General features: G+C 41.4%; 4 protein-coding genes across 9 annotated transcripts in view; 2 read left to right on the top strand and 2 right to left on the bottom strand.

The window, feature by feature from the left end:
- Positions 1-1,526: 1,526 nt before the first annotated feature.
- On the top strand, positions 1,527-5,518 carry tlnrd1 (talin rod domain containing 1). The gene has a single exon (XM_039794376.1). It carries the CDS (start codon positions 3,221-3,223, stop codon positions 4,283-4,285), a length of 1,065 nt encoding a protein of 354 aa, XP_039650310.1. The 5' UTR covers positions 1,527-3,220; the 3' UTR covers positions 4,286-5,518.
- Positions 5,519-41,314: 35,796 nt separating this feature from the next.
- Positions 41,315-108,329, top strand: il16 (interleukin 16). Of its 2 annotated transcripts, none has more exons than XM_039795362.1 (26): positions 41,315-41,470; positions 49,394-49,649; positions 50,882-51,149; positions 54,396-54,535; positions 56,052-56,169; positions 61,312-61,455; positions 62,210-62,315; positions 63,314-63,462; positions 64,523-64,633; positions 66,448-66,562; positions 67,913-67,986; positions 69,524-69,764; positions 74,433-74,550; positions 75,801-75,933; positions 77,693-77,780; positions 79,012-79,235; positions 79,427-79,564; positions 80,183-80,335; positions 86,698-86,791; positions 89,282-90,408; positions 92,402-92,538; positions 93,448-93,613; positions 97,890-97,991; positions 100,679-100,904; positions 102,895-103,023; positions 104,575-108,329. In XM_039795362.1, exons 1-26 carry the CDS (start codon positions 41,458-41,460, stop codon positions 104,739-104,741), a joined length of 4,737 nt encoding a protein of 1,578 aa, XP_039651296.1. In that variant the 5' UTR covers positions 41,315-41,457; the 3' UTR covers positions 104,742-108,329. The 2 variants fall into 2 exon arrangements, with proteins under 2 accessions (XP_039651296.1, XP_039651295.1); XM_039795361.1 differs by having other exon boundaries at positions 69,521-69,764.
- An 8,895-nt stretch (positions 108,330-117,224) lies between these two features.
- stard5 (StAR-related lipid transfer (START) domain containing 5) lies at positions 117,225-134,661 on the bottom strand. The gene is made up of 6 exons (XM_039795650.1): positions 134,134-134,661; positions 133,109-133,158; positions 130,753-130,885; positions 129,037-129,154; positions 119,913-120,006; positions 117,225-119,763 (listed from the first exon to the last, which is right to left on the bottom strand). The coding sequence occupies exons 1-6, from the start codon at positions 134,221-134,223 to the stop codon at positions 119,613-119,615; spliced, it is 636 nt and encodes a 211-aa protein (XP_039651584.1). The 5' UTR covers positions 134,224-134,661; the 3' UTR covers positions 117,225-119,612.
- Positions 134,662-137,258: 2,597 nt separating this feature from the next.
- Positions 137,259-144,179, bottom strand: part of LOC120556467 (transmembrane channel-like protein 3) — a 56,418-nt gene continuing 49,497 nt past the window's right edge. For 2 of the 5 annotated variants that reach the window (XM_039796111.1, XM_039796112.1), the window contains exons 18-22: positions 144,055-144,179; positions 143,832-143,910; positions 142,780-142,822; positions 142,424-142,697; positions 137,260-138,677 (exon numbers count right to left, since the gene is read on the bottom strand). The exon at positions 144,055-144,179 is cut by the window's right edge and continues 1 nt beyond it. In XM_039796111.1, coding sequence (XP_039652045.1) covers positions 137,678-138,677; positions 142,424-142,697; positions 142,780-142,822; positions 143,832-143,910; positions 144,055-144,179 — 1,521 coding nt within the window. In that variant the 3' untranslated portion in view covers positions 137,260-137,677. Of the gene's footprint in view, positions 138,678-142,423; positions 142,698-142,779; positions 142,823-143,831; positions 143,911-144,054 lie in introns of all 5 variants that reach the window. The other 3 variants (XM_039796114.1, XM_039796115.1, XM_039796113.1) reach the window with 2 other exon arrangements.

Here is a 144,179-nt window from a genome sequence, read left to right as displayed (position 1 = left end):
AAGAGAGAGGCAACGAGCAAATGTGTTTTAGAGGGATGATACGTGCTTTCATCTGAAGCGTGAAACATTAATTAGTCAGCTGTATGGGCGGAGTTAGCAACTCCTTCAGCTGCACAGCTTCCGGGAAGGCTGCTCTCGTGTATCGTCGCTTTTGGCTCCTTGAGGATCCCTCCTCGATGCTCGCTCCTCAGGGCAGAAATAAGAGCTTTGAGACGGCCACACCGAGGAGGGACAGAACAACTTCCGGTTCAGCCGAGGACCGAGGAGTCGAGGAACTATCAAATAACGTCCTTGAGATGCAGCCAGAGTCACACAGCAAGGTCAACAAAGCATCTTAGCATATCTGCTGCTCAGGTGGCTCTCGCTGTGTAGTGTCATTAAATAAGCTGGGAGTTAAGTGAATGTTCATTATTTGTCCGTATGTTGCCTTTAATGGCATGATGTAGCATTTGTTGCAGCACTGAATTACAGTACACTTTCACATGTTATAATGTTAACGCCGCCTTCACACTGGCAGTTGAAATCATCTCCGATACAGCTTCGAAATGACCGGAAGTCATTCATTTCCTATGGAGATTCGTAGACCGCATGCGAATGGGTCCGAACCGGGTCCGAACGAGTGCGGTGCGAAAAAAATCGTGTCAGTTGGTCATCCGGATGCGTTAAAAAAAATTGAACTCTTGCGAAAAGCTACGGACGGTTACTATCCGACGGAAGTTAGCGTTGCTATGGTACTGATAAACAAACCTGCTAATGCTAATTGGTTAGCTAGCAACAGACGTCTAACTATTGACATTATACCGCTATATCACATTTAACCGACATGACATGTCAACGTCCTGGGCAACTTTACTCCACGCAGCAGCCTTTCTATTTATATCTGTATAAGAGAGGTCATAGAGAATCGGACATTCAGACACTTATCAGTCCTTCTAGTTGTTCTGCCATTTTTGTAAATCGCTTCAGAAGCTTTTCAACGGTGTAGTACGACGTCCGCTGGGGGCGTATTGCGTATTACGGAGCTGATTTCAACTGCCAGTGTGAAGGCGGCGTAACAGTTAGATAACTGTTAACGTTGATGTTTTTGCTAGGCTAGCTAGCTTGCTAGCTACGGTAATATTAACACCAGTCAACTAGTGATAGCAGCTCTTTAAATCCTGGTCAAGTAGAGAAGATAGTTGTTGTACCAGTGCTTTGTGTTGATATTAAAGCCAAGGTGCTACTGTATGCATCATTTATACTAAGACAGAGCACTACAAATACTGTTTCCAATTTATGCAACTTCTATTACGCTTTAGTTTATTTACATACATGCTCCACCATGTTTTAAGTTTAGTATAATCTAAACTCTGATTCAGGTTCCTAAAACCCCCAAATTTCCGGAAAGAATATCGAGGACATGGCCTCAGGGACCTAGCTCCGGCCCTGGCTGCAAGCTGATACATTGGGGAGAAAATAAAACTCTGCTTTTATTTTGAATTCACAAGCTTCCGGTGTTATTTTAGCTTGCTAGGCTAGCGGCGCTCGCTTGACGTAACAGGGATATGTCTCATGGCAGATTAACCAGCCAGTCCTGAAAGTAAAAGCAGTCGCAAAAACTCTTTGGGGCTCAATGGCTACCGTGCAACTACAATCTTCCCTCGCGACGTCGTTAACGTGAGACAACAACCAGTTCACAGACAGGGTGGGAAGTTAATTTCAAGCGAAGAGGCTACTTGTGCTGTTCTGTTTCTACAACTTTGCTCAGTTCAGCAGCCGCTCAGCCGCGACCACACCCTCCCTGCTTCCTCATAGTACTGTAGCGGGAGCGCGCAGCACGACTTTGAATCTCTGGGAATAACGGCCACTTCTTCCAGCTACGTTTACAGTTTCGTGACCGTGGGACCTCCGAAGAAAAGGGAGTTAAATGTTCAAAGACCACCGACTGGTATGGATATAAAAAACGAGTCCCCACAGAAGATATGCGGGAGTACACAATCTCTGGTCCCGAGTTAAGACGCGGAGGAGGAGGAGGTGGAGGGCGGACACACGGACGATGCATATGGAGTCGAAGCGACCGGAGCAACTGTTAGCGTCTAACCCAGGGCTCTGTTTGAAAAAGAAGAGATTGAAAGTGGATTGAGGCGGGGTTGTCTTGTTGGAAAGTCGCCTTCGTGGTGGAGTTTACTTGGGGAAAATTCATGGAATGATGGTGCTGGAGGGAAACACAAGTCTTCCCGCTGTCCAGAAGAGCTGCCCAGGTGCCCCGTGTGTATCCAGCATGAGTCCGCCAGGCCGGTCACACTCAGTGGGAACAAGTCGGACAAGATCTCGGTGCTGTTTCAGGCTACTTGCTCTGATGCGAGTGGACACAAAATGATATCCTATTGATTGTAGTCACACAAAAAAGACATTTGAAGCCATCGACTAAATGTTGAGGTGATATTTGCTTGGCTATAGTCATCAAAAGACCCCAAGAAAAGGCATCTAACGTTACAAACCTAGCACAGAGTCAGTTCAGCAGACGTAATTCCAATTGGGAACGTGTTCTTGTCTCAAGTGATTAAGGAGCTTTTTGACATAATATTATTCTCAATCAGCACTTTGCCTTTTTAGAAGGCACCTTGGTGGCACTGCAGTTTGTGTGTGATTTCTTTTTCAACATCCTGTGAATTGTTTTGTTCCATGAAAAAACCTGGGACTACAATGACAATATTTACTTTTGGATTAGTTGTTCAGGGCATTTTAAATTAATGTGTTAAGATAAGAGCATATAGCTTATTACACTGATCACTCTGACGTTGTGTTTTTTTTTTGACTGTGTTAAATTTTTTTTTTTATTACTAATAACCGTGGCAGGTAACTGGGAATATGCCAGATCATAGTTTAGACTTGTATTCTAGTGTATACGACACATGAATTAATAATGGGGATGTTATTCAAACATACGTAGATGCAGTTATTGAGTTATGCTCTTTCAACATGTTTACATTGAGAATACATGTCCTGTGTGTCTGCATACAATGTACAGTGGGTTACTTATACTCTGAAGGAATTTAAGGAAGACTGTTGGGCCAGTTATTCTAAAAGAGTTTGTTAAAAAAAAAAAGCGGGGAGGTGAGGCTTAGCTCGGAAATGTCTTAATCAGGACAATGCAGTGTGCCGCAGCAGAAAACTATAAATAACCAAACTCCTCCAGAAGAGCAGTTTGACCTCCCCCCACCCCCCCCCCCTCCTTATTATGGCTAGTGGTGGCTCGGGCAAATCAGCCAGCGAGGGATCGAGCAGCGCGCCCTGCGTCAGTGTGCAGCAGCGGAAGCGTCTCTCCTCCATCTGTGACACGTGTAAGGGCAAGATGCAGCTGGTGGCCGACCTGCTGCTGCTGTGCAGCGAGACGCGGCCCGTCATGACGTCGGAGGGCTTGGCGGTGGCGGACACCTTCGACCAGTGCCGCGACACGGTCATCGCCCGGACCAAGGAGCTGTCCATCCTCACCCATGACATCCAGAGCCAGCTCAACATGGGCCGCTTCACGGAGGTGGGCGACCGTCTCCTGGAGATGGCCGACCTGGTGGTGTCTCTGACCGAGTGCTCAGCCCACGCCGCCTACCTGGCGGCCGTGGAGACGCCCGGCGCCCAGCCCTGCCTGCCGGGCCTGGTGGACCGCTACAAGGTGACTCGCTGCCGGCACGAGGTGGACCAGAGCTGCAGCGTGCTGCGGGTCACGCCGCTGCCGGACCTCACCCCGCAGCTCCTCCTTGAGCTCTCGCAGAACATCTCCACCAACCTCAAGAACCTGACGGACATCTCGTCGCTCGCCAGCGAGCGCTCCCGCGACCGCTTCGCCAAGGAGCAGTTCAAGCTGAGCGTGAAGAGCATGAGCACGAGCGGCACGGCCTTCCTGGCCTGCGTCAAGGAGGTGAAGACGCAGCCCAGCGAGCTGACGCGGAGCCGCTGCGTGCTGTTCAGCGCCGCGCTGGTCCAGGCCGTCAGCGCGCTGGTCGGGTTCGCCACGGAGCCACAGTTCCTGGGCCGAGCGGCGAGCATCTCGGCCGAAGGGAAGGGGGTACAGACTGCAGTGTTAGGGGGGGCCATGAGTGTGGTGTCTGCCTGCGTCCTCCTCACTCAGGGCCTCCGGGACGTGGCACAGCATCCCGAGAGCAGCTCCAAAATGGCAGACTACCGCGAGCGTCTGCGAAACTCGGCGTGCGCCGTGTCGGACGGCTGCACTCTACTCACTCAGGCACTCAGAGAACGCTCCTCTCCCAGGACTCTGCCACCAGTCAACTCTCATTCTGTGAATTAGTTTAGGAAGGGGCCGCAGTGCCCTCTGTCCTATTCTGACGTACCAAAGAGACTCACTTGGGTTCTCCCTGTTCATCAGGTTTAGAGTCAGAGTTAGGGCTGGGTACCGAATTCAATACTTTTTAGGCACAGACTGATTTGCCACCTTTAGTATCGAGTAACGGAAAATGCTTCCAATACCAAATTTCAATTCCTAAGGAGTAAATCTCAGAGTCAGTGACCCAATCAGGATGCAGCATGCTTCTACCAATATCAAATAATGTTTGGCTGTCAAATGTTACACGTCGTAGAGACACGCAGGAAAAACTTGTATGTTGTTACGCACCGAAACGAGGCTCACGTGGTAGGAGCTAAAAAAAAAAAAAGATTTGTTCCGTAATTTATTTTTTTATAAAATGGATTTTTTTGTAAAATTGGTATTCATTCAGGGACCGGCAGGGTTCAAAATTCTCCATTCTCCGTCCACCAGTCAAATGGCTAGCGAATGTTAAAATTTTTACCAGCCACTCAATACGTTACCGTTGTTTATTTTTGGCTGGTGAGTGAAGCCAATCTACCATCCTCTTGCATATTTTTACCAGCATTTGGCTTGTGATTGGTGCCAATTTTCAACCCTGGTGACTGGTGTCAAAGTCACGGTATCTGTACCGGTATCACCGATTTCTGACCGATACCCAGCCCTAATCAGAGTGACATCAGAAAAAGGCTGTCTGTGGGTCTGTTTTTAATGTGGTTGAAGTGTGTTTTTAAAATGCAGATGAGCATTTAAAAACGCGCTGCAGGGTTTTGCGTCGCGCTGGATGTGGCTCAAACCTTTTGTTCCCCCCCCCCCCGAGCGCGCCAGGCCCCGCTGCGGGTTCAGCCGCTCTCACCAGCAGACAGCGGCCTTCAAACCTGGAACGTTTACCTCAGTTTTCAGCTCCGGTGAAAACGGCAACCTTGATGATGGATGTAGCCTCGCTGTGTGAACCTACGGTTGGCTGACCTACTCGATTACATGTGCTTTGTGAGATTGGAAAAAGAGTGTTCTGGGTGTCTCAATGCTTTTTTTTTTTTTTTTTTTTTTTTTCTTTTCTTTTTATAAAGCGTGTGAATTCTAAATTGGTAAAAAGCTGCTGTGAGTGTGTGCCATAGGTTTTACACTATTTACCAGACTTCCCATAGTATTTTAAAGTGTTTTGATCATGCATGTAATGGAGTATTTATTTCAACTATTAAAAATGTGTTTCTGATATGCTGTTGTTGGGTTAATGTGCCTTGCAAAGACAACTTGTTTTTCAAAGGCTCTATTCTAGGGCTTTATCTAACGGTTATTTTCATCGTCGATTAATCTGTGGATTATTTTCTGGATTAATGGATTAGTTGTTTGTTCTCTAAAATGGTGAAAATGTGGATCAGTGTCTCCCAAAGCCATCGACTAAATAATGTTGAGGTGATGTTTGCTTGGCTATAGTTATCACAAAACCCCAAGAAAAGGCATCTAACGTTACAAACCTAGCACAGAGTCAGTTCAGCAGATGTACCGTAATTCCAATTGGGAACATGTTCTTGTCTCAACGATTAGGAGCTTTTTGACATAATATTATTCTCAATCTGCACTTTGCCTTTTAAGAAGGCACCTTGGTGGCACTGCAGTTTGTGTGATTTTCTTTTTTTCTTCTTTTTCAACATCCTGTGAATTCTTTTGTTCCATGAAAAAAACCTGGGACTACAATTTCAATTATTTACTTTTGGATTATGTTGTTCAGGGCATTTTAAATGAACGTGTCAAATTAAGAGCATATAGCTTATTACACTGAGCACTCTAAAGTCGTGGGGGGTTTTGATTTGACTGTTACACAAAAATTACTAATATAACCGTGACAGATAACTGGGAATATGACAGATTATAGTTTAGACTTTTTCACATTTCTCTTGATTCATGATTTTCAAATTGATTTTCCAAGGCTCTTTTCTAGGGCTTCATCTAACGGTTATTTTCTGGATTAATGGATTAGTTGGTTAGTCTATAAAATGGGGAAAAATGAGGATCAGTGTTTCCCAAAGCCCAAGATGACGTCCTCAAATGTCTTCTTTTGTCCACAACCCAAAGATATTCAGTTGACTGTCACAGAGGAGAGAAGAAACTAGAAAATATTCACATTTAACAAGCTGACATCAGAGAATTTGAATACAAACCGATTAATCAATTAACAAAATATTTGCAGATTAATTTAATAGTTGACAACAAAATAAAAAAAGGTAATGGTATATGTTCACGCTGATAGTTACATTTTATTTTTCCAGGTTTGGAATAATCTGAGTTCTTCCATCCCAACCTAATTGAGGTATAAACTTTGCTTGTAGTATTCATAGCAATAAAAAGACAATTGAAAAGCCCACTTTCTAATAAGGCACCCTGCATAAAGTCTTATGAATGTCTTATAACTGATATATATGTATAAATAAAGCCTGAATAAATTATGTATTTACAACTCATAAACCCATTATACGGGTGCCTTAGAAGAAAGTGCTACCAACAGTTAGACAGCAACATGTCTTTAATACACAGCCTCTTAATTCTGGGACGTAATTTAATTTTTTTTATCTTATGAGCACAAGTTATTATCTAAAATCATCTATGTGGATTTGGGGGGGGGCTCTGTACTCTCCAGAAACTGCCTAGGTAATCCACAGAATACGCTGTCAGCAGATTTATATTTCTTCCATGACAACTAGTTCTAATGAAAACTAGGCAGTGGCAGCGGTGGCCTAATGGTTAAAGAAGCTTCCGACAGACCGACAGGATAAAACCACCACTGTGGTGCCCTTGAGCAAGGCCCTTAACCCCAACGGCTCCAGTGGAGCTGCTCAGTGGCCAGCAGATCAGACTGTGGTTGTACCGGGCAGCTTCCAGGTATGAATATGTAACTGTGTGAATGTGACAGGTCGTCATTGCAAATGTGAATTTGTTCTCAATCGACTTACCTGGAGCTGTTGATTCACCCCCACTTTATTGGTGTGGAGGTAGAAATCCCAGAGACAGATATCTTAAAACCTGGACAAATACAACCAAATATATATGCATGGCTTGATCCCACTGGAGGGAAGAGAGTAAATATGGCCATGTTTGTAGTTTGGATGAACTTAAGTGGGTGAACTTAAGTCCCTTAAGTGACAATAGGACATATGTATTATGTCGTTTTGTTAATTTTATAACAACAGTAGCAATAGTGGCTCCAAAACCAAAAACTCAATGTCTGTTACATCTAACATATTCAGTATTTCCTTAGGTTTGTGGAAGACTTGGGTGCGCATATTTGGCAGGGGGTTTAGGGGTAAACCCCTCAAGAAAATGTTAAGTTTTTCAATTAAAGGGTAACTACAGTGTTTTTCAACCTGGACCCTATTTTCCTTTGTTTTTGTGTCTAAGTGACTGATGGGAACGACAATCTTTGATATTTGTCCAGTGTTAAGCAGGTGAAACAAGCTACAATGTAAATTAATAGGGCAGTAATTGTCCAGCTTGTATTTACATTACATTACATGTCATTTAGCTGACACTTTTATCCAAAGCAACTTACAATTGCTATATGTTAGATGTTGCACACCTCTGGAGCAACTATGGGTTAAGTGTCCTGGACATATTGGTTGATGTATCGCAGGGGGAATTGAATCCAGATCTCTCACACCAAAGGCATGTGTCATATCCACTGCGCCACCACCACCATTTACCTTCACAGAAGTGCTTGTGTTGCCACTGACAGGCTCAGATTAATATTCTAAGTGTCCGACAACATTATGCAAAGGATTTCTAAGGAGGTTAACCTTTATGTTAAAGAGTAAGAACCTTTTTTTAAACATAAAAACATCCGTGAAATTGCGTTTGCTAAACCCACCAGACTCCATGTAAATAAACAGTAATTTTAGCAGTGTAAAATTCACTTCATTCAAAGTTGAAAGAAACAAAACTATGAAAACTCGTTATGGGTCATCTTTCCACTTTTCCAACCATCACAACTCTATTTTTGGTGAAATATACACATAGTTTACCAATTTACATGTGAAAATATGTTGGCTTTATACACGCTAAAAGTATTGGTTGGTTTAGCGCTAGCGACTTCAGAGCTGTTTCTGGTTAAACAGAAAGGTCTCAAAGAGGTTTTAATTTATGAATGGATCCTTTCCATAATGTTATCAGACACTTAGAATATTAATCTGAGCCTGAAGGTAAATACAAGCTGGACAATTGCCCTATTAACTTACATTGTAGCTTGTAGCGTTCTTGCTAAATACTGGGGACCAATGTCAAAGATTGTTGTTCTCATCAGTCACTTAGACACAAAAACAGAGGAAACTAGGGTCCAGGTTGAAAAAAACGGTAGTTACCCTTTAAAAAGTATGCAATTTTACATCATTTTGTACCATAATGGTTACCATAACTGTGTCTTAAACATTGGAAAAGCTAGAGCAGATAATAAATGAATAACACTCAAAAAAGCCTCAAGACAAAATTTGCAAAACAATGACTTCTTTAACCCGACTACAACCAATAGGTCTGAGAAGAGTCTGTTTTGATGTGTACATTGATTTGACATTAATTTAGCTTATTATCATCAAAACGGCTTGGGTGTATCACATCATGTATAATTAGATTATGTACTTCAGTAAAAGCAGCACTCTAAAAAATACTCCATTACAAGTACAGAAAAGCACAGAAGTATTATCAGTAAAACTTAAAGTAAAGTTGAAGTACTCATGCAGGGAAGCGTGTTCCTGGGAGTGTTATATTGTTATAATAATAAGTAAGTATCATTTAGCAGGTCGAGCTCATTTAAACAACTTTAGATTTTGCTAGGAAGTTTAACAACATGTCACATTTGAGAGGTTTATTATATGTTTTGTGTGTAAAATCCTATCAAAGTAACTAGTAACTACAGTTGTGGAGGAAAAAGTGTAATACTTTCCTCTGAAATAGGGATTGACAGATACTTGTTTTTCAAGGCCGATACCGATTATTAGTAGTTAGTGAAACCGATAACCGATATTTGGAACGGATATGCATATACCGTGAAAGTAAAAAAGCTTTAAGTCAAAATGAAGCATTTGGAATGTTACAAACTCCAACACAAAATTTTGTTTAAATGCTTTAAACAATTATTTAATAAATGAGAAACTTTCAACATTATACCCAAAGATTGTCAGATAGTGTTGTGGGCGGGACATTAAGTCAGACTCAGTGTGGTCTATAGTTACGATGTTCCACTTACAGGATTGCTCCTGTGCCGCAGGAAATTCCGCAGAATGCGGATGTCTTTTCGCCGATGTCCGTCTCCTTCTGCTTTCTTTGTGTTGGAATTCTAAACTCCGGTGGATTTATGAGGACTATGGTTAACTGCTCCTCAGATCTCTGCAGGGTAAATCCAGACAGCTAGCTAGACTATCTGTCCAATCTGAGTTTTCTGTTGCTAGACTAAAACAACTTTTGAACGTACACCACCAACGTACACCACCAAAACAAGTTCCTTCCCAAGGCTATTTTGCGGAGCTTAGCACCACCCAAGACGATTTTGATTGGTTTAAAGAAATGCCAATAAACCAGAGCACGTTTTTCTCCCATCCCAGAATGCTGTGTGGTCTAGCCAGAACCTTCCTCCGCAGCATGTGGCGGAAAGGATGGCAAAGCGAGATTAGACTCAGTGGTGAGTGAAACCAAAACAGAGGGACAGACACAGAGCTGTAGCGGAGCCAAAGTAGCACACTTTCTAATTCATTAACTTTATTGGTTATCAGGCAAATAAAACGCTGATACAGATAATCTGCAAACTACTGAAAAAACGGCCCCTATTAACTACATTGACAATGTACAGTGCTTTGGCACATTATGGTGCCATTGGCATCTACACTAGTGCCGAAGCAAGTGGTTGCTCAATTGATTAAGTTGATAAACAGAAATGTATTGACAACAATTTGGATAATTGATGAATTGTCAAGCAATATGCTTAACATTTGTCGGTTTCAGCTTCTCAGATGTGAAGATTTACTATGTCACTCTGTTTTATATCTTTGTGAATTGAAATATTTCAGTGCTGTTCAGAAAAAAGCAGGCATTTGAAGAAGTCACCTTGGACTCGGCACTGGTTAGCTCACCTGGTAGAGCGTACGCCCCATGTACAAAGGCTCAGTCCTTGTCGCAACGGCCGCTGGTTTAGTTCTGGCCTACGGCCCTTTGCTGCATGTTATTCCCCTCTCTTTCCCACTTTCCTGTCTTAATAAAGGCAATAAAAGCCCCCCCAAAAAAGTCAGTGGAAATACGGAATAATATACTGTGTTAATATGAAGGAATTTTCTGTAATGATTTTTCACAGGTGTTTTTCTGTGTTTTGATTTTTGGATTAACAGGAATGTCTGTTAAAGGTACATAGGATATACTGTAAATCTACAGAATTTGTCCGTGAATTTAATGGAAAAGGTACTGGTAAATTTCTTGCTGAATCTAGACCAGCGCCAGCCAGTTACTCTGTAGCTGAGCCTGACCTTTGACCCCCTGCAGACATAGATCCTCTATACTAAAGATAGTGCATTTCAAGCAGCGCCAATGTTATGAACTGGTCCACACTTCCTGTCTCCTAAAGGGGCGTGGCCTCGTTTGAAAGTGTAGTGAATGTCTTGTGGATGGATGAAAAGTTATATTTGTAAAATTGATTATTTTCTTTTGCTAATGTTAGAAAATACATATTTAGCATCACGGAGATTAGTTTTGTTTGGGCATTCACGAACGTTAGTTGACGTTAGCTTATCTGTTGGGAGATCTCGCGAGAGTTTGTTCCGGAGAAAGAAACAGGTCTCAAGCAAAGTTAATTTTCTCCTAATTTGTCCGTCTAAAAAATGTCATTTTAGGTCAGAATGTTCTGGAGATATGTGGCTTGTGAAAAAGGGGTCCAATAGGCCTTTATCTCATTTCCTGGTTTAGGAACGTTCCAAATCACCAAGCAGTGTACTCACACTTCCGGTGGTTACTTAGTTACAAGATAAACTATGGCTGCCTCCTCTTGCCGGTGCTATTGCAGTGTGCCGGGCTGCTCAACGTCAAAACAAAGGCAGCCATACCTTAGCTTCCATGACTTCCCAAAAGACCAACACCTCCGCAAGGCTTGGGTGAGATTGATAAGGAGGGTCCTTCGTTCCATATAACTAAAATCCGGTGCTACACCAAGCCGATTTTCATGGAATAGTTGGGGGGAGACTCCGCCAGTCAGTTTTCGATTGGGTTAATGCACGTACAGTCGCCTACAGTCGCGGAGGATCAAGAACCCACCAGAGATCACAACTACGCCCGCGACTCCGCAGGTGGACTAGATGCATATGCTGCTGCCGAAACCATCAGGCAACTGGAGGCTAAGGTCAGGAGTTTAGAAAGACAACTGAGGGACCTGTCCTGCACACTAAACATCAACGGATACTGTGCCACTGACGAAGAATTCCGGTTCTACACCCGTTTTCAATCAGAGAAGGTGTTTTGGTCGTTTGGGGAATTGGTTGCCCCCTGAGCATCCAGGCTAGTCTACTGGAGCAGAGCTCAGAGGACAAGCGATGTCATGGCATTGGAGAAACCGAGCCCGAACCGGAGGCTGGCACTTGTGGATGAACTGTTTCTTTACTGCTGTCGAGTTGCCGTTGGTATGAAGGAGAAGGTGATTGCTGACATCTTCGGCATCAGTACCACTACGGTGAGCAGAATATTAATTACATGGGCCAACTTCATTGTTAGTAACAATCTGGATGGCAAGGGAACAGGTGCAAGCAACAATGCCACCAAAGTTTGCACAGTACAGCCCGAACATACGTGTTATTCTGGACTGCACAGAAATCAGATGTAAGGCACCATCATCACTCACCCTCCAGTCAGAAACATTCTCCTCCTACAAGAATACCAACACTTTCAAAGGTCTAACTGGCATTGCCCTATGTGGTTTTATCACCTTTATCTCAAAGCTATTCACAGGTTCGATATCAGAGCGAGAAATTACACGGCAGTCAGGGATCCTCACCCTGTTTGAGCCTGGAGATGCGCGCATGGCTGATAAAGGCTTTGTCATTGACCAGATGCTGTCTGATGTTGTAGCAACCCTCATAATCCCCCCCTTCAAAAGAGGAACGAGGTTCAGCAAAGAGGACACAGAAAAAACCCAGAACAATCGCCCAACTAAGAATCCTGGTGGAGAGAGCCATCAGAAGAGTCACAGAATGTCTTGCTGCTTGTATGCCAAATCTCTGGAATCTACATTTTCTTCATTTTCAATCACGTCGCCGTCCATACTACTATGTGCTAACGTTACCGCCATCAAGCCACAGTGATTTGCCGCAAATGAATGCAGCGAAATCTGTTGAGTCGTCTTGTAGTGGTGCGTCAAGTGCAACGTATATTCTCATCCAGTTAGATTGAATTCGGTATTGATGACATGAAAAATAAAAAGGGTAACTCCACTGAAATTATTTGAAACTAAAGTAACGAGTCAATTTTGTAGAAAGTACCGATATTTGTGTTAAAAATGTAAGGAGTAAAAGTAAAAAGTCGGCACAAAAATAAATAGTAAAGTAAAACTATCTGAAAAATCTACTTGAGTAGAGTAACAAAGTATTTGTACTTCGTTACTTCCCATCTCTGGTAACCTCTGTTATACTGTTAACAGTTGGGCATTTCACTTCGGCTAACCCAAAGGGGGGATTTGCAGTGGGATCATACACTTTGGTATCAGGGCTAGCACCGAGGTAAGGCGCATCAGGATTCACAACGAATCCAGAAGGAGCAACACTTGACATTACAAAAGGTTACTGTAGTGTTGTAAAACTTCTGGCTCGAGGTCAATACCCCTTTTCATGGCAGGTGTTTGCCTTACCCGCTTCATGATCCTGGCTGCCAGAGCCTGACTAGATGACTCTCCTCTAACGCTACAAACCGAATCTACTGGAAGTTAGGCAGGGCTGTCGGACTTCCTCCCAGAAAGGATTCTCTGACTGCTGCCTTGTATTCTCTTCAATAATACTTCACTAATTCACAGGTTACTTCTAAACTCTGTATGTGATAAAACTGATGACAATTGGGACAAACTGTAGATGCCATTCTAATGTGTAGCCAGTAATTAATGGAAGTTGTGGGAATGAGGGGGCTTCTGGATTCTCGTTTCTCGGGGTATAACTGTTGTGCACTGATAAGAAAGAACTGAAAGAAATTAAATGCAGTTGCTAGTGTGAGAGAGAATCAGGTCAATTCAGCATACAAGTCATATTGTAAGGTGTACATCCTCTGCAGGCAACCGCTGCTCTGCAAAATAGAAGTAAACTCCATACAAATGTATACGCATATGTGATGTGTGGGTTGTGTGAGTCTAATACTAGAATTTCAAACATCGTTATGGAGTATACAGTATGTATGGCTATATCTGAGTGACCCACACACTGCAGAAACATCTACACTAGTAGTGCAGAATCAGTATTCCAACAGTGTGCACTTAAAACTTTAAACACACAACTTGCATCAGACAAACTTACCTGTGTCCTTGGTTGGTGCCATGATTGAAGCACACCGGTGCACGACAGTGGGGTTGGCACAGTTTTCAGCACCATGGTGCTGTAATGAGGCGTTTGAAACAGGAGTGCAACCCATTCCAGCAGCACATGAGCAGGAGCATCCATTTAATTCCACAGGTTTAACGGCATGCAGCACAATCTAGAAATGGAGAACATATACTTGAGGGAAAGTTTGGATGTTTAGGCTATACAGTAAGCAGCATTTGCTTGACACTAGGAACATTAACAGTGAAACTAGGTTGAACAAAATTAAGGCAACAGCAGTAGAACAAAAAATGTACATCTGCAACAGCAGATATGGAACAACAAAAAGAGAGCATCTGCAACAGCAGAAGAAACAAAAAAACATAATGAACAAATGCACCTGAACCTATGTAGGTCTGAAACCGTGCTCTATTCACTACGCATTACAAGTTTGGGGTATTTTGGTACTGTAGCAATGTCTGGATCCAAAATGTAAATCTGATGAAATCCAACAGGGATCTACAGGAGACTACTATCTATATGATGTCCTGTTGATAAACAAAAGACTACAGAAAGCCAGTAACGCATGTTGATGAGTAGGGACTAGAGCACGATTTCGGACTTAGGCCTGGACTTCCTGGCAATGTAACTTGAAGTGTATGTGGCTCTTCAATCTTTTGCATAGAACGGTAGCAGCTTGCCTGCACTACCACTTCACACAACCTTACTCACTAAATCTGACACTGCAGTAAAAAGGGGAAAGATTATCACATCATACTGAAAAAAGGATTCAATGTTTAACCACATACAACTTAACCTTAGCCTATGATTCTTAAACTACTGCAAGGCATTTCGGAACGTTTATGTAGCCAAAGTGACCATCCAAACTTCGGGCCGTTAACGTTAGCTAGAGCCTTTGGGGCTCCTCAGGCAAAAGTTTAATAACCACTGACACTGACATACCCAAGTGAAAGCCGAAATATCTTAATAGCATTAATAATCAGTCACATTGTTCGAATATTTCAAATAGGATACATTTTTTGGGCTGTATTTGAACCTATCTAACAAGCTGATGATTAGCTTATTATACATAACAAGCTAGCAATCAGCGATAACTCGCCAACAGAATTCAAGCCACTTACTTCTATAATTGAAGATAAAATTCTCGTAGAAGAACTTGTATCCTTTCTCCAGCTTAGAAGATTTTACCTTGGAGTGTTCATTCACGAGTCGCACCACATCGTCTTGACCAACTTTTGGGAGATGCGAGAGCGAAGTAGTCCAGCGATAACAGGCAGCCATGTTGAACGCAATAACCGGAAGACGCAGTACAGTGCTTCGGCAATTTTCGGCGGCTACTTCCGACTTCCTATTGTGATGCGATAAAGGCCTATATTTACTTTGTTGATTATGGGATGACAGAATCAGTCACAATCTGTGTTTACGTTCACTTCTCCCATTGGAATCAATACACATAGGACCTGCTGCTAGTCTCCTAAAGAGACGCGGCAGTGGCCTCTGCAAAATAGCCTCGGGAAGGAACTTGTTTTGGTAGAACGTGTGTATTTTCAAAAGTTGTTTTAGTCATGTAACAGAAAACTCAGATTGGACAGATAGTCTAATTTGCTGTCTGGATTTACCCTGCAGAGATCTGAGGAGCAGTTAACTGTAGTCCTCATAAATCCACCGGAGTTTAGAACGCCAACACAAAGAAAGAGGAAGCTAACGGACATCTGGCCGAGAAGTGGGACATCCATTGGGTCATCCAGCAGAAAGTCCAGCGGCACCGGAACAATTCCTGGAAAATTAAACATTGTGGATATAGACTCGGGCCCATGTAACACATAGGGCCCTATCTTGCACCCAGCGCAATTGACTTTGTCAGGGCCGGTTCTAACCCTTTGGTTGCCCTAGGCGAGATTGAGTTTTGTGCGCCCCCCCACTCTCGCATTGCCAGATGTCCACAGCGCTGTGTCAGCAATAGAGTAGCAATGTATGTTCATTTTAGTTTCTAGCTTCCATGTAAGTTAGATGGCACCAACATTTGATTTAATCATAACTGGTCTGGCAACCCAAAGGCCAGTGTTTTATTTCCAGATTTGTGTGCATGGTGACTTATGATGGGGGGGTCTGGTGGTCCACCCCCTGAAAATTTTGAGCATTAAATACTTCATTTCCTGCATTCAGGTGAATTTTTATGCACTTTTAAAAAAAAAAACTATCTAAAGGGAAACATAGATTACAATCCAAATATAAAAACACAATGGAATATTTTGCCGTAAGGCTCTCAGGCATTCTGTATTGCTTTCATCTATTTATTCTCCTTTGGATCGATGTTTCTAATTATATCTGAGTCAGCACACATGTAGCCTAGGCATCATTTACTCTTCCCACTTTTGCTTCTTTTGTTGAGGAAGTAACCACCTTAAATGTGCATATGACAATTATTCACCTGAATGATTCATGAATTAATTTTAATGAGTTAATAAACACCTGGACTGTAACATTTCCGATGTGTTTGAGCAAGATTTCTGCTCATGTTCAAAACTTTGTGCACATTCAAAATACAGTAGGCTATATCTCATCTGTGTTCTCTGAGGTTTGGAGGAGTTGTGATATTGTGAGAAAAATAAAGTGATCATACAATAGGCTATTACAAGAATGAAGTCACTATATTTCAGAAAATAATCCACCTGCACCATAGCCTGCTGTGCATTACGTGATTGCTCTGCTGATACGGTGGATGTCAGACCTCCCGACAGACACGGAGCCCCATTTGGGTCTCTGGTCTCTGAATGAGACAGTTTAGGGAAGTGGCTGTAGGCTACGCTGCTCTACATCGGAGGTGGAAACACAAAACTACGCAGAAATAGGGACACATCTGCCGCAGCATTCCCACAGCAGAGCGCGTCCATTATAAACCTGAAGCTGCACAGACCAGGGAAGGCGCGCTGCAGCAGCTCCGTGTCTGTGCCGCTGCTCGTCTCTATTTTTACAGCGAGAGTGGACACTAAGCGACGCACAGCCTTGATTCAGAGCTCCGTGTGTTTGAGTCTGACCCGTAGACTGGAAACGTTGCGTAATGAAAGGTTGACAAGTAAACGTGTGGCTGAGGGGGCGCCCTAGGATGATCATGTTTAAACATGTTTTATTTCGCTTGTCGTTCTAATTCTATTATTAATGGGAAGTAGACCTAAGGGCGATACGGCGCCCCCAACACTTTTGACGCCCTAGGCAATCGCCTAGGTCGCCTATAGCAATTGCCGGCCCTGGACTTTGTACACAGAAGACTTTTCCCTCCACAGATTCACGTCGGTAAATTAGGGAATGAACCTGCGCTCCCGGGGGCGGTTCAGCAAAAAGAGAAGGCGTGTTCCGGCGCAAACGTTCCCTGGTGATATTTTGCAGTTTCAGAAAACAATTCCACCACAGACCAGGAAAAACCTAGTCTAAAGTCAGTGGTGCTTATTCAGATGCTATTTTAAGGGCGCATGCCTGGCCGTAATGTAGAGTGTGCACACCGCGCATACACTTTGCTTCTCTCATCTCATGGACCCAGCAGTTCCCCTTTTTGCAAACCATACATTAATACAACATGTATGAATCATAGATCTGTTGATTCCATAAATGAAGAAATATTAGAGGACTTAAGGAGATGTGATGTTGAACTGCATGTGCCGATGCCACTTAACCCAAATGCCCCAGCAGCAGCACAGGAGAGGAGAGACAGAAGAGCTGCATCATCTTTAGTGAGGTAATCTTGGTCTAATGTTAGACTACATTGCAAAAATATCACCATGCATTCATAACCTGGTGATTCAGTGACAGTGAGCCCAAAACATCGGAAAGTATGTTTATGTGACATTTCTTTATTTACTTTTTGTCAACAATGAAAAATCAATAGCAAACGTCGGTCTCCTCGGCTGTGAACCGCTCCTGGCGTGCGCCATAGATGTATTAAGAGCGTGCACCTAGCAAATCCGCTATTATAATAGCAATCCGCCATGGAACAAGCACGCCTACTTTTAAAGGGAATGTGAGATAACGCTCTGATTGGTTTATTGCACGTTACGCCCAAACCACATCTATGAGTAATGTAGCTACTTAAGACCAACCCATTTTAGATTTGCGTCGGGCGCAAGAGTCATTTATCCCGCCAGTATAATAGCAACAGCGCCCGAGATCCGCCCACAAAGCTACTTGCGTTTCACGTTTGATACTTGTGTTTCAGATCGTTAAAATAGGGCCCCCAGTGTTTACTTAGGTTTGTGGAAGACTTAGGTGCGCATATTTGGCAGGGGGTTTAGGGGTAAAACCCTCAAGAAAATGTTACATTTTTCAATTAAAGGGTAACCACCGTTTTTTTTTTTCACCCTGGACCCTATTTTCCTATGTTTTTGTGTCTAAGTGACTGATGGGAACAACAATCTTTGACATTGGTCCAGTATTAAGCAAGATCACTGCACTCGGCAGTGGCGAAACAAGCTACAATGCAAGTTAATAGGGCAATTGTCCAGCTTGTATTTACCTTCACAAAAGTGCTTGTTTTGCCGCTGACAGGCTCAGATTATTATTCCAAGTGTCTGACAACATTATGCAAAGGATTTCTAAGGAGGTCGACCTTTCTGTTAAAGAGTAAGATCCTTTTTTTAAACACCAGACTCCATGTAAATAAACAGTAATTTTAGCATCGTAAAATACACTTCATTCAAAGATGAAAGCAACAAAATAAAACTATGAAAAGCCGTTTTGGGTCGTCTTTCCACTTTTCCAACCATCACAACTCTATTTTTTGTTGAAATAAACACATAGTTTACTGATTTACATGTGAAAATATGATTGGCCACAGCAACGTGACATCGTCTTGCGTTTCTCCAAAAGTTGAATCTGTCACAACTTTATTACAGTATTGAAGGTAAAACCAAACAAAAAACAAATATTCGAATCCCAAAATTGAAAATCAAATACCTACCCAACAAACAAATATCCGTACAGTTGGATATTCTGATCCAGCCCTACTTCTTACCAGTAAATGTATGTTTTACAACTATTTCAGACACAGAAAATGAAGTATTTGAGGCTCATAAAGTTTTTGGTGAGGACCCCCCGGGTTATAATAGGTCTCGCAATTGTCCATTAACATTACAGTGCAGCTTTTTAAAAAAAACTAAGTTACCTTTAAAGTTGTCTTGTGACGACTTGCATGTCGTAAAAATGGGAATCTTTCCCATGGCTACTTCACATCCTACATAATGTGAAGGCAACACTAGTCTTGCCCTCCCAAATCATTACTTGGAGCAGCATCCTGCATTCTCTAGTTCAGCCGGTCACACTGTCTTCTGGAGTAAAGCCGTCATGAAATCTGGGTTGTGCTTATCTCACAGAACCCAAATCCTCTTTTAATGAAATGTATTATGGAGGGATGTCCTCCATGTTGCATTTGAAGTTGGATCTGAGCTGAATCCTTTTTTTTTTATAACAGTGCAAGTAACCCTGATATGACTATATAATTATTGCCAAGTTCGGCATCCTGGCTGTTTTTTTTGTTTTTTTCACTGATGAACTAACTAAAGAAATGGCTCGCCTCTGAGTGTGAGTGTCAGCTCAAAATGGAAATGCTGTTCAATCCAGCTCTCAGGGGAAAGAAATCTCATAATAATTCACCACTTATTTTTTGGTCAATGAGCTGTGACGAACTTATAGTTGATTTAAACTATCAAGAAGAGAGATCAAGAAATGGTAGGCTTACACTATGGGCCTCTTCCAAATTTAGAATAAAAAAGTACCCATACATACAAATAAAATAAGGAATAATTGGAGGAAAGGAGGAATAAGGGCACCAAAGTAAACAGAGCAGTGCCTTTACAGTCAATAATTATATAACTGAAAATGAACAACAGACAAGGAAAGAAAAAAAGAGTTGAACAGGAGAGCAAAGCAATACAGTGCCCTAATCAAATGACAGCCAGGATGCATTGGACATCGTGAATTAAATTTATTTATTTATTTTTAAAGTCAAATATCTGTGCACCATAATATCTCAGTTAAGTTTGAAGACATTACTAAAATATGGTGAGACAGAAAGAGTGGCAAGAACACATCTATAGTGAAACACTATCAGAATATTGATATGTGACCCTTTGTTGCGTTCATGTGATGTATGAGAATAATGAGTCCTGAGCGCCCCTCTGGCATTCAATATTCTAATGAGGAAATGGTAAGAGTAAATGGTAAATAAGATTTTTCATGTTGATTAAAAACACCATATGAATACTAAATCAGTCTGAACTTAGAGGAAACTGCTAACAATCCTCCTGTCAGTGATGGAGTACTAGAGTCCTGGACTGGGACTCGAGTCGCTATTCTCTGGACTCGTGACTCGACTTGGACTTACAAGCTGATGACTTGGACTTGGACTCGAGGATTTATGAAATCGGACTCTAGCATTCATGAAAAAGGACTCAGAAGTTGGATGAAGTTTGGGACTACCGATCCTGGTTGCATTATTGAAGTGTTTGGCTAGTAGTTTGGCTAGTAACTTGAGTCGGACTCGGATCCGACTCAAGTCGCTATTCTCTGGACTCGTGACTCGAGTCAGACTCAAACTCATGCAACAGTGACTCGACTCTGACTTTTCTTTGGTGAATCGGACCCGGATTCGATCACTGGGGACTCGAGACTTGACTCAGACTCGACAGTTGGTGACTTGACTACAACACTTTTACTTATCACATTTACTTAAAACATCAAAATGAAAGTGGTGTTTTTCTTTGAGTCACACAACTTATAATCAACAGACCAAAACTGGAGTTTCAACTGAAATTGACAAATACTCCCTCCTGCATGCTGTTAGTGTATTACAGGTCATATGACCCTACATGTGACTATATGACAGTGAATTAAAGCTTGTAAATTCAGTGCATCAGCCTTTTTGTGGCCTGATACAAACCTGAAACCTTTTAGCGCTTCTTGACCCAGCATTTTTCAGCCTCCCTGACAGCACTAGGTAAAGCCAAAACTGTTGGCCCACAACAGGAAACCTATAGCCTGTGCTATCAGGAGTGGCTTCCTTCACACAACAAAATGCTGCAGTCCTAATTTCGGGCAAGGTTTCGCCCATTTCCTGCTGCAGGAGGGAAACACTTGCCTATTCTTTTCCCCCGGGGGAGCTGTCATCCCTGCAGGCGCTGACGACACCCGTCTTTCATGCACACAGACACAGATACACACACACACACACACACACACACACACACACACACAGACTGCTGTCCTGCTCTGGCTGCCAGCTGTATTTGGTGGGAGCAGTTTTGGATAGATAAACTGTTCTGGGATATTCCATTTAACTGTACCAATGTTCAGGTATTTCAATGTTGGTTTTATTTTTTATTTTTCACTTTGGCACTTTACAAGGTGGATGCCGTTCCCGTTTGCCAGGCCGGCTAGCATATTAGGTTTCCAGGTGTATTGTAGTAACCTGAGAGGAGCAAACCGATCCTGGCTGCATTATTGAAGTGTTTGGCTGCTTAAATGACAGGGCTACTGCGCTTACACTGTGTAAAGTCTGTATTTTCATTCCAAAAATGCTCTGAGCTGAGCGATAAATGACCTGTGACCCCTATAGAGAAAGGTTTTCTCAACCTTTTTTGGATTGTGTGACACCATATTTAGTCACAAAATCTTCATGATCCTTTTTAGAAGCAACTTGACCCATTTTATGGGCAGTATTAGAGTTCAGACCTGTTATCACTATTACAGGATGGCAGCAGGGCCGTAGCAAAGATTTTAGGTCTGACACACCTGGCCCCCAAAACATTTAATAAAAGTAAAAGTCTCTAAGTTGTTTTATTTCTTTGCATTATATTGATTTCCCAGCATGGCCTAAACCACAGACAGCACTAGGACATTATTGGGGGAGGCTACATTATAGTGGTCGAACATAACAGCTTTAAGTAGCAACACAGCACAAGTATTCAGTACAACAACATGGAAAGATTACTAAAGAAAAAGTGGACCCCTTCACTTTCTTTAACCAGCAGCAGCTAGCGAACAAGACAAGGGAACTTAGCTTAGGTCTTGAGGAGTTGTAGCATTTATTCACCGACAGATAAACTGTACACACACTGCACTGCTACATTCACAGTTATAAAATTACGGCTAACTTTATACTCACCAACACACACACCTCCCTCTCTCTCTTTTCTCTCTCTCTCTTCACTGGCTAACGTGTGGGCTGCTGCTGCTGTTTGCGTTTAGGCTGCTGATACTGATATGATTGCAAATATATTGTGCATCCCTAATTACTATGGTAGATTAAAACATACAACATACAGTTGGATAAAGTCATGAATTAAAGACAAATATGAGTTATGGTAGAAAAATTAGAAATATTAATACTTAAAAGTGACATAGTATGTGAAATACACTTTTTTATGGCTTTTCAACATTGTCCCTGTGCCTAGAGAACCCAAAGTGTGAGAAAATATCACCCTCTTTCTTTTTCTCCTGCTACATCTATCAGAAAGCGTGTGTAACAAGGAGCGAGTCAGATTTGCGGCTGGACATGACTTCATGTGGACTTTGTGTGCAAGGCGACCATCCCAACCTGCAGGCAGGAGGTTCGTTCTCTAAGGGTTAACTACTTTTAACAACTCTGACTGAACTTTTTCTGTGGATATAGCATACCTGACACAAATTATTCTTCAAAGCAGAGCAATAGTTGTAGCAGTTCAGGGCGTAGCAGGGGGTAGCAGGGTGTTGCGTGGCATAGCAAGGAGTTGCGGGGCATAGTAGGGCATAGCAGGGCGTAGCCAGGCATAGTAGGGCACCGAGCAGGACCACGGTGGCAACTGCAACCAGGATTTAGGTGACAACCCAATCCAAGGAAAACTGCGAGGCGAGAAAACATCAGGACTTTGGGGAATAAGCTCCCCGGAGATAGGTTAGTAACAAGCATTTCTGGGATATGGATGCATGCAGATGGAAAGAGAGAGGAGATCAGTGTGTCAAAGGAAGTCCCCCGGCAGTCTAGACCTATAGTAGCATAACTAAGAGCTGGTCCAAGGCAAACCTGAGCCAGATCCATAAGGGTTGGTAGATTAATCGAATGACTATGAAGAGAAGCAAAGAAGATGATTGAGTATTTTGATATGTCCTAAAACATGTCTGGAGGGGGTCTTTAACATATAAGCAGATGTGTTGAGAGGCTTAACAGGCTGAGACTATGTCACCTTCTATGTATAAAAATAGACTTAGAAATGCCCTGCTGTCTAAACCGTGTGATTTTGGGGAAAAAAGATAACTCTTGCAAACTGTTGTTATTACTACAAATATGCCAATTATTTCTGTTTCTCATTTTTATGTTTTTTTTACACACTAACACTTACAATGTAACCTATTTTTTTATTTTGTGCCTCTACATTTGTGCATGTCCTTTGGTTGTGGTTTTTAAATAAGCCGTTGCAGGTTTCTACCCGCACCCTCACATGTATTTTTACATGTACAGTAATTCGTTTTTTATGTTCTGCGAAACATATAAACCAAACTAAACCGAACATCTTTCCCATAATGCATTGAGTGGAGGCATTCAGATGGCAGCTCCCAGCAGAGCTGCTTGTTAACGGTGATGGGAGGTAATCCTCTGCTGTTATTGCAGGTGATGGAACTAAACAGTTGTTCCCCAGCCTTGACATCTGCTCTATTTTACTGAAAACACCCTGGGTTCACATCCAATGTGGAAACTTGGCTGTCTGTCAAGTCTCTTTTTAATTCCAGGCCCTGCCCTTCTTTGGCTCCAGTCACTCTACAGGACTGACTTCACCTTAGCCTTGTTGAGACCCTTTCTTTCTCTTTTGGAAGAAATGGTTCGGCCGGACGCGTTCACACCCACACACTGACCTCTGAGCCGCAATTGTTCCGGGATCTTTTTTTGGATTCAAAGTAGTTGGAGAGATTCCTCATGATGAGCAGAAGGTGTACACATTGTTACACAGAGCCACTCACAATGCACACTTAATATCCTGTCGCTGCCCCTCCCTGCTCCCTATTGTCCTCACTCACACACAAACACACACACACACGCACGCACACACACACACACACACACACACAGTCCACCTCTGCAGTCACTGCTCTGACTTAATCTCTCCGTACTGGGGGAGAGTGTGTGTGATGTGAGCACTGTTCACATTTCCTGTTTCTGTTTTTTATCCTGACATCCTCTTGTCTTAAGGCTAGGGGGAGCGTGGCTGATGTCCATGCCATTAGGGTGTGGAAACAAGATAGCAGCTCTTACTGCTTTCCCTGCTTGCTGCTAAAGATCCACAGCTTTTTATGATACCGGTGCTAAAACGATACTTTTAGAATGGTGCCGGTGCCTAAACGGTACCTGAACCGATACTTTAAAAGAAATAGATGAAAAAAAGGAAGAGCACGTAACGACAGTAACGGCTTGTTTATTGCTAAGGCCATATGGTCAAAATTAAATGATTTATTAAAAATGTATTAACAATAACTCATAACAATAACTTATTTCACCAGTAAATTGCTGTTAAAACGACAAAACAACCACCAGATGGGAAAAGCTGCAGACTGTTAAAGGAGAACTCTGGCCAATTTTTACGTTAATCTTGATCGCTAATATAATAATAATAAATCATAATAATAATAAATATGCGAGTACTGTCGATAGAAAAAAAAATAACCCTAACCCTAACCCTAAAACGGCAGTTGTGGGGGCATATTCTTAAGAGTGCCTTTGTGCCTCTTAACAGACACAACATGCAATTAAAATGTCAGTGCAACATGAACAGGGCCCTTACGTGACAACAAGATGCATTTTCAACTCTCAAATCATCACGCAGCAGTTCCGTACGGTGGCCCTGAGAGGCCACAGCACGCAACAATAAGACAACACGTGCAAATAAGACAACACGTGCAAATAAACCACAGCACGCACTAATAAGACAACACGTGCAAATAAGACAACACGTGCAAATAAACCACAGCACGCAACAATAAGACAACACGTGCAAATAAACCACAGCACGTACTAATAAGACAACACGTGCAAATAAGACAACACGTGCAAATAAGACAACACGTGCAAATGAACCACAGCACGCAACAATAAGACAACACGTGCAAATAAACCACAGCACGCACTAATAAGACAACACGTGCAAATAAGACAACACGTGCAAATAAGACAACACGCACTAATAAGACAACACGTGCAAATAAGACAACACGTGCAAATAAACCACAGCACGCACTAATAAGACAACACGTGCAAATAAGACAACACGTGCAAATAAGACAACACCTGCAAATAAACCACAGCACACACTAATAAGACAAAACACATGCAAATAGCCCACACCACAACGGAAGTGTTTCCAGGGGACACTTTTAAGTGATGCACATGTGCCTCAACCATTGGCTTTGCGGTGGTGTATAGACAGACCAACAACAGGACAATTTTAACAATTTTCGCCATTTTATTCATCACTAAATTCACTTCTGAATACGTTTTAGGCGAAAAATGAACTCTTTAGATTTCGAATATAGGCAGTCTTGTGAAAATCGTTGCCGAATTGACAATTTGTTTCAAAGTTTTCGGAATTGAGTAGCTCCATAAAGTGACGCGACAGCCAGCTAGCGCCTGCCGGCGCGGGTTTCGTCGCTCAGACAGTCCTGCTCAGAGACCCGCTCTAAGCTGGAGGTCTCTCAGACCGCTCGTTAAATAAGAGGCTTTTATTTCGCCGTTGATGGATTATTTGTTTAAGTATCACAACACATGTCCATTTTAAGAGTAACCTGTGGTTAGCTGCATTTTCGGAGTTAAACTCCACAAGCGCTTGCAGGCTTAACAACCTCGCTGGCCGGCCGTCACACACACACACACACACACACACACACAGATACATAATAATAAAATACTGAGCACCCTACTTGTGCCAGACTGCCAGTAGGCTACATTCATTTAAAATTAAACATTGCAGTTGGCGCCGAGTGGAGCGTTGGTGGCATTGATTCTTAATTTCCCACGAAGCTGATCGGTTGTCAGTTAAACTTCTCATCTCCAATCCGATCTGTATTTGTGAGAATTGGCGTTGTCCTGAGTTAAAAGCCTATTTAAATTCTGAAATGCAAACCTTTTTTTTTTTTGAAGGGCGTGCGCACGTGAGCACCCACGGGAAACATGAATCGGCTACACACACACACACACACACACACACACACACACACACACACACACATACACAGCTATAGCGGGGGGGGGGAGATACCCGTTTCTCTTAAGGAGAATTGTTTAAATTATTTATTATTAATTAAATTATTATTAGCTTTAATTTTATTTATGGTTTAGCTCTAACACCCATAACTTATTCAAAAGAGTGGAACGCGATCCCTACTAGTATTAGTGTATTAGTTTATGTCAGTTTAAATTATAAAAAGAAGTAGGCCTATGCACTGGCGTGTCCTAGGTGTCCCTATTAGTGTTATGTGGAATTATCATTTATATATTATTGTAGTGCACTGTAAATGCCTAGTGACAACAGATGGAAATTAGCAATTCAAATTATAAAGGTTGGTGTCTCCCCTTTAGTCTACATAACATGTCATAGCATGTTACCACTTTATGTACAACTGTTCATTTATCATACAGACTGAAACTCAACTTCTAATAAATCAGAAAACAAATACACCAACAAAAAAGTATGAGCTAAATACCAAATCTAATGTATATAGCCTATGTCATAATTTAAACAAGTCTCCCGCATCTGCCTGCTGCGCTCTGGCCGTGTGTGTGTGTGTGTGTGTGTGTTTTGTGTGTGTCTGCATAGGCGCGGAGTTATGTTTTCCAAAGTGGGTGCTCAAGCGGTACGCCTATAAAAAAAAAAAAAGGAGTCAAAAATTGTTTGCATTTCAGAACGTTAGGAAATGGACAGCTGCCGACGCGAAAACACACACCTATTAACTCGATAATAAAGCCGTAAAATAGGCTTTCAACTCAGGACAGCGCCACTTCTCACAAATACAGAGAGGATTGGAGATGAGTAGTTAAACTGGCACGTAACCGCGATCAGCTTCGTGGGAAATTAAGAATCAATTCCACCAACATAACCAATCACACCATGACAGACGCTCCACTCAGCACCAACTGCTATGTTTAATTTTAAATGAATGTAGCCTACTGGTAGTCTGGCACATGTAGGGTGCTCAGTATTTTATTATTATGTATCGTGTGTGTGTGTGTGTGTGTGTGTGTGTGTGTGTGTGTGTGTGTTTGTGTGTGTTGACGGCCCGGCCAGCAAGGTTGTTAAGCCTGCAAGCCGTTGGAGTTTAACTCCGAAAATGCAGCTAACCACAGGTTACTCTTAAAATGGACATGTGTTGTGATACTTAAACAAATAATCCATCAACGGGGAAATAAAAGCCTCTTATTTACGAGAGCGGTCTGAGAGACCTCCAGCTCAGAGCGGGGTCTCTGAGCAGGACTGTCTGAGCGACGAGCTAGCGCCCCGGCAGGCGCTAGCTGGCTGTCGCGTCACTTTATGGAGCTACTCAATTCCGAAAACTTTGAAACAAATTGTCAATTCGGCAACGATTTTCGCAAGACTGCCTATATTCGAAATCTAAAGAGTTCATTTCTTGCCTAAAACGTATTCAGAAGTGAATTTAGTGATGAATAAAAAGGCGAAAATTGTTAAAATTGTCCTGTTGTTGGTCTGTCTATACACCACCGCAAAGCCAATGGTTGAGGCACATGTGCATCACTTAAAAGTGTCCCCTGGAAACACTTCCGTTGTGGTGTGGGCTATTTGCATGTGTTGTCTTATTAGTGTGTGCTGTGGTTTATTTGCAGGTGTTGTCTTATTTGCAGGTGTTGTCTTATTTGCAGGTGTTGTCTTATTTGCACGTGTTGTCTTTTTAGTGCGTGTTGTCTTATTAGTGCGTGTTGTCTTATTTGCACGTGTTGTCTTATTAGTGCGTGCTGTGGTTTATTTGCACGTGTTGTCTTATTGTTGCGTGCTGTGGTTTATTTGCACATGTTGTCTTATAAGTGCGTGCTGTGGTTTATTTGCACTTGTTGTCTTATTGTTGCGTGCTGTTGTTTATTTGCACGTGTTGTCTTATTTGCACGTGTTGTCTTATTAGTGCGTGCTGTGGTTTATTTGCACGTGTTGTCTTATTGTTGCGTGCTGTGGCCTCTCAGGGCCACCGTAGTTCCGTGTGTATTTGTAGCTCATCCATTTTGTGTGCGATCGATCTGGCGTTGGTGAGTAGAAGTCTTGGCAGTGGCGATCTGTGTGGTAGTTCCCTTAGCTCGGCTAGCAGGCCCGACTGGCATCCTTCCTTCTGCTTTCTCCCCGCCTTCAGCGCCTGCTGTGGCCAACAACAAACTTTTTTAAAAAATATTTTTTAAATAATATTATATTTTATTATTTGCCAAAGACTTTTACTCACACATGAAAGGTATGCTTTGTATTTAACCCATCCTAACTAATTAGGAGCAGTGGGCAGCCATAGTCTGGCGCTCGGGGACCAACACCGGTTGTAATGCCAGTGCCTAAACATGCATGTCTTTGGGTTGTGAGGAAACCCGGAGGAAACCCATGTGAACATCATGCAAACATCACAAAAAAAGGCCATTCCCAGAGAGTGGATCGAACCCAGCACTCAGCCCAATTGCTGTGAGGCAGCAGTGCTAACCACTGAGCTACTGTGCCACCTATTTCAACTCAGTGTTCAACTAACAAGCAATATCCATCAACTGCGGAATGGCTGCGGACCGGATCCGCTGCGTGTCGGCTCTGGGCTCCGCCGTCCTTCAATACCCACCAGGTCCGGATTTGTTGCGGAACGGCTGCGGCCATGACTGACAGCTGAAGTCACAAGGACCCACGACATCTTGCGAATTCACGTATGATCGCGCGATATAACAGGATGTAGTTTCTATAAACAGAACCACAAAACCAACAACAGTTTGGCCTGTCTCCACCCATTATGACGTTTTCAAGGTGTAGTGCAGGCATATATGATCCGCCGTGAGCACGTGTATTTTATTTTGAAAATTAACCAGATGTTTTATTTTGTTTCTGTGCTCGACTTCCTGTCCCGCACAATCTGCCCTGTGCTGAATTGCTACGGCGCTCTCCGGCATCCGGCAAAAATAGAAGCTCTGCGTATCTGCTCCGGAGGGCTGCGGCTCGCCGGAGCTGGGAAGGAGTCGGAACACAGCCGTTCTGCAGTCAGTGAAAATACACATATTGACTTTAATGGAAACCTAATGTTGGTGGAAATTGCGGGTAACTTTCTGCACTGATTAGGGCTAAACAATTTGGGGAAACAAATTGAATTGCGATTTTTCTGCCAGATATTGCGATTACGGTTGGATTTGCGTTTAGCTTGAGTTCAATATTCACATAAAACATGACATGGTGCATTATAACATGAGACACCAACCCAACTGCTCTATATTCTTATGCAAGGATGAGAACATAGATATGAATTGCCAGTAGTAAGTGTTTTTCTTTTAATAAGCATGGAACATTGAACAGTCAAACACAGAAAATGTATCACTAAAGCTAAAGTTATAATAATATTAAAATATGAAATAAAAATAAATATTATAATAAAAAAGGAATAAAAAATGTTAACCCAAATGTTCTAATAAATATTGCACTTTCAACTAAAACCCTTGTTTGCTGATAACCTCTATTTATAACAAATTCTGCTACTATAGGATGAAGTGCAGTGGTCATGAAAAGTGCACAACCAAAAGAGTACTTTACTCAAGAATTGTTTCCAAGAAAACCAGCATGTACTGATTTGATAATCCTTTCACCCCTGCAATGTATCCTCAGGGTCACTTATGTATGTTATCACTGTGTTGATTCAAAAAAAATTCAAAATATTCCAGCAGCTGATCCTAGGTGTATGTTCACCTCAAGTCGGCGTCGCTCGGGAAGACTGATCAGTCCGGCTGCCTTTTCTGCCGACGGTCGGTCATCGGGTTGGCGTGTCGAGAGCCTTATTCCTCACCCCTTCCAACCTGTACTGTATCTCCCAGGATACAGACACTACAAAAGCCATGGCTGGTCTGACCTACTAGGGGCCCCAGGGCAGAAATGAGCTGCCGGGCCCCTACTAATCTCCTGTTCCTCCCACTCTCAGTGCAATGAAGAAGAAAGAGGCATACTTTTTAATGACCCTAAAGGGTTACTTTTAAAGAAAGAAATCGCACACCCAAACAATTCTTCTGTGTAGGACAAAAACAAGGACTTGAAGAAAGAGAAAATCCCACACATTGCCCTTGCTGCAGCATCACCATTTATTAAAGAAAACGTTTTGGTCCCTCTGGACTAGTGTTAATTTCGTCAGACGAGACAAGACTAAATATGTTCGTCAAGGACCTTTTTTTCCATGACTAAGACGAGACGATGACGAGACTGCGCAGATGTCCAAAAACGCTGACTAAGACTAAATTAACATGCATTGTTGTTGACGAAAAAAGACGAGACTAAAATGATATTGCATAAAATAAAAACTAAGATAAAATCTCTCTTCATTTTCATCTACAATCGTCTCTACTTTTCCATCATGAGATAGAATATTCAGCTGTTACTAGGGTTAGGTACCGAGACCCGGTGCTAATACGGCACCGACCGGTGCCTTAATGACCGTTATCTTCAGGACCGAATAGCAACGCGGATTTCGGTGCCACTTAAATGCCTGCGCTTCTCTCTGATGCTCCCAAATGGACGTTAGAGGCAACCGAAACATCGCTGCACGTGACGCTAGTTAACACTATACTTGGCAGCAGGTAACGTTAGCCCACCGTTAGCTAGTTAACACTACACCTGACAGCAGGTAACGTTAGCCTACCATTAGCTAGCAGCTGGAGTAAACACGGTTAAAATCCTGACAGCTAAACGGTGTAAAAGTTTGTCTGTATTTCACTGGAGAGGATTCCAACCGGGGGACGTACGACAGCCTGCAGCTGCCGTTGTCTGAGAAACAACACATATGTTGCGTTCACTTCAAACTCGCCTTGCCAGCCTCGTGCTGCATTCAGTGTTATTGTAAAATACCCTTTTCCTATTCAGTGGTTGTTTTTGTCGTTTAACAGGAATTTACTGGTGAAATAAGGAAGAGGCTCGATATGTATATAACTTTATATAATTTATTTTTATATAACTATTTGACTGAAATGGTTATCAGAAATAATCTCAGAAATAATTTGTTATTTAAAAAAAGACTAAAATGTTTGACTAAAACTTGACTAAGATATGTTGAGTTCTCTTTTGACTAAAAGTAGACTAAAATGACGAGACTTTTAGTCGACTAAAACTTGACTAAGATACCTTGAGTTCTCTTTTGACTAAAACTAGACTAAAATGACAAGACTTTTAGTTGACTAAAACTTGACTAACAAAAAAAGATATGTGAATGACTAAATATGACTAAAACTAACAAGGACATTTGGCACAAGACTAGATTAAAAATAGGTGACAAAATTAACACTACTCTGGCGCCCCGAGTAGTTGCCGAGGAGGAGAACTGGCAGCTTCCAGCTACTAGTCCACACCCGTACTTAATCTGTATGGGGACTTGAATCAGCGACCCTTCCGGTTCCCAAGCAAAGTCCTTAGGGACAATGTTTTCCCACAATGGCAAACACAATGTCTACAGTTTTATCTGCTGAGAAAACCTTGTGTGGACATTTGATTGACCACATACATTTAGGAATATGTAGCATGTTAGCACCAAACTGAATATATGATGGTATTAAATGGTGATGGTATTAAAACTCGTTTTCGACACAGAGCCCCACTTCAAGACAGGAACAGGTCATAAAGCCAGACCCACCTGAAGGCCCTTATCATGTCAGTTGATATTACCAAACCACTTTTCAATGAAATTAACAGAAACAAGTTGGCACAGTAATCCTGAATCTATGTGGCACCAGAAAAAACAGAAAAGTTTTCTGGCAATGATATTTTTGTATCATTATAGTAAGAATGTTTACAATAAGAGGCTCTGTTGTGACCAAATGTGTACGTCATGCATTGTGTCATTCTTTAACAAAAGTAGAGTCAAACATAACTCGTTTTTAGTAAAAACCTAGGTTACTTAATGGTAACTTTATGACTGAAGGAGCAGTCTTCTGTTATGCCTACCATAGACTAGAAGACTTTGAACAGACTTTGAAAAGACTAAAGTCTGACACCATCTCACATCTAAAGACAATCATCTCCTATCTAACGTTAAAGACTGTCATGATATGTAAAGACTGGGGATCTTGCAAGGTCACAAATTGCAAGATTACAACTAGATCTGCTAGCTAGCTACCGCTAGCGTTTGCTGGTAACTTAAGGGAAAGTTTGCCCATTTTCTGCCGTACATGCAGATGACTGGCGGCTGGTCTGCGTTTATCTGCCGGTAAAACTCCTGTTGGATGACACGCTTCAGAAGGGTTGAAACTCGCTTTCCCTCTTTAGCGTTTAGCTTAGCGCTGTGCCATAGCAACCATAAACACCACTGGCTCTAGCTGTTTGCTGCTTCCTGTTTGGTGCTGGAGGAGCTCACCCATTGGTTGTTGGCAATGTTCACATGATTTAACTTCACTACCAAGACTTAAAACTTAGGATAATATCAAACACGTATGATTTTGTCTGAACATCAAGACGGGAAAAAGACTGACTGGGACTGAGTTTTATGACCACCTTACACCAAACGATTGAGACAACGGGAGCGCCCCAACTCTAGCAAGACTCATGATTTCATTACGATAGTGGAAAAAAGTCTGCAACAGTGTAATCGCTTGGGGCGGCCTCTAGCTCACCCAGTAAGAGCTTTCGCCCCATGTTGGCTGAGTCCTGCAGTGGCACGGGTTCGAATCCAACCTGCTGCCCTTTGCTGCGTGTCATCCCCCATCTCTCTCCCCCTTTCACGTCTATCCACTGTCTCTACACAATAAAGGGAAAAGCCCCAAAAAAATAATCTAAAAAAAAAACAAAAAACAGTGTAATCGCTTGAAAAGTCGTTTAGTGTAAGGTCGGCATTAATGTCATGGACTCAACTAACAACATAGGCCTCTTCCTGCTTGTATAGTACATGTGCCATAGTGAATATACACAACCTACTGTTTTTAATCTTGCTCTGTACAGAATGCATGTTTTCATTCTAAAAGCAAGTGTCCATCCTTTTGATTGACAGGAACAATATATGACAAAGTCTGTTGTCATGTAAGTGTCTGCATTGCCATTCTTTAGCTGCTAAAGTCTAATCCACTTTGCATAAGATAAAGGAAATAATCTGTGTGGTTATGGCTACATTTTTACAACATCACTTTGACACCAAAAGCTGATTGAATCCCAGCATTGTAACGTATAATACCACGATAGCATTTGAAACATTAGTCAAAACATAAGTTTTGAAAGTTGGAGATTGTTTTTTTCTTTTCAGTTTTTGTTCACTTTGTTAACTCCCAGTCCAGCCTCTGCTTCTGAACTGTACATTCCTCCTCCCCACTGGACCTTGTGTATAACAAACATAAATCGATTGCAAGCATTAAAACCACAATATGAATATCAGTGAGGAGGGTCCCTGTGCTGGGATTACGGGTGTATGTGAGTGTGTGTGCACAGGCTAATGTGAACCAGAAAACATTCAAAGGATGTGACGTCATGCCCCCTGCTGCCTCTCTGGTGAGACTCACATACTCACACTGTGGTGTTTCACAAGACAAATGCTGGTGCATTGTTTTGACCATAGACAGTATATAATGGACCAATAGACCCTGTGTCTCTGGACGGAGACCAGTGAAGTCTATTAGAAGCACTTTTCCGGTGAGGGCCAGCTTTACTGAGAGAGACAACGTAAATGTGACGTGAGCAACGTGTCTGAAAGTTGTAAGTCTTCTGGTAGCTGTGCCGAGAGAAATCTCAATCATTCCCAATCTTACAGAGACGGAGAGTGTAGGTATATGTAAGGAGATAACATGGGCACAGGCTAATTATTGCTAACTAAAATGCTAGTTAACATTAGTAATTAAACTTAAACAGCTCATGTAAGTCGAAACTGCCTGCAAGCTTATCCTGTACTATACGGTTGACACAATCATTAGCCTATTTTTACAAAAACGTCTGCTATGGAGCCATAACGTGAGGTACAAGGTAATGGAGCCTTTTATACATTGTCGTGTTTCTTTAGAAATAAACATTGGACAAATAGAGTCTTTAAACGCTTCAGATGTAAAGTTATTCGCTGTCAAGTGACGTCAAAATGAATGCTAGTCAGTGGAATGCTAACGGGAGGTGATGGCCAGGTAGCATCAAAATGGCGCCATAGGAGGTTCGAGTTCTGAAGCGAAGCTTACCCCCTTGGTTTTGACACAGGTTCTGCTCTGCAAGGCGTGAGTCCAAAGAGTATGCTAAAGAGCTAGCTCATGTAAATAAACCTAGTGAAAAGAGAGTGGAAATGGAAATGGCAAAGCTGTCATTTTGACAGCAGAGGGGCACAGTGAGCACAAAATCATCTATGGTGATCAAGAGATTTACACAAAGTCACCATTAATGACCAATCCAAGTTATTTCTATGCTTTAATCAGTGTTATATAACAAACTATATATATAGATATTTAAAGTGTAATGTATCTGGCTGAGAACCATATATTAAAAGAATATGATGGAAAGTCATGTGACAGCAAAAGTGTAATACAGAAATTGGTAAGTAACTTATAGGCTTAGTGAAGGGATTTTCAACACGTGATTAACTACAAGTTATGTTTGCATGAATCTTGAATATAGTGTCATATTTTGAAAGGAACATTGGCTTGTCATGCAGTCAGAGTGAGATAAAAGTTGACTTTATTGAATTGCAAGACAGGCAAGGGCCAACTTTGTCCAGAAGAGGGTCAAACAGAGAATCATCAGTGATCAGGCAGCCAGAATAACCACTGGAAAACTAAGGCAGAGGCAAAGTAGACTGGGGAAACGTACTGCAGGTGATTAGGGAATGAGACATAGGTGAGCAGGAGGATGTGGGAGTCAGGGATGTCCGAGCGCATCTAGTGGACAAGTGGAGAATGGCAATAGAGCTTTATAATCGATGCAGGGATCTGGGGAAGTTAACCTGACGCGTTGCACAGAACCATCTGAGAAGCCGTCATTGGAAACTGTTTGAGAAGGCCAAATAGTGTGATGGTTTGAGTATTTTTTGCAATATACCTCGAGCTAAAAACCCCCACCCAGAAGTTTTTTCCCCGGGCGAACATTGGGAGAGTTAGCGTGAGTAGCGTTAGCCGCTGAATAGCTTAGCCTTGGCTATTGACTGGTGTTTCTCTACCCCACTAACAATCGCCGAAATGATACCAAAGGTCTACACTAGTATATATAGGTTATGCACTCATAAAACGATGGATTGTAAAGTTTGTAAGTATTCCAGAAAGTTAACACTTGCCTGCTGGCTTCTGCTCTCTGCTGTTGTTGTTGCTGCGTAAGATGAGTGCTTAGGGACATCTACAAATTACAACAACGAAAAGAGATGCAACAAAAATATTTTTAATTTAACTTATTTTTTAAAGTAAGTGCTGTAGTATAACTAGCAGGAGACAAGTAATAATTGAGGTAAGTTTGGAGACATTACCTTATTTAATCATTAAATTAATAAATATTTTTGTTGCATCTCTTCGTGTTGTAATTTGTAGATGTCCCTAAGCAACTCTTACTGCCCGGTAGTAACAGCAGCAGCAGCAGCAGCAGAGAGCAGAAGCCAGCAGGCAAGTATTATTTACATAAACTTCTGGTGTACTTACAAATTTTACAATCCATCGTTTTATGAGTGCATAACCTATTTGTACTACTGTAGACGTTTGGTATTGATTTCGCATTATTAGTGCGGGAAGTGGTAATGTTATGAACACTATCCCGGATCCATTGCGCTAAGCTATTCAGCTGATAACGCTACGCTACGCTAACGTTCCCAATGTTCGACCCAGGTGAAAAAAGCTTCTGGGAGGGTGTTTTGCTCGAGGTCATGGTGCAAAGGACCCTAGGGTGAAATTACTCCGAACCATCACTTTAAACACAACTTTTTAAACAGCTTACCAAATTGTTTGTGATAGGGCAGATAGAAACACCAACAAGAAATTGTCTGCAAAACGTGTACACCGTTGGCATCATGTTGTGATGACACAGTTCTGCCCCGTGATGACACAGTTCTGCCCAGTTCTTGTTCCGCGTGTCAGTTAAATGTACATTTTAAGTATTCTGCACGTTGAAAAATGAAGCCGAGGATCCCAACCCACAGCGTCAAACAATGACACTAAGGGGACCCACCCTATGTTGGGGGTGTTGCGCATTGAAAAAGGATGCCAAAGGGGTACCCGCAGCATCAAATACTATATATGTACTGGAATTAGTTGAATGACCCCTGCGTCTGACTGAGAGGCTAAAGGAGACTTTTTGCGCCAAAGGCACCTGACCAAGAATCGTTTTTTGATGAGCTATACCAATAGCTGTCAGTAGCTCCTCACCGGACGCTGATTGGTTCAGTTCACCGCTTTTCACAAACAAACGCATTAGTTGACAGCCTAACAAGATGGATTTTCGTGTGATATATTGTCCTGCGATTCTCGCGAGAATCCTGCTGCTGTTCAAGGTAAGTGAGAATGTGAAAACAGCAAGTAGTGACAGAGTGGCAGAATGCAACACAGTCTCACTCCAGCCGCATCAAAAAAGGACGCTTGGTCAGCTGCCTTTGGCGTTTGTTACTGACACAAAAAGTCTCCTTTAGCGTCTCAGTCAGACGCAATGGGGCTTTCAACTAATTTGTGCTTGGTCATAACCATAGTCTGTTAATGGTTTGGACACTTGGTGTTACTTTTTGATGCTCTCAGGACTCGCATCTAGCCCTTTGGCGTCATATTTAGACGTGCCTGGTCGGGACTCTTGGCGTCACTTATTGACGCTCTGGGTCAGGGCGTACGTTTAACTGACATGCGGCACAAGAGCAGGACAGTTAGGCTTAAAGATCATGGGTGGGGTTACAAAATGTCTGTTTCAGTGACACACAGGATAAGAACAGGACACAAATCCAGGTCTCCTGGGTTGAAAGTGCTGTGGTGTTTCACCCATCCACAACCCCAACCAACCAATCCATATGCGGATTTTCGGTCTTTCATACGGTTTCATACCGTCGCTACTAATACTACGTCATCTTACAGCGCCGTGGTCAAGCTGCTGCTCTGCCCGTTGCGTCCCATACAGGCGCTAATGGGTGATTTTTGCATCGGTATCCAATGCTGAGAGACACTAACCAAGCGTCAGTATTTTACGAGTTGGTAGTGAGAATGGGTGCAGAAATAAATACAACTGAGGAAGCAGACATGACAAAGAAATGCCTTTCTGACCCTTGGACAGATGTACAAAGTAAGTCTACTGTGTTCTATCTGAGTTTATCGAGTAGGAGGGGAGTGGACTACTGTTTAAATATAGTCCCAACTGTGCCCAGCCCTTCAGTGTCTGCCGGCTCAGCACAGAGATGGAAGTCAAACACTGTCAGGTCGGGGCCAGAGAGAACAGAGAGAGTGTTTCCTGCTCTCAGGCTGTTTACTGAGGATGTTTTTTACCCTCTTTTCCCTCTGAGGTGTGGTCCATTTCCTTACACACAGTAGAGCACAGAAGCAGAGCCTGTCTACTGTGTGCTATTAGATCAGTGTGTCTGAGTTCAATTCTCAACTGAGACTTCCAGCATAGAAAGAAACAAGATACATCTACTCTTACATCATAGTACACAGTTTAACATTTACAAGGCACATGCTTTACACATCAAACTTTACAATAAAGTTAATCACAGAAGATTACATGTCAGACTGCATTTTAATCATGGTAGAAGTGGCAAACAAAAGCGGATTTCTCTTTCATTGTGTCCAAGTTTGTTGCGTCCAATTCAATAGGAAGTTTAATAATATCTGTTACGTGTTTGAATTTGTTACCTGATATTTAATGTATATACACAGTACTCTTGGGTCCTCATGTCCTCCATACAGAGTATTGGCATGTGTAGTAAGCTAATAGTAGTGTTACAAAAATAGCTACACTCCGTAGGCTACATGAACACCTGTAAATATTTCATCCATGCTGAATTCATTGTTGTAGTTGAGCCGTCCAACTATAATGACACAGGTGAGCCAGCAGAGGGAGGCAGAACAAAATGCATGGCACACATCCCACAGAGCATATCTGACTCATTTAGCAAAAGGACACTTTTGGATATTTGTATGAAAAATTATGTTGCACGTGTTGGTACACGTAGTGCGCATACATCCATTATTAGATGTGATGGCAAGATAGTAAGCAGACGTAAAATGAATGGTTCAAAACCACTCCAGTTTCTCCAAATTTTAACTACAAGGAAGAGAAGTGTGGATGAGGAGGAGACTATTTTGAGCTGTTGAAACTATATATGGGCGAGCGTAGCGCTAGTCGCTACTTAAGCAGCGGCGGTGAAGGCTCCACAGCGCCTGCTAGCAGCAAATGATGCGAAACAGTAAGGAGACATGACCCGAGTTATGGGGGAAGTACAGTGTGGCTGTGGCTGTCAACAATAAATAATGTTTTTAGGAATAAACCTGCCTTCTGCGTGGACTGTCCTTAGCTGAATAGGGTAGGCCTGTGCTAGTCTATTTTCCCGTAACGTCAGCCATAATGGTGGTACTTAGAGAGCCTAATATTTTCTGAAGCGGTATGTGGTGTAAAAACTTTGAGAACCACTGCTCTAGATGACCTTGTAAGCAGGCTTGCAGCAGCGTTTTGAATGGATAAAAGGCAATCGAAGGAAGAGTGCAGAGAGCAGTGAGCTGCAGTGGTCAATGTGGGAGGAGATAAAGGCATGTATGAGCATCTCTAGTTCAGCAGTAGAAACTACAGATATCAGTTTACTAATATTTCTCCGGTCACTAGGTGCAGCTCGGTGAGCCAGCTGGGAATGTGAGGCATGATGTCTCTTTCCCTTGATAAATAAATAGGCCATGTGAATGTTTACAGGACCGTTTGCAAGATGAATGTTTTTCATGCTTGCAAGAATCTTTTCACAAACATCTGGGGGAAACAAGTCAATGACTGATCTGGCATTTTAACTTGCCTTCCAACAACTCCAAAGCTATAAGTTGCATCTTATCAGTGGTGGAATGTAACTAAGTACATTTACTCCAGTACTGTACTTAAGTACAAATGTTGAGGTACTTTACTTGAGCCTTTTCTTTTCATGCCACGTTCTACTTCTACTCCACTACATTCATCTGACAGCTTTAGTTACTAGTTACTTTACACATTAAGATGTTTGCACACAAAACACATAGTTTATAAAATATGCTTTATTATAAATTAAACTACCCACCAATTGATTGTTTCCAGTTTCGAAAATGTTTTTTCAACAAAAAGAAGACTTTTACTTGCAACAGAATAATTATAAAATTTTTACAGTGTGGTATTAGTACTTTTACTTAAGTAAAGGATCTGAATACTTCTTCCACCCCCGGGAAAAATATGATAGTTGCCAAGGAAAAGAATCATCCTGTAGAGCCAACAGCCTGTTTTGTATCTAACTGTTCTCCAACTGTCATCATTCTGAAACCATAACACAAAAAATATTGAATGACATGAATGAGTCATTTTCACTCCTGCCACCAAAAAAGTGGCACAAAATGTCTGATGTTACTTTTTTTAAGGGATTTGTCATAACCAGCATTACTAATCTTGAACCCTATTATTAGTAAGGTTCATAGAATGAATGTTTATGTCCCCAGTAAAACTTTTCATCCATTGATTTGCTGGTCCAGTCAGAGAGACTGAGGGGAAATGACCCAAAGTTGAAGTTCTTTTAAAACCCTAAAAGATGTTGGGCTTTTGAGAAAACATTTGGGGCTAGAGCACCAGAAGGGATGGGAGAAAAACGTGCTCTGGTTTATTGGCATTTCTTTAAACCAATCACAATCGTCTTGTGCGGCGCTAATTGCTGGACGGAGCCACGGTGCTTCTGCAAAATAGCCTCGGGAAGGAACTTGTTTTGGTGGAACTTGAGTACGTTCAAAAGTTGTTTTTGTCGTGCAATAGAAAACTCAGATTGGACAGATAGTCTAGCTAGCTGTCTGGATTCACCCTGCAGAGATCTGAGGAGCAGTTAACCATAGTCCTCATAAATCCACCGGAGTTTAGAACGCCAAGGAATTTCCCCAGTGTGGGATTAATAAAGTCTATCTTATCTTATCTTATCAACACAAAGAAAGAGGAAGGTAACAGACATCCGGCCGAAATGAGGGACATCCGGCAGGATTTCCAGCGGCACCGGAGCAATCCCAGAAATGACACGTCGTCGATATAGACTAGCATTTTTCTTACACGTTACCCACCACCAGGTAACAAGATCAGTTTATGTCAAATGTTTTTACAGCTTGCCGCACTGCTCTGCAGAAACGTTTATACACTTGAGGTGTGGAGTTTGAAAGACATGGATGTTCACCAGGCAGGGAGAAGCTAACATAACTATTATGGTTGCATTATGGGTAGTGTAGGATCTAGTGTTTAAACCATACTAAGGACTAAAAGTCAGGGTATCTCAGGCTCTGCTACTTTTGCTTTTGACCATTGTTTTCATTCATCTGTCTCTCACAAGTCCCCAAACTGTAAGTACAAAATTGTTGGAATAGCCCGTCAATCCACAAGTTGTGGTTGCCTTTGGCATTCAATAAAAATATGACAAATGTGTAGAACTGTGTCCACATTTGTGTGCACACAAATGTGGACATTCACATTTACACACACAAATGTGGACATTCACATTCACATTTACACATTCAGAGAGTGGTGACAATGTTTCACCAAGAGGGGTTCTCTCCATCCACAGCCTCCACCAAAACCAACCCACATCTGTATATTTACTGGCCAGTGCTGCAGTTCAAACAACACTGATCCAGACTGAAAACTAAGTTCATGCACACACACACACACACACACACACACACACACACACACACACACACACACACACACACACACACACACACACACACACACACACACACACACACACACACACACAGCACTCTGTGGCCCACATAAACACACGCTCTCTCAAATGAGGAGTGTGTGTTTATATATAAACTGTAGTGGGCCACAGAGAAAGTATTCATCCTAGTATGTACCCACACACACACACACAAACACACACACACACACACACACACAGAACCTTGTAAAAGGCCGTGTAGGTGTGAGGTCAGGCCCAGCTAAGTACGGAGTGTGGAGTGTTTCCCTCTCTGGAGCTGGCTCACAGGAAAGGGGCAGTGATTTTGGGGAGCCGTGCCTTACTGAGACACACTGTTGTGTTCTCCAGACAGAGGGGGAGGAAAAGGAGGGAGGAGGAGGAGGACGAAGGAGGAGAAGAGGTACAGGCACATTAGCCCAGATGAATCCCAGTGAGGAAGCCGTGCTCTGAGTGATGCGTCTGGTTTTTGACCTGATGTTCAGTCTGGACTTCTGCCTGTCTGTCTGGAGGGAATCCGTCCTTTGAATCCCCTGTTGGCATCTTCGGTAGAAGCTGTAGATAGCCTACTGGCTGAAGGACAACATGATCGGCTACGGTGAGTAGGACTTACACTCCAAACGCTGAAGGCTTTTTAACAGGGAGGTTAATCGGTGCAAGTTCATCAGTATTGGAACAGTGTGTGTCTCTCAGACTGGTATCCAAGGTAACATCAATGACTATAACGATTATATGACAGGAAAGTAAGAGAGAAAATTATGTTTCTGAGAACCGTCTCTGAGTATTGTGTAACTATCAAAATTAGTTGCAGAACAGGGAAGTTAAATGGTGCATTTATTGGCCTGAGGACTGAATGTGTGTGTTTGTGTGGCTGGGTGTGTGCGTGCATCTGTGTTTGTGTGTGTGTGTGTGTGTGTGTGTGTCTCACTTGCACACAGAGGTCCTTTATGAAAACACAAATTACATAACATTGCGTATGTCCATTCCAAGGCGACCTTTTAAAGCACAAATAGCTGAATGAGGCCAGCAGGGGATGGGCAGGGCTTCCTCTCCACAGCCACGCAGAAGCACACGGGGCCAGGCTAAGATACGACCACATGGCTTCACACAGCATATTGTTGTCATTCCACACTGTCACAACAGAGGCCAGTGTAGCCGAGCTTCCCTGGAGAGCGTGAGATCATCTGCGTATCAAGAATTCAAGATCAGTCGTGTCCCCTTATAAACCCGTAAATAATCTCAAGGATTGTAGCAGTGGTGGAAGATTCAGATCCTTTACTTAAAGGTGCTGTAGGTAGGATTGTGAAGATCTAGGACTTAGCCAAAAAATCTACAACTTCTCAGTCCCTCCCCCCTTTCAGGTAAAGCCCAAAACGGTCTCCTAAGCCCCTCCCCCCACAAGGGAGAATGAATGCGTGTGCATTAGCAGTGATTGACACGCAGTTAGACACCCCCCCTGGGAGCTGTGGATTTTACCCAGGATTTTACAGGCTGTAGGTGGTGCCAGAGGAGCCGGATTTTTTTTTATATTACCTGATTCATGTAGTTCTACTTGAACATAGGGTCATTTGCAAGCAAATATGGCAGAAAGTTAGTTTTATAAGTCTTACCTACTGCACCTTTAAGTAAAAGTACTAATACCACACTTTAAAAATACTCTGTTACAAGTAAAAGTCCTGCATTGAAAATTTTACAAAAGTAAAAGTCTGTAAGTATCATCAGGAACATGTATTCAAAGGATTAAAAGTAAAAAAAAAAAAAAGTGTTGGCTAATTTAATTTCATAATAAAATATCAGATTTTATAAACAACATGGGTTTTGTGTGCAAAAATCTTGTTTCAAGTAACTAGTAACTAAATCTGACAGATAAATGTAGTGGAGTAAAAAGTACAATATTTCTCTCTGAAATGTAGCGGAGTAGAAGTAGAAAGTGGCATGAGAAGAAAAGAGGTAGTAAAGTACAAGTATTTCAAATTTGTAAATGTACTTAGTTACACTCCACCACTGGATTGCAGACAGCGGGAGATTATTCATAGCATGAGTCCCTTCAGGTGGCTCTCTTGGCTGTCCTCTGTCGGCCTTGCTCCGTCTCACAGGCTGGAAAAAATCCCCAGCGAAAAGTCCAAACAACACACACGTTGTTCAGCTGCACAGCCGTCCCGCCCTCTGCTTTCCCTCAATCGGGTTCTGTTAGGCTGAAGCCTCTGCCCTGCTAATGCTACAGGCAAAAAGTATGCTTTCTGTGAGGACATGTACTCTTACACACACACACACACACACACACACACACAAACACACACATATATATATATGAATATGCAAACACAGTTTATTCAACCTTTCAACGTGACCCGCACTACTCACTCTCCTCTTTCCCGATTTTTCCTTTTGGTCCAAGTTTTCACACTAAACAGTGTTACTGCTGTGTGCCATTACATCAGCAGAATAGAGGCAGTGTGTCTGAGGAAACTTTGACTCTCTCTGTACTTCTGCTGACATCACAGGAGGCAATCAACATCTTCACATCTCTGAAACCAGTGCTTCTGATGAAGCTACGCTTTAAATATACATACCTACAGAACCAACACAAAGCCTACATTGAAGTTCTTTTTAAGAACCTGAGAAAAACTCCTGCTTCGTGTAAAACAAAGGCTGTCCCACTAGGGACTGGATGGAACCCATAAAGATAGGCCCTTCAGGAATATTTTTGGTAGAAAAAAATGCCTAGCTTTAAAAAGAGGCACTTAGAAAACTGAAACCTGAAAACTTAAATTCTTAAATGTTTACAATCACTAAATTCATTTATAATTATAAAGTGTAATTATTTTAGGAATTCTGCATGACTTATGTTTTTTAAATGAACATTTAAAAAAAAAAAACCTCAGTACTCCAAAGTACCCTAGTGGTACGCATACCGCCATTTAAGAAACAATGTTGATGTGATCATCATGGATGCACTGAAATATAGTGGTGTAAAAGTATAAAGTCTCCCAAAATAGTAATTCTCAAGTAAAGAGAAAGAATGCGTTTTATGATTTTGTTTGGAGTACCTCAAACATGTACTTAAGTACTGTGTCTTAATAAATGTAGGTCCCAAACTACAATGCAGTTCTTCTAGTTAGCTTCTCCAATATAGACATAAAATGTGTGCTAGACATTCAGTACACAGTTCCAGCTCCAGCGTTTTTCTCCAAATTCAAGGACTAACCGAGAACAGAGATGGTTGCTGTCTAGTCTATATCCTTGACGTTCGACTTCCGGGATTGCTCCAGTGCGGCAAGAAATTCCGCCGGATGTCCCTCCTTTTCAGCCAGATGTCCGTCACCTTTTGCTTTCTTTGTATTGGCATTCTAAACTCTGGTGGATATATGGTTAACTGCTCCTCAGATCTCTGCAGGGTAAATCCAGACAGCTAGCTAGACTATCTGTCCAATCTGAGTTTTCTGTTGCACGACTAAAACAACTTTTGAACGTACACGTTTCACCAAAACAAGTTCCTTCCTGAGGCTATTTAGCAGCGGCACTGTGGCTCTGTCCGGCGCTTAGCACCGCCCAAGGCGATTGTGATTGGTTTAAAGAAATGCCAATAAACCAGAGCACGTTTTTCTCCAATCCCAGAATGCTGTGTGGACTAGCTAGACCTTCCTCCACAGTGCTGTGGAGGAAGGTTGGGAAATGCGAGATTAGTTGCTGTCTGACCTGGCTTTATCCAAATTGAAATATGAATATGATGTTTGAATGGTTGGTTTAGAGACAGTAGCTGAGATTGATTTCCGTCCTACTGCTCTAAGTGTTCCCACTGTGCTGGCATCCATCCAGGAGTGTGTGTATGAGCCAATAGAAAGAGAAGGAAGAGGGAGAGATGGAGACTACCAGGCTTAAAGGCCTCCAGCATAGAGATCCATGTCTCTGTTTCCTGTCTATCTGGCCAACACAACAAGCACACTAATGCTCCTTAATTGCTAACACACTTCCAGGATCAGAGCCACTGATTCACCAGAAAAGGAAGCCTTTCTTCCATACTCATTCACTGGGACCTGGGGGATATTCCTGATTTATTTATTTTAGTATTCAGATGATTAACTATTTGAATGGGTAAACAGTCATTTCAATGCATTCCTTTGTTTAGTAAAGTCTGGAATTAACTTTTTAATCTAATATCTGTTATGTATTATAATACAATATGCTACTTTAATTTCCTTAGGCCTACTTATTTTAGTGTTATGCCTACCATACACTAGAAGACTTTGAACAGACTTTGAAAAGACTAAAGTCTGACACCATCTCACACTTAAAGACAATCATCTCCTATCTAACGTTAAAGACTGTCATAATATGTAAAGACTGGAGATCTTGCAGGGTCACACATTACAGGACTACAACTAGATTTGTTATGAAAAATGTAACCAAGCTAGCTAGCTACTGCTAGCGCTAGCTGGTAACTTAAGGGAAAGTTTGAAAAGTTTCTGTTGTGTACATGCAGATGAATAGCGGCAGAACCCAGAGGTCCGGGTTTATCTGCCGGTAAAACTCCCGTTGGATGATGCACTTCAGAATGATTGAAAATCGGCAACTTTCCCTCTTTAGCGTTTAGCTTAGCATAGCCATAGCAACCATAAACAACACTGGCTCTAGCCGTTTGCTGCTTCCTGTTTGGTGCTGGAGGGAGCGCACCGATTGGTTGTTGACAATGTTCACATGATTTAACTTGACTACCAGGACTTAAAACTTACGATAATATCAAACACGTTTGATTTTGTCAGAACGCCAAGACGGGAAAAAAGACAGACTGAGAAATGACTTTTCAAGCAATTCCACAGTCGCAGACAATTTTCCAATATCGGAATGAAATCCTGAGAGTCCTGTTAGAGTTGGGGCGCTCCCGTCATCTCAATCAGTCTTTTACCCGTTTTGATGTTAGATGTGCGATGGTTTCAGACTTTAGTCTTTTCACAGTCTTCTAGTGTATGGTAGGTAAGTTGAAGATAAAAGTGAGACTCCAAGTCGCTGCCTCGTGATCAGCACATTATATACAGTCACCTATTGACTGTTTGAAGAGCTCTGTTATATTCCACCTGCATGCTGTAATATTCACAGCACAGAGAGGCATTTGTCAGCATAATGTCTGTCACAGAGCAACAAAAGATAGCTGCACTGATAGGAGTTCTCAGGTCTTTACATGCATACAGGCATTCATTCACCAAGAGCTCCAACCAAAAACATGAGTCTCTTCTACTACTAAACTTGCTGAGATTAGAGGTGAACTGAACTCAGACTGCAGAAAGTAAATGTGGGAATAACAATTACTCATAATATTTTCAAGTATTGAGGCCCCATTTTTTCACTCAATATCATCCACATTATCATGAAGATTAAATCCAGCAGTGTTATTTGTGCTTGTACTGAGGGATAATTGTTCCATAAACACCTTGTAAAATCCAACTCAAATCTTAAATAAAATTTGTTCTTAAAATGTATTTCCGCTGTCTTACATCACATTGTCCGTTACGGAGCGCTGGCGGAGGAGATGGCCCGACTGTACGGAATACAGGACAGCATGAAATGCCCTAGCATTAGATAACGACAGAACACAGTGTAGCCTAAATAACTAAATATTTGTCTTTAATATTGTGCATATATCATCAAATGTCAAAGTCTGGAAATACAGCCGTTAAGCTCTCGCGCAATCTTTACACTCTATGTCCTCGTTATCGGTCCGAACTTCAATACTGTTCATGCAGGAGGACTACGCCAATGGAAGAATCAGGAGAGAAAGAGACTTCAGGGACCCTGACGATGCCGATTTCAATTCCCTGAAGCTGTGCTTTTGGCTCTATTTCCTGAATTGGGTCAAGTAGAGAGGGCAACGTGGCAACACCAGGTTGTTGTTTTATATAGCAATACAGAAAGTATCAGTTGTCACATGTTTGCACCATGGTTGCTGTATTAACTTTCAACACAGATGTTTCCCTCAAACTTTGAACACTGAAAAATGTAATGCATGATGAGGTTGGGCTTTGCAGCCAGTTAGGAACACAGACAAACATGTATTCTTTGGTGCAGATACTAAAATGTTGAAAAATACAGTTATGAAATTGAAACAGAGTTCTTGATTTGTGTTTCTTCAGATTGCATTGCAGTAAACCCCATAAAGTTATCCTACAACTGATTTGTATACTGTACTGTATGGATGGTAGCTACAGGACATGCTTTGAATTCATAAGATTTAACAATACAGTGTTAGGGACAGATCAGACTTGAGACCTGACTTGGACTCGTGGCAAAAGACTTGAAACTTGACTTGAACTTGCCCCTCAAAGACTTGAGACTCGACTTGGACTTCCAAATAATTACTTGTGAACATCTCTGTAAGGTAGTCAGTAAGGTAGCCATCCACAGATACAGTACATCCTAAGGGTTTACTGTGGTACATGTATTTTTAACATTAAAACATGATTTATACATTACAACAAAAAATATTTTATTAGCTTAGTATTCTGTGCACTAAAAAAGTATGTATAAAGGCTTTAGGTCGCCCTATACAGTATCGTAGGCCCAGTTTAACATTAAACTTCATTTTATGCAATATATGCGGGGTCCCTGCTCTGTCTCTCTTTCAGTTTAGGGGTCCTTGGCGTAAAAAACATTGAAGACCCATGGTCTAGGGCAATGGAAGCATCCACACGCAGCATAAGAGAAGATAAGATCAACTTTATTGTCCTGAAGGAAATTAGTCTTGGGCAAAGAGAAGCGCTGGCAACAGCTGCATACACATACACCAGACATTAAGTACAAAACAATATATAACAAGACAACAATGTGCTCTAGGACGAGCAAAAAATAAATAGGATCATATTGCACAGGCCCTGACATGTTAAAATATTGCACTGCCCCATAAAAAAAGTTAGTTACGTGTAATACAGGATATTCCCAAACAAAGGATGCAAAGTGTGGATATAGGAATTGCACATAGTGAGTAAACATACACAGGTTACATTGGTTAAGGCCAATAAATTATTATAGTTATGAGAACAGGACTGGTTGTTTGTTCTGTAGTGCTATTGATGTAGGGACAATTAAAAGCTTGAGGCGGTTGCTTTTGCACCTACTGGCTCTATAGCACGTGTCAAACTCAAGGCCCGCGGGCAAAATCCGGCCCCTCACAAAGTCTGATCCGGCCCGCACATCCATCTAAGTTCACAATATATTTTGGCCCACCTAGTTGTGCGCAAAACTAAAATAATGTGAAACCTGACACTCAAAGCAGAATTTGGCAAATTTGCCGACTTTGAGACTTCCCCCAGAACCAGAGAGTTTGCATATTTAGGCTGTGAAAGAGCTTGTTGTGAGTCAGCTGTGTGGTAGCCTACTTAGAAAATGTAATTGATTTGATTTGTTCAATTCTAGGATGGCTTTGGAACGTTTTTGCTCACTTATTCAGGGCTTTATGTGGACCAAATTGTAAGTGAAAAGACTGTATGGGACATGCAATAATTGAGTCAAAGATATTTTACTTTTTCAATGAAATAAAAGCATGTAAATAAACCATACATGTCTGGCCCTTGATGCGATTCTCTTTCTCCAGTGTGGCCCTTAGCGAAACTGAGTTTGACACCCCTGCTCTATAGCATCTGCCAGATGGAAGGAGTTCATATTCTTTGAAGAGAATGTGTGAAGGATCTTTCAGGATCCTGTGTGCATGTGTGATTATGGTTGACTCAAAGATTATTTAGTATGCAGCTGGAGAACTCCTCCAACCCTCTGAGCCAGTCAGGCCCTGGCTGTGAGGGGGCTGGGAGAGAAATTTGCAGGATGATGATGTCATCAGACCAAAGGCATTATGGGTTTCCTTAAAGAGCCTGTATACATTGTTTACTAAGTGTTCATGGCAAATGTGAGAGGCCATCTGCACTAACAGCGTGCAGACCATCATTCACTCCCACTCATTAATGGGACCAGGACACCATTATCTGTTTTCACTAGAGGTGCAAAGATTAATCAAATAATTTATTAGTTGTCAACTATTCAATTAATTGCCAACTACTTTGATAATCGATTAATCCGTTCGACTCAATTTTTAATGAAAAAAGTAAAACTTCTCTGATCGCAGCTGGTAAAATGTGAATATTTTCTAGTTTCTTCTCTCCTATGTTACAGTAAATTGAGTTGTGGACAAAACAAGACATTTGAGGACGTCATCTTGGGCTTTGGGAAACTCTGATCCACATTTTTCACCATTTTCTGACATTTTAGAGACCAAACAACTAATCCATTCATCCAGAAAATAATTGACAGATTAATCGACGATGTTGCTGTATTTGTGTTTGTGTGTGTGTTCGTGTCAGCGGTCTGCAGTCATGAGGACTGAGAAAAAGTTTGCCTTTTCTTTTTTTTAAAGCAGGCCAAAGAAAAGCGCTTTTATCTCCACTGGCCTCAACATTTGCAGCAGCAGTTTCTCAGAACACTTACACACACGAATGCAGTCAGACTGTGCTAACTGAGTTTTCTAATTGCCTTCCAGAGCGTCCCTCTCCATTAGGCTTCGGGCCGGCTGGGAGGAGTGTGATGGTTCCCGAGCTCCCGGTGCACGCACACACACACACACACCCGCTGACAGCCATGCCTCAGAGATACTCCCACCAGAGGAGGAAAGCCAGCACAGCAGCTGCTCGGAGGATGGAAAGGAGACGCAGGGAGCAGGGGAAAACCAGCAACAACAACAACAACCCAACCACCAGCCACAGCCACCGCTCCAAGAAGCTGGCCATGCTCTCCAGGTACTTGCATCACTCAAAGGCTTACAACTAGGGCTGAACGGGAAGCTCCAGACACTTCACTTAGGTTACTCACCTTTGTATTGTCAGAGTAACCTTTTGCACAGGCTGATATAAATCTTCACCATGTAAAGAGACAGATTTTTATTATCCCGGAGAGACGTTTGTGTGTGTGTGTGTGTGTGTGTTTTTGTTTTTGTGTGTGTGTGTGTGTGTGTGTGTGTGTGTGTGTGTGTGTGTGTGTTGTGTGTGTGGGGCTTGGTCAGGCTCATGTGCTGTGGTGATAGCTATGCGAGTGATGGCTAACTATTGTAATGTAATTTCATTTAGTTTTGCTTTATGATGACCAGAGATAATAGTTTGAGTACTTTTTTATTTCAGTTTTCAGTTCTGATTTGAGATGTTCTGATCCAATTTTTTCTTGCCGATTCTGATACCTGAACTTGAGTATCAGCCAATATTGAGTACAGATCCGATACCAGAAAAATATAAACCCTTTGTAGTGTATATGAATGTTCCACTTCCAAGATTGCTCCGGTGTTGCCAGAAATTCCGCTGAATGTTGCTCTTTTTGGCCAGATGTCCGTTACCTTCCGCTTTCTTTGTGTTGGGCGTTCTAAACTCCGGTGGATTAATGAGGACTAGGGTTAACTGCTCCTCAGATCTCTACAGGGTAAATCCAGACAGCTAGCTAGACTATCTGTCCAATCTGAGTTTTCTGTTGCACGACTAAAACAACTTTTGAACGTACACATGTTCCACCAAAACAAGTTCCTTCCAGAGGCTATTTTGCAGTGGCACAGTTGCTCCGTCTGGCACAAGACGATTGTGATTGGTTTAAAGAAAAACCAATAAACCAGAGCACGTTTTTCTCCCGTGCTAGAATGCTGTGTGGACTAGCCAGACCCTCCTCCGCAGCGCTGTGGAGGAAGGTCTGGCAAAGCGAAACTAAACCCTTTGTGAAACATAGACAGAGAATGAATGCCATAGAACTTTCTCTCATTGTCTAGTTTGACAGTCAGTCATAACGGATAAATTATATGGTATTGGATCATTGCATAGACTCGCATACTCGCCGATACCAATACCAGTATTCTAGGCGGTATTGGAGGCTTTTCCGATATTGGTATCAGTATCAGAATGCATGTACTTGCTTCAATTTATGGCTGCAATTCTCCAGTCTTGCTATTTATGTCATTTAATGTCTGGAACTGACTTCTTCCCTGACTGTCCAGGTCCCTGATCCTGTGTCACTCTAAGACTAATGATGACTGTCCAGAAGCGAGGCATGCTGTGGAAGTGTCAGATGGGTGCAGGACCTGGGCCCCTGGCTGCAGGACAGACGGGCCCGCTGGGGATCAAACCCGGTACAAAGATACAGAGAACGGACACTGGAGGACAACCCAGAACTCAGCCTTGGAGAGAAGAGGAGGCACTGAGGCGGATCATCCCAACACACTCCGGGAGAACAAACGGAGCATACGGAGGTCCTTCAGCATCAAGGTACGCTTGCAGGGCAGGGAAGGGGCTAAAAGGGGGGCACAGGGTGGGTTGTTTTATTCTAACTGTCATGATTATTAACAATGTCTCTTCAAATTAAAATAACTTAAGGTGGCCCTATGCTGGCTATTCTACCTGTTGTTCTTTATATAGCTAATAGCTGACATTGTGATATGTTGGCTACTTTAGAACCCTGGTAATCTGGATTTCGTAATCTTGAAAAGTTTTTTTCTGGATAAAGGTGATTCAATCCAATTTTCTTTGAAAAAATGGCACACAAGTAACATGGATTACCTGATCATGGATAGCAAAACATGGGATTTTCAGATCTGGGTCATTCGTATCCAGATTAAACTTTTTGAACAACATGGGCCCTGGACACTGGAATTGTGACAAACTGAGCCTGAAGAAAATGTGTATTGTATTCGGATATACAATTTGATTAACCCTGTGACGCCTGAATTTATTCAAAATTATATAAAAAAATGTATTATGTGTGTTTCTGGCTCCAAGCTGATGCTAAAGTAAGTTGAGATTGTTAATTTGTCTATAGCATATAGAATAGATATAAATTTAGGTATGATGCAAATTAACGACAACAGGCATTTATGGTAAAATTCTTTTCAAAATGGTAAAATTAATAAAACACATTTTCCCATCTCAGATATGTAGATTTTATTCATGTCACAAAGTTGTTAGAACTTCTAAACTTTAATTGACAAATAAATGAATCTTGACAACAGCAAGAAAGAAAACACTACTCTCCTACTCCCTAACATTGACAGTAGTCTTTTTAGGGTTAGGGTTAGGGTTAGGGTTACGGTTAGGGATAATTTCGCTTCCGTGAACCGGATGTAGTTCCCACTCCTACGAGAAACCAGTGTGTGCAAAAGGTTCCTAGGTATGTATCGAATGTAAACAAACTGGCATTGGGGCATTTTAATACTTTGAGTACATTTTCCTGATGATACTTACATACTTTTACTTAATTAACATTTTCAATGCAGGACGTTTACTTGTAACAGAGTATTTTTACAGTGTGGTATTAGTACTTTTACCTAAGTTAAAGGTCCAGGGTTTACCGTGTTTAGTTGTTCATTATCAAAATATGTGTTGCCCATTCACAAGCTTCACATCAGTTCCAAGTATTCCTTTTGGCTTGAAATTTTATATTTGCATTTGCATGAACTGGGGTAGACGCTCCATATTCATGCGCCATCTTGAAATACGTTAGGGACAAACAAGACATACTGCTCCGCCTTTCGCATTTTCGCTGTCACATGATAAACTCACAGGTGCTGCTAATGCTACTAATGGGTATCGTAGCTTCCTGGCTCTGGCAAGTTTTTAGAAGGAAACATTGAGGACCACACGTATTCAAAATCCAAATTTCAGGAACAGGAGTCTTCTTCTTCGCCCAGAAAAAGAAAAAGGATAATGAAAAGAGCAAGAGACCGTCATTTTGAAGCGTGAAGGCTACCGTAGCTGAAATACATACTTTGAACTGTGTGGTGCGAGAGAGTTGATGGGAGAAATTCCTACACATTGGACCTTTAATGATGTGAATACTCCTTCCACTGCTGGTAACTATCAACAGAAAATGCATGCCAGTCATAGTGAAGACTTTACAGCCGCAGAACAACCCTGACCCGCGCTGAGCTCAGTCATTTAATGGAGCCGTGTTTCCCTCTGGGGATAATTCATGCCACATTGAACATCACTCATTCTTAATTACCTAGCAGACAGAAACCATGTCCAACAGTAGCCATGTCATTTGGCTTTTATGTTGATACTAAATCTTTTACAGTCCAACTGAAGTTTATCAATGAATAGAGCGTTTTTTTTTCATCAGTTATTGAATTTCTTTGTTCCACATGATAACATGTTCACCTGGGTAATTGCTCCATATTTAAGGAAATTGACGTAAAGGAAATAAGTAGCCATTAAAAGAACACAACCATTCTGTCTGTATTATATCATTTAATAATCCTGTCACATACTGTCCCCTTAAGAGTAATTTTATAACATACATGCAGTGGTAGGATAAACTACTTTTACTTTAGTACTCAAGGCAGGGTTGGTAACTATTTCCAATAAACACTTTTTTGTATTTTGTTTGAAATGGTCTTTTAACCCCGACAGCAATAAATAACTTCTGGGTTTTGAAAAAGAAGTGGAAAAAGATCTGAAACTGCTGTAATCCTGTAAAAACGCTCACCAATCGCTGCCTCGCGGTCCGCCTGGAAAGAGCCAATGAAATGCCTCCTTCCCCCGCTGTGCATACTTTGAGATTGAGAGCCTGAGCTCAAAGCGCATCGTCACTGTCAGAGTTAGTGCAAGTCTACTGAAGATTGGAGGAGAAAACTCTGCCAGCCGCCGCCACGGTTACTTAGTAACGTCGTTTTGATGAGTGAAATCACGGTCCTTTCCCCGCTCTGCTCTGAGAGTATGTGGGCGGAGCCCTGAAGGCAGGGGTAGAGGTTAGACGGAGTCCCGAGGAGATGCTTCTTTTAAATCTTGTTAGCTTTTCAACATTACCAACCCTGCCTTTAAGCTACCCAGCAGTACAGTGGCCCCTGCAGCCATAATCCTGTACACACTGTGCGTACATTTTTTTCTGTGAGACATGCAAGGCATCAGCATACAGCAGCTCTGTTCTGCTCGCTGCTCTGTTCACAGTAGTAATTTTCTCATTAATTATACGTTATTTCAACAACCTATCCACTATTAATCAGAATGTTCATTTTTAGGACTCGATCTTTAAATAAACAAATGGACGAAGCTAGCATGTTGTTTGAATCATGTGTGTTAACATGGGCATGAATATTGCGGTTATGAAGCTTATCCCGTTTTTGACCATATTCGAGATATGATGTTTACACAGATACATGTAAAATTGTTATATAGCAGTATGTATATTGCTACTTTAACTCAAGTAAAAGCTCTGAACACTACTTTATACATGGCTTTGGCTCCTAAACTGAAACTCCAAACACTATGGCCCATTTCATTCACTATTAAAGAAAAAGAACACAACAGTAATGTTTGACTGTCACCTCACTCAGCCAGATGGTTGATATGCTCATAAAGCTTGCTTTCTACCTCCCAGTATAGAGGTTCCCTTATACCTGTTCACTGTGTGTGTGTGTGTGTGTGTGTGTGTGTGTGTGTGTGTGTGTGTGTGTGTGTGTGTGTGTGTGTGTGTGTGTGTGTGTGTGTGTGTGTGTGTGTGTGTGTGTGTTGCTGTAGGAGAGTAGTATCTGGAGGATGTGTGTAGCCACAGGGCCCGCTGAGGAGCTGTATGGACCACAAATGGCTGATAACAGCGTCCAGACAGAGGACAAAGGCACTAATGTGGAGCCAGGGAGGAATGGAGGGAACCTAAACAGGTAATAGACACAGTACACATCACAACTCTATGTTTTCTCTATATTTCTCAGGAATGTGTTGAAAAAAAAAATGGTGAAGCTGCACTTATCAGGCTAAATGAGAAAGTGTGGTATAAAGAAAAGCATCACTAAAAGCATTGACTCATACTATATAGATGAAGAAATGCTGGTGTTTGACATGTTTAACCCAGGTATTGCAGTTGAAAATGCACATAGTCTGCAATCCGAATGGCCAGACCTCATCTAAAAGGATTAGGTTTAAAAGGATTAGACCTAACCAAACTGCAACCGTTATTTTTAGATATGAGGACAGAAACTGCTTCTGTGGGTTGTGTGATCTGCCACATTTGGGGGCACTAATTTATGAAACGCTCCTATGGGTCATATTAGAGGGTAGGATTAAACGACTGATATAGTCGCATGGTTTAAAGGAGTATGGTTTGGAGGAGTTGTTGATCTGTTCACAATGTGGGCAGAATGGAGATAACAAGAACTTGTATTACTCCCATTTTCCACTGAGCACATCTGTGCCATGTTCCGGTTTTCTTCCGTCCTCCGCCATGCGCCATACCACACCGGGAGCGTCTCAGAAGCGGAGCGTCTCAGAAGCGGAGCGTCTTGCCTGCTTGACTCACATATTATATTGCCTCTACTTTGTACTTTACAGAACAATCACGTGTTTATTAAGCTAGTATCTACCACTACCAACTAAACACAGAATTAGCACTTAATTAGCACAACTTTCATGCATTTCTTTCACATCTACTGCAGTCAGATTCACTGTGTTCACTCTGAAGGAAGCATTTCACATGGGTAGGCACTTATAATGACATTTCGAACATGTTACGAGGCTAAAAGCACGTTTAAAACCCTGTTTCAGCCTCCTGGGTGCTAACGCTAGCAGGAGGATAACACGGTGTAGGCAACACCGATTGTTTTCGTTTTTCTCGCTACTGACAGCACTCCAAATTTACAAACAACAGAGCTACGTGTTGAAATCGACCGGAATTCTCCTTTAAAAATTCCTACTTTTAGGGTTTTCCATCAAAACACAATTTGTGTATCAGTGAGGTCTAAGAATTGTTTTCAGTGCATTTCCTTTCTCATAAAGCTCTTTTAAAGCAGAAATATTTCATTTTGCGCATTATTTAAAAGTATCTTTACTAACTTGCATTCTTGCATTTAATGTGTTTCTTTGCACATTACCGCCACCAACTCTTGATTGGTGGAAAAACAAGAAGCGTTGTAAACACACCCACTTGTAAAAGCATTGCTCCATAGCATTACTAGTGGTGAAAAACTTCACAGGGTACCTTTAATTTAATATCTCAGTGAAAGGACCTTTCATGTTCCTCCAACATTAAATGTGAAATACAAAATATAGTTGACTTTTAGATAGCTATGGCATGAAGAGGGACTTCTAAATCCCATAGCAGCCTAACTAATAATATGATGTCATGCATTAAGGTTTGTGCTTGAAGACTTGATTTTCAGCTGTCTCTGTGTTTCTCTTCAGAGGCTGCAGCTTCCCGAGCCCAGACAAGCTGGCACCCTTTAACGGACAATTTGTAAATGGCAGCACTTGGATTGCAGGGGAGGGGATGAGGAGCATTCACATTAAGGCCTTCAGTGAGGTAAGAGCTGCCGACACATTAAATGGACTCTAGTGTGACATGTGTTCCTAATGAAAATCCTACTTTAACCCAGTGTTTGGCAAGTTACTCAGGAAGTGCAATTACTCTTTACATAGTTTATATCCAGGACGTTCCACTTCTGGGATTGTTCAGGTGCCCCCGGTAATTCTGCCGGTTGTCCCTCATTTCGGCCAGCTGTTCATCACCTTCTGCTTTCTTTGTGTTGGCATTCTAAACTCCATTGGATTTATGAGGACTATGGTTAACTGCTCCTCAGATCTCTGCAGGGTAAATCCAGACAGCTAGCTAGACTATCTCTCCCACCTGAGTTTTCTGTTGCACGACTAAAACAACCTTTGAATGTACACATTCCACCAAAACAACTTCCTTCCCGAGGCTATTTTGCAGCGGCAACGTGGTTCCGTCCGGCGCTTAGCGCCACCAAAGACGATTGTGATTGGTTTAAAGAAATGCCAATAAACCAGAGCACGTTTTTCTCCCGTCTTGGAATGCTGTGTGGACTAGCCAGACCCTCCTTTGCAGCACTGTGGAGGAAGTTCTGGCAATGCGAGACGACTCTTTACTTATAACTTTAAAAAAATAAATAATATTACTTTACTTATTCAAAAGTAAGTATCAAAAGTAAAGTGGAGTAAGGGCTGGCTACACCACAAATACATTGTGGGAGAGGAGAAAAAAAAAACTCTGGGTTGTTTGCATTTCAACCAATCACAATAGTCTTGGGTGGTGCTAATGTCCGGACACAGTGACGTTGGGTGGTGCCTCTGCAAAATAGTCTCGAGAAGGAACTTGTTTTGGTGGAACATTTGCACCCCGCAAAAGAAAACGCCACATGCAATATTAAATGAAACTCCAAATATATTAATATTATAATATTAAATGTTAACTTATATTCTTTGTTAATCTTTACAATCATTGCCCAAAAGAACCAAGCAGCCTGCCTTGTTGCACCATCCAAATCTTCTTCAAAAGTTGCCATTTTTATTTTGTTTTGACCTTTACTTTTGATAGGACAGATGAAGACATGAAAGGGGAGAGAGCAGGGGAATGACATGCCGCAAAGATCGCAGGTCAGAGTTGAACCCTGACCCGCTGTGTCAAGGAGTAAACCCTCTACACATGAACACCTGCTCTACCAACTGAGCTATCTGGGCACCCTTGACTTTTGGTTTTCAAATTCATTTGAGTTCTAATCAGTTTTTAAAGCGGGTTGTTTAGTTTAGTTTTTTTTTTTTATGCATAGTTTTTATTAGTTTTAGTGTTAGTTTTAGTATTTTTTGTAATATGGGTTATTTGTCAAGGATAAGATTCAAAAAGGTCAGAAAAAGTATTGTGTAATAATAACTCAACAAAAATATCATACAATTTTAGAAATATTTATTCACAATGTATTCAACAATAACACCAGTACATAAAATGTACATATGATGAGCACAAATATGTAAACAGTCTACTTGTTCATGTGATGAGCTCATTGGAATTTAAATTGAATTTGAATATATAGATACACATATCAAAATACAATTCTAAATGATCAGATCCATGCTCCACATGGATAGACAGATCATCCCGGCACTGTGGATGGGTTGAAAGTGACTGACAACCAATTATTTCTGTGTGGGCATGGCATGTTTCTCGTGCTGCAATCTTCCCACACTTGCAGACACAAGACTCTATAGAGTTCAGTCAGAAACACACACAGAGGAATTTAAAGAATTTGGTCAACAAAAAGAGTAATGTGAGAAGAAGATAATTCAGTAACATTTATATGATTTGTAGGCTTCACGGTGACAGTGGAATTTCTGGAAAACACTGAGTCTAGACAAGGTCTATTCCAGACAGGCACAGTCAAGGAATTTGATACATTGTGACATAATGACAAAGCAGGAAGAGCACAGTTAGGGAATCTCTCCAGCTAGTCATTGAAAGTCAAGGAAATGTTATGTAATTTGTAATCTGGTCCTCTGTAAAATCTAAAAAATGTGAGAAAACTAATTTAGTTAAGTAATAACTTAAATTATATATAGTGAGTGTGTTACCGTTACACAAGGACCTGCATACACCAGAATGAGCAGTGTATACTCATGAATGGGTGTGTCATTTTGGAGCAGAGGTGTTAGAACCGAAGCCAATAGGGTGTGTTTCATTGCTCCTGAGCAGCCATAGAGGCAGTATAAAAGTTTTATTTCTTCCAGGTTTTAGTATTTTTGCCGCTGTGGGAGCTTTCCTGCTGGTTAGCATAACGCCTTGTCTGGCTGCCAAGTCTATTTGAGTCATTTTTTAGAGGCTGTGGAAACCTGAACAGCAGAATGAAGGAGAAATGGAGAAAAGGAGCAGGAGGAAAGAATGTCTAATATGTGACGACTGGGCTCAGCTGATTGTTTTCAATACTGTCTCTGTTTGATTTTTTTCTCCCATAATGGCTCCCTTCAGCAATAAAACGCCCCCTACACGTGGTTCCAAAGACTAATTTAAAATTCTACAGAGGATTAGAGAATTAGAATTGACTTAAAATTGTCAGTTATAAAGCAACATCTAGACAAAGTTGGCTACCGTACAGTAAGCTACTAGTTACAGTGGGGCAAAAAAGTATTTAGTCAGCCACCAATTGTGCAAGTTCTCCCACTTAAAAAGATGAGAGAGGCCTGTAATTTTCATCATAGGTACACTTCAACTATGAGAGACAAAATGAGAAAAAAAAATCCAGAAAATCACATTGTAGGATTTTTAATGAATTAATTGGTAAATTCCTCGGTAAAATAAGTATTTGGTCACCTACAAACAAGCAAGATTTCTGGCTCTCACAGACCTGTAACTTCTTCTTTAAGAGGCTCCTCTGTCCTCCACTCGCTACCTGTATTAATGACACCTGTTTGAACTTGTTATCAGTATAAAAGATACCTGTCTCCTAGGGGACCTAGTGAATGACCTGCAGAGAGCTGGGACCAAAGTAACAAAGGCTACCATCAGTAACACACTACGCCGCCAGAGACTCAAATCCTGCAGTGCCAGACGTGTCCCCCTGCTTAAGCCAGTACATGTCCAGGCCCGTCTGAAGTTTGCTAGAGAGCATTTGGATGATCCAGAAGAGGATTGGGAGAATGTCATATGGTCAGATGAAACCAAAATAGAACTTTTTGGTAAAAACTCAACTCATCGTGTTTGGAGGAGAAAGAATGCTGAGTTGCATCCAAAGAACACCATACCTACTGTGAAGCATGGGGGTGGAAACATGGGGCTGTTTTTCTGCAAAGGGACCAGGACGACTGATCTGTGTAAAGGAAAGAATGAATGGGGCCATGTATCGTGAGATTTTGAGTGAAAACCTCCTTCCATCAGCAAGGGCATTGAAGATGAAACGTGGCTGGGTCTTTCAGCATGACAATGATCCCAAACACACCGCCCGGGCAACGAAGGAGTGGCTTCGTAAGAAGCATTTCAAGGTCCTGGAGTGGCCTAGCCAGTCTCCAGATCACAACCCCGTCACAACCCCATCACAAAAACATTTCGTAAACTGCAAAAAGGCAAGAAAGTAAAGAAACTATTAGGGGTGGGAATCACCAGAGGCCTCACGATACAATATCATCACAATACTTATTTCACAATACGACATTATTGCGATTTTAAACATATTGCAATATTCTGCGATGTATTTCAATTTATTACCTTTTTTCTAACTTTACATTTTCCCATTTTTTCAACATCTGTTTAATCTAAAAAGACAAATTTTTCTGTTTGTTCATCTCACTTCAATTGTATTGCTGCTAAACTGTCAAGCAGACGGACTGACCAACACATATATAATAATCGATTGATACTTGACGTCTGTGTATCGATACAATATTGCCACTGAAAATATGGCAACACTTCAATGGTAGAAGCTCGTTCTAGCCGTTAGCGAATTTGGTTAACATTTCCATGGTAACAGCAACTTGGACCAATCAGAGACGTCGCTGTTACGCTTAGGATTGTGGGTAGTGTAATACTTCTCCATAAGATCGCGAATAAAACGTGTTTTTCTTAAAAAACAGGTTGATTTCATACGGACTTCTAGCTTCTACAGGAGCAGAAACGTTTGTTTCACAACCTCGTAGCTTGTGGTCAGTCTACCTCGGATGATTTAGACCAGGGGTCTTCAATGTTCTTTAAGCCAAGGACCCCTTAACTGCGAGAGAGACAGACCAGGGACCCCCTACTACATATTGTATAAAATTAAGTTGCATATTAAACTCAGCCTACAAAAACCTGCAGGCAGCCTAAAAACTTTAGACATACCTTTTTAGTGTATAAAAGTGCATAGAATACTAAGCTATTCAAATAATTGTTGGTATGATTTCATAAATCATGTTTTTATGTTGGACAGTGAATCCTTACCTCGCCAGTAAGCCTATCATCAATTTTTTTTTATATGCTAATAACTTGTTGGATTCATGTTAAGACATTTAAATTTAGTTAAAGATCTCTGTTGCAAAGAAACAAGTAAGGCAGTGGCGGGAGTTTCTTTGCAACTTTTGATTTACTAATCCCCCTCCGACGCACCTGTCTCCTGTTATAGATAGAAAAATTAACAATAATTTGGCGGCCCCCCTGCAGTAACTCTGAGGACCCCCTAGGGGCCCCGGACCCTCTGTTGAAGATCTCTGGTTTATTATATTATTATGGCTGATAATTAAAATCCTTATGAAGAAATGGGATTTTTACTTTGGGAACCACACTGGTGAGCTATGAAAGCCCCGCCCACCAGATGTTAAAACAATCGGTACCAAAAATTTTCGTGTCGGCAGCTTATATAAATTTAGTTCTGAGTTATTTACATTGTTGGTAGTGCATCCCATCAGACAGCAGTGAAAATGACGAAATATGGAGATACAAGGTTTCTGCCTGACAGCGATGATATTATAGTACTGAGACACTTGTCCTGATCCTGTATGCAGGGTTTATAACCACAGACAGTAATGATTCATGTGATGTTTTGCTTGGTACATTAGAATTAGTACACATAGGACCATGTGAACTGATAAATGGTTGAAGGGGACTTTAAAGGTACATTCCGCCATTGGCTAGCCTTGCATTGGGCAACATTTGAAATGTTTCTATTCACTGGTGTTTTGTGTTTTTTAGGACATTTCCACATGTGAAGACACTCTCCATTCAGTCAATCTGACTACAAACCCACAGCACCCGGCCGTTATTTCCCCAGCTGACTCTCTGTCATTGCCTGGATACACAGATGAAAAACTTTTAGCCAACATCAACCACCTCAAGGTAAACTAATCTTTCACCAAAGTGTATTCTGATCCACTATTCAATTTATAATGATGTCATCATCAGGGGTGACATATGCTTTTGTAATGATTGTAATGATTGACGCTCTTAAAGAAATATGAATTTCAATGGGATTATGCAAACTGAGAATATTTTATTTCCTCATGTGGAAAAGAAATGGCTCAGGCAGCACTACACCCATGGTCATGGTTAAAAAAAGAAATCGTCACCTTCCTAAAATAATTGCCTAAGTCATTTTTTAACAAAAATGATTTTGTTGCCTAAATCATCTCCTCATGGTGCAGGCCACCTCTGGTAAAATTGCCTACATCCTCAGTTGAACAGGTCATGTGATTCTACACCTTTAGTAAAATTGCGTATGTCAAGCATGTGACTTAGGCGGTTTTATTTTTTGTGTTTTCCGAAAAACCTGAAAAAAATGACTTTTAACAAAAATGATTTCTTTGCCTAAATCATCTCCTCATGGTGCTGGCCACCTTTGGTAAAATTGCCTACATCCTCAGTTGAACAGGTCATGTGTATAACTGCCCATGTAAAGCATGTTTTATTTTTTGTGTTTTCTGAAAAACCTGAAAAAATTACTTAGGCAATTATTTTAGGAAGGTGACGAAATGCAATCTCACACTGGGGAAGAAAAAAACTGTCTTTCTGTGTCCCTTTGACATAAGTAAAGTCAAAGGGTGTGTGTGTGTGTGTGTGTGTGTGTGTGTGTGTGTGTGGTGTGTGTGTGTAGTTACCCATCCCAGAGGTAAATGAGGAGAGTTGCTGGGACACGGAGAAGATTGAGCAGAGCCCACCAGGACAGATGGGCAGCAATAGAACGCGCTCCAATTCAACCAGTGTGTATCATACAGGTTTCACTTAATAGTAAAATTACCAATCATCTATCATCTACATCTATTAAGTCTGCTGCCTTTCACCTTGCATGCCAGTGGGTCAGATGTGTGTAGAAAGCTGCACAGACAGGAGCAGGCTAGTGTCGGTTCTGCTCCGACGGGATAGCTTTTAGAGTGTATAGTAATGACAGATGGTAGAAGGAGAGAAGCAGGGATGGGAATATTGGTTGTAATGTGTTTATTGTCTTCAGGGAGGTGTGAGGCCAGGGGTAATATCCTTTTAGCAGCGGGAAGCCACACCGCTTATGGGAAATGAGGTCCTAATTGTGAGAAACGCTGCGCTTACAGTTTCAATGGTGTGAGATTGAACTGAACAGATTGTCAATGGTAGTGTATATTTATAATGATGCGAAGAATGGCAGCTAGCTTGACTGAGAGAGATACTCACAGTGATCAGGAAAATAACTCCTGTACATTGTTATCCAAGCCAATAAATCGCTTCACTTTGATTGGCCACACAATGGCCCGCAGTCAGTAGAATTAGTTTTCATCACAGCATAGAGAAAAGCATTCGGTACACAGTAGGTCACAGCTAGGATTGGGCATTGAGAACTGGTTCCAACTTAGAATCGTTTAAAATATAATATATATAATAATATATATAATAATAACAAATAATCTTTTGGTCATGAATTTGCTGACCACTAATCCAATTGATGGGGGAGCCTGCATGTGTTTTTTTTATCAGAAATTAAATATAATAATATTACAAATGAAAGGAAAACTCCTTTGAGCATAATAATACAGAAATGTATGCCAACACACAAATTTTTTTTCTATTTTGCTGGTCCCTCTGTGCATGATCAGATATAGAATCAGTTTATTAAACTGTATTTTATGGGTTTTGCTTCCACCTGATGGTCTGAATGCTGGCTCTGGGTCTGTCTTCTACCATATAATGGTAGAACGGCTCATTGTGATGACAATGTGTGTATCAGCAGGTGTCCATCCTTACTGGATCGGGGATCTGGACAGCATCATCATGAAGACCCCAGAGCTGTATAGCAGTCATCCTCAAGGGAATGGTGGTTTCTATGGAAACAGGAAGTCTTTGTCCCAGCAGCTGGAGTTTCCTCACACCGCTACACAAGTACTTGATTTTTCTGATATCACAAACAGAATACATTAAAGATCACACCTGGTGCCACAGTTCATTCATTAATCATTGAAGTAATTCATTGTGTTCCTCCTAAGAAAAATGGAGGCTGAAATGAAGGCAAATTCAATAAACCAATACATACACTGACACCAGTTTTATCTGTAGGTCCATTTGAGTGTTGGAGCTGATTTATTCTCTGCTGGAAGTCAGTAGTGTAACATCAGGTCTCCACCAGACACCCCTAGTGACCCAACTGGGATATTTGATGTAGTCTGAAAAGTTCAACAGACTTGACTTCAGTAAAGTTGATTCTTCATAGGACTACCAACTTGCCAAAGTGAGCAACTGCTTAGGTTTAATGTGCCACCACTTAAGCACAATCAATTACACGATCAGGTCATTGAAGTGGGCCCTGCTTTATTTTGCTTAATTATTGAATGTTCTTAAATGACTTGGTATTTAATCAAATGACCGCAGCCAATCTGGGGCCAGTAACTGACTGGGGACAGTTAACTAACTTGTGGTAAACAGTGAAAGTAACGTATTTGAAAGGATTAAGTGGTCAAACATGGTACTGAACCACAGTCTCCATTATAAAAAAAAAAAAAAGTACAATCATGAAATACATACTACTTAGATATTATTGTAGCTGATTTTGTGCTGAATACAAAAAAAGTCATGGCACTATACTGCTTACATTTGTTCAGGTTGACAACATTGTTGCAATTAGTGCAGCCAAAATCATCTGTCTAAAAAAATGCTCTCAGACATCAGGGGGTTAATAGGGGCCCAGCAGCATATGTTTTGCTTTGGGGCCCCCCAGCAGATGAATCCGGCCATAATTGGAGCAGGAAACTCACAGGAGTCAGTCTGATCTATTACAGAGAACAGTCGGCAGCCTGGCAGTTCTCTAAATCATTAAGTTCGATCTGTGGTTCTTACTGTTAGTTTAGGTAAAACAAAGGTCAAGATGTTATTACTGACTGGTCATAAATAATTCAATCATGATATAATTAATAATGAATGTGTGTCACATGTTGCTCCTCCCCAGCCTGTTCCCCGTCCCTCCCGCTCTCTCAGCTCTGCCCAGCTGCTACACTCCTGCAACAACGTGCAAGCCTTCATCATCTGTAATGTTGTGCTGATGAAGGGTCACGGCAAGGTAGGAACCACACACCACCACCAAAACTGTCGCTTTTTTTAGAGGAAATAACTCTTCATACCAGCAGGCGGCAGTAATGTATTCGTCAATCAGAAAAGGGAAACCAGATATACAGTCAACAAGACAGCGTTTGACTGAATCAGCTACGTGTCGACGTAATTAGGTTTAGGCGTGAGGAGTGGGGATTGGTCAGGGTAAGCTAATCAGAGGCAGAATACAGCGGCGCACGAGGCACGTCCTTTGACGTTGACATGTATTTTCATGCTACACTGGTTACAGAAAATGAGCCAAACAAAGTTGTCACTCAACTGCAATGTGCTTTTCTATGCCGTGACAAGAGTGTGTGAAAGAAACATACATTTTTGTTAAATTTGACTAATTTAGTGGTCAGCTGGCCGGCTAGTTAGCTAGTGTGAGTAACGTTACATTCCGGTACGATACACACAGACATCGTAGCTTCAGCGAGACGTCATCCGTGCGACTTTGAAGTGTGTAGTCTTTCTAATGACGTATTTTCACAGTCTTATACTTCAACAGTTTAACGATAAAACGAGACCTTCTTGACTTGCAAAATTATCTTTGAAACTGACGAACATCATATGTGTAATCCAGGGCTTAATTTAAAAGGGATCAAAAAATAATTTGTCTTTCCCCATTTACCACCATTCATATTTTTTCCAAATTAAGGTCCCATGGCAGTCCACCAGAATTTTCTTAAGTTGAACGGCCAATCACAGTGATCCTCTCACCCACAGCTCGACAACTATTCAACAATACACTTTTGTTGATATTATGATAAAAATGTATGGGGTGTAATTAGTGCCTCTAGTTTTTTATTTTAGTTTATTAGTTTATATAGTAGCTGCTCATAATGCATAACATTCTAGTTCAAAGAATGATCTTGACACACATTGGTCCACTTGTTAGCTTTTTCCAGAGCTTTCAACTGCATTTCAAGTTCTTCATCAGCAAATGGAGTTTGCTCAGTGTCAGCCGGAACAACTTCAATATCTTTACACTGTGTGTAAGCAAACTCCATCAGCTTCTGCTCTTTACATTAACTACTCTTTCCCAGGTCAAGAATGAACTTTGACACTAAACTATTGCTAGTCTTGATTTACTTCTCCTCGCTGTACCAATTATGTACATACCAGTGTTAGCCAAAGTGTAAAACTGTTCCTTTAATTATGATTATGATAGATAAGATCCAGGAATGTTGGACCGGGATACATGATAACCTATGTCGGATTGCAGGGATCCAGGTTCCATTCAGACCGAGATTATTTGTTCTGGGAGATGGGTCAATTCTAAGCGGGATGGATAAGCACATAAGAAGCTGGGTCCAGACTAGTTTAATGATAGCAAGACAGATTCTTTTAAGAGGATGAAGGGGTGCTGTTAATCCAGGAGTGGGCTTGTGAGATGACTAGGTAAATTATATGCCAGGTAGGATGTCTATACTAGAAAATGGCAAAAGTATCTGAACTTTCTGGAGGGAAGCTTTGTGCTGGGGAGAGATGTGTATGATGGGCTTATGGTGTTGATATTTACATATGTTAATTTGGTTTATTGTCTATTATATTACTATTTTGTTGAATGGTCATGAATATTGTAGTTAGTGTCATCTTTTTTTGATTTATGTCTGGGTGGGGAGTGATGATGAATAAGGGGGGCGGGGGGGGTTTCATGTTGCAAATTGTATGTTTTTTATGTTGTTACAAAAAAATGTTAATCACAAAAAAGGTTGTGATTGTATTGTTGTCGATGTTAATCAGTGATAATGCTATTAATAATAATTGTGCTGCTGTTCCCAGGGTCTGGGCTTCAGTATAGTGGGCGGGAGGGACAGCATGTATGGACCAATGGGGATCTATGTGAAGACCATCTTCCCTGGAGGGGCAGCGGCTGCTGATGGACGGCTGCAGGAGGGTGAGGGACAACATGCTGCACATGAAGTTCATACACACACAGTGTTTGAGTCAGGGATGTCCCGATCACTATAAAGTGGCTATATGTAACTTTCAGTTTGTGTTGATTGTAGCGGCCGCTTTGGACAAAAGTGTTTTCACCACACCTGCTGTCGTAAAGGTCTTTTCTTTACGGTGCTTTATTGCCTACTGTATATTACTGAGTTAGCGTTACCGGGAGGTCAAATAGTTGCGATGAATATTTTGCTCAGACTGAAAATCATTAATTTACAATAAGAGAATACGTTAGAATACGTTAATAAGTGTTGCACACGGTAACTTAGCCTACTTTGGATGTATCGTGAGCTAAACCGGGTATCACTGTCACTGTGTCATGAGCCAAAGCCTTAAGAGATTGTTGTAGCAACCAACGTAATAATAACGGGTGAGGCTATTTGCACCCCTGGCACAATTAGCAGTGTATGCTATTCGTACCCTGGTGCAATTAGAAGTGCTATTCGTACCCTGGTGCAATTAGAAATGAAAGCTATTCGTACACCGCCGGTGCACACAGCAATGAGTTCTATTAATACCCCGTCTGGTACAAATGTCAATGTATGCTATTTGCACCCCTGTGCATTTACAGTGCCTTGGCATATAGTTACACACAGTTATCCATACTACTCATGTATTACCTTTTTGGAATATTATCGTTGCAGTGTCCAATATTTCGCACACAGAGAGACGCTAATACATACACTTGCGTGGGCTGCAATATTTTTTTTACTGGGTGGTAGGGGAAGATTCATGAATATTCATTAGGGAACTCATCACTGATTGGCTCGCCCTGACATTCTTACCCTAACCATAACCAATCCCACTCCTCCTACCTAAACCTAACCAACCCAACCAGAGCAGGCAACGAGTACTAGCCATTCAGGGATGAGTCCCCTAATGAATATTCATGAGTCTTCCCCTACCACCCTGCAAAAATAATTTCACGTTCGCGGGCCTTGACTTGCGCAATGGCATGCAAATTATCCAATCCAAAATTAAAAAAACAAGATCACCTCACTGGGGAATCAAACTCCAGACTCCCAGACCAATGCTCTAACCACTCACCTAGCAGTTCTTACAGAATGTTGTACAACTGTTTACCACTTGGTGTCAGGTCATTTATTATCATCAGATGAAAACATTTAAAAGTTACATATATTAACTTTAAAGTCAAGCATTCTAAAATCGTCGCATATTTGAATGCAGTGTTAATGGACACTATTTTCCCTATTATCACTGTGTGTCAGCTGATATGTCACAGAGTATAGATGCAGCCTTTAATGCTCTCAGATCTTCTGTTTCTGTGTCTGCATAGGGGATGAGATCCTGGAGCTGAATGGAGAGTCACTACATGGTCTGACTCATGATGAAGCCCTGCACAAGTTCAAAGTATGGCAACTACATTATAATCCTACTAGTCTCGCATTGCCAGACCTTCCTCCACAGCACTGCAGAGGAAGGTCTGGCTAGTCCACACAGCATTCTGGAATGGGAAAAAAACGTGTTCTGGTTGATTGGCATTTCTTTAAACCAATCACAATCGTCTTGGGCGGTGCTTGGCGCCGGACGGAGCCACGGTGCCTCTGCAAAATAGCCTCGGGAAGGAACTTGTTTTGGTGGAACATGTACGTTCAAAAGTTGTTTTAGTCGTGCAACAGAAAACTCAGATTGTACAGATAGTCTAGCTAGCTGTCTGGATTTACCCTGCAGAGATCTGAGCAGTTAATCACAGTCCTCATAAATCCACAGAATTTAGAACACCAACACAAAGAAAGCGGAAGGTAACGGACATCCGGCCTAAATGAGGGAAATCTGGCGGACTTTCCGGTGGCAACAGAGCAATCCTGGAAATGAAACGTAGTTGATATAGACTATGATCCTACTAACAGTATTCCTCTCAGTGCAGGGTTTTTTATTATCAAAATAAAGAGCCATAAAATGTCAAGTCATAACAGAAGTTATCTCAAGACACTTTTTATATAGAGAAAGTCTAGACTAAACTGTATAATTTACAGAGACCCAACATTTCCCTAGGAGCAGCGGGAATACTAAAATTACTTAGTTTTTTTAGATAGACACACACAAAAGTATATAATTAATAATAAATAAATATATAATAGTATTCAATTCAAATTCAGTTCTTACAGATTACATCCTCAACATCGTATTTAGTTTTGGGTGGGGGTGTTAATAAGGGCCCAAAGCTCATTTGTGCATCACATCTTCAACAAAGGATCAACCCCATTTACAACAAAAACAAGCAGCCAGCCAACCTTTTTCTGCAGGTGTTCGGACCTCTCTGAAGTAAATTAAGAAAGAGTTTGGCTTTTTAACATAATTGTGTGTGCAGCAGTGCCCCCTTGTTGCTAACCAGCAGCAGCAGCTTTAGTTTAAGTTTCACTTTCAGTTGTAAATTTCCATCAGAAGTCAATTGATTGTGCTGCAGAGCAGAGTGCCAGTGCTGTTTTCTCCTGCTGCATTTTTTCTTCCTACATTGTTGCCTTGGACACTATTTGTCCTTATGTACTTTATATATTACTAAAATTTTTAAAAGGAATTGTTCTTCGTATATCTGTTGTTCATTGGAGTTTTCTAATGTCAAATCACTAAATTGATAACATGGCTTTTAGTTATGACTCAGCATTTTCTGTTGCTATAAGTTGTGGGTTTGCACCATACTTTGGGTATCTGTATTGGTTTTATCTCATTTCTGTTTGTCTTTTGCTTTTTGTTAGAGTTTTACAGTATAAAACAATAAGGAAAGGAAAGTTTCTTAGTCAAACCCCAAGAAAAGTTACGCCTTGTGTTTTTTGGAGAACTTTACACTGTTAGCTAACTGTTGACCTTTGAAGAAGCAACTCATTGCAAGGACAGTATAGCATGCATTTAGCATTGATTTGAAATATGAAATTTCTCTGTGCAGCAGAACAGAAAGGGCCTGCTGACGGTGGTGGTGAGGACCAGCCTGCGTGTGGGTGCCCTGAGGGGCCCAGTGCAGGCCGCTCAGCTGTGCAGGTCCCGCTCCCTCAGCTCCACCACGGGCATGGCCCGGGTCAGCGCCGACATGGGAGACTACAACTACCTTAACAACACGCAGAGTGTCCCGGGCCATCCTGGGCCTGCTAAGCCCAGAGACCGCATCATGATGGAGATCATCCTGCAGAAAGGTCAGCCACGGTGGAAAGTAGGGTTCAGAATCAGAATCTGAATCAGGTTTATTGCCAAGCAAGTTACACTTAACAAGGCATTTGCCTTGGTGGTTGGTGCATACATAAACAAACATATATAACATTAATATAAAATAAACAATAAATACAGAAACAAATACAAAATAGCTGTTTAATATTAAGAAAAAAGAGGCTGAATGGTTTATTGCAGGATGTCCAACATGTTTAGGATATATTCAATTCAATTCAATTTTATTTATAGTATCAAATCACAAGGGACCGTTCGGTATTTATGGAATGGACCACTGGAGGAAAATAGGAGAGGGTCATGTCTTTTTATTCTTTGTTGAGGGGAGGGTCATCCAAAATTTTTCAGTCCAGAGGGTCACCCAACTTTTGTATTCATGAAACAGCAAAATTTCAAAGTGGCTTGCATATTTTTCCATGTAGCTCTTAGTCTCGGCCCTCCTTCGTCTCGGCCCTCCTTCGCTGACCCATGAGTTTGCTGGGGGCAGGGGGAGCTTCCCCCCTGGTGGCTGTAACGGATAATTGCATTGTTTAAAAAATGAGTGGAATAATTACATCTGGCATGACCAGATATTTTATAAATATTTTAAATAACACAAAACAACTAAATGGTGGTAGGTAATACATCTGATTTCTGATGACTTTAGTAAAAAAAATATTTCCTGGCTGACGATAGGAGCAGTAGGACGTAAAAAACGAAAATGACTGTTGCTAGTCTGGACATCTTACCGTGCCAAGGTTGCAATAAAGGTTTCCTAAATGCCATGTATATACATTTGATGTCATCTTACTAATTTATTGCGGGTTTTGTGTAGATTTGGACTTACGTTTATTCCACTTTGTTTAATCGGCGAAGTGGAGGAAGCCTAGTGACGAGTCCATAGCAACCAGTTTGTGTGTTGAATGTTACCCAGAGTGCTTTGCTGAATGTTCTCAATATTTTATTGTTTTATTTCATGTGAATACTAGTTTACTAGAGGAGTAACTTAGTATTTGAAGTAATGCAGTATTGCAGGAAGTGTGCATTTAGTTTCCATGCTTATTGTGTTTCGACAACAACATTAGTGAGTAAATCTACTGAAATGGCCACCACACCATAACAGAGGAGTGTGATGCGTCAGATGAGAATGCAGAGGTTTAGTCACTTATGTCATGGCTGTATAAAACAATCAAAATCTGTATATATTTGCAAAGTGCAAACCAGTACAGAAGATATTGATAAATTATTGGGGGAGGGTCATAGAATTGTTTTTACTTTTGAGGGGAGGGTCATGTCTCTTTTGGCTAAAGGTCCCAAAACTCCTCCGGTGGCCCCTTAAATAAATAACAAACAGTCCCTAACAAGATTTATGTCAGGACACTTTACAGATAGAATAGGTCTAGACCACACTCTATAATTTACAAAGACCCAACAATTCCAGTAATTACCCCGAGAGCAAGCATTTAGTGCAACAGTGGCGAGGAAAAACTCCCTTTTAAGCAGAAACCTTGAGTGGTGTGGAAAACTTCCTTTTAGGGAGAAACCTCGGACAGACCCAGGCTCTTGGTAGGCGGTGTCTGACGGTGCCGGTTGGGGGTATGATGAACAGTGGCTATTATAGTCACAACAAAGATAATTGAACTATGACTGGAAATAGTAGTTTGTAGTAGTTTGTGGTGTAGCAGGGCACTGCAGGGCATAGCAGAGCGTATATATATATATATATATATAGTGGGAGGGATCTGGCTTAATCAGTGTCAGGGGGGGGGTCTGGGGCCTTTTTAATGATGCTGACTGCAGAGGGGAGAGTTTTTATGGCGTGAGGTTTTGCACCTGGTGGACCGCACTCTCCTGCTAGAGGGGAGGGGTTCAAGCTGTATTATTATTATTATTATTATTATTATTATTATTATTATTATTACTGATGAATCATTTAAATATTTGTGGTAATTTATCATTTAAAATACCAAAAGAATCCACTTACAGTTTCTCCAATGGACATGCTTGGTTTTCTGAGTTGCATCTGATCATGAATAGAATATTAAGTAGGTTTATTACAGTTTTTTGTTTTGGTTACTGTTGACAAAATAAGCAATTTTCACAAGAGAGATTTTTGGTCAAAAGATGGATCCTAATTTTCCCATAATGCAGCCGATAGACTCTTTTGGCTATAGAGCTCAACAGTGTCGTTCGGGAAGTAAAAAAATCATTGATTTTCTCCATAAGGATTTTGATAATCCTCCGAGGTAGACTGACCACGAGCTCTGAGGTTGTGAAACGTTTCTGCTCCTGTAGAAGTTAGAAGTCCGTATGAAATCAACCTGGTTTTAAGAAAAACATGTTTTATTTGCTATCTTATGGAGAAATACTACCCACAATCCTAAGCATAACAGCTACATCCCTGATTGGTCTAACTCGCTGTTACTGTGAAAATGTTTACCGTACCCGCTCAAACGGCTAGAGCTTCTATGATAGTTTCTGTACAGTCTTGTACCTTTGCCTTTTTTGTTATTTTCAAAATGTTCTTTTGCGCCAAATCAAATGCTTAGTTCCAGGCTTAAAACTCTTTATCTTTATATAATGAAACGTCAACAGAGATATTTAAAGGGATACTTCACTGATTTAGCATTTAGCTTTGTATGAGTAGAAACCCGATAGTATTTCTGAATGACCGTGCTTCCCTCCCTCATGTCCCCCTGAGACGAGAGATCTCTGCATTTGGGGCCTGGAAAAAATCTTCCGATGACGTAAAATGACGATTTTTGCGTCATCGGAAGATTTTTGGGCCAGAGGCAAGGACTACAGCCAGTAGTAGGATCTACTTCCGCATGTTTTCAACACGCCCACAGGGAGTTGGACTGCAGAGTCTGGCCGAGGTATTCCGAATGAAAACGACTGTCAGCCATCTTGAAGCTTCGCTAAACAGGCTCTCGGTTTTCAGCAGAAAACATTTACAACAATTATCTGCATTCAAACTACCGGACGTGTGTACCACCGGGATACATCGATACAGATCAGAGAATATGCAGGAAACGTTATTACAGACGGAATACTCGGCACACGCATTGCCGGTGGAAAGCTAACGCTAGCTGTCCACCTGTCCCATCCATCCTGCTTGCAAGTGTCTGCTCATTAAACAACAAGCTGGACTACATCCTCCTCCAACGAAACTCCCAACGTGAGTTCAGAGACTGCTGTGTTTTTGTTTTTGTGGAAACATGCCTGAACAACAGTGTACCGGCACCGTGACTATCCAGCTACCAGGCTGCTCTCGCCGGCCCGTGGAGGTGGGCTGTGTTAAACGGACTGGTGTAGAAATAAAATCCAACTAGCTACTGCTAACTGCTGGTGGAGCTTGTGACTGTTAAATGCCGACCATTCGACATTCCACGCTAATTCACGGCTGTGTTTATACTCTGTGTTTAGCTACACCAATGCTAGTATGCGTTAGATGAACTTTACGGATCCTGCTTGCAAGTGACCGCTCATTTAGACCACAAACTGGACTACATCCAACTTCAACGAAACTCCCAACGTGAGTTCAGAGACTGCTGTGTTTTTGTTGTTGTGGAAACATGCCTGAATAGTGTACCGGACTGTCCAGCTACCAGGCCTGCTAGCCCTCCAAGCTAGAGATGCTCTGTCGCCGGGTAAAAGAGGTGGGCTGTGTTAACACATAGTGGTGCAGAAATGTGGTGATTTGTATCCATTTAACTGCTAACTGCTGGTGGAGTTTGTGACTGTTAAATGCCGACCATTCTACATTGCACGCTAATTCAAGGCTGTGTTTATGCTCGGTGTTTACAGCCTACCAAGCGCTAATGCTAGTATTTGTTAGCTGAACTTTACGGAGCCAATAAAGTGTGTGTACTAAATGTAGCCTGTTTCGTATGTCGTTTTTATATAATGTCGTTTTTATATATTTTAAATGTGTTACACCACTTGAGTCACAATGAAACGTTTTGTGTATATGGTTGAAATGACAATAAAACATGCTTGAGTTGCGTTGAATGCCTCTGTCTGTCTGTCAAGCGGTAGGCGTGGCTTGGGAGTGGACTCAAAGCAATGAAGCAGGTGCATTCTGGGATTTGGTGTTTTTCATCCATATAAGACCAAAACACATTTTCTGGCTTTTCTCGGCCTAGAAGGCACCAATTTTTTTTACATTTCTACTACATAAGTGACCCAATTTAAAGATATATTCAGCTTTCCAGCGGTGAAATATTCCTTTAATGTTTGTTTCCTGCATGTCTTCCCCCTTTCTCTCCCCTTTTGTGATTAAAAGCAAAAATGCCCCAAAAAAAACAATAAAATAAAAATAAAAAGGGGCAGTCACTGTTGTGTCTATTAGATAGATAGATAACAACATTATGTCACTGGGACATCTGATTGGTTATTCACCCGTTACCCACATTCTTTATCTTCAAACTCCTCACTCACAGTCGATAATGCTGGCTTTCTGCTGTAAATTTGTTTCCGAGCCATGAATCAGTCTTCACAAAGGTGGTTATGGGGCCTCGCCTCGCACTCCCCACCACTAGTAAACTGACAGGTAGTCTGTGTGTGGAATCTTTAGAAATCAAACAGCCACCTTTAATGATAGACAGTATCATAATTAATCCTATCCTAATAAACCTTTATATGCGTGTGTGATTTCCCAGAGGCCGGTGTTGGTCTGGGTATTGGACTGTGCTGTGTTCCATCTGGTGACGGCTGCCCTGGGATCTACATCCACACCCTCTCTCCTGGGTCAGTCGCACACATGGACGGCAGACTGCGGTAAGGATCACTAACTACAGGGCTGTATACATGATTGGAAAGATGCCTACTATACTAAAATGCAACAGTACGGTAAAGTATAGCAGGCATTTAGCATTGATTTTTGACTAGGGTTTTGTGAAGAAATACAATTTAGTCAGTTGCCAACACAGCAGATAGTGTTAGGTTCCACATTTAACAGGATGAGAGGTTAAAAGGTCAGAGTAGCATATATGACAATCAATATTATGTTATGTAATGCTCCTTATATATTTCTAAATTGAAAACATATCTGTATTCCCTGGCATTTTAAATAGTTTTCTGATGCTGTCTTTTGTCTTGTTGGCTGTTTTACTGTTTATTTGTTTTTGCTTTTACCCTGTTCAGCACTTTGGATAGCTCCGCTATGTTTAAATGTGCTATATAAATAAAATGTACTTACTTACTTACTCCTTATCTATAAGAGGGATTTAGAAAAAAAAGTCTAACTATCTATATATATATATATACTTCTACACCATTTAGCTGTCAGCATTTTAACCGTGTTTACTCCAGCTGCTAGCTAACGTTACCTGCTGCAAAGTGTAGTGTTAACTAGGGTGACATGCAGCGATGTTTAGGAGCATCAGAGAGAAGCGCAGCCGAAATCTGCGTTGCCAGTCCGGTAGATAACTGTTGTTAAGGCACCGGTGCCATAACAGCTGAATATTCTATCTCATGATGAAAAAGTAGAGACGATTGTAGACGAAAATGAAGTGAGATTTCATCTTAGTTTTTATTTTACGCAAAACATTTTAGTCTTATCTTTTTTCGTCAACAATAATGCATGTTATTTAGGTTTAGTCAGCGTTTTTGGACATTGGTGCAGTCTTGTCATCGTCTCGTCTTAGTCATGGAAAAAAAGGTCGTTGACGAACATATTTAGTCTCGTCTTGTTTGACGAAATTAACACTAAAAGAGAGTTATTGTTTGGAAAAGGTTTAGATTTTGATTGCAAAAATGCATAAGAAATATAAATTAATAGTTGTAAAAAAAGTTGGGACCATAGTGTAAGTGGTTTAATGCCCTTTGACGCCTCGTTGGGCATTAACCCTTACATATATATGCCTATATATATATATATATAATTTGCCTAACATACCCTTGTTCCTCAGGTTATTACTATTCATACTCTGGCACAAACTTATGTTTCTCTCCTCAGTGTTCTTTCTTTCTTTCTTTCTTTCTGTCTTTCCATCACCGTTTCCTGAACTTGCCCTCCCTACCTTTAGGTGTGGGGATGAGATCATGGAGATCAACGACACTGTGGTTTACAACATGGCGCTGAATGACGTCTACACAGTGCTGAGCCAATGTGCACCAGGTCCAGTCCACATCATCATCAGTCGACACCACGACCCCAAAGTATGCAACGCCTCCCCCTCACTTACCTTAACCAGTCCTAAGCCCGGGCTGGCTCAGTGTTAATGCTGCGTGCCACGGACTCCCTCTGGCTTTCAACTTGGTGTTCTGTTTTCAACAAGTTGGATGGAGATTCTGTGTGTGTGTGTGTTTGTGTGTGTGTGTGTGTGTGTGTGTGTGTGTGTGTGTGTGTGTGTGTGTGTGTGTGTGTGTGTGTGTGTGTGTGTGTGTGTTAGCTATTTGATACCGGTGACCTGTTTTCCTTAGAATGTTTCTGGGACTTCCTCCCAGTACATGCTCCTCGTAAAGCTGAGAGGGATTAAGCAGAACATGATGATGACTGAATCTGTAGGGCCTCAATAACAGGCAGTCATTGGCTGATGATGATGCCTGTGGGCAAGTTATGTAACACCCATTCCCCTGCAGCTGTTCAGTGGCCATACCTGGAGGTTTAGGGTTAAATAAAGGTAAAAAAAAAAAGACTGAGTGACCCATGCTAGCAGCTCTGTGAAGCTGTACTGAGGCCCAGCTGTGCTTTAAGATAAATGCTAACATGCTTACAACGACAACAAGTCCTCCAAACCATATGACCAGGATGTGATTTGTTGATCAGTGCTACTTCACCAATAGACCATATATAATATACCTAAAATAGAAGTATTTTAAACTTCTATAAGTAAAGCGCTGTAACGTGAACAAATCCGAGCGACGGTAGCTAGTTGTATTTAGCCACCAAAGAGCACCGGGACAGTGGCTACCAGTGGCAGTTGTTTAGCCGCCAATAGGTGACTATGAGCCAGCTACAGGCACCGCCAGATGGCGGTCCTTTCAGGGGTCGTTGTAGTGGCGTTTAGCCAGAAAAAGTGAGCGTCATGCGGCGATGACAGTCAAGTCTAGGCACCTAACGACTAGTTAAATTTAGTTTATTAAGTGAACTCCGTTCTCCGGCTTGAAAGCGCTGTGTTTTATGTTGACACCACCTTGTGCTATTTTCATATATTTCGTTATATTCAGTAGAATATTGAAGTTAATTAATATGTGTTTTGGCATGGCTGGCTGAGTGCCACTATATTTATGGTGTTGGAAGGGGAATATCATTCTTGCTTGTTGCGCATGATCAGAAAACATCCTTCCGTCTGCTTTTTTCACAAAGCGCACCCTGCATATGACCATATAGGTTGATTGTTCCTACCCTCTAATGCGACCCAAAAGAGCATTGAAAAATGGGGTCTTGACCAAGCGTCAGTGTTAACGAGTTAGGAGTGAGAATGTGTTGCCCCTACCCTGTCTGTGGCTCCTACAGAAGATGCAAATCTTTAAAAATGAGTCACAAACATGTAGTTTCATCTTAAAAACAATTGTAGATTTTAGCAAACTTTACTCAAACAAAATGACATAGTGGATTTGCTGGGGAAAGTTTTTTTAGCAGCAGATGAATGCACATTTGGCTCTGTAGTGAGTGTTCTGGGCAGCATGAGCGAGTCCAAATAAACTACAATGTGTGTGTCCATCAAGGAACATGCCATCCACTGCAACAATCAGTTTTTATTTTGACTTTGGATACACAAACTATCCTGGTTCAAAGGATCAAGTCATTGTTGAGTTGGTATTTTGGTGGCAATTATTGGTAATAAGAAACGTATAGAATTCTTTTTTGACATTAGACAATATTTGTTAATTGCCCTGCACACCAATTCTTTTAATCATCCTGACCTATGCATTCATATTGACAGTCCCATCCTCTGAACTCTGTGTGTCTCAGGTATCAGAGCAGCAGCTGAATGATGCTATCGCTCAGGCAGTGGAAAACAGCAAACTGAGAAAGGATAAGAGCCAGTGGAGTATCGATGGTGAAATATGTATTTGTTCATTATTATATTTTCTACAGTCACATGTTACTGTTCAGGGTAATGGTTGTTTGTCTAAACTCAAGCTGTCATACACAGCTTTCATCCATGTCCTTTTTTGCTTAACTGTGATTAAAAATAGTTTATGCTATGTACCGTTCACAAACCAATACATGCTGAATGTTATGTACATTTTTGCATTTATACAACATTTTTAAACCATTCACCAAATTTTTTTTGATAATGTATCTCCTACAGCTTAAATGCTACCAAGATGATTCATATGTACATACAGTGCTTCTTTGTAGATGGGTGCGTTTATTAGTAATAACTTTTCGAGTTATTAAAGTTGCACTCTATTTTGGGTTGCACTTCCATAATGTTGGGGGACTCACAATAGACAGATTATATATGGTCAAAATAGATACAGCAGAGGCCAAGATATGGTGACTTTTAGTTCCAAGTAGCACTACGCTCCAAAATAGGTCCTTCCCTTCCCATAATGTCTTTTTAATAAGACCATGCCTTGTTAATGCCCATATCTTTTAAAACACCTACATTTGTAACTAAGACTTGCTTTAATACATTTATAAATCTCTCTCCAGGACCAATCCAATGTTACCTTGATGACATCATCAAAGTTAATTTCTTAGACTCCCTCCAAAAGTGCAACAAAAGACAAAGTACTACTGCTCGTGTGATCTTCATGTGTAAAATCAGTGCAGTGCCCCTTTAAGTTTTAAAAATATTCCCATAGGCATCAATTGTACATATTTCTCAGTAATGTGCAGTACACATTCCATTCATATTTCAAACAACATGGTATATACATTTTTACGAGTTATTTAGAGTTGCACAAAATATAAAATTTGAGGCGCATGAATTTCAAACTAGGCGGCAGTATACAGTATACATATAAACACCATTTAAATTCCAAATGCTCACTGTTGCACATTGATCAAGTGTGAATTATCTTATTAGGATGACATGTACAGTGTATGTGATGCATACCTAATGCAGAGGTGTTTTAAAGCCTCCATTCACTCCCATTAAATTATTATAAAGTCATCCAAAAATCACACTAACACTAATCACATTAATCAACATCAATGCGCAGAGCAATCACATACATTTTCCTCAGGAAATGCGTCTTTTTATCATTATTTCATTATTATACTGTAATTTTACCATATATTTTTTAAATTGTTTTGATTTGGGGGTTTTTTGGCCCCAGGGCTGCGCAGACTGGAACCCGGCTCTCACAGCCGGCAGAGATGTGAACGCTGTCTGGAGAGGAGTTTTAGTCAGCTGACGGTTCGACGAGCACAGAAGGCAATGACGCGCTCCTGTAGCGACAACACCACCAGCCACCAGCACAACCACTGCCTCACCATACACAACCTCCACAATGCACACCACAACCCATCCACCCGCGTCCACAGCTTGGACACTCCCAAGGTAAGCAAATATGCGTCAGGTTGTATGAGAGTAAAACGTTCATGCAAGGTTCAAATACAGTTTCTGGGATCAGATGGGAGACTTTTGTTTCTGGGATTTCATTATTGAAAATATATCCAAGTCCAAGTAATGTCCTCTTTTGATGTGTATTAGTCTGTCTTATCTTATCTTATCCCATTCCTGTTTTGTAGTCAATGAGAGAGACATGGTCTGACAACAGACTGTCGGTGCCAGTGTATCCTGATGAAGACTATAACGTCCCGTACAACTCTGCTGCTGCCAACCTGTCCGGTCAGCAGGCCCTTGATCTGGCCCTCAGGGGCGAAAAGGTACCATAACTATCCATCCATTCATCCATCCATTCATACATCTATCTATTCATTCATCCATTTATCCATCCATTCATCCATCCATCCGTCCTTTGATTTATCCATCCATCCATCCAACTAACAATCCCTCCATCCAGCTATTTATCTATCATCCATCCATCCATCCATTGATCCATCCATCCATCCATTCATCCAATTTCAATTTCAATTTCAATTTCAATTTCAATTTCAATTTCAGTTTTAGTTTTAATTTTAATTTCAATTTCAATTTCAATTTCAATTTCAATTTCAATTCAATTTTATTTAAAGTGTCAAATCACAATAGGAGTTATCTCAGGACACTTTACAGATCGAGTAGGTCTAGTCCAAATAATTTACAGAGACCCAACAATCTCTCCCCCCGCACAAGGTTTAATGGCTACAACAACCAAGCTAACAGACATCTGGCTTCCATTAAGACAATCAATAATCCTGTCTTAATTATAACCCTGTGTGTGTGTGTGTGTGTGTGTGTGTGTGTGTGTGTGTGTGTGTGTGTGTGTGTGTGTGTGTGTGTGTGTGTGTGTGTGAGTGTGTGTGTGTGTGTGTGTGTGTGTGTGTGTGTGTGTGTGTGTGTAGTCTACCTGCAGGTTGCGTGCTGCTCCACGGCGACACTGCTGGCCTCAGGATGTGACCAGTGAGGAGGGTTATAATGGAGACTCCAGTGGCTCCAGCAGAGGATCCCCAGTCAGAGATGGAGGACTGGAGTCGTCATCACACACCAGCTGCCAGGTAGCTCCACCACACTGAACAACACAAGGAACGCTTATAGTTATAGTAGCTGTAAAAGGGGTTCACTTCTGTTGACTTTGTGCACCTTTTGCACATTTGCTAGTATTTGCTCTTGATGAATATATTTTATAAAGCTTTTACTGATCTATGATAATACACAATATCTCCTATGTCACACAAGAGAGGAGGCCTTTTTTTAATTGTCCTTTGGCCACACAGGCAATGACTTTGAGGGTACCCTTTGGTAATTTGATAAAACATCTTCATCTGCTTTGTTTTCATCCATGTTTGCTAACTAACAACTATCCTTTTTGCTGGTGCATTGCTAAATTTTTTGCCACAGACTGTTGATCAATGGGGATTGCAACAGGAGTATTGACGCAGACATCGGGCAAAGATAGGGACAGAAAATAAAGGAATTAAATATTACATTTGAAAATAAACAAACCGAGCCTGAGGTTTTACACAACAAAATGGCCCAAACCCAACCCAGAACCATATACTTTGTCATGATCTGTCAGGTTTTTGTCAGATAGCAGAAGTGTTCTAGAAGTTTACCATTTCTGTGCAAAGATGTGTCAGAAAAAAAGAAAAGAAAATACACATCACAATCAAATTGTGCAATACATCTATTGGATTGGAGAGCTCCTTAGGATGCCGACTGTGTCTTTACATAAAAAAGACACATGAGGGCGCCAGCTGCAGTCAAAACAACCTTGCACTTACTGAGAGACGCTGGTCAGACAGCTCATTTGGTTTATCAAACAGTATCTAAAATCAGTGGCCATATAAGGATGTTGAAAGTATGTCTGAGACCACAGAAGTTGTCAACTTTATCTGCATCACAGTCTGTGTTTTTCACTTCCACTCTGAGAGACTGCTACTTTCTCAATGTACTGATTACATTAATCATGTTTCCCTCAATGTATGAACCATGCTTCTTCTGAAAAGAGTAACACCCTCCTCTCCTTCCAATGCTGCAGTTCTTCAGCAGTATGTACAAGGCCTTGCGAAAGATCCTGAGGTTACTCTTCAGGAATGTATGTGAAGTGATGTGGTTTGCAGTGTTTTGCTGGTGAAAGCATGCTCAACTCCTTTGGCTTTTTATGATTTATTAAACGCTGTAAGCCTAGTCATAGACATTACAGAGATGACGGGGTGATTGTTGTAATTAAAGGTCCCATGGCATGAAAATTTCACTTTATGAGGTTTTTTAACATTAATATGCATTCCCCCAGCCTGCCTATGGTCCCCCAGTGGCTAGAAATGGCGATAGGTGTAAACCGAGCCCTGGGTATCCTGCTCTGCCTTTGAGAAAATGAAAGCTCAGATGGGCCGATCTGGAATCTCCTTATGAGGTCATAAGGAGCAAGATTATCTCTCCTTTCTCTGCTTTGCCCGCCCAGAGAATTTGGCCCACCCATGAAGAGAGACATCATGGCTTTCAAACGAGCGAAAGTGGCAGTTGGTCAAGGCCACACCCCCACTTTCGGGAAAGAGACTTCAGATACAGTATTAGGGCACCACTAAGGTCTATATAAAAGCATCCAAAGAGCACCATGTTGTGGGACCTATAAAATACAGTATTTAACTGCTGTACTGGTACTAGTCTAAAACCCCTTTTAGGGGTTAATACGTTGTAACAAATGGCTTTATTAAGAGTTCATGCTTTATAAATCAGTAGTAAGCCATTTGGACAATTTATTATGACTTACATACTGTCTTGTGGAAAGCCATCCAAGTAGAGGCTGGTATAGCAGCAGATTAATGCCCATGGTTTTAAAATGAAATGTTATTAGCAATCTTATAATTGATATTATTTCATCATTAGTGTAACATAAAATAATTAGTTTATAACTTTAGATAGATAGTTAATACTTTGTCAATGGTTAATAATTGTTTTGTAAACATCTAACATTATATGGATGTTGCAGCTAATGCTTATAATAATAACTAAATGATTAATACATGTTTTTTAAAGCATCAAGTAACATTAATTTAGCCCCATTAAACACTTTTGTGATCTATAAAAGAGATGATTATTTATTTGATCACTGGTGATATCTAAATAGTGTAATATGGTGATGTCTAAGTAGTACTGTTTAAAGATGCTTTCCAAAGAATTTATTAACCATTTACAAGGTTATATAATCATTAGTTGAAACTTTATAGCCATCCAAATAATACTTATTTAATAACAGTTTACAAACGATTTCTTAAAGGTTTACAAATAATTTGGTAATCATTAACAACTACTTTATATAATATGTAAAATTATAGCATTACTAATAATCAATAAACACTATTGCTTATCATTTCAATGTTTGTTAACATTACAATTAACTAAAGTTTAATTAACTGTCAATTAACCATCTATAAATGATGGTTATTATAAAGTGTTACCCAAGGGTTCTTACAATTCCTTATTTCTACAATCTGTGTTTAAGGACAACGGTATGGTTACCATTTAGGAAGGACTGTAGTTACATAAGATTGTAGTTACATAAGAGGCAAACTACTTCGTCGGCTGTGGCTTAGCTGGTAGAGCGGTCGCCTCTTAATTGGAACGTTGGTGGTTCAATTCCTGGCCCTGCAGTTATATGTCGAAGTGTTCTTGGGCAAGACACTGAACCCCAAATTGCTCCCGATGATGTGCCATCAGAATCTAAATGTTTCTGAATCTGATGGAATATCTGATGAGCAGGTGGCACCTTGTTTGGTAGCCTCGGCCACAGTGTATGAATGTGTGTGAATGGTGAATGGTTCCTGTACTATGTTAAAGTGCTTTGAGTGAGTACTCAAAGCACTTTAACATAGTAACATAGTTAAGACTAGAAAAGCATTATATAAATACAGTCCATTTACATTTACATTTACTTGAATGTAAGGGTGTCACGATTTCGATATTAATTCGAAATCGACTGAAATTAAAGATGCAGTAGGTAAGACTTATAAAACTAACTTTTTGTCATATTTGCTGAAACTGACCCTATGTTTGAGTAGAACTACATGAAGCAGATAATTAAAAAAAAAATCTGTACACCTACAGCCTATAGTGCGATTTGCAAAAATCCACCACTTGCAGTAAAATGTGTAGCTTGATTTTTAATATATATTTATAATAATTAATAATTTAATCTCTGGGTTTTGGGAACAGTTGTGCACCTGCTGATCTTTGAATGTTTTCTGCTTTATGTAAATGCTGTTTTTCATACTATGAAATGATTAGAAACTATTTTTTAAAGAGAGATTATATTCTATATATTCTATACATGCGTCATACATATCCATGCCATAACTATAACTATAACAGAAACTAACTATAACAGAAAGTGTGATGAAACTTGAATTTTAATTTAAGACTGCATTGATGCTTCACTGAAAACAATTACACAAGCACACAAACAATGAACTGCTAAGCATGTTGAACAGTGAATATGCTAGTAATCCAGATCGCTGCGCATTGAAATTGAAAAAAAAAACAATAAATTAAACTGACCTGTCCGACTCCCTGGGGGAGTGACGGATATACAACAGTGCAAACGTGTTGCAAAGATGAGAGAGAACTATAACGATTACAGAGTGTCCCATAACCCCCGGGTCTACGCTTCAGTTCCCAATGCTACTGTAAGACAACTCCATGCTCCATGCTCCAATCAGGGCCAGGGGCGGGTGTCTAACTGCGTGTCAATCACTGCTCATGCACACGTATTAATTCGCCCTTGTGGGGGGAGGGGTTTAGGAGACCGATTGGGCTTTAGCAGAAAGGGGGGGAGGGACTGAGAAGTTGTCGATGTTCAAATTCTTTGGCTAAGTCCTGGATCTTCACAATCATACCTACAGCACCTTTAAGTCACAATCTCAAACATCGAATTAACAAATGGAATCATCGATCCTGCCATGCCCCCATGTCTCGTCCGGTCGGCTTGCCAAGCGGCCACGCCCCCCATGTCACGTCCGGTTGGCATGCCAAGCAGAAAAAAACACACGTGTTGAAGTGCTGCGAGTCAACCTCCTCTAACTTAGCTACAGCCAGTCAAAAGATAGCATGGCAAGTGCAGTTGCAGGAGACCCATCGACAGAACTTGAACCCCCTCCTCTTTCACTGAAGTCGCCAGTATGGAAGTATTTTGGATTTCCAGTAGTTATGTTGAGAATGTTTGCGTTGTTGACAAAAAAGCCACACTTTGCAAGCTCTGCTATGTGCGTGTACCATATTCTTACACTGGTAGCACAACCAGTGGCAGCTGTATTCTCAGTAACGTGACAACCTGCAAGAAACAGGTTTGCTTATAAATCACCAAAATAGCATTGACCGCACCGTTTTGCTTAGTTATCAATGCCGTTAGCATCATGGCTAACACTTTTGTTACTTTATTTTTTGACAAATCGTTTGGGCTGTGCTTTCTAACATGATGTCATTGTGCTAACCGAGCACCCTTAGCCTTTACAACAGAGCTGCTCAATACACTTGTTAGATTAATGTTTCATTACAGAGTTCTCTGTTGATTTAAGTTTTTCGCCATGTTATCGTGGTGGAAAAGGAATGTAAACAGAGAGTGGCGTGTCGGAACTGCAATGCGCTGTGACGTAGATCCCCTTCAAGGCCAGGCTGATGTTGGAAGTCCCTCTAGTGGACAGAATGTGTAACAATAACCACATGCTTATAGTGGCATTGACAATGCATAAGCCTGAGTAGTGTAGTACATAACAGGCTGCATTTGAGCATTAAATCTTCAAACATTATTCAAATAATGGCATAGCAACCTGTGCTTTAAAAAAAATAAATGTAAAAGTGGAGAATCAAATCAAACCGTGACCTTAGAATCGAAAATGTAATCAAGTCGAGGATTTGGAGAATCATGACACCCCTACATGACTGACATACTTTTGGCCATATATTGTTAGTGTGTGTGTGTGTGTGTGTGTGTGTGTGTGTGTGTGTGTGTGTGTGTGTGTGTGTGTGTGTTGTGCGTGCGTGTGCGTGTGTGTGTGTGTGTGTGTGGATGGCCTCAAAATGAATGATTAGTGTATATGCCTAATATGGTGCTTACCATACCAATGCCATGTTCCAATAGTGCCTATTCTGCATGCTTTGACACATATCTGTGTGTTTGTGTGCATGTCAGCATGAAAGCAGTGCATGTCATGTGCCCGTATGCAGAGGCTGAAAGGCTTGCTTCATCAAAATTACCAATACATGAAATACAATAAAAATGAAAATATTCTGGCTTCACCCTAAAAAATTCTACAGCAGCATCTCTTTTCCAGAAATAGTGCCATTGTTACACTGGACAATCCACAGAACACAATAGCAATTGTTTTTTTAAGATATTTTTTAGGACTTTTTTCTTTATTACAGCAGCTAAATAGAGACAGGAAATGGGGGAGAGAGAGAGAGAGGGAGAGAGAGAGAGAGAGAGAGAGAGAGAGAGAGAGAGAGAGGATGACATGCAGCAAAGAGCCGCTGGTCGGAGTCGAACCCAGGCCAGCACACTTTACCGTGTGAGCTAGAGGTCACCCAATGGCTACAGTTTTTAACTTTCTACTGAAGAAATAGTCCCTATCAAAAACCTGTACTCGAACCCCCAATCTCATTAGACAAGGCAAGGCTTGTATAGCACATGTCAGCAACATCGTAATTCAAAATGCTTTACATAAAACATTAAAGAGCAGTTAAAAACAATTAAAAACGTGTGTTGAAGAGAATATAAAACGGCTAAAATACAATAAGACCGGTATGAAATAAAACAATAAAAGTTACAGTGCAGGTGTAAGAAATGAACAATTACTTGATTTCTATTATTAATCCCTCTCTTGTTGTCTGTTGTGTTGTTCAAAAAGTAAATTGGAGACAAGAAACAAAATTTTGACTGGAGTGTCATCAAGTTCCGTAACATCTGTTGTCCTGTCAAAATGTCAATAAAAAAAATAAATAAATAAATGAACAATTCCGGGCGCCTGGATAGCTCAGTTGGTAGAGTGGGCGCCCATATATAGAGGTTTACTCCTCGATGCAGTGGGCCCGGGTTTGACTCTGACCTGCGGCCTTTTGCTGTATGTCATATCCCCCTCTCTCCCCTTTCATGTATTCAGCTGTCCTGTCGAATAAAGGCCTAAAAATGCCCAAAAAACTATCTTTAAAAAAAAGAAATGAACTATTTCTTAAAAATACATGGACTCCCTCTGCTCACTAATCCAGTTTGCACGCTGCCTGTACTGTATGCATCTGGCTTGCTGCTGGTTAGCTTCTGGGCCTGTTACTGACTGAATGTCTGAGCGGAAGCAGGGTGCATTATTGCACCTCTCTGTGGTCGGTACGATAGAAGCTGTCGACACAATACTTCCTGTTTGTGTCACAGGAAGGAGAACGAATAAGAGAACAGTCAGAGGGGACAAGAGAAGATTTGACATATCCAGACACTGCAGCCTGCACGAGTGACAGACTACACACAGGTAAGACACAAGTACTATTATCTTACAGTCAAGCACCTGAATGCAACTTCAGAACCAGTTGGTTAATCAGGCAGTTGATTCAGCAATGTGACAGCAGGCTGATCCCGGTGCTGTGGTTATCAGTAATTCAGTGGAAAGTAACTGAAGTTCTATTTCCTGTTTGAGGCAGGGTTTTTATGTGTCAGTGAATAGAGTTCAGTCAGATGATGGAGTCCAACTGGGGCTGCAGCAACGTGGATGGCCACCTGCTTTAGTTACACCAAGGTTGTCAGGGCTTAAAGTGGAACTATTATGCTTTTCCGTATTTCCTGTCATATCTATAATGTCATAATGTTGGATTTTCATGTTAAACGTGGCCAAAACAATGAGGTAAACGTATTTCAGAGAAATCCCTGTGAACTACAACAGATTTCCATCTGTTGTGAACGCTACTGTTTTTTCTACTCTTGGCTAACAATGAATTTCCACCACCTGCGGAACGGCTGCAAATCTGCTCCGGAACCGCGGCAGAGTCAATAGGTTTCCATTAAAATATTTTGTATTTTACCACTCCCGGCTCCCTCCGGCGCCGCGATCGCGGCCACTGGAGTAGATCATGCGAGAGCTTCTATTTTTGCGGCCCGCGGAGAGCTCCGCCAAAAATTCGAGAAAACACAGGGCAGATAGTGCGGGACAGGAAGTTGAGCATAGAAGCAATTAATTTTCAAAATAAAATACACCGTGCTCATGGGCGGAAACAGGCCTGAAGTTGGCATGGAAACAAACTGTTGGTTTTGTGATTCTGTTTATAGAAACAACATCCTGTTATGTCGCGCGATCATACGTGAATTCGCATCGAATGGGTCCTAGTGACTTCAGCTCTCAGTCATGGCCGCAGCCGTTCCGCAACAAATATCTGGTGGGTATTGAAGGACAGCGGAGCACGGAGCCGACACGCAGCGGAGCCGATCCGCAGCCGTTCCGCAGTTGGTGGAAATTCGGCGTAAGTGTTACGCAACTCCAAGCCGGCCTTCTATGATTGGTCATCTGCTCCAGGCAGGAACTACTGGAGTGTTTTTTTATTTTTAAAACTATTAACATGTCTGTTTACATTGTCGCATGTAGCTGCATGCTAACGGCAGTAAAAGATGTAATCTTGGCTGCCAATAATAATTTCTCCCAAATTCTGGGTCGCATTACTGCTGAAACATGTCTGATTCGGTAGTGTTTGGTTCAGAAGCCTTTATCTGCAATATTTGACATGAACATGTTTGAAACAGGCCCCCAGTAAGTGGGTCAGGCTTTTAGCCAAATTGAACGTAGAATTACATCTCCCTCTGGCCCAAAAATACTTTTTCCCTCAGACTTACATGACACGTCTGTAAATCAGTGGCTATATTTGTGAATGTGAAATGGCTTGTTTCAGCGTTATTATGTATCCAACTGCAGTTCTAGGCAAGACCCCGTCCTACGAAGCAGCCCGATTGGTTGGGGTTAGGCACTGACCTCGAGTAGTTAAAGGTCCCATGACATGGTGCTCTTTGGATGCTTTTATATAGACCTTAGTGGTCCCCTAATACTGTATCTGAAGTCTCTTTCCCAAAATTCAGCTTTGGTGCAGAACTACAGCCACTAGAGCCAGTCCTACAATGAGCTTTCCTTAGTATGTGCCATTTCTGTGTCTGAAGCTATTGAGGAGGAGAGTGGGAGTGGCAAGGTGGATGGTGGGGGTGTGGCCTTGACCAACTGCCACTTTGCTCATTTGAAAGCCATGATGTCTCTCTCTCATGGGTTGGCCAAATTCTCTGGGGGGGCAAAGCAGAGAAAGGGGAGGTAACCTTGCTTGTTATGACCTCATAACAAGCAGATTCCAAAACGGCTCATCTGAGCTTTCATTTTCTCAAAGGCAGAGCAGGATACCCAGGGCTCGGTTTACACCTATCATCATTTCTAGCCACTGGGGGACCATAGACAGGCTGGGGGAACTCATATTAATGTTAAAAAACCTCATAAAGTGAAATTTTCATGCCATGGGACCTTTAAGGTAAGGATAGCCGATTAGTCAGGGGATAGGACCTGATCAAATCAGGTTCTCTTACCTTGTGCAAGCATGGAGACCTGCCAATCGTAGCGCACAAATGCTATTGAAGGGCGGGTCTTGCCCCAAACTGCAGTTAGATCCATAATAACTATCATAATTTCATCCATTCGGTCCGATAACATTTGGTCTAGAAGTCTAGAAGAGCTGCACGATTAAATAATATAATCCCCATTCAAGTTAGAGGAGCACTAAACAGGAAGTAGCCGGCTCAGTCGGAGTGCACCTGCTCCATTGGCCACAAAGTAGGAATTTTTGGCCCCATGATGGTTTCATGCGCCACTGAGCAACTCTCACAGAAATGAACGGGGCTCCGCCTCGAACGCTGTATCCAGGTCTTATTACACATCCATGGTTTGAAACACAGGGCCCTCTCTCAGACTGTTCTGCTTCCCTGTGTGTTGTGTTGACAGGTGATCAATCCACTGTGCTCTGCTCCCAGCCGAAGAGAGGAGCCCTGAGGAGACAGGCTCGCGTTGACCAACAAACCCGAGAACAGCTTCAGGAGGATCCCTGGGTTCGCCTGTCAGACAGCTCGCCTGAAGAGCTGCCCGAGATCCACCGCCACCCCCGCCCCGACGCGGCAGACAGAACACAGCCGACTAACGTCCACATCAAGCCCGCCTCCATGGCTGACCAAGACAACATGCCCGAGCTCAACGGCACAAACGGGACTACAGATCCTCCATCCGACACCACTCCCGAAAACACATTTGAAACTCCTCCGGGAGCAAAGATGGCGCCACCGGTGGCACCCAAGCCTGTCTGGTTCCGCCAGAGTCTGAGGAAACTTCGTGACGAGCAGGGCCAGAAGAAGCAAGCTAAAGCGGCCGAGCAGAGGCCTGCTGTGGTCTTCAGTAGAAGCTCCGGAGTCAGATCGGCCTCATCTGCAGCCAACCTGTCCATCAAGCAGAAGATCCACTCGTTTGAGACTTTTTCCAGTCCAGAGGGTCCAGAGAAGGGGGGGAACAGGAGGCCTGTGGCCCCGTCCGCCTCTCTCCCTGTGGAGAAGGAGTCCGGGAGTCCCCCTTTCTCACTTGGAGATTGTGGGAAGGGTGAACATAAAATCCCAGAAGAGATCCAGGCATCTGTTAGGGAGACAGACAGCACGCATGTCTCTGCTATCACCTCCTCCGCTTCTGAAGCTTCTAGTCAAACAACAGCCAAGGAAACTGAAGATGAACCTCCGTCTATCCAATCCCCCACAGATCTCCCACTTTCTGAAACCATCAGCAAGGAACTGGACTCAGGGATACATGATTCTGATTCAGCTCCAGTCCATGATGACAGGAATGTCTTTCCATCTAAACAGGAGTGTGAGCTAGAGAGAGAGCATCTTACCAGGTCCACAGAGTGTGAAGTCTTGCCCCCTGTGACATCTGTAAGTTCCAGTGAAGCTGAAGGGGAAAGTCCTCCAGAGGGGACAGAGGAATATGGAGCGCAGAGCCAAGGAAAGCTGCCGACTCCAGCCACAGACAGTAACGCCCCGAGAGGCCTGGAGGGAGAAAGTTTAGAGAGAATCCTCGCCTTCAGTAACCAGGTAATCTGTCCCATGAGGAACTATGGCAGTGTACTTTATTTGTAATGCAATAAGGACAGCACTCCAATTAATAATTTGTATTGCCACACGGACGTTTCGGACAACAAGCCCTCCTTCAGCGTTTCTCAGACAGTTTGAGTGTGTTTTTAGGCAATCTCAGGTATTAATTGCAGCGCTGTCCTAATTGCCTATTGCATATTATTATTCACATCAACGATCCAGCCCCCAGTCTTCAAAGTTTCAATTCTTTTGTGTACTTTATTTGTCATGTGAGCATTATTTAAAGGGAAATTCCTCATACACTGTGTGACTTTGCAAACTGTGTGAACTCGGCAAACTTTTTTTGCTGCGGGCATTAAAAACAAACGGAAAGACCAGCATTTTTGGCAGACTGTCTGACAAGTGACGACCGACGCAGTGTGTGAATGAATGTTCAGCCAGCCATCTCCTCACTAGAGCATTAGCATTATGAACAGCTGTACTATCTTTACCTTTATTAAAGCATGAAGACGACACCAGGCTGCTACAGTATAATCATACAGACCTTCACAAACATCAGACTGCTCGCTGTAACTCAGCATTTCTCCGTTCATGGCTGAGATGGACGACATAGCGCAAATATTCGAATATTCGGATCCAGCCCTACAGATTTTGATCTGAATTTGAATAGCCCCATCTCACAAATGAACCTGCAAAATCCCTTTTATCACACAGTGTATTGGGCATTTAATTCAATTCAATTCAACTTTATTTCTAGTGTCATATCATAACAGAAGTTATCTCAGGACACTTTACAGAAAAAACTTTCTTTGAGACAGACAGAAACCTCAGAGAGACCCTGGCTCTTGGTGGGCGGCCATCTGCCTCTGCCTGTTTGGACATAGAGACACAGATACAGAAATATGATTTCATAATAATTATAGCAGTTAGCATGATGCGTAGTGGCATTTACAATAAAGATAATAGAACTATGACTCAAAATAGTAGTTGTACAGTAACATTGCGGGGCGTAGCAAGGCGTAACAGGGATTAGCAAGGCGTAACAGGGCCTAGCACGGCCAAGTAGGGTATAGCAGGGTTTCGAGGCATTTAGGTACAGTTCGTAGTGGAAGCAGGAAGTTGCTCTGTTAACTGTGATAGATGTTTGCAGCGGACAGTTACTTTTATTTTAATTAACATGGTGAGTACAATGTTAACATTGTTGATGGAAATGATAACTCAAACTACAAAAATAAGAGGTAAAGCTATAATAAACCAGAATCCAGAATCATCCTTTAATAAGGTGAATAGTTTTCACAACTCACGCTCCATGTGCCTTAATGCTTTCTCCCATATAGCTTGAATTGTCAACACCCATTTATCACATGGCATGAATGACTTCAATTTTTTTTGTTTTACCAAATTCTTTGCAATTCATTCAACACAGTTCCCTTGATACATTTATATTTCAATTTTTATTCTTTCTCTCAGTATGTTTTGCTGGTATTTGTACATCTATATGATTATTAGTTTCTCTCTTTATTTTCAAAACACTGAGATTAGAAATGCTAATGTGTTCTTAATTTGTTATATTTGTATTTCTAATCTGTCACAAGAATAACCAGATTTTAATTGTATCTTAATCTATTTTAGCAGCAAAGACAAATTGATTAGTTGTCAACTATGAAATTTATCGCTAACTATTTTGATATTCGATTAATTGGGTTGAGTCATTTTAATAGACAAAAATGTCAGAATTCTGTGATGTCAGCTTGTTAAATGTGAATATGTTCTAGTTTCTTCTCTCCTCTGTGACAAATCTTTGAGTTGTGGACAACACAAGACATTTTGAGTACGCCATCTTGGGCTTTGGGAAACACTGATCCACATTTTCTGACTTTTTAGAGACCAGACAACCAATCAATTCATCCAGAAAATAATCAACACATTAATCAATAATGAAAATAATGGTTAGTTGCAGGTCTATTCTATTTTAATATGTTTTTTGTTCCAGGTTTCCCAAGCGTTGATGCGCTCCCTACCCCCATACCCCTGCCATGGTAACCCTCGCACCCCAGACCTGCAGGACCCCATTGCAGAGGATTTCGCCGACCCCGGCCTGGACAGCAGCGACAGAGGCTTCTCTGTCAGGTAAGAGGTTTGGGTCTCAATGTTAATAAATTAACACAGAGATCAATGTTAAAAAAGCAACGTTTTTGTCATTCTTTTAAGCTTTTTTTCAGTTTTTTGTACTTTTTTTGGAGGCTATTGTTGTTGTTTTTGACATTTTTGTCATTTTTTTGGGGTCACATTTTTCAAAAGTTTTGTCGATTTGTTGATGTTTTTGACACTCCTTTCGCTGGTTTTGTCGTTTTTTGGTTTTTTTTTTTACAATTTCTTTATTGATTTTTTGCTCTTACAACTTTAGTTTAACATGCCCCCTCCCCTGACCCAACCCACAACAAAGTTTCTTTCTCAACATCTGTCTTTCACAACATCTGCTTGATGTTTCTTTCTCAACATCAAGCAAATGATATGACAGTATCACATGTACAGAACAATGGCTCCGCCAGCAAAACCATGAAACACATACAGTAAATACACAAAAATACAAAATTGCACCTTTTCTATCACCCTCCAAGACATGCCTCGGCCCTTGCCCCTTTAATTGGGAATTTTTTGTTTTTCTTTTTATGTCAACTATAATGTGTAATGTATGTTTTTAAATGCAGACCCCGGGGTAGAGTAGCTGTTCTACAGGGCACAGCTAATGGGGACCCTATAATAAACCAAACGTAACTAAACATGACTTTATTATGTTAACAGGGGCTCACCCTTTAGAAAGCATGCTGTGTCTGTTTTAGATTCATGAGGAAGTGGTTTAGGTCGGAAAAGAAATTCACTTCCTGTTTTAGCAGAGAAGCTGTGGCAAGTTTTTAATGAGTGAGAGCAGATGTTAAATACAGCCGAGTTCTACGCTGCTGGCATACACAATGCTCAGAGGTGTGTAAATGACATTACATCCTCATCTCATATGTATTTTTGTCTTTTTACACACAGCCTGGCCACGCTGAGGGAGTGTACCATTGAGCGAGGGGAGGGGGGGTCTCAAGACCAGGCAGCACCCACTTCTGCTTGTGCTCACTCGCTCATCTCAACCATCCCCTCACAGGAAATACAGAGGATGATCCAGGAAGTCCAAGATCTGGATGAAGAGACGCTGAAGGTAGACTTTCACTTGGTATAACCCAGTTTCAGTGATTGTCTAGACCAGGGGTCTTCAACCTTTCTTTATCTGAGGGCTACTTTAAAAAACGAAAGTGGCCAAGAGCTACTGGCATCACATCACTTACATGTATCTATATAACCATTCCCTCCAAAAAAACGCAATTATGCGATCGCATAATTCAATGCATAATCAGCCAAAGTCCGCATATTCATGCGGGGGCCGCATTTTTTCAAATATGCCGCACTTTTGCCGCATAAATTACCGGTGCTTGCATGATTTCATAATCCCCGCATTTTCGTTGCAAAAAAGTCACATATATCTTAGCAGAAAGTTCAAAAAATGTTGCGTTTACTTCACACAAGAGCAGCCATTTTCCCCTGTTGCCATGGGAATGTTATGGAGTGACGTAATTACGTGACGTGAATATCATCAAAAAGTGTTGGAGGTTGAATTTGATATGTACTTTGAGTCTCTTAAGTTGGTATCCAATAAGAAAGCTATCTTAATATCTGATGTCTACTCAAATTTCTTTGTTTAAGTGCTCCTGCTGTCTATATTTTTTACGATTTTTGAAAGTCTGTCTCTTTTGTATCTTTTATTTCCCTCTGTTTAGCCTATTACTTTTATTTTTACTTTAATATTATATTATTTGTATATATTTTTGTATCTTATTTGTTTACTTATTGCAATGACTGAATATCTGTAAACTATTTTTGGAAATTAAGTTTAAAAAAAGCAGGGTGTTGGGGGAATCACTTTTTCTTCTCTTTTTCATCAAAAAGTTCCCGCATTTTTTGCAAGTTCCCGCAATTTCATCGCATAAAATTGTATAATTTTTTAAGAAACATGCCGCATAATCAAGGATTTTTGCCCGCAACAATCACAAGAAAACTTTTTCTGGAAGGACTGTTTAACACACAGAAGCTGAATGAAGCTATTGTTTTTACACGTATGAAATTGCAATACCCAATACTTAACTTCACATCAAGGTTTATGACTATTTTATCCTTCTTATTATGGGTCACATAGTTAGCTACATCACCTAAAATTCACATCAGGGTCCAAGAAAACATTACCACTTTACACTTTTTATGTGCCACATAGTTAGCTACATCACTGAAAATTCATATTAGGGTCCAAGAACACTAGAGCTCTAGTCTAGAGCTCTAGACAGGTTATAAAACTGTAAAAACTATTAATTAACTATTTCTTACATTGTGATGTACTGCAAACAGACTACAAATCCCTTACATTAGGGGTGTTCAACATTTTTAGGCCAAGTACCCCTTTAGCTGAAAGAGAGACGGAGCAGGGACCCCCTACTATTGTACATACATTGTATAAAATTGAGTTGCATGTTAAACTAGGCCAGATTGAAGAAAGTAAATGGATATTAATATATTATTTATACATCATGTTTTAATGTTTAACATACATGTGGAGGGCACAGTGACTCCTTAAGTTTAACTCTATAGCTACCATAGTGGCTTAGCCTGACAAGCCAGACCCACATCAAGATGATGGGTCTGGGAACTCAACATCGGCAGGGCTCAATCCAAGGGGCCGGATAAACGGTTGTCTTTCAAATTCCCTCTGCACTCATAGCCAACCAGAGCAACGCTAGTTGATAGATTAAACTTTTGCCGTATCCGGTCGGCAAAACTTCGAACACATCTTCCTTTTTTAAGAATGACTTCAGTGCTTAACTCCAAGTCTTCCAGAGTCGCGGCCAAAGCCGATTCGAAAGACCGCTGTTCGCCAGCAGCGGCAGCAGGGAATTCACGCGGAACCGTCGCAACTCTGCCATCCTTATGTTAAGCCCGCCCACCGACTCTATACACAATGTAATTGGACTGACAAGAATTTGGTTTTTCCAGCTCGCAAGCCGGAGAGTTGCTAGACTCTGCTAGGGTGCGTTTAGATTTCTAGGATAATAGTGGCTACCTTACCTATAGTAAGCTTATCTTCAATGTGTAAATTAAATGTTTTTTTTTCACAAATGGGCCAATTTATATTTGCTATTATTAGGGCCCGAGCGCCGTCAGCGTTGAAGGCCCTATTGAAACTGAAGGAATTATTATTATTACACCAAATTAATTGGCTTTTTGAGGGGCTTAACATATTCAAAAACTCACCAAAATTGGTGGTCGCATCAAGTCTGGTGGAAATTTACGTATTTTAAGGGTTTCGGGAATAGGCGCGCAAAAATGGCTTGCTAGCAGCCCCTACAAAGTTTAAAAAATGTAGCCCCTGCAGTGCGTTTAACGTAGACTCACGAAACTTGGTATACGTTTGTAACATGTCAAAATGTACAAGAACTGTCATTGGAGCCATACCCTAAACCCAACAGGAAGTCCGCCATTTTGATTTCAAAGTTCGAAATTAGTGCGATTTTGGCCATTTCCACATGTCGTACTTTAACGAACTCCTCCTAGAGATTTCATCCGATCAACTTCAAATTTGGTCTGTGCCATCTTAAGACGTTAAAGATGAAAAGTTGTTAAAATAAAAACTTTTCATCATAGGGCGTGGCCGTGGCGGGGCGGCCATTTTGTGCGTTTTGCCATCAAAACAGGAAGTGGCTGTAACTTGAGTGTACATTGTCCAACTGGCTCGAAACTTTTCAGGATTTATAAGAGTCCAACTCTGAGGACAAATAAAGGCCGATATTTACTTAAAGTCATAGCGCCTCCTAGTGGCAACAGGAAGTAGAAGCTAGACTCATTTTAGTTCATGGGCCACATACCCCTAATTTGATCTCAAGTGGGACAGACCAGCAAACCACTCCAGAAAGATCAGAAACTTTATCTGCCACAGAGTTTCTTCACAGCTTGATGTTGGCAAACGTAAGTTGCTTCTGCTACGACAGCGTTCTAAGGCCGTTGTAGGAGAAAAAATAATGTCACAAGACCCGGGAGAGAGTGGTTATATTCCGAGAAAGAAATTAAAATTTCTAAGATTAAAGGTCCCATGGCATGAAAATGTCACTTTATGAGTTTTTTTTACATTAATATGAGTTCCCCTAGCCTGCCTATGGTACCCCAGTGGCTAGATTAGGTGTAAACCGAGCCCTGGGTATACTGCTCTGCCTTTGAGAAAATGAAAGCTCAGATGGGCCGATCTGGAATCTCCTCCTTATGAGGTCATAAGGAGCAGGGTTACCTCCCCTTTCTCTGCTTTGCCCGCCCAGAGAATTTGGCCCACCCATGGGAAAGAGAGAGACATCATGGCTTGAAAACAAGCAAAGTGGCAGTTGGTCAAGGCCACACCCCCACCCTCCAGCCAAGAACCTTGAATAAGCAATATATTTATTTATTAAAATATTGAACTATTCCTTTAACTATTACAGCAAAGATTCCTAGTTTCAGAGGAACATATTATGGGTTGAAATGTTGAAATGTTTTCATCAGTTCATGGTCAGATGATGGATGGATTACAGTCAGCACATTGGTTTGATGCAGCACACTGTGAACCCTGCTGAACCATATCTTTATATAATGAAATGCTAATGTAGTTACTGTAAATATGTATACTGTACAGGCCATACTGCTACTGTCTCAGATTACTGAAAACCAAAGAGGCCAATGTGACTTAATGATAGATGCGTGCGTGGGTGCCTGAGTATGTGCGTGTGTGTTTGGATGTGTGTGCATGTGTGTGTTTTGGCATATTGGTCAAATTGTGTTGTCATTTAGGCAAGACCTATTCATCTTTAATAAGTGTAAACATTTAAAATGATTAAATTAAATAATTGTGATGAATGATAAATAATGTTTTTCTTTTGTGTTTTTTGAACTGAATTAAATTTGTATTGCTTTTTGCACTGCAACATTTAAAATTATTAAATGAATAAACAATTTTGATGAATGATAAATAAATAACATTTTTCTTTTGTTTTTAAACTAAATTCAATTTGAATTGCTCACAATAACCACAATTACCTGTCAAGTTGTCAGTGCGTAGATCTGCTGCCCTTATACGGGTTTCCCTATGCTAATTAAAAATTACCTGGCAAACGTAATTCATCGACATACTCAGCCACCTGGGAGCCATCATGGATCTGCATTGTGTTCCATGTATAACAACCCTAACAGGATTTCACATAATAAACTCATGACCATCACCTTTACCTTTTAGATTTAGATGTAGTGTAGTGAACGCAGTATGGCCTTGGTGATGTGAACAATGCCTGCTGGTAATGAGCCAGTTAATCTTAGCTAATCACATAAAGAAGAAACAAACTGAAGTAGTAACTCTGCCTCTTTGTCCACAGCAACTGGTGGACATCCATGTTGTGAGTCTGCATAAAGAGGAGGGAGCTGGGCTAGGATTCAGCATCGCGGGAGGCTCGGACCTGGAGAGCAAAGCTCCGACAGTAAGCAGCGCTCTACACACTCACAGTGAGCACAGGAGAACAAGGGTAAAGCGTGATTTATGGTTCTGCGGAGGCTCCACGCAGAGCTTTCGCCGTAGCCTACATAATGGCCTGATGTTTATACCGTGCGTTGGTGTGTGCGTCGATCTCTGTAAGAGAACAGCAGGGTTTGCGTGTAAATGTATGATCATCAGCCACATGATCAGATGTTTCTCTTTGAAACAGTGTTGGATGTTTGAACATGTCTGCAGAAGATTGCAAAGGAAAAAGAAATTCTGTCCCAGTGTGTTGCAAGAGAGAACATAAGGTGCGACGTGGAGGAAAACTTGTAGCCAAATGCAGAAGACAGGGTTGAATAGCACGGTTATATTTCTATATCTGTAGCTGTCCTATACATGTGATATGACAGTGAGGACGTAGTTGTGTATGGTATTACCGGAATTACTTTTAATTGTGTACACTTAGAGTTACTCTCTCTCTAAAAATGGCAGATGAGAAAGGCCTACTGAAGCATATTACAGCATTTCTGATTAATGCTGGGAGGGAGCACAAACCATGCAATAAAGAAGATCCCTTTTTTAGAGTATTGTCACTTTGCTGCCTATTCTGGAATTTTTTTTTAAACTGAGGCAGACAAACAAGAAAACAAGGGAGATTTTCTATGCTGTATTCTGATCAAATGCCCCCCTTTACCTGTTTTTACAGATCCAAGGAAAAGGCACATATTAAGATTTTGGGATTGTATTAATCAATATACTCAAACAAAGATTGATTTTGTAGAGAAAAAAAGATCGCCAGTGCAGCACATACACCACTGGTCAAAAGTTTTAGAACATCCCAATTTTTCAGTTCAAGTCCAATGAATAGCTTGAAATGGTACAAAGGTAAGTGGAGAACTGTCTGAGGTTAAAAAAAAAAAAAGTAAGGTTACCCAAAACTGAAAAATAATGTACATTTCAGTATTTTACAAAAAGGCCTTTTTCAGGGAACAAGAAATGGGTTAACAATGTAAAGCTGTTCTGCAGCAATGGAGGTTGATCAAGCTTTGAAAGTTGGTGCTACCAATTCCTACAGGTGTTCCAACTGGATTACTTACAACCCCCTCTGGTTGTATAAAAGTATTGTTGGAACACACTGTGGTACCGTACCCTCGTGAGCATTATTTGAACAGTATTGTACTGCAGAAAGTAGTGTGTTGCTATAAAAATGGCAGGAAAAAGGCAATTAACAATGGAAGAGAGACAGACCATCATAACACTTAAGAATGTTGGTCTTTCCTACAGAGAAATTGCGAAGAAAGTCAAGGTGTCAGTGAGTACAGTATTCTTCACCATCAAAAGGCACTTAGAAACTGGGGGAAACTCTGACAGGAAGAGGTCTGGCAGACGCAAAGCCACAACCGAGTTTTGAGAGTTTCTGAGAGTTTCTGAGAGTCAACAGCTTGCGTGATAGGCGGCTCACAGGACAACAGCTTCAAGCACAGCTTAACAGTGGTCGTAATAAGCAAGTCTCAGTTTCAACTGTAAAGAGAAGACTTCGAGCTGCAGGTTTGATAGGTCGAGTTGCAGCAAGAAAGCCATTGCTAAGACGTCAGAATAAGAAAAAGAGGCTTTCCTGGGCCAAGAAACATCGTCAATGGACTACTGAAGACTGGAAATTGATGAAATCTTTGGTTCATCACGCAGGATTTTTGTACGCCGTCGAGTAGGCGAAAGGATGGTTCCTCAGTGTGTGACATCAACTGTCAAACATGGAGGAGGAAGCGTGATGGTCTGGGGCTGTTTTGCTGGATCCAGGGTCGGTGATTTGTACAGAGTGAAAGGCACCCTGAACCAAAACGGCTACCACAGCATTTTGCAGCGCCATGCAGTACCCTCTGGTATGTGCCTAGTTGGTCAGGGGTTCATCCTACAGCAAGATAATGACCCAAAACATAAGTCCAAGCTATGCCAGAACTACCTTAGGAAAAAAGAACAAGATGGTAAGCCACATGGGGGTGTGGCCTTGACCAACTGCCACTTTTGTAAAACATGGAGTGGCCAGCACAGTCACCAGACTTATACCCCTTTGAGCTGGTTTGGGATGAACTGGACAGAAAAGTGAAAGCAAAGCAACCTACAAGTGCCACAAATTTATGGGAACTTCTGCAACAGAGTTGGGAAGAACTTTCTGAAGAATATTTGATGTCCATTGTAGAAAGAATGCCACGAGTGTGTTCAGCTGTTATATCTGCCAAAGGGGGCTACTTTGATGAGTCAAACATTTAGAGTACATTTTGGTTTATAAATTGATTCCATGATTTCTTTTTTAACTTAAATTGTTCATTTGTTCTATTATTTTCTATTTATTTTATTATATAAAAATGGGGGTGTTTTTGACCAGTAGTGTATGTCTTCTTAGTTTTTTTATTTAATAAGGTGCATAACAGTGACTAACGTTTCGATGTAGGTTACATCTTCATCAGAGACCTGTCCTGCCCTGGTTGCACCGGATTGTTGTGGTTTGCAGAAGCGCAGAGAATTTTCTTTTTCTAAAGTTTGATTTTAATTGGATAAACGATTATTTTAATTTAGCCCTATTGTCAGCCAATGGCGCACACACTCTCTGAATGTGTGTGTGTGTGTGTGTGTGTGTGTGTGTGTGTGTGTGTGTGTGTGTGTGTGCGTGTCTGTCTGTCTTCCGCCCAGGTGCACAGAGTGTTTCCCAGTGGCCTGGCAGCTCAGGAGGGCACCATCCAGAAAGGAGATGAGGTGTTGTCTATAAACGGACAAACACTGCGCGGCTTGACACACACCGACGCCACCGCCGCCCTGCGCCAGGCCCGCAGTCTCAAGCTGGCCGTGGTGGTCGTCTGCAAGAGGGCCGAGGAAGGAAGAGAGGAAGGCTGCAGGAGCGAAGAGCCCCACCCTGCAGGTGATTCATGCAACACAAACATGGGTTTCATGAATCACCTGCATGATTCAGACTAGGGCTAGGTCTATGCAATTTTTAGATTTAAATAAATCAGCAGAAGTGAAAAGAGTAAAAAAATGTTCTACTTAAGTAAAAGTACTGTTACTTTGTTGTTTACTCAAGTACAAGTAAAATTACTAGTAAAAGTAGCTAATTTAAAATGTACTGAGTAAGTTACTTAGTTACTTTTTTAACCTCCAAACATCACATTTATATAGATTTTATATCTTATTTATACTTATTATAGCACTGTTTGTTTGACAGATATTGTTGTATTAAATCGGAGTCTTTTGCGATTTGATAAGGGAAAGCCATATCATGGTTTTCGATTTTAGTTTGTTTGACAGATACTTTGCCAAAGCAATGGCGCAAAACGTTAGAGATGTTTTATGTGAAAATGAGAAGTTTTGAAAATGTTTTTGCTTCATTATTATTATTATTATTATTAGACTATGATGGTTGTCTTGTTGTGTAGACTCATTTTTGATGAATGAGAGCGGTCAGCGCTAATCTCCTGCGACCACTTCATAATAAAAGTCAACTTGTCAAGTCAACAAGTCCCTGCTGAGCACACCACCTCCGCACACTCCTCTCAGAAAACCCCCGTATCGTTCCAAACTGTGAACCCAACGCAGCTGCTATATCCCCACAAGACATCCCATTCTTTCGGTTTTCTAATATAAAACTAGCATATTCGTCTAAAAACATTTTTACGTCCATGGTCTCATTGATGTCCAAATGATTTCCGGGTATGCAGCCGCTTACTACTTACGATCGCTTCCGGGTCACGAAAAAAATGAATGAGGAATAAGATTTATACACACATTTTAATTTCCGAGTTCCATCTACAAACACATCAAAGACAATTGGATAACAAGATAGTTTTTCGTTTTCCGTTTTTTAATATCAAAACAAAAAACGAATAATGGGTTGTTTTTCCATTTTTTGTTTTCCTATTTACTAATGGTAATTGGGAAACTGGCCGTTTTTTGTTTTTTTCCTTTCAAAACGAAAATCCGTTGGCCGCCAAGTACACGGACCCAACGCATTTATGTTGATAACAAATGTACAGCCAACACTAAAGATGCTTACATTTCAAATTTATTCGAGTCCGCTTACGTCCATTTTTTAACGAGCCGGCAAAGCTGCGCGCATAGGATTGTGGGTGCTTTGGGAGCGTGGAGTATATACACATGCATCCTTTCCATTTGGAGGATCCTCGACAACGGAACAGTCCTTCGACGGACTTTGATGACTTAGCATCCTCGAAATTCAGCCGTTGAAGGATCCTTCCTTGACTTTGAAAAGGGGCTACTCTGTCTGAGCCCTTCCTGAAAAGCCCAGTCTGCTCTGATTGGTCAGCTGGCCCACTATGTTGCCACTGGCTCAAGCAGCATCTATTGGGCAGCACATATGAAAAACTGGGCTGGCTTTCTCAATCAGTGACATCATTAATTGAGGAATTTCAAACAGGAATGTGGGTGAGGCGTTTCAAACAGTTCAGAAAAAGTGCTGTCTGTGGGAGAGAAGCTCCATTTGGAGTGAAAGATGTTTTTTTGTATGGGAAAATTCCATAAAAGCATAAAAGCGGCTCCAGCTTGTTAAATGTGAATACTTTCTAGTTTCTTCTCTCCTCTGTGACAGTAAACTCAATATCTTTGAGTTGTGGGCAGAACAAGACATTTGAGGACGTCATCTTGGGCTTTGGGAAACACTGATCCACATTTTTCACCATTTTCTGACATTTTGGAGACCAAACAACTAATCCATTCATTCCAGAAAATAATGGACAGATTAATCGACTGGGAAAATAACCGTTAGTTGCAGCTATACTACAGTATGAGATAAATTACTGTACACCTATTGATTGAAAGTTTCAGCTGTACAATGAAGGTATGGCGTGCTACATTGTCTGTGTAACCTGTTTGGTTATTGTGTTGTTGTGTTGCAGAGGAGGAGCAGGGAGCTCCGGTGAGTGTGGAGCTGGAGAAAACAGCTGGAGGAGTTGGCTTCACTCTGGAGGGAGGAAAAGGCTCCATCCATGGAGACAGACCTTTGGTCATCAACAGGATCTTTACAGGTACGGGGTTCTTGTGCGTACTATGAAATGGAATCCGTACGAATGAACGTATGCCCCTGTGTAGAAGGGCACACTCCTCCACACAGTAGGCTACACATCATATCGGATAAGAACAGCTGATTCCAGACCTGTAAACGGCTTCAGCGTCGATAATCACTGCTCCCCCTGGTGGATAGATAAAACCATTGCAACTGGTTTTCCACACAGCGCTTGGGGGCGTTACTAGGGATGGGTATCGTTAGTATTTTTCCCGATACCAGTGCTGAAGTGATACTTTTAAAAGTACCTAAACGGCGCCTGAACCGATATCAGGTTCCAACCGTCTGTGTTGTTTTTCCGACAACGGCAGCCGCAGATTTTTAATGTCCCAGTGTTGGAATCCTCTACAGTGAAATACAGTTACACTTCACACCGTTTAACCGTCCGTTATCTGCATTTTTAACCGTGTTAAATCCAGCTACTAGCTAACGGGAGGCTAACGTTACCTGCTGTCAAGTGTAGTGTTAACTAGTGTGACATGCATAGATCCTTCTAATGTTTGTTTCGGAGCATCCGAGAGAAGCGCAGACATTTATGAGGTACCAAAATCCACGTTGCTATTCAGTCCGGTAGATACCGGTCGTTTAGGCACCGGTGCACCAGGTTTCGCTACCCAACCCTAGGCATTACCACTCGGCCCCATGCCTACACTACGTGATCGCAGGGGATTTTTTTCAGCCTGGGCCAGGCCAGGGACCCGTCACGTACCTCATGATGCTGACATTATAGCATTTGATTTACAGTTACAATGAAACAGTTTCCAATAATATAAAAGTAACCAGCACTAATGAACCATCAGGGAAAGAAAGTTCATTTCTCAGAGTACTGTGAATGAATCAATGGCATTAAAAGGAGAGACAATTCAGATATCTCGGTTTTCAAAAAGCAGGAGAGGATGGGATTCATTCCTGTGATGTAATCATTTTCAAACTGGAAATGGAGGCTGGGGAATGGAAGCTGTAACTACTGAAATAAATGCTTGGTCGTAGTCTTCTATCTGGTTTATTTGGCTCTTTGTGTAAGTAGTGCAGGGCCCGCTCAAACCAAACAGCTTTCACACTCGACACGCGCTTCCTTTGGTCCTGAGCAACACACCTGCCATCACGTAGTGACGTAGGGTTGCGTCACACACCCAAGTCGCGGCTACTCACGATCAGAAACACCGGTGAACAATTAAAACATTTATTTTAATTATTGAATATATTGTATCGGTGAAAGGTAGGGTAGCTAGGTGTGCAACCTCGGGCCCCAAATTATGATGTTTAGATATGACAAATATTAAATATTTTACTATTCAAACTCTTTGCAACCCGAAATAACTTACAGAAGGCCCCCAAAAAAATCTTCACTTTTCATTGTCGGCCGCAAACCTTGCATCTCCATATTTGGTCACCCTTTATGTCAAATACTTTAACAGTGACAAAGTGATTTTGTCTGAAATTTCTTTTGCTCAGTAAAATGTTTTAAAATGAGTCTTTCCTGTGTGTGTGTGTGTGTGTGTGTGTGTTTCAGGCGGAGCAGCAGAGCAGATTGGTCTGCAGCGTGGAGACGAGCTGCTGCAGGTCCAGGGAGTCAGCCTGCAGGACATGACTCGCTTCGAGGCCTGGAACATGATCAAGGCTTTACCTGAAGGAGCCATCACCGCGGTGATCCGGAGGAGGCAGGGGGGGGCCGAATGACACACACACACACCACACAGCTGTTTGGAGCCTCTTACGGATGAATGAATGAAGAGGCCAAAGAAAAAGAAAAGAAAAAAAAGAGAAAAAACAACAGCACACAGATGTTGGCCTTTTATTACCAGTCTCATAAAACTTGGAAACAAATACTGCACTCAATTTAAAAAAAAAAAAAAGCGTTTCAGACCCACGGCTCCTTTACATAAAATAGTCCAGATGGATTATTTTATTAGTATTTTCTAAATAAACTGTGATGCCAAAGCACAAGCAGAGTGCGGGATTTGTTCCTTTATTTCCAAGTTGATTGGTTCAACAACTTCTTGAATACATTTCTAGTATTTTTATATCACATTTCTGATTAGATATTGAAGTTTATTAAATGGTCAGTTCACCTATAACCCACTTATACCGGTAACTCGCCGTGTGTCCCAATTCCTGTGAATAAGTCTCAGGTTTGTGGGTTATCCTGCGTACTGCTGTTTTGTTTACATTGAAATTAGATTTCTAGAGTTGTTGAATACAGAGCCCAGCCTCTGTCATGGGGGAAAATTAAAACGAATGTATGCACACAAATAAATGAGTCACGCTCTCAAATTAATAAATTGCGCGTCCAAATGACTAAATGTTGTCCTCAAATTACTAAATTTGTACACTCATATTAAGGGAAATCAAAGATAACACAATGGTGTTCAACAGGCAAACTAGTCTCCACAGCATTGTGGAGTAGGCAGAGACGGTTGTTCTGCAAAATAGTCTCGTGAAGGAAGTTTTTTTGGTGGAACATTTGCAACGTGAGCCATTTAAATTAGCTGGATACATATCGGAATAGCGGCATGTCTGAATAGAAGCATGTCGGAGTGGCGGCATGTCGGACTGGCAGCATGGAACCGCCCCTGTTAATTCTGCCAGCATTAGACTACACAGTGGTGTATGTGACCAGTATTACTGAAACAACATCCAATGTACTAGCATCACAACAGTACAAAAAGTGTTGAGGGGACAGGGGCTAATGTAACGAATGTGGTGACCAAAAAGACATTAATGTAAAGGAATATATTCACAGTGCTAGAGTTAGCACTCTGGATGCTCGTCAGTAACTGATTGGAGTACACACAACACACTGTAACTTCACTTCCCACTGCTACATGTCTTTTTATTGGCAGATTAGATTGTCAGGTCATGGGAAATTTTATCTGCTTAGATTTAATGCAGTTTTGTTAAAGGCTATGTAATGTTTGACCTCCCTTGCTTATATGTTTAATACTATGTTCTGTTAAAGCTATAGTGCGTAGTTTCTGTCGCCCCCATGAGTAATGACAACAAAACTGTCTGTGCGTCCACATGATGCTTCAGAGTAGCATTAATCCCGTCAAATCAAGGAGAACACGGAGGATTAAAAAAACCTGATGGACTCTTCAGAAGAGGTAATGGTAGTTTTTATGTCACCTTAGTCTCCAACGCTGAACGATCTTTCTTAGCGGTGACGTAAAACGCATCACTCGAGCTTCTGCGCACAAAATTTGCCGGATGACACTATCTTCTGAACGTAGCCATACTGAGAAATACAGAGAGAGTTGTGTGGTCTTAATTAGCCAATGGCTTGAATGTAACGGATGTTCATCAATATAAAATAATCACGCACTACCTAATTTGTGCACATGAATTAACTAATTTGAGAGCATGAAATATTCTTTGTGTTGTGTATTTGTAATTTAAATAGCCTAATTTTCTTTTAATTTCTACATGACAATCGCCACCTCTTTCGGCCTCTCATTGGAAAGCTGTTCTTTGTTAACTATGTCTAGAATGAGGTGGTGAATACATAAGTTTCCTAGAATATTTCCTTAAAAGTTTATATTTGCCAATACTTTGTCTAAATAAGAGGCTTTTCATTTAAAAGGCCAGATAAATGTGTACCAAGCAGTTTTATCCGCTCTATCCGTCACCCTACGAAAATAGCAAGCAACTAATCAGGCCACATGAGTCCCATGACATATCATGAAAAACTGATTTTAGCTAATGTGAGTCAGGTGGTCGGTTTTCTCTCCCCTCGCTACAACAGCTGCCTTACTAATCAGTCTCCAAGTCTGTAAAATGGCTCAGTCTGACTAGGGCTGGGTACCGAATTCAATACTTTTTTAGGCACCAACCGAATTGCCTCCTTAGTGTCGAGTATTGATAAAAATGCCTCGTCATTCGATACCCAATTTCAAAATCTAAGGAGTAAGTCTTGTCTTGTAAGTCTTGAGAGTGAGCCAATAAGCATGCAGCATGCTTCTACCAGGATCTACTAATACTGCTCATTGGCTGTCTAACATTACAAAACTCTACTTTACGCAAAGAGACTGGGCTCACGTAGTAGGAGATGAAAAAAATGAAAAAGGATTTGTGCTGTAATATTGTAATTTCTTTTTGTTAAAATAGATTTTATAATATTGGTATTGAAAAAAGTATTGTTTAAGAACCGGTATCGAAGTCACGGAATTGGTATCGGTATTGAAAATATTTTTTAACGATACCCAGCCCTAAGTCTGACTCGGTTCAGACATTTGCACAATGGGGCGCCAGGGAAGCTCACCTGGTAGAGCGTGCGCCCATATATAGAGGCTCATTCCTCGACGCAGTAGCCCGGGGTTTGACTCTGACCCTTTGCTGCATGTCAATCCCCCTCTCTTTCCCCTTTCATGTCTTCAGCTGTCCTATACAAATAAAGGCCTCAAAAATGTAAAGAAATTAAACAAATCTGAAGGAGAAGGGAAGGCCTAAAGGAGATCAGTCACAATAATGCAACAACTGTACGTAACAATGCAACCCAATAAAACAGCCCAGTAACACATCTGTGCTGCCGTTGTACTGGATTGATCCAGATTGTGAAATGTTTGAGGTGCAGGTGTTCAATAGGTGTTTTTAATGCTCCTGTGTGTTTAGTCTGTATGGTATGAAAAACTAAATATGCAGTCACGTGTCCAAGAACAGAAGTATATATATAAGATTAAACATCTATTTTTTTCTCAGCAGTGGTACTGTATGTATAGGAATCAAAAGATCAAACAGTGTTAAGCACTTTTGTTGACTCGCTAGCTTTGAGTTTGACCCTCCTGCAACCTCAGTCTGTATCTTAACTGGAATGTTATGGAGTTGTATTTGTGTTTCAATTCTGAGCCTGCAATGGGACATCTTGAGCATAGAAAAAAAGTATATACATTCAGTTTTGTAGAGAAATGATCACTCATTCCGTCCTAATAAATGTCATATTTATATTATCCACAAACATGCACAACCATAACTGTAAGCAAGGAATTTGATGCAGGGAAAATGTGCATTTTGTTCACTTACATTTTTAAACAAGCACAGAACAGATACAATAGTCTGTGTGGTAATACATTCTCTACAAAATCTATTTGTGCTCAAAGTCCCATTGTGCACTCAGGATTAAGACCCAAATATAATACCATAGAATGTCTTTGTATGCAACCACAAAAAAAAAAATTTTTCTATTACGGTAGCCTAAAATATATAAATTTACAAAACAGATAGTCACTTACATCTGGTGTAAGAATAAAAAAGAAATACTTGTATAAAAACTGAGCCAGTCTGTGTGATGTTTCTTTCTCCCAAGTTTGCAGGTGGCTTGAAAATAGTTATGAGAAATGTTTCTGTTACAGTGCAGGCCTGGGGTCTCATTTATAAAACTGTGTGTAGATGTAGATGTGCGTACGCACATCTGTAAGCAATGTTCCCTTTATAAATCACAGATTACCCACAAGTGTGCGTACGTGAATCAGCATCTTATCCCGCCCTGTACACGCCCATTTTTAACCATAAATAGTCAATGCAAAGCACCTCATGAATGCTGATCAGTATGTTGATGACCCTGGCAGTTGTTCTTTCGTTACACTGAATCATGACATCTGGCGGGCGGGGAAAAAGCTAAAAAATTCTCAGACGCTCGGGAATTGCTGCAAATTGAATTATAACTTCGGCCTGTTCTTGCAGTGTAGGGAAACCTGCTCTATAGACTACCTACCGGTATATTAATAATACTGTCCAAAACGGCAGGCATTTTGGCACTCTGGGACAGCTTCGATATACCAGACCTATATGATAAGATTTAACACAACTATATATTATATCCAAACAAGCCTTAGCGATAAAGTTGAAGATTATATATAATATTTATATAAAAAACACTTAGCTGTCTGCCATTTCCCTCTGGAAACAGTTGGTTGCCCCCAGAGTGGCGAGGACCTCTATTTGGACCGGGATGGCACGGTTCCGGTGCGTTGCCCTCTCTACTGGACCCAATTCAGGACATCGGTCCAAGAGCACAGCTTTAGGGAATTTAAATCGGCATATTAGCCAGTCATCGTCATGGTCCCGTCAGGACGGGTTTTTTTTGCTGAGTATATATAAAACGTTACCTTGCTTAATGCTCGGTTTCCTCGCTAGCTAGCTTAGCTATGTTCCACAACACATGTAACGTTATCTTACGTGTTTTATCCAGCAATGTTTTATCGGCCAAGAAGCGAAAGAACGAGCAAGATGTCCGCTGTCCGTGTGAGTTACATTAACGTTAAATGATCCTAGTAAGAAAGTCCCAGACATCGTAGCTTCAGCTAGACGTCACTTATGCGATTTTGGGGTCAGTAGTCTTTTTAATTATATATTAATTTTGACGGTGTCGTACTTCAACAGTTTTAGGATAAACTGAGACTTGATTCACTTTTAAAATTATCTTTTAAATTGACAAATATCTGAGTGTAATTCATTCAAACAGGATCAAGAACTGCGCCTCGCCTGTTAAAGTGTAACTCTCGCCAAAATGCAACCTAGGGTCTTTTTGTGAATGTACCCGAGTCAAACTTTCGTTTAAAGCATAATTAGGACAGAAGCGCCACTTTTAAGATTTACCGTATTTTTACAGTTTTTCGGTCAAATGGCCTTTTGAATGGGAGTGCTAGGGGCACTTCTATGATAGCATCAAAATCGCTATTTTTACAACCCTGAGAAGGCTCGGCGCAACATGAAACTTTGCTTGAAGTATCACCAGGGGCTCTACACATAACCTCCAGCATTGAGAACATGTGTACAGAGTTTACTAAAAAGAAAGGTTTTGAACAACTCACTGTAGCTGTTGTTTTTCCGGTCGCTGTCCATCTCGCAAGTCAAAAATAGTCGAGGGAGGAGAGCAAAGATGGAAAGTTCCTAAAGCTTAGTTCCATATAAATGCACAGATAATTTATTGTTTTGTCGTTAGTAAAAAACAATATTGACCTTGTAGTTGAAAAAGGAGCCTCATATAAGAATGACATTTCCTCCTAAGGAGTCCGTTCTTTTGCATTCGGAGATCGACTCTTTTTGACTGAGAAAATGGCGGATAGCGAAAACAACTGCTAACGTGAGTTGCTTAAAACCTTTCTTTTTAGTAAACTGTGTACACAAACAATGTTCTCAATGCTCGAGTTCATGTGTAGAGCCCCTGGTGATACTTCGAGCAAAGTTTCATGTTGTGTCGAGCCTTCTTAGTGTTTTAAAAATATAATTTTGATGCTCTCAAAGAAGTGCCCCTAGCACTCCCATTCAAAAGGCCATTTGACTAAAAAACGAAAATACGGTGAATCTTAAAAGTGGCGTTTCCGTCCTAATTATGCTTTTAAATGAAAGTTTGACTCTGGTACATTCACAAAAAGACCCTAGGTCGCATTTTGGCGAGAGTTACGCTTTAAGTTTAACGAGCAGGCGGCGGCAGCAGGGGGCGGTGACAAAAAGCCGCGGTCAAGTCGGACAGTTTCCAGCTGTTTCCAGCAGCCTTCAGTCTGAACAGGAAGTTAGAGAAACATTATTAAAATGTTATCAGACCCATGTATCAGCTTGTACACAGTCTCCAGTTGTTTTTATTAAGACAGAGTAGCCTGTTAAAATGCTCTACATGCGACCTGTTGCTGATGTTAACAACAGACGATGTAGAAAATGATCCCTAATCTGAACGGTTTTAGTCTCTCTCACTAGGGGAGAGAGGGCACAAATTAACGCAGGGTTAAATGTAAAAGGGTTTTTTAGATGGTTGCACAGGGTAGAACCAGATGTGCTTCAGGGCATGTCCAACTTGGAATACTGTTGACTTCCGCTGTCTCCGAGAGAGAGAAGAAATTGTGTTTTGGCATCATGCTAGTATTTGTTTTTGGTCAGAAGTATTTTTTGATTTCTAAAAGAGTGTGTGAAAGTCAGTGTATCTAATCTTATATTGCCTCGATCACCGTCCTCTTGGCTAACACATCTTACCATTTTAAAAGATGTGACCATCGCTTAGCAAATGCTAGCCAGTCCTGAGGTAAACGCAACGCATCGGGGCTAGTTGTGACGCAGTGTTAGAACTAAGCCGCACCAATAATTAGACTACAAAAGGAGCCTTTTATTTGCATTAATGTTTCAAAACCAATATTTTGAAAGTATTGAAGTACAGCATGAACAACTATGTATTGCATTTCTTTTGTCCACAAAAGAAATGCACAATGAAAAATCGCAGGACAAGCACAGCTAAGGGGGTTTCTAGGGAGGTGCTCTGTCTGGCAGCCAGCGAGGAGGAAAGAGAGGAAGTTCAGTTAGGGGTGCAGCGGGTTCCTATGGCATCTGCCATGTCACCCTACCACGATTAGTTAGCAAAAAAAAAAAGGATGCAGGGGCTGCATGGTGGCAACCCACCATTGCCAACCATGGGTTATTCAAGCCACAGGAAGGTTTTTCCAACAGAGGATGAGGAGAAGTTGAGAGACTACTTAATTAAAGCATCAGGAATGTGCTACGGGCTGAGCCCAAGAGAGGTAGGCCTAATGCTCTGACCTTAAATTCGGGTTCATATTATTTCCCAGTTATAAAAAGTTAGTTTGAATGTTTTAAATAAATAGTTATATAAATAAATAAATATTCATAAGACCGTTTGTGTGAAACAAATGTAAAAGCAATTAATCTATTTACTGTTTTTTTTAGGTTTTTTTCTCAGGTCAGGAAACTTGCATTCCAATGTGCAGTTCACTTCAACTTCAAGTTCCCAGAGTCGTGGCAAAAGTCCCAAATGGCAGGTAGGTACTGGTTTAGGTTTCCTAAAAAGGAATAGGTCTCTTTCAATCCGGAAACCCCAGGCCACCAGTGTAGCAAGCGCCACCAGTTTTAACATTCACACAGTGGGGCATTTCTTTCAGAACTTACAGACTGTATATGAGCGCCAATCTTTCTCAGGAAGCAAGGTTTGGAATATAGATGAAACAGGAGTAACTACAGTCCAAGCACCGGAGGGGGATCATCGGCCCGAAAGGACAGCGGCAGATAGGGGCATTGACATCAGGGGAGAGCGGTAAGCTGGACTGTTGCTGTAGCCATAAATGCCTTGAGAAATTCAATCCCACCCCGTTTTTCCCGGTAAGAGGTTTCATGCACGGGGGACCACCTGCTTCACTTGGCGTGGCAAACGGCTCAGGGTGGATGCAGACGGAGGAGTTTGCGGAGTACCTTCATCACTTCGCGAACCATGTGAAACCATCCCTTGAGTCCAAAGTGCTACTGTTATTGGACAATCACGCCTCCCATATATCCGTATTGCAAAGAACAGGGCATAGTCCTGCTTACCTTTCCTCCACACTGCACAAACAAACTGTGTCCCCTTTTCAGTCTTTCAACACCCACTTGGATCAATGGATGAAGGCCAACCCAGGGAGAAACGCCAACATCTATGATCTTCCTGGCATCGTTGCTAAAGCGTTGCCGCATGCAGTAACACCAGAGAACATCACATCAGGGTTCAGATGCACTGGACTTTTCTGCGGTGTAGGTCACTGACAGGCCAAATCCAACCTCTACTTCACTCACTCATGGCCCCTCTGCCACAATGCCAGGCCCCTCTGCACTCACTCATGGCTTTTTTGAACTCACTCATGGCCCCTCTGCACTCACTCATGGCCCCTCTGCCACAATGCCAGGCCCCCTCTGCACTCACTCATGGCCCCTCTGCCACAATGCCCGGTTCATCTGCACTCCCTCAATTCATTCACTTCGTTCAGCCCTTCTCATGTCAGGCCTTTCGCAAAGGCCTGTCCACGAAAGGCTGTGACCAAGCCCAGAAAGCGGGTAGTAAGTACCATCCTCACCAACTCGCCCAGGAAAGAGGCTGCTGTGGAGGAGATCAAAAACAAAAACACAGCATCCAACAATACCAAAAGAAGCCGCAGTGGGGAAAAAAAACAGATGACCGCAAATATATCTATCTCTAATGATGACTGTGTTGTCTGTGGAGAACAGTGTTACAACTAACCCTCTATCTGTTACAACTAACCCCGCATATGGGGCAGGTTGTAACATTTCACCTATCGCCACTCTTGGTGGAACTGTTCAAGAACGGTAGGTCCTACAAACAAACTTCCAGTGCACATTTGTAGCAGAGACAGGTATGTTGCTTGTATAAAAAGATGAGCAGTAAAACTTGAATGGTTTTAGAAATATTCAGCCAAAACCAAATTGGCTTCTAGAAATCCCAACCACCAGCAGATCCACTATAATTTTGTCCATAGAACTTATTTGACCCCTCGTAGGCTGTGCCTGATGAAAATTATTGGTGATGCTTCATGCACGCTTCATTTCTTCATAAGTTTTGGGAGTGTCCCCCTGTTGCACGGTTCTGGCAGAATGTTGCCTCAGAACTGATGACATTCGTCTTTGCCAGCGTCTTTGATGAACCAAATCTAGCGTTACGAACAGCAACATCTCACCGCCTGTCGGACTGTTACGTATTTTTTTTTTGTGTCATTTTCAGTCTGTGGCCCAACAGGTGAATTAGCTCTCCAAGCTAACGTTAGTCAAAGTGTTGACATGTGAAAGCATCAAACGCGCATTTTAGATGGAGATGAGATTATCCCCCGTCGTTCCTCATCCCCGTTTGCTCAGCGCCGTTAAATTGTACGTACAGGAAGCAGGAGGTTTCTACCTGGAAGTTATTGTGAATAAATAATGTGATTGGGTCTATATACTGCTAAAGAAAAAGAGCAGTGGTGGACAAGATGTTCTTATTAATCATTTTAATGCTGGTGAAATAGAAAACTAACTGGGTGCAAAACAGTACAAGATAAACAGTTTCATGTGTTCTGACTGGACATTTAAAACTCATGGAAAAATGTAAACAGAGGAATAAATCAACATCTGACATTTATCATTTTACATATATTCTGTTAGGCCAGTCATTAAATTACCCAAGACCGTGTGTACTCAGGACAACCTGCAACTAGTGTACCACAGGAGACACGAAATGTCTGAACTGATTGTTGGCGCACAAGAGTCGGAACAATGCACAGAAAGAAACTTTGGATTGGTATGTGAACCTCAGTCACAGAACACAGATTTAACTCTTGGTATTTGGTCTCATTTAGTGGTCCAAAAGTCCATCACAGTCACAATCTAATACTTAAAGGGTTTAAGTGAGACTGGTTCTGACAGTTTGCTTGTTCTTCGACCCCCTTGTCATTCTGGATACAGCCAGATGCTTGTTGGTCAAAGTTCACTGAGGTCAGATAAATCAATGCTGAACAACACGTTGCTGCATAAGTGAGGATGGATCAAACTAGGTTTAGAAACGAGTAGACTTTTGTTTGGAAAAGCTGCTGGTGATTCGGCAGATAACGTCACAACTTTTTGGTGGCAGTCCAAACAGGGACGTCCCAGCAGTCGTTCCCAAAGAACCCATTTCCATCTAGTATTAACAGGTTATCTGTATCTGGATAAGCGGGGTGGTGGGGGGTTTATTGCATGTGTAAATGCATGCAGAGTGCAATGCAAGCGGAAAGCAGTCGGATCACCCAGACCACATCTTGAGTTGTTTCAGAGGTCTAAATGACTGATTTGTACATTTGGCCAAATGCTTAAGAATATGAATATTCTTAAGAAGCTTTCTCAAGATGCCTGTCCAAAAAGGTACAGACAAGCCCTCCCCCATAACAATGTTTGCCTCATTAGCTAGGTGACTGAAAAGTAGCCTGAAGATGCCTTCATCTGTCTCAAGTTTGTCACGTGACCCTCACCTTGCACCTTGGAGCCAGGACCCCAGGAAGTGCGTTGGGCTTTTGAAGCCAATTTGTGTAAAATGTATACATTGTCGGCTACAGGGCGTTAATCAGGAAAATAGGGGTGAGAATATTTTCTTTCTCGACATTTTGTGAGATTAAGGTTTGTTTATTTACTAAAGAAGCTAAGCGAGCTTGTGGAATTCTATCAGACATCGTCGGTTGTTGGGTCGGTCGTCTCACATTGCTAGACCTCTCTCTACAGCGCTGAAGTTATGGTCTGGCTACTCCACCTATCTATTCTGGGATAGTGGGGGAAAAAAAATGATTTCTTTAAACCAATCACAACCAACCTGGGCGACGCAAAGCCCTGATAGAGGAGATAGCGAGAGGTGGGGGAAAGCCTGACTTCTGGGGCATTTCCCATGGATGTCGGGCTTTATACCAGCAATGTCCATCTGTTGAGCCAGACTAGGCTGACTGTGGCCAGTTGGAGTATTTTCAACATATCGCTTAAAGGGTAACTACTGTTTTTTTCAACCTGGAACCTATTTTCCTATGTTTTTGTGTCTAAGTGACTGATGGGAACAACAATCTTTGACATTGGTCTAGTATTAAGCGAGATCGCCGCAGTCGGCAACAAGCTACAATGTTAAGTTAAAAGGTCCATCGTCCGGTTTGTATTTACCTTCACAAAAGTGCTTGTTTTGCCACTGATAGGCTCAGATTAATATTCTAAGTGTATGACAACATTATGGAAAGGATTTCTGAGGTGGTCAAGCTTTAAAACCTCTGAGACCTTTCTGTTTAACCAGAAACCGCTCTGAAGTCGCTAGCGCTAAACCAACCAGACTCCATATAAAAAAAAATATATACTTTTAGTGTGTATCGTGCCAACATATTTTCACATGTAAATTGGTAAACTGTGTTTATTTCAACCAGTTGTGATGGGTGGAAAAGTGGAAAGATGACCCAAAACCACTATTCATAGTTTTATTTTGTTTCTGTTGACTTTTAATGAAGTGTATTTTACGATGCTAAAATTACTGTTTATTTACATGGAGTCTGGTGTTTAGCGAACGCCATTTCGCTGATGTTTTTAGGTTTAAAAAAAGGATCTTACTCTTTAACAGAAAGGTCGACCTCCTTAGAAATCCTTTCCATAATGTTGTCAGACACTTAGAATATTAATCTGAGCCTGTCAGCGGCAAGCACTAAACAAGCACTTTTGTAAAGGTAAAGCTACTCCACACAGCATTCGGGGATGGGAGGAAAAAGTGTTTCAGTTTAGTGGCATTTCTTTAAAGCAATCACAATCGTCTTGGGCGGTGCTAAGCACCGGAGAAAACCTGCAGTGCTGCTGCAAAATAGGCTCGGAAGGAACTGGTTATAGTGGAATGTGTATGTTTAAAATTTGTTTTAGTCATGCAACAGAAAACTCAGATTGGACAGGTAGTCTAGCTAGCTGTCTGGATTTACCCTGCAAGGATCTGAGAAAAGGTTAACCATAGTTCCTTAAATTGACCGGAGTTTAATGCCAACATAAAGGAAGCCCAAGGTAACGGATATCCGGCGGAAATAAGTGAAATTCGGCAGATTTTCCAGCAGCAACAGAGCAATCCCAGAAGTGGAATGTCAAGGATATAGACTACTTAGACATAAAAACATAGGAAAATAGGGTCCAGGTTGAAAGAAAAAAAAAAAAAAAAAAAAAGTAGTTACCCTTTAACCCTACTGGCAAATTTAGGTCCAGTATTTACTCCATTTATAGCTCTGTTTTTGGTCTCAACCAACTCCTGGGGGAAATATGTAGCTCTTAAGATGCTGAATGCTTCACTTTGATCACCAGGTAGTAACTGTGTCCGTCTGCCATATAGGGCTGAGCAAATAGTGCAAGTGCTCCGTAAAGCCGAAGGGAGCTGCAGATTTGATTATAATTCTCAGTAGTTTTATCACAACAAGCAAACCCCTTTCACATTGTCATTTGATGCATTGTTATTGTAGACATTATCGATTATAGCAGCTTTAAATCTGAGACATATTGTAAGGTGTTTTTTATTAAATTCCAATTCCACCTTTTGGAATAATGAGATCCAATCATGATGCTGGCAGAACAGATATTGAGAACACTTATTAATAAGTGTAAATGCAGAGCCCTGTGATCAGATACAGATCACATGGTAACACCTGATAGAGATTGATGGTTTGGTTTCCATTCACTTTGTATTCAACTATGTAATCGTGTTTTCTTCTATTTTAGCAGCTACCTGTATGTACATTGAGATTATTTCACAAACAAATAAAACACGGCTGGCTCCATTTAAACACACACATTAAAATGCTTTTAGATCCACATGCAAACAATAACATCTCAAGCACACGTGACGTGAAAATGGTGGAATGCAATTAAGATCACTTACTACACCGAGGTAAAAACATGTTGCAGGTTAAGAGACAAACTTTAAAAAAAAAGGAATCCTGATACTCCTAAACAAAGACTAGTTAAAACATGTCACCCTATACAGTATAGCATATTATACAAATGAAGGCTCTGGAGAAAGTGGGGTTCACAAACAGTTCGCTACTATTCATTCAGTTCATACTGAGGGATCCATAACTTATCATTAAGGAACTGTCCACGCCAACCTTAATACAGAGAGAATCAAGGGAAGGGTTAACCCTGAACTGTGGTGTCTTTTCAAACCACCCAGATGTAGCATTTTCTTATTTCTCCAACCAAAGTGAGTCTCAGCCTATGAGGAATAAAATGAGTACAGTACATTTGTAGTGATTTCCATTTTCTTTCTGAATACCTAAAAGAAGATTCTGGCAGTTGTGGAATAACTTACATTGGTATATATTATCTATGTAAATATAATGCAGGAGCAACTTTTATATTTTTATACAGTACCACAGAAATTAGAGTCTATTTGTGGTGGTTGGCTGCCGCGGGGCTGGCACTTTTTTTTACGTTAAATAACAAGACAACATGATATACTGTAAATAAAGCCGTTGGTCAGTGTGGATGGACTTCTGTCCAGGTATTACATAAGAATTATAATAAGAATTAAAAAGTGGAAATAGTGTCATTTAGTTCCACGAATACATTTCCCATTCATTTCTCGCCTGTACAGAACCATCATTGACTACAATGTGTAGACAGTGAGGTGGCCTTCTGAGAAACTGGACTTGTGTATATACTGGGACTGGCCTTTGCCATTTCTACCGTGAACTATTGTCAATAAAAAAGCCTTCTAAACCAAAAACTTAAAAAATCGACAATGTTACAGCAGTAATGTGATCTGAAATTGGGGAGTCTTCTTTTTTTTAAACAATTTAAATAAACAATCTGGGGCAAATTCACAAAAGGATTGGGCAAAAAAAAACACCACGTAATTCTGAAAAAGCACCCACAAAGGGTGAAACGCACCCCTAACTGTGCTGCCAACTCTGTCACCTTTAAATTCCTTGTCAGAAGTTTTGAGGAATGCCTCTGCAACTCGGCGGACCTCTCGGTTATTGTTCTGCCTACTATGTTAATGGCGTAAAGGCAAAATGTATACTTTGCCACATGAATAATTGTAGTCGGAGGCAAAATAGGGCAAATTGCACTAAGCTGCAAAACTTTACTGAGTTTGCGCTGTAATATCGTTAGTGCCATAGATAGCGGTCCCAAGTGATGCACAATTCATGGTGCTATCAGCAGCCACAATCCATTCTTTGTGAATTCGCCCCACTGTTTTTTTTTCCTTTGCCAAGTGCACGAGCTATCAGAGCATTATTGCACTCTTAAGGTGTTTAGACACATTACATAAAAGGCACCTTGCGGTGCATTTTAGCATCTTTTACACTTTAACAGTGTCTCCAGTAAAGCTCTCTAGCTTTGCCAGGTTACTTTTGACTTATAAATGTTGAGTCTTTACTCCTTGCATTGCTTATTATTATGCATTGGAACAGTTTCATCTTAGTGATAGGAAAACCACCTTTCTAGTACTCACTTTTACAATATAAGCTACTGTAAATATCTATATCAAAGGTTTGGACACACTTTCCCAGAATGTGTCCAAGCTTTTGATTGATACTATATGTATGTATATATGAATGTGTGCGTGCGCGTGTGTGGGAAGACACTTTTCTGCTCAATAAAGCAGCACATAACTTATCCTATTTTAAAAGGCATTTAAAAAAAAAACTGCCTTTGTTTAAAAATGCCACCAATGCCATCCCACCTGTGCTTCAGTGTAGCTGATTAAAGAGGCAGATATTCATGGCTTACAGGTGAGCTGGAGATGAGCAAATGGCAGTTCAAGTACAACACAGACGACTAAATATGAGGTATGAGTCAGTATTCTAAACCAACAACCTGACACCAGCATAGGGTAAATATACGGTCCATGCAACATGCATGTTCACTGTACACACTGAAGTATGCAATCATAAGAAGAGGGAATGTCTAGTGACTCATCAAAGTGGCAAAAAGTAAAGATCTTCTGTGCTTTTAGCACATATACAAATATAGATGTTACATCTATTTTCATTCTTCAGATTGGAGGAAATAAATTCATCCCTTAGACGGGGATGTAAAGAGACTGGAGTTTGAGATGCGGGTTTTGACAAATGCAAGCCCTCATTGTTATTTTGGGACTTGGATCCCTCCTGCAGTAAAATTTTTAAAACAAATTGTGGACTGGAGAGATTTGAGATAAGCGGTTAATAGTGACAGTGTACCGATTGCTGCTGAGTTTGAATGGTTTAAAATGGAATAAACCAACAGGCCTGACCAGTCAGTAGGCCCCAGATTTGAAGGCAGATCTCTGAACTCTTGGTGTCAAAGGCTCTTGAGGGACTTGACGGCCTTGCTCAGGTTGCTGTAGAACTCCGCCATGCTGGAGGGGAAGAACGAGTCCACCACGGAGCGGGGGAGAAAGCCACCCAGGTCCGTTTGGAAGAAGCTGAACACCTGGGTTTTGTTGGGCTCTCTGGAAGAATTGAGAAAAAGAGAAAATGTAATAAAAATAAAAAAATAAAATAAAAGTACTACAGTGATGTAGATGAACTTGAACTCTTGCCAGAATATCCTCTACAAAACACACACTGTTAAGTGTTTAGTGTGCGTTAGCATACTCACCCTGCGATGGGAACACAGACGCAACCACATGGGTGGTTGAATCCTCTCACGTAGCCGGACTGGGGAGGACAGCCCGAGTGACTCACATTGGTGGCTGTTTGACATGACACAAACACACATGCACGTTTGTCCACATTATAAAGCTTCAATTTACGTCCACTAAAAAGTGATTTTACCACTCAAATCATTAATTAAGTGTCCGACAACATTATGAAAAGGATCCCTACAGAGATAGACCTTTTTTGGTAAAGAGTAGCATCCTTTCTGTTTAACATGAATCACCATCACCAAGCCCACCATGAAAACAAACCGTATATTTATCATCGTAAAGCACGCTTCATTCAGTCGACAGAAACAAGAAAATAAAACCGATCAAAAGCCGCCTTGGTTCGTTTTCCCACTGTTCCAACAAACACCACTCTGGTTTGGTTAAAATAAACCCTTAAGTCACCCATTTACATGTGAAAATATGCTGGCTTTATACACACTTAAAGTATGGTTTATTTAAATGGAGTCTAATGAGTTTGGCAATTATGGGGTTGTTTCATGTTAAACAAAAAGGATCTTACTCTTTAAAAAAAGGTCCCATGGCATGAAAATTTCACTTTTAGGTTTTTTTAAAGGGGTGATAGAATGATTATATAGGGTATTTTACACTGTTCCTTATGGTCTCCTAATGGGGTATGTAACATTGGTTGGGCTGAAAATGGCCTGGTTGATATTTTACTGGCCCTTATGCATCCCTGTGTTTTGGCCCTATTTGTAACAAGAGCTTTTCTTCCAAATATGGTATGGTCATGAATATTTAGATGAGCTGCGCGCTGATTGGTTGAGCGACTTGCCATACGCAGACATTAGAGACGCGCGCTGATTGGTTGAGCGAATCCCCAATACACATACATTAGAGAAGCGACAGAATCTCATATTCCAGACACTGCAATGTTTCATTACCAAATTCACTTCTGAGACTTTTTTAAGCGAGACATCAACTATATAAAGCTGAAATATGGGCCGTTTTACAAAAATTGATGGCTAATTGCAAATTTGGTAAGACGTGTCGGACTTCAGGAGCTCCACACAGCCTGACGAGAAAGCGGCAGCCTGCTGGGCTCCATACCCAGCGCAAAGTCACCCTTTGTGGATACTGCACTACGGGGATCCGCGGACAGCTGCCGACATAACTAATATATTTACGGTTTTTCTATCCAAGATCCTTGAGAAGGTGGTTGCTAATCAGTTATGTGATTTTCTACATAGCAACAGTTTATTTGATGACTTTCAATCAGGATTTAGAAAGAATCATAGCACAGAGACGGCACTGGTAAAAATTACTAACGACCTTTTAACTGCTGCAGACAAAGGTCTTGTCTCCATTCTTGTTTTACTAGATCTTAGTGCTGCATTTGACACAATTGACCATTCAATCCTGTTACAGAGATTGGAACACTTGGTTGGCATTAAAGGAATTGCTCTGAGTTGGTTTAGGTCCTATTTCTCTGATCGATCTCAATTTGTGAATGTTAATGATAAATCCTCCAAGTACGCTAAAGTTAGCCATGGGGTTCCTCAAGGCTCAGTGCTTGGACCAATTCTATTCTCCTTATATATGCTTCCTCTAGGCAATATTATTAGAAAACACTCAATTAACTTTCACTGTTATGCGGATGACACCCAATTATACTTGTCAATCAAACCAGACGAAACCAGTCAGCTAGCAAAATTTCAAGAGTGCATTAAGGATATAAAATCCTGGATGACCTATAATTTTCTGATGTTAAACCCTAACAAAACTGAAGTTATTGTGCTGGGCCCTAAACACCTCCGAACTTCATTATCTAGAGATATAGCTACTCTGGATGGTGTTGCCCTGGCCTCCAGCACCACTGTTAGAAATTTAGGAGTTATCTTTGATCAGGATATATCCTTTAATGCCAATCTAAAACAAACCTCAAGAACAGCCTTTTTTCATCTTCGTAACATTGCCAAAATTAGGAATATCCTGTCTCAAAACGACGCTGAAAAACTAGTCCATGCATTTGTTACTTCCAGGCTGGACTATTGTAATTTCCCTACTGTCAGGTTGCTCAAATAAGTCTCTTAAGACTCTCCAGCTGATCCAGAATGCTGCAGCGTGTTCTCACAAGAACTAAGAAAAGAGATCATATTTCTCCTGTATTAGCTTCTCTGCATTGGCTTCCTGTTGAATCCAGGATTGAGTTTAAAGTCCTTCTCTTGACCTACAAAGCTCTAAATGGTCTAGCACCATCATATCTAGAAGAGCTCCTAATACCCTATTGTCCTACTAGAGCACTGCGCCCCAGAATGCAGAGTTACTGGTGGTACCTAGAGTCTCTAAAAGTAGAATGGGAGCCAGAGCCTTCAGTTATCAGGCTCCTCTCTTATGGAACCAGCTTCCGATCTGGGGCTTGGGGCAGAAACTGTCACCTCATTCAAGAATGAACTTAAAACTCTCCTATTTGATAAAGCTTATAGTTAGGGAGTGAGGAGTTGCAGTGTTCACCTAACTGGCCCAACTGCTTCTCTTCATAATTGTTAGATTAATAATACATAACAAAGTAGAGGGAGGCAGGCCAGCCAAGCCAGATCCGGGGGCGGGGGAGAGGTTCTAAGCCCGAAAAGCTACCTCTCCTTATGACCTGTCTCTCTTAGTTACCTGTTATAGTTACGCTGTTATAGTCCTAGACTGCCGGGGGACTTCCTTCCTTTGACACACTGAGCTGCTCTCTCCTCTCCCTTTCTATTACTGTTTTTATTACTGTTTCTATTACTGTTACTATTACTATTACTATTTGTGTGCAGCCCGTCCCAGAAATGCTTGTTACTAATCCTAGCTTCTGGGGAGTTTTACTCCCCGGAGTCCTTATGCTTTTTTTCCCCCCAGCGTATTTCCTTGGAGAACGTTGGCACCAAGACCCTGGTTGCAGCTGTCGCCGTGGTCCTGCTGCACTCCCTGCTGAGCTCAGCGATGCCCTGCAATGTCATGCTGCGTCCTGCTGAACCCTGCAGCTTCCCGCTACATCCAGTCACTGTTCCATTATTAATGTGACTACTATCGCCACTGTTCCTCACACCCCCAACCGGCTCGTCAGACACCGCCTACCAAGAGCCTGGGTCTGTCCGAGGTTTCTTCCCAAGAGGGAGTTTTTCCTCGCCACTGTCGCACTGCTTGCTCTTGAGGGAATTACTGGAATTGTTGGAATTGTTGGGGCTTTGTAAATTATAGAGTGTGGTCTAGACCTACTCTATCTGTAAAGTGTCTCGAGATAACTTATGTTATGATTTGATACTATAAATAAAATTGAATTGAATTTCGTCACGCCACTTATATAACATCATTCCCCAATGTCTTATAAAGCTAACCGTTGTGTCCGATTTGATTTTAAGGCATTTTTACGGACGCGAGGCGTCTTTGTAGGACCAGCAGCTGCTTGCTATATGTCCCATTCATTACAATGGGGAAATACCACAGCTAGCTAGCTACACTGTCGCCATAACTAAATTATATTTACAGTTTGAATTTCTCCGCCACTTATACAACATCATTCGCCCAATGTCTTATAAAGCTAACCGTTGTGTCCGATTTGATTTAAAAAGGCATTTTTATGAACGCATAAAGGCGTCTTTGTAGGACCGAGCAGCTGCTTGCTATATGTCCCATTCATTACAATGGGGAAATACCGCAGCTAGCTAGCTACACTTCGTCATAACTAAATTATATTTACAGTTTGAATTTCGTCACGCCACTTATATAACATCATTCCCCAATGTATTATAAAGCTAACCGTTGTGTCCGTTTGATTTTAAAGGCATTTTTATGAACGCAGGCGTCTTTGTAGGAAAGCAGCTGCTTGCTATATGTCCCATTCATTACAATGGGGAAATACCGCGCTAGCTAGCTACACTGTCGCCATAACTAAATTATATTTACAGTTTGAATTTGGTCCACGCACTTATACAACATCATTCCCCAATGTCTTATAAAGCTAACCGTTGTGTCCGATTTGATTTTAAGGCATTTTTGATAGCAAAGCGTCTTTGTTGTAGGTGGAGCAGCTGCTTGCTATATGGCCCAATCATTACAATGGGGAAATACCGCAGCTAGCTAGCTACACTTTTGCCATAACTAAATTATATTTACAGTTTGAATTTTGTCACGCCACTTATACAACATCATTCCCCAATGTCTTATAAAGCTAACCGTTGTGTCCGATTTGATTTTAAGGCATTTTTATGCACGCAAGGCGTCTTTGTAGGACGAGCAGCTGCCTGCTATATGTCCCATTCATTACAATGGGGAAATACCGCAGCTAGCTAGCTACACTTTCGTCATAACTAAATTATATTTACAGTTTGAATTTCGTCACGCCACTTATATAACATCATTCCCCAATGTATTATAAAGCTAACCGTTGTGTCCGATTTGATTTTAAGGCATTTTTATGAACGCGAGGCGTCTTTGTAGGAAAGCAGCTGCTTGCTATATGTCCCATTCATTACAATGGGGAAATATCGCAGCTTGCTCACTTTCGCATAACTAAAGTATATTTACAGTTTGAATTTCGTCACGGCATGAATATTATAGGTTCCTCAAGGTCTTACAAAGCTTAGCTAACACTTGTCCGATTTCGGATTTCAATTGAATGTATTTTTGTGAATGTCAGAGTTAGGAGGAGGCTAGCTAGCTCTCATTGATGGACTCCATCTCACCGCGGCTCTATCAATGAGACTTCGCGGACAAGAGGCGTTTATTTCCCGATTGTTTGTTTAAATAACTCAACACACATACCCATTATAAGATTAACTGGAACCTGCGGGCTGCGGTAAAAGATTGCGGACGTAACCGCTCGCTGACACTGCGGTCAGGGCGGTGATGTAGCAACCCAGGTAGCACCAACACGCGGCACTAAACTCCGACACACAGTCGGAGAAAATTTGCAAATAGCCATCCATTTTCGAAAGCGGCCCATATTTGAGCTTTATATGGTTGATTTCCGCATAAAAAGTTTCAGAAGTGAATTTTGTAATGGAATAACAGAGATCTGCGTGACCTAGCTAGATTCAGAAAACTACCTGATCTCAGGTCAGTTGTGTAGCCTATGTAAATGTTAGGCGTCCGTTCTCTTAATACACCCATGGGCTGACAAAGGTTCCGGTTTTTGGGAGGTTGACGTCAACTTCCAGCTTTGTTGGGATTCGCCCGTTTTCAGCGGCAGTTTCAAAATATGAGATTTTCATAGTAAAGGGGTGTCAATGGGATTTTGAGCTTCTATGTATGTCCTATTTACCCACCGAACTGTCGTTATTCAACTATGACAGGGTAAAATCGGTTTTGCATTCTATCACCCCTTTAACATTAATATGAGTTCCCCCAGCCTGCCTATGGTCCCCCAGTGGCTAGAAATGGCAATAGGTGTAAACCGAGCCCTGGGTATTCTGCTCTGCCTTTGAGAAAATGAAAGCTCAGATGGGCCGATCTGGAATCTTCCCTTTATGACGTCATGAGGGGAAAGGTTACCTCCCCTTTCTCTGCTTTGCCCGCCCAGAGAATTTGGCCCGTCCATGAGAAAGAGAGAGACATCATGGCTTGCAAACGAGCAAAGCATGGCAGTCGGTCAAGGCCACACCCCCACCCTCCACCCTCCACCTTGCCCCACCTCTCTCTCCTCCTCAATAGCATTTAAAGCTACAGACTAGGGATGGGCATGATTACTCAACGATCAATAATTGATTAAGAATTTCGTCGATCACAATTTGTTATCAATTACACTAATGCTGGTTGCGTTGCATAGTGCGAGTCTTGAAGCAATTACATTAATTTCACAGTGTGGCAGCAATTAAACATTTTACCACTCGGGGGCAATATTTCACTCCATACTCAGTTACCTGGCTGCGAGTTTCCGTTTTAATTTGAAAAGTTATCATTAAGAGGACACGGCAAAGTGTGGCGTGGGACCATTTAGATTTTTTTGTTTTTAAACAACTTAGTTCACTGCAAACACTGAGATGCCGTGTATAAGTACAATACGGCCACGACTCAAATGATGTAGCCTACCACTAAACAAAGTGCACCCGACCCTGGTTAATGTTGGTGCATCCTGCTCTGTCTCAACCTAGCATAAACTCGGCGTTAGCACGGAAGAGCTGCGATGCACAATGAGCAGAGAAAATTACCCAAGGGATCTGAAAGTTCATTGAGATGGATATTGGAACCAGCATATTACATTCCGTCACGACGTACCATCACCAGACTGGTATAAACTCACTACGAAGAACGGAATAAGGTTCCCCGGGCTGGCCAAGTTAGCGCGGAGGTACCTGTGCATCCCGGCAACGTGGCTGTTTTCAGCGACTGGACTGATGGTCACCAGGTAGCGGTCGCGTCTGACCCCACATCATGTCAACATGCTTATCTTTCTCAACAGAAGTTGTATGCAAGTTAGCCTACTGGTTATTTTGTTATTAGGCTTTGTCTTGCCTTGGATAGTTTGGAGTTACATTTTGACAAAACCTGTCAGATCTAAGTATTATGTTTTTGGTTAAGTTACTATTTAATATGATTCTTTTTATTTATTATTTTGGAACAAACGAGGGTCTCTGTTTAAGAACGCCGGCTCGCAGCTGCAGGTTCTGCTGCTTCAGAGCAACGCGCCTATATCTATAATCTATATCTATATCCTCTAGTTTAACTGCCACAAGTTGTTCTTCTTGTAATTAAGATCTCATCGAGGAAAAACGCGCTGTATTTTTGTATTTTCATTGCATTTTTTTATTTATAAAAAGTTAAATAAATAATGAATTTTAATATAAAAATATTAATGATTAATCGATAGTCGATCGTTAATTCTCCCGACGATCGACTAAGAAAATTGAATCGAATGCCCATCCCTACTACAGACACAGAAACGGCACATCTTAAAGAAAGCTCATTGTGGGACTGACTCTAGTTGCTGTAATTCTGCACCAAGGCTGAATTTCGCGAAAGAGACTTTGGATACAGTATTAGGGGACCACTAAGGCCTATATAAAAGCATCCAAAAAGCAGCATGTCATAGGACCATTAACAGAAAGGTCTCTGTAGGGATCCTTTCCATAATGTTGTCAGACACTGTGCCTGTCAGTGGCTTTTCCCTCTCTCTATATTCACTCCCATTGCTAGCGAAACAGGTCTCTGAATCGCACTTTTTGCGCACGTACAAACATTAACGAAGCAGATTCTGCGAACATGTACAACTTCTGTTGCATATGTTTGATTGCTTATTAACAATTATTGGTAAAGGACCCATTTTCGTACCAAAGAAGGTTATGCTGTTATATGCAAGCCACTGCTCCAGGATGGGTCCTCTGTCTCCATGCAGCCATGAGGAGGCTGATAGGATCGGTTACACCACTCACGGCCATCACACGATATTGATTTAGTGTTGATTTAGATGTTGTGCTCGCTGTTTCTCAAAGAAGGTACTGAACTTTGGCTAGCATTTGGAACATGCAAACATTTCAGATACATTGCAGCACATATTTCAAAGAGCCTTTGATCTGAAGGCATGTGCACTCCCAATGTTCCATGCTCACACTGGGTGTGCAGTGTCCAGTTATCCACAAAAAACAGCAACCTGGAGGGTTCTGCTACAGCTCACAGAAGGCCTAGTTGACATTGACCCCCATGGCACCAAACGAGATACCTCAGAATGCAATACACTGCATCGAGAGGTCTTTGATCTTGCTCTACGACAGAACAGATTCCACAGATTGCCCGTCTGGAACAACATAAGGAGGTCAACTTAGCAGACACCTATGTGTGGGGATAGGCACTACTGCATTACCTTCACCAACTAGCTGGGGCTGGACCAAGACAGCCAAGGGTCTGTATGCACCTCACTGGACCATCAAAAGCCTGCTATCAGCTTGTAGCATGCAAGGGTTGCTTAGGTGCTGTGGCAACACTTGCTTGCACAGCTCTGTGACTGTATGAAGGGAAGTGTGAAAAAGTGTAAACAATACTGGAGTATGACTTTTTTACTAGTTATAGCTCTTTTAATTGGATAACTTTGGGTCAAACTTTGCCCACGGCAACCTGCACTAAGGCATGGATACCCGACCCGAGGCCGACGAGTCGGGCCGGGTTCGGACAGATATTTAGAAATTATGGTCGGGGTCGGGTCAGGCTCGGTCACATCAGCGCGATAAGGCATTTGTTGTAAAATGGTGCTGCGGCTCCTTTTAAGAGAGCTCAGGTGCGTGCGTGAGTGTGTTGTGGTAAGTGGGCAGAAGAGAGATAGCCTAGAGAAAGAGGAAGCATGCGTGTTGTAGATCATGCAACCGGAGCAGAGTTAGTGGTTATTCATTTTCTAACGTCGGCCCTGGAGGTAACGAGTCTCCCCTGGTTTTCTGATCACGGTCGGAAACGAAGCGATCAGGAAAGGTTAACCCATTGAACATTTTAACAGCTGATTAACGTGCGCTTGTTGCCCCGTGTGTGCTGATGCGCTCATCTGTTGACATTTCCGAATGCCTTCCTACAGTTGCTTAATAAAAGCTTTCCACAAACGTAGCCTACATGTGTCATTAGTATGAGGAAAAACAAATTAGATTTTAACTTTGTCGGGCTCGGACACAAATTTCTTAATGCATGTCGGGCTCGGGCCGGGTTCAGACACGGCTTTGTCGGACACGGGCCGGCCTCGGACAGAAAAATTCGGCCCGATCCGGACTCTAACCTGCACGTAACCCTGCCACCATTTTTTGTATTATACAACTATATATACACGTGTTTTTAACCTCCCCCCGCCCCAAAAAAGATATACATATAAAAAAAAGCTATTGCATATAATAGCCCTTATCCTATTGGAGTTTGCACCTTGTCATGGGGGATTAGCTTGTTTGTCTTGGTGACATCATCAAGAATCATAAAATCTGCTATCTGCAACATTCAGCCATAGTGAGTTATTTGCTGGCCATTTTGATAAGTAGCTGTCATGGCCCTTATAACATATACATCTAAAGCTGTACCAAATGGGTAGGTTTCACCACGAAATGCAAAATCGTAATGAAAATTTCAACTTAGCCACCCCACTAGCAGAGGAGAAAAGAAAGAGACGTTACGCACCATTTGATGAAATGGTGCCATCCTCGTATTGCTTGACTAAAATAACATCTACAAAGTCTCGTGGAGCTATGATGCCCATAGCTGCTGAGGGCGTGACTGTTCGGCAGACAGAGATGTCCTGTGCAAGAGAGGGAGACAAGGAAATGTACTTAAAAGACACAAAGAGCCAAACAAAGCAAAAGCAAAAATGAATATCACCTCTGGTATTACATGTATACATTTAAAGCTGCACCGGGCCATATTTTCTTTTAAAAACAAATGTATGTGGCTTTTTTCCTGATTTATGAAATTCAGGTTGGGAATGGTAACTGGCAAAGCAAACACCAGAAGAGATAAGTGATGTTAGATCAAAATATACACTGTACCCTGTACAAATATTTTGCCTGCCGTCTTTCTTTAGTGTTTTTAGATAGCTTCTTGAATTCTCCTTTTAAGGGTATTTGCATTTAACTTGATACCAATTTGTTTCATAGCTAAATGTTCAGAACAAACTCCGCTTTCTGTGTAGTGATGGCCAAATGTGTTCTAGAACAATGTATAACGAGATAATTTGACTCTAAAGCCAAAAAAGTTTGATGTTCGCTTTCTGAAATTTCTCAAATCTTTTGTGAAAACATACCTACACTCAATTGTTTTGGTGCTTGAAATTAGTTAACGAAAGACTTTGGTTCACAAAAGTAGTGTAATATATGAATAAAATAGTAAATAAATGTCTAAAACTAAATTTTGTACTATAGCTTTTGAGTAGGAGCGTTGTCGAACATCGCTTGGATTTGCCGATGTGTCTTTTGTCCTCAGAGGGTTAAACAACAGGGATGAAAACTGATCATTGGAGTGACAAAGATGCCCGGCAAAGATTTTTTTTAAGTTTTAAAATGGGGACTTACTGTTGATTTTAGCATGAGGATATAGAAAAAAACATGTATTTTATCCATGTGCACCTATCCATGTGTTTAGTATACGTGATCCACGTGCTTATCCGCATATCCGTTTCCTGAGCACAAAGTAAAAAAGATCAAGTTCTTGGCTCTGTCTCCGCAGCATCAGCACATACTTGAGCGCACCTCGGACACATCGCCGTGACGTGTGGTGTCTATAGTCGCCGTGACATCGCCTATATTCTCCATCAAAACTGAAGGATTTTTTTTTTTCCCCACCAGGCGCTGGCGTACGTCTGTAGATACTCAGTTCTCCTCTCAGTTAGCTTAGTAATCCAGTTCTAGGTCAGTCACACCCCATAAAAACAAGCAGCTCCATCTCACACACGCAGAGCAAAGCTGTATGGCATTATTACTATTTTGTGTGACATATTTGCCCAGTACCACCACTCACCACCAAATATAAAAATAAATAAAACTCATTGGATCTGCACAAATAATTTAGAGGATACATTTTGGATTCAGAACTGTGAATTTGCTCTGCAAAGTTTGCATCCTTGAAACCACGAGGAACTTTATTGACATGACCTCACTAGATTTCTGGGTACTGCACTTTAAAGTTGCAATTTCCAAACGGTTTGGCTGCCATGTGAAGCCACAAATATGTATATGTATGTGTATGTTAGACCAGGTGCAGCTTTAAAGTAATCCAGACAACTTTGATGGAAATCAAAAGCAATGTTGACTACTGTATGGAGTGAAAACTGGGTCAACGTCATCTACAGAATGATCAGGACAAAACATCCGCTAATCAAAAGAGAGAAAGAAATGAACACACCTCTGTGATTTGTTCCAAAAGCTCAAACCTTTTGACATTGTTGTCCCACTTGACTCTGAGCCCACTGGGTACTGGTTTCAGACACTCCCACACTTTCTCCGGGCTGCCGCTGACAATCCCCTCGCCCTTATAACTGCAGAGGAAGTCAGATGACAGAACACGGTCAGGGGAGCAGATCGATAAGGCCCGCCTGCTGTCAAATACATTTATACGAAGAGCTGTAACAATTCAAAATTTTGCCGGACAATTAATTGTCTCATAAATTATTGTGATTAATGACATAATTGTCGCTTTCAGTCACATTTAAAAATATGTATTTGTTTATTACTTGTTTTAAACAAATTAAAGTTCTGAATGAATCCCAGGGTAAATCGTTTGGTTATACATCACTGTCATGTGACCAAGATAATGTCATAACATAAATACACAGCCTAAGAAGTAAACCATGCCTCTTTATTATCATAATTAACTAACTGTATCAACAGTCCGACCAATAATCACTTATATAATTACAATTTGGCATGTCTAAACAAAGCCAACAATTACCAGTCATATGCCTTTTATTTATAGCAACTAATGTTAGCAATTAATTGTGGTAAAACAAAGAAACCGTGATTATGTAGAAGAAATTAGACAATTATGTAATAATTGTTACAGGCGTATTTATAAGTTACTGGACAGGCAAATGATTTAACCCCTGTACACACAAACAGTCCATTTCTTCTACTCTGCACACTGTTTCAAGCAATGAAAACATAATACTTAAACATTATACAATTTTTCAAAAATAAATAAATAAAAATCTAATTCTACTGCTAGGGAAGTTTTCATGATGTGATCAGTCATGATCCAGCTTTGTATAGTTATAAGAGACTTGTGGTAAAATCCTGGGATTTTCTAATGTAGCCACAGGTATGTGTATAATTTAGATAATTTTATGTCTGATGTGCATGCCCCCCACCCCCCAGGTTTGGTTGACAGAATAGCAAATACAAAACGATCACGTAAAAATACATAGTTACAAATAGGGCTGGGCAATATATCGATATCGTGATATGAGACTAGCTATCGTCTTAGATTTTGGATATCGTAATATCGCGATATGACATAAGTGTTGTCTTCTCCTGGTTTTAAAGGCTGCATTACAGTAAAGTGATGTACTTTTCTGAACTTACCAGACTGTTCTAGCTGTTCTATTATTTGCCTTTTTCCCACTTAGACATTATGTCCACATTACTGATGATTATTTATCTAAACTCTAAGTGTGAAGATATTTTGTTAAAGCCCCAATTGTCAACCCTAGAATATCGCCGCAATATCAAGAATATCGTGATATCTGATTTTCTCCATATCGCCCAGCCCTAGTTATGAAACAACAAAACACAGTAAAAAGACATTTGACGTATGCCTGTACATTTGACGTAGGAAGTATGCGTTAACAAATGTAATCTCACGTGCCCCCTGCAGTACTCCAAAGTACCCCTAGCGGTACCAATATCCCCATTTGAGAAACACTGGTCTAGAGCTACTCTCTGTAAAGTGTCCTGAGATCACTTCTATTAAGATTTGACACTATAAATTAAATATGAATTGAAGTACAGTGCAAGGCATCGGACATTTACAAAAAAAAATTACATTATAAATCCTGATTTCGTCTGATGCCATGAATACACAAGCATGGGGGATGTAACTTTCATTTGACTACCTGTCTGCAATCTGTATACAAAACCTAATTCTAGCACTTTTCCATGACTGAAAAGCTGCACAAAATTCAAAACTTGAATAGTAGCCCTAAGTACAGTCTTTCTCCCTTTGTTATTTTGATTTTATTTTTTTATAATTGCTAAGCAAAGTGACTTTCATACACAACCTGTGTTCAACCTATAGCATGATGTCATCGCTATTCACACCAACAAAGCAGAAAAGATCCAAGGTCTGGTGTAATTTCAGACTTTATTTTGTTAGCGTGGCCATTTTATGAAAGGCTAATGCAAGGAAGTGCACTTCAGTCATATCTAATCTAAATATCTTGAAAAGTGGTATACGTGTACCTGCAGGTAGCAGCTAATAACAGCTAATTTTTTTTTTTTTTAAATCCCATATAAAAATAATAGCATCTGTGATAAGCTCACAACAAACTAACCATAATATTATTCCTGAGCAATATCTCGCTGAGAAATTACTTAATTGTTTGCAGTTCTAGTTAGCATGTTATGTGCTCATAGTTGCAAGCAGAGCTCTTACTGTTATCCTTATCCTTGCGTTTACCGTTACACAACTGCAAAGTGCTCTTCTGAAATTTGACCTACAGATTACATCCATTGAGAAAAAAAAAAGAAAAGTTGAGCTTTCTCACACATTCCCAGGGAACTCAGACGACGGACGCCAAGACACAACCACGTCATTCTGCCAAAGAAAACACATTAACAGTCAGCGACATTTGCTTGAGTGTAATGAGTGGCCCTGGGAAATGCTGTTCACTCCCGACACACTACTCAGTGTTTTCCCTAGGTCTGCGGAAGACTAGGTGCACATATTTGGCGAAGGGTGTTTAAGGGGTCCTTTCTTAAAGAAAATGTGAATTTTGTCAAAAAAGAAATTGCAATTTGACATTATTTGTGGACCATAATTATTACTATATCTGTGTCTACAAAGTTGGAAAAGCTAGAGTATGTACTGGTACTGGTAGATCAGATGATAAATAAATACCACTCAAAAAGCTTAAAAGACAAAAGTTGCTAAAGAAGTCCACTGGGCTTTTAGTTAGTTTTGATGCTCACGTTGATTTTACATTCATTTCGGCTTGGGTGCTACACCTAAGCTCTATAATGGTAGGGGAAACCCTTTTACTTATTTCCAACCAACAGTCATAACTTGTGTTTTTTCTGCACTCTTACTTGAGCAGCATGCGTGACAGATCAGTTGATAGACTGAAGCTGACAATCAGCAATCATTGAGCACCAGAGGCTGACACAGCTTTTGCAGTGTATTCAGCATCTTTTTAGAATATTAACTGTTCAGCCAAATAAGAATATTAGTTCAGTTTTGATTAAGTGCTACATGTCGCTGAAAGTGTTCTGACAAAGACATGTACGAAGGCAGATTGAATTCTGAATATTCTGGTTAATACAAATGAATAGTTGAGCCTCAAGTTGCGTTCAAGTTCTTTAACACCGTTTTGTCCCGGCAGGTAAGCTAACGTTGACGTGTCGGTGAGCAAGGCCACATCAAGAAGCCTAACATTTATCAATGAAGGTAACGGTAGACGTTTGTTTTCTAACGTTATAATACTGACGTTACCAGAGTACAGCATGTCTCAGGGCCAATGTGGAGAAATATCGTACAATTTCATATCACACGATAATGACGGAAAATATTCACCGATTTCTTGCAGACTTTCCACCCGGCCTCATCCCTCTTGTAGCTTAGCAAGCAGTCACCCACTGCCTTCGCTTTATGTTCATAATCCATAATAAATAGTAAAATAATAACGTTACGTTACCTTGCTAACCCTGGCGTTAATTCACTTTGCAGACTAGCTGACGTTACAGTGGCTAAATGTTTGACACGCGATATTGTTATCTCTCAATTCAATTAATCAAAGTCACAATGTAGCTGGGTTTTGTAACGCAAATGCAGCAGCGACAAGTTACTTAACGTTAGCAAGTACAACCGCCGCTACAGAGCTAGCCTTAGCCAAAATGAATGAAACCTATGCAATGCCCACATCGTTTACGAACAAGCAGCTAGCTCGCGGGTCTGGGGTATTTGACAACTCTGTCAATTACTGTTCACTATAAAGCCTTTCTGGACGCGCGACAGCCCACACCCGTCTCAGGTAAAATGTTAAAACCCCCAAATCTTTGAATGAATTTCCTGAAATAAAAGGAGAATCGGTAGCAGAGGTATCAAATCAGCTAGAAAAAATGCACTTCCGTTTATAGCTTTCAAAAGAAAACCCCTTTTTACAAACGTAAGCGTTTATGAAAATGTACCATTTGCTATACTAGTTTTCAGTATACTTTCAACAATATTCAGTGATTTAATCACGTATTTTACTATTGGTATGTACACAGCAAAACATGTAATCAAGCGAAAATGTTCCATCTATCTTATTTTGAAGGCAAACGCGCCACACCGGCGCCTGACTCTTTATTGCAATCATGTATGTCACGCACCTGCGACTGGAGTCCACGCTGTTTGCAGCATTGCAAGCTGGGAATTGTAGTGGTCACTTCTTTCCTTCTGAAATGCTGCTTAATAGTGGTGTGCGATACTGCAAAATTTGTTATCGATCCGATACCAAATAAATACAGGGCCAGTATCACCGATTCTGATACTTTTTAATTATTAAGGTGGATTCATCATCAAATTGCTAAATCTGAATGAATTTTCATGACCTTTAAGTGTTTTTGTGATTTTTTTCCTTTGGATTATTAATAAGTGAAAACCCAGGACCGAATTTTCATGTAACAGGGTTTATATATTATGCCATTCCACTTGCCATTATTGTTATTTAATATCAATGTAGAATTATTAGCTCAAGGGCGCCCTCTCTCTGCAGTAGAAATGCCACTAGCTAGCTGTTGTGTATTTATTGCCAGTTATGAGAGACGTGCCCAAGGTGAGTTGCTGAGTACAGCACGGAGTGCAAATATTGTGTATGTATTTATGTCCGTATATTAATTGTATGAACATATGTGCACTGTGATTTATGAACATATCAATAATAAGAGTTACAAGTGGATTGTTGTACGTGCCAGAATGTTAAAATAGCGGCATAATGCACTTTCTAGCTAGCGTGGCTCCGCCCTCCTACGTAATTCCACTCAATTTTCATTTTCCTTCAGTACTCCGTCTGGGTTTGCGGTATATTCTTGGTTTTTATCCGGTCAAATCTTTACCAGTCCAATCAGCGAACATAGGGAGTGGCTGAGAAGGATGACGTTGAGGTTGTGCGCTAGTTTGAGGTGTAATTCCGTAATGGCGGCGGAGAAAGATGCGAGCGAAGCCATTCGGTCCATTGTGGCAACGCTGCCGAATATCCAGAAGTTAAAGCCCGAGCAAGAACAATCTTTGCTGAGTTTTGTTGGTGGCCATGATGTTGTGGCCCTCCTCCCCATGGGGTTCGGGAAAAGTTTGAGTTAGTGGTGAAGGAGTTGGCTAAAGCGAACGCTAGCGATGCTAAGCGGATGTCATGACCAAATGTTAGCGATTGCTTATGGCAGATCCAGAGTGGTTCTGGGCAGATCCAATAGTTTTAAACTTCAACAGAGTACCCGCCTTCAAGGAAGTTAACACTTGTCAATGGAGAGTGGCCAGATGTACGAGAGTCTGGTAGGACCAGGCTACTTTCTAGCTAGCCTCTGTGCTAAAATAACATTCTATTCTTTTGTAGACATTACAGTAAGAGCTATCAATCTGTCAATCCTTTCCGGGTGAGGTTTCCCGTGTTGAGTCAAATTAAGCCGCAAGCTACTATGAGCCGTAAGCTATTGTGAGCAAACTGTATGACTGACCAGTACATACTCTGTTCCTATTCAGATAATAAACGGGCCCATCGCAGCATAAAGATCAACGAGTCTCCCACTCATCAATCGTCATTCTACACACAACGCAGAGTCGAGGGGTTGCTCAAACCAGCCAGTCAGAGAAGTGCGATACATTTGTACATTTGTTGTGTTTAACACTGTATCTTACAGCCTTTTTACAAATTTTACATCTTGCTGTTGTTTCATTTTTGGCCTGAAAATATAGCCACACATCTTCCTCTCTGCCATTCGTCTCTGTCCTGCTTGTGTGTGTGTGTGTGTGTGTGTGTGTGTGTGTGTGGTGCTGGCCGCTGCCAGGTATCGATCTCATTACACTGGTATTGATATTGATCAATACCAGTGTAATGAGATCGATACTATATCCATATTTGGATCGATCCGCCAGCCACTAGCTGCTTACTCAGGGCCCTATCTTGCACCCGGCGCAGCGCGGTGCAAAGCCCGATGCAAGTGTCTTTGCTATTTTAAGACCGTCCAGAGCCCACGTCGTTTAAATAGCAAATTCACCCGCGCCCATCTTTGCGCCCATGGGCGTGCTGGTCTTACAGGGAGGTGTGTTCAGGTGAATTCTTGGCAGATTGCTATCTTGAGGCAGCGGAAAGTGATCGCGCCATTGATCAACAAAAACCTGGTCCAAAGTCAATAGTGCAGCATTTCATTGTTATTTGAACAGGGCATTAGTAAAATGTGCCTAGGCTTATGCACACTATGCTTGTTACATACACACACAGGGACGCGCAGCAGCACACAAACTATGCAAAAGATTGGTGCAAATCCGGCATCATAATATCAATGCGCCAAGGTACAAACGCGCCTGGCTTTTAAATGAAATGAGAGATGACATTCTGATTGGTTTATTGCATGTTACGCCCAAAACACACCTATGAATTAATGAAGACATTAAGTACAACCCTTTTGAACCATGCGCCTTGCGCACAGACCCTTTTTTCCGCCGTCAAACTAGCAAAAGTGGATTTGGACAAGCCCTAAAAACACACCTGTGCCCTGCGCTTCACGCCATTCACTTAGATCATTGAAATAGGGCCCTCAGTGTCTGATCAATGGGAGATTACTATTATATGCTGTGTGGGAAGCAAGTGTAATTATGTAAACTGTATTTGTGTTCACAGCTGATGTTACACTAATAGCGTCAATGTAGTATGGTTTGAATATACACATTGCAATACCAACACGTGCTGACAGTTGTTTCAAAATGATACAAGACAACACACATAGGGGAAAGAAATCACATTTATACTGTAATAATATATTTTCTGTGCTTTCAATGCAATGTTTTAATAACGCTAAGTGTATATTTCTATCATATTTTGAAAAACATTTGACCAGAATACATCATTTTAGCAAAGGAGATGTCACACATTGGAGCAGACCAGGTCATTGGACTCAGTGACATTTAGATCAAAGCTGGTTTTGGACTTCTTTTTGCCAAGCTTTCCTTGCCTAGCACTGGACTTGAGATAGTGCTCCTTGTTGTGGATGACCTGAATGTACTGGTCAGTGCTGCTGTTCTGCTGGTCACTGCTGGAGGCCAGGGACGCTGAGTCGGACTCGGTCAGTGGGGTCTCCAGCTTTGGTCTCGTCTTGGGCTTCACATAAGCCTCCATGTGCCTGGTCCGGGCTGGGGACTGACAGTGTCTTCCTGGGGAATGGATGTGACGCCTGCTTCGCACAAGCAGAGAGTCTGCTCCTCTCAAACTGGTCTGGGACTGGGAGTGTGACTCTAAACCGCCCCAGTCCATTTCGACATCCTCCTCCTCTTCATCCTCTTCCTGCGCGCCACATCTTCCTCGAGCAGTGTGTCTGTCTTTAGCCATTGACGCGTGGCTCTCCCCGCGGTCCCCGATGTAGAAGTGCGCCGGCTGGTGGAGGTCAGAGAGGGAACGGGGCCGATGAGTCTTCCCCAGCGACAGCCTTCTCCTGCCTTTTCCCTTATCCTCCTCCTCTTCCTCTTCGCTCAGATGTGGCTGCGATGGCTGGGGCCGGTGAGGATGCGGTTGGCGGTGAGCAGTGCGCGGCGGGTAGCGTTTGAAGTTGCGTGGGTACAGCTCCAGGATCTCTGCGGGCTCCTCCATGAGGTAATGGCGCGGGACCCGTGTGGCCGAGCGCAGCAGCTTCTTCCGGGGATCGTGCTCGTTGACGATCACGTAGCGGGTGGTGGGGCCGCGCCGTCCTCCATAACTCTGCGCAGTGATGATCCCGGCAGCCTCGACCGGATGTATGGAGCGTATGGTCTTCCTGTACAGGGGGTCAGAGTGGATCTTGTCAGAATAGCGAGCTGGGGGATTGTACGCCATGTGGTGGTAGGACTTGGACCTGCAGGTCCCACTAGGGCCACCGAAGAAGGGCGGTGGTCTGTTATGAGAAAGGACAACACATCAGAATGAGCTTGTATATGGCATATCAGTATGTAATATTGTTGGTATATTATCATAATGTTATTAAAAAGCATGGACTTATTTGAAATGCTTGCACTGCATTGCAACACATCATTTTGAAAAAAATATAGGAGACATGATGTTCACTGAGATGGGTAAAGACTGTTAAAAGTACTGAAATGAATGACAACCAATGGCTATGTGGAAGCTTAAAAAAACAAAAATAACAAACTTATGATTTGTATATTGGTCAGCACAGCAGTGATGTAATGCACAGTAAATGCTATTTGTACAAAATGTTCTTAAACATGCAAAATAGTGCTGGTACAGTCATTTAAAGCCAATATTCAACAGGTTTAAATTTGACAGTTTTCATGCCAAAAAACTTTACACAACTTACAAGTAGTCAGTGCTTCCCACAGAATATTATTCTTCATAATGGAAAAGAAACTGAGACAGCATTTAGAAAACCCAGGTAAATACTAAAGTAAGTACAAATTAGGGCTGAACAATGGATCACTTTTTCATCAAAATGGCTATATTTTTTAAGAGTTTAATTTTTCAGATAACAGGAGTCCCAATTTAAATTTAATTAACTGTCACTATCAAATAAAGTCAGCTGAAGCTCATTTACATTAATCAAGTGTGTTAATTTAATTCAGAGTTGCCCTGACAGCAAACTTTGCTGTTGGCATATATGGCCCACTATTTACACTTGGACAAACTAAGAAACACTAGCATTTGTATGTTTGAAAAGGTAAAGAATGTCTTTAAACTGTTCAAAAAGACCAACTGTGACGTGGGTATTTTACAGACCAATTTTGTTGAGTGTTACTGACCAATACCTGGTCGATATTCAGCTGTAGGCCAGGGCCTTATTTCCCAAAAGCATCGCAAGGATAAGATTATCGTGAATTCCATCTTACGAATGTTCTTAGGCTTTAAAAAGTGTTTCCCAAAAGCATTGCAAATGCAAATCTTAAAAACGATCAATGAAAAAGCATCTTAAGAAGATCTGGAACCTGCAGGAGGAACCAAAGACTTCTGTTTTACTCTTGCATTTTTATTATTTATTCATGAAATCGATAGGAACGATTACTAGGTTTAGGACGAGCTTAATAGTAACATCTATCTCCAGCAGCAGCGTAATCAATCAAAGTTGCCTTCTTTAACTGACTTCCACCTAGAAACATGAATTATAAAGGCCAGCAAGCTGTAAACCGTTTACTGCACAATAAGTTTTGTTTTCATACCGAACAATTCCAGGTAGCAATCATTCATTTGTGTTGTTTTCAACACCATTCCACATCATCTTCAGTACCATACACAGCCGATATTAAAGGTCCTATGGCATGAAAATGTCACTTTATGAGTTTTTTTAACATTAATATGCGTTCCCCCAGCCTGCCTATGGTCCCCCAGTGGCTAGAAATGGTGATAGGTGTAAACCGAGCCCTGGGTATCCTGCTCTGCCTTTGAGAAAATAAAAGCTCAGATGGGCCGATCTGGAATCTTGCTCCTTATGAGCTCATAAGGAGCAAGGTTACCTCCCCTTTCTCTGCTTTGCCCGCCCAGAGAATTTGGCCCTCCCATGAGAAAGAGAGACATCATGGCTTTCAAACGAGCAAAGTGGCAGTTGGTCAAGGCCACACCCCCACTCTCCACCTTGCCCCCCCCCTCTCTCCTCCTCAATAGCTACAGACACAGAAATGGCACATACTAAGGAAAGCTCATTGTGGGACTGGCTCTAGTGGCTGTAATTCTGCACCAAGGCTGAATTTCGGGAAAGAGACTTCAGATACAGTTTTAGGGGATCACTAAGGTCTATATAAAAACATCCAAAGAGCACCATGTCATGGGACCTTTAAGAAGCTCTTAACATGACATCCTTTGAGGATGTGCTACAGCAATTCGGAATCCCTAGGTTTCAATATTTTCAATATTAGCAACTTCGCCATCTGTTAATGGGGATTTTTGGATCCAGTTCTTCGGCCCCGAAGGCAGCAGAATCTTTAGATAAGGTGTTCATGAAATATGGAAAAATGAGGCTTCTGGGTATTATTTATATGCTTATGCAGAACCTGGGGGATGGATCTTGGTCAGCCCTCATAAGACACGGAAAAGGGATCTGAGTATTACACTGGATGATGAGAAGTGGGACAGAATACACGATGTGAGGGTGCGCCTCATTCAGTTCAAGATTATGCATCGCTTCTATTGGACTCCCTCCAGATTGTTCAGACTTGGTCTGAAAGACACAACAAATTGTTGGAAATGAAAGATAGAGGACGGCCAATTACTTCATGCCCTATGGTCCTGTGATAAGGTCCAGGAATTTTGGACTGGGATTCATGATAACCTATTTTGGATTGCAGGGACCCAAGGTTCCATTCAGCCCAAGATGATTTGTTCTGGGAGATGAGTCAATCGAAACGGGATAGATAAGCACATAAGAAGCTGGGTCCAGACTAGTTTCATGATGATTCATTTAAGGGGATGGAGGAATGAAGGGGTGCCGCCAATCCAGGAGTGGGCTTGTAAATTGGCTAAAGTGGCGGCGTTTGAAAAGATGTCATATAAACTGTTTACCAGATGTACTGTGGAGACGGGTTTACTATGTGCTTTTATCACATATACATAATATGTTTATTTGGTTTACAGTTATCTATTTTGTTGTTATTTGTATTGTCTTGAATTTTATAGTTATTTCATCTTCGTCTTCATTTTTGTCTAAGGAAGTGGTGATGATGAGTGGGGGGGGGGAGGGGATGTGTTCATGTTGTGAGCTGTATGTTTTGTGTTTTGTTGAAAACAAAATAAAAGCTGTTAATCTTTAAAAAAAAGAAGAAGCTCTTAACGTAATGCACGTGCACTCGCTGTTAAGTGCTGCTTTAGTAAAAACGAAAAACGTAACTTCTAAGATCAGTCATTATCAGTCCTATCGATTCCACTACTGAACAATTCTACAAAGAAAATTCCTAATCAATAAAGTTGCATCCATCACAAAAAGCCCAGTTCAGACCAAAGATTCACGACGAGACGAGTTGAAACATGCAAGTACTTGCAACCCGTCGGTATGCAGTGTTTTAAAACCTGCCAGTTCACACCAAAGAGGCAAGACGACACGGTGTGTCATCTCCATAGCAACGACTCGTTGTACTTCCGTCCTAACTCCCGACTTCCAGGCTTTTTGTAGCTAATTATATTGATTGTTGCGTCTAAATATGATTGTGGATAACGTTAGTGCTAGTGAGGTGCTTGCTACAGTTACATTTCTAGTGATGAATCGGCGAAAACACGTTTTATTTCTCCTATTCTCTGCTTTGTCCTAGGTGCTCCCTCTCTTCAGTCACTCTCTAGCTCACTCCACCGTACGTGCTTGCGGGCGCACGTTGAGCCTCCGTTAACCATTTGTGACAGAAATAAAATGGATTATGGATCATTTTATTGTAGCTGACTTTACCAGCTGACTTCTCTATTGGCTGTTGAAACAGGTGACGTCTCTTACGTTCTAAAACCAGCCTCTGGAGACTGGACCAGCTGAATCGCAGCCACACCATCAGCTGGTCTGAGTCGAGCTGAGACCGCTGCAACTTTTCTCTGTGACGTTCTAAAACGGTTTTGTCTCGTCGCGAATCTTTGGTTCTGAAGTGGGCTCTAGAGGTCGCCTGTTGTCTTTAAGTCAACCTGATTGGCTAAACCAATATAAAATGTGTGTCCGACCTGTTAGGAACGTGCTCCGGCCTGTGTTTGGGCAGTATGGTCACTGTTGGACTTCTGACAGATCCAGCCCCCCTTCCTCTGTTCAGGTCCGCCCTGGACGCTGATTGGGTGATGGTGCGGATGCTGTTACCACGACGAACAGGGGAGTTGAAGTTTGTGACGCTGCCGTTGCGTCGGGGAGATGGAGTGTGAATGGAGGCCTCCTGGCTCGTGATGTCACTCTCTTGCTCATCTGGCTTTTTGTCCACCGCAGCCTCTGGAGCCTGCAGCCTTGCTACGGTAAGGGTAAATGTTACACGACAAGAAATAATAATAAACCTACACACAGAAAAAAACGGAATAAACACCAGAGATACCTGCAGCCATCTGGAAGACTTTCTTCTTGTCCTCGGTCCGCTCCTAGACAGATTCAGTTTTAAACCGTTAATTATTTTCCGCATTCTTTGCTTACAACATTACTTAAAATGATAATTCACTTATCAAAATTGTTGCTGATTAATGTTCTGTCAATCGACTTATCAAATTATTGAGATCAATTTTGTGGCCATTAGATTAGGTTTTTCCACCCGAGAGCACTGGTTTATCTTTAAACTGTAAAATGTCTGCTCAGTACAAATCTTGGGCAAATTATTTAATGACCAACTTCAAGGGATCCATCACACAATTAGATTCATAAGCATTAAAATCCAGTGACGTTCTGCCTCTAGTGTTATGTACCTAGAAAGATCTCTACATGCTCAAGGCAGGACCCCAGGAAGTGCTCTGGGATTTGAAGCCACTTTGGCATAGTGGCCATATAGTGGAATTACAACTTCCTCTGGCCCAATAACACTTTTTTTCCCATAGACTTACATGGTGAAAGAGACGTCTGTAAATCAGTGGATACATTTTTTCAAGCATCACAAACCCCACGAAATGACTCGTTTCACTATCAGAATTTGATCTAGAAGAGCTGCACGATTGAATCGTTTAATCACCATTCAAGTTAGCGGTGCGCTCAACAGGAAGTAGCAGCTTGACTAGCGGAGGTCTCTAGTGCTCCTGCTCTATGGGCCGCACAGTGCAGAAGCATTGCCGATCATCCTGGTCATTTTAGACGCGTCAGTTGAACTTTTTTGGCCTCATGCGCCACTGAGCAACTTTTACAGGACAGACGGGGCTCTGCCTTGAACGCTGTATCCAGGTCTTATTATACAGCCATGGCTCAAGGCTGAAGACCGCTCCAATTACTGTCCAATTATCACTTGTAACTGGTCATTCTTTCCTGCTAACTTCCATACCGTATTCTTCCTGTCATATAAGGCCACCAAAGTGGATTAAAAGCAAATGCTATGATTGAGAGCGATGTAGACATATTTTGAGTCAGTCCTACAAGGTATACATGAAAGAATGAAACTCAGAAACTCACAGTCTGGAGCTGCATTCTCAGCTGGTTGTTGGTGAATTTGAGGGATCTGGCTATGGCCTGGAGATAGTATATCAGCATGCTGAAACACACAGGGGCAACAGTCAAGATGGCACGTGTGTGTGTGTGTGTGTGTGTGTGTGTGTGTGTGTGTGTGTGTGTGTGTGTGTGTGTGTGTGTGTGTGTGTGTGTGTGTGTGTGTGTGTGTGTGTGTTTGTGGTCTTACAACAGCAGCAGCAGTGCCGGCAGCACTACGACAGGGCTAGTGACGTAACTCATCACTTTACTGAACCACAGGGGGAAGTCATTGGCCACTGTTTCAGAGATGATGTCATATATCTTCTCTTGACC

This window comes from Perca fluviatilis, chromosome 3 (assembly GCF_010015445.1).
Source record: "Perca fluviatilis chromosome 3, GENO_Pfluv_1.0, whole genome shotgun sequence".
In the NCBI taxonomy this organism is placed as follows: domain Eukaryota; kingdom Metazoa; phylum Chordata; class Actinopteri; order Perciformes; family Percidae; genus Perca; species Perca fluviatilis.
Note: the sequence above shows the minus strand (reverse complement) of the source record. Positions and strands in the feature narration are given on the sequence as shown.

Coding starts and splice junctions, on each gene's coding strand:
- il16 (XM_039795361.1), top strand. Junction 62,316..63,313: donor AACGCGCTCCAATTCAACCA/GTGTGTATCATA, acceptor GTGTATCAGCAG/GTGTCCATCCTTACTGGATC. Junction 93,614..97,889: donor TGGATGAAGAGACGCTGAAG/GTAGACTTTCAC, acceptor CTTTGTCCACAG/CAACTGGTGGACATCCATGT.
- tlnrd1 (XM_039794376.1), top strand. CDS start 3,221: ATGGCTAGTGGTGGCTCGGGCAAATCAGCCAGCGAGGGATCGAGCAGC.
- stard5 (XM_039795650.1), bottom strand. CDS start 134,223: ATGGATTATGAACATAAAGCGAAGGCAGTGGGTGACTGCTTGCTAAGC. Junction 130,886..133,108: donor TCTGAGTTCCCTGGGAATGT/GTGAGAAAGCTC, acceptor CTTCCTCTGCAG/TTATAAGGGCGAGGGGATTG. Junction 120,007..129,036: donor TGGCACCATTTCATCAAATG/GTGCGTAACGTC, acceptor CATGTCAAACAG/CCACCAATGTGAGTCACTCG.